Source organism: Bubalus kerabau, chromosome 10, assembly GCF_029407905.1.
Source record: "Bubalus kerabau isolate K-KA32 ecotype Philippines breed swamp buffalo chromosome 10, PCC_UOA_SB_1v2, whole genome shotgun sequence".
Classification (NCBI taxonomy): domain Eukaryota; kingdom Metazoa; phylum Chordata; class Mammalia; order Artiodactyla; family Bovidae; genus Bubalus; species Bubalus kerabau.
The window spans coordinates 91,032,548-91,152,764 of record NC_073633.1 but is presented as its reverse complement, the minus strand read 5'-3'; the positions used below and the strand labels follow the sequence as shown (position 1 = coordinate 91,152,764).

The 120,217-nt window shown below is 40.4% G+C and overlaps 2 protein-coding genes across 5 annotated transcripts; one reads left to right on the top strand and one right to left on the bottom strand.

Moving 5' to 3' along the window:
- The first annotated feature begins 20,966 nt into the window (after nt 1-20,966).
- PROX2 (prospero homeobox 2) lies at nt 20,967-29,457 on the top strand. 2 transcript variants are annotated; one of them, XM_055538668.1, is made up of 4 exons: nt 20,967-22,259; nt 26,350-26,457; nt 27,512-27,706; nt 29,198-29,457. In XM_055538668.1, the coding sequence occupies exons 1-4, from the start codon at nt 20,967-20,969 to the stop codon at nt 29,381-29,383; spliced, it is 1,782 nt and encodes a 593-aa protein (XP_055394643.1). In that variant the 3' UTR covers nt 29,384-29,457. The 2 variants fall into 2 exon arrangements, with proteins under 2 accessions (XP_055394643.1, XP_055394644.1); XM_055538669.1 differs by lacking the exon at nt 26,350-26,457 and having other exon boundaries at nt 20,967-21,686.
- Nucleotides 29,458-44,375: 14,918 nt separating this feature from the next.
- On the bottom strand, nt 44,376-118,025 carry YLPM1 (YLP motif containing 1). 3 transcript variants are annotated; one of them, XM_055538666.1, is made up of 21 exons: nt 116,963-118,025; nt 107,593-107,829; nt 106,153-106,332; nt 103,895-104,886; nt 83,209-85,317; nt 80,517-80,637; nt 76,986-77,406; nt 76,780-76,872; nt 76,355-76,550; nt 75,773-75,891; nt 74,961-75,115; nt 71,600-71,662; nt 71,201-71,320; nt 70,794-70,970; nt 70,624-70,707; nt 70,425-70,508; nt 67,876-67,956; nt 64,651-64,702; nt 59,372-59,502; nt 54,559-54,741; nt 44,376-54,229 (listed from the first exon to the last, which is right to left on the bottom strand). In XM_055538666.1, exons 1-20 carry the CDS (start codon nt 117,836-117,838, stop codon nt 54,595-54,597), a joined length of 6,438 nt encoding a protein of 2,145 aa, XP_055394641.1. In that variant the 5' UTR covers nt 117,839-118,025; the 3' UTR covers nt 44,376-54,229; nt 54,559-54,594. The 3 variants fall into 3 exon arrangements, 2 of the variants coding, with proteins under 2 accessions (XP_055394641.1, XP_055394642.1); XR_008699693.1 differs by lacking the exons at nt 44,376-54,229; nt 64,651-64,702 and having other exon boundaries at nt 54,602-54,741; XM_055538667.1 differs by lacking the exons at nt 44,376-54,229; nt 54,559-54,741; nt 59,372-59,502 and adding an exon at nt 60,476-61,434.
- Nucleotides 118,026-120,217: the final 2,192 nt, after the last annotated feature.

Genomic DNA, 120,217 nt, shown 5'->3' with positions numbered 1-120,217 from the left:
AAAAATCACTTCGCTCGCTCCTTAACCCCGGAACAAAGAAACGGAGCACCGAGGAACCTCTAAAGGGCTCCCATTGCCCGTTAACTGACCTGAAGATGTTCACCAAGCCTTCTTCTGCATCCTTTTCTCCTCATCGTCCCTTCTCAAACTCTCTCCAGCTAAGCTGGTTGTTCCCCATACCTCTTGCGCGTTTTGGAGGCTGTTCATTTGTCATTCTACCCCTAGAATATAAACTCCATGAGATTAGGAACCTGGGCTATCTTGTTCACTTCTTTTATCTCCGGCCATTTATTAAAATTACAGTTTTTGTTGAAATATTATTGACTTGTAGCACTGTATACGGAGAAGGCAATGGCAACCCACTCCAGTACGCTTGCCTGGAAAATCCCATGGACGGAGGAGCCTGGTGGGCTGCAGTCCATGGGGTCACTAAGAGTCGGACACGACTGAGCGACTTCACTTTCACTTTTCATTGTCATGCATTGGAGAAGGAAATGGCAAGCCACTCCAGTGTTCTTGCGTGGAGAATCCGAGGGACGGCAGAACCTGGTGGGCTGCCGTCTATGGGGTCGTACAGAGTCGGACACGACTGAAGCGACACAGCAGCAGCACTGTATAAATTTAAGATAGCGTAACTTGATGAGATTTATGCATCTCATCAAGTGATTATCACAAAAGTTTAGCGAGCATCATCTCAGCATTCAAAAAACTAAGATCTTGGCAATCCATTCCTATCACGTTATGGCAAATAGATGAGGAAAAAATGGAAACCGTGACAGACTTAATAAAGTCTCCAAAGTCACTGCAGACGGTGATTGCAGCCATGAAATTAAGAGACACTTGCTTCTTGGAAGAAAAGCGATGACAAACCTAGACAGCCTATTGAAAAGCAGAGACATGCTTTGCGGATAAAGGTCTATCTAGTTAATGCTATAGTTTTTCCAGGAGTCATGTACAGTTGTGGGAGTTGAACCATAAAGAGGGCTGAGGCTCTCCAATTGTGGTGCTGGAGAAGACTGTTGAGAGTCCCTGGACTGCAAGATCAAACCAGTCAATCCTAAAGGAAATCAACCCCAAATATTCATTGGAATGACTGATGCTGAAGCTCCAATACTTTAGACACCTGGTGCAAGAGCCAACTCTTTGGGAAAGACCCTGATACTGGACAGATTGAGGGCAGGAGGATAAGAACACAGCAGTGGATGAGATGGTTAGATAGCATCACTCACTGACTCAATGGACATGAGTTTGAGCAAACTCTGGGAAATAGTGAAGGACAGGGAAGTCTGGAGTGCTGCAGTCCATGGTGTCTCAAGGAGTCGGACATGACTTAGCAACTGAACAACAAATCATCTCATATAGATACAAAATTAAAGAAATTAAAAAAAAATGTTTTTCTTGTGATGAGAACTCTTACCAGTTACTCTCTTTAAAACATTCATATATATTAATAACATACAACATAATTTATCATATTGTACATTGCATCCCTAGTACTTACTTGTAACTGGAAGTCCAATCCCCCTTCCTCTGGTAACCACAAGTCAGATTTCTCTATATGTTTGTTTGTTTTTGAACTATAATGTATCCCCAGCACCTAGAACAGAGATTGTGATAGTTTAGATGTGCAGTAAAAATTTCTGGGCTGAATTGGACTGCCCTGCTTCAAAGTGAAAGCACATGGCACTCCCTCTATTCTTTAGCTTCTCCTCCCCTTAAAGCCCCAGGCTCCTGAGTATTCACTTTCATAGTTCACTTTCCTAATAGAAAAGGTGTTCTATAGGCTTCTGGTTGAATTAAGAATGAATGGATGTAAAAAAAAAAAGAATGAATGAATGAGCCACTTGATGCCTACTCATGTGGGTTTCTTTAGTTGAGTCCTCTTGCCTGGTCCTTAGAAACTTTCTGGTGCCTTCAATGATGCAAACCCTGAAAGCACTTCCACTGGAATTCTGGAGGGGTCAGCAGAAGCCCCAACTTGAAATAGAGAAAACATCCTTGCCCTGCCACTGCCCCGATCAAGTCCTCAGCATCCTTCACCTGCTGCTGCTGCTGCGAAGTTGCTTCAGTCGTGTCCGACTCTGTGCGACCCCATAGACGGCAGCCCACCAGGCTCCCCCGTCCTTGGGATTCTCCAGGCAAGAACACTGGAGTGGGTTGCCATTTCCTTCTCCAATGCATGAAAGTGAGAAGTGAAAGTGAAGTCGTTCAGTCGTGTAGGACTCTTAGTGACCCCATGGACTGCAGCCTACCAGGCTCCTCCGTCCATGGGGTTTTCCAGGCAAGAGTACTGGAGTGGGGTGCCATTGCCTTCTCTGATCCTTCACCTGCATTATTTTAAAAAGCTTCCTGAAAGGACCCAAGAGGCCACTCCCAATTCTCTTAACTCATTCTCCACACCTGTGTCAAAGATGTCTTTGAAATGCAAATCTAATCCTGTCATTTCCCTGCTTAAAGTCCATAGGTGCATCTCCCTATCAGTGGGATAAAGTCCAAACTCTTCAGTTTGATCTGGCCTCTGGGTATATAGTAATCCTCTCTCAGTTCAGTTCAGTTCAGTCACTCAGTCGTGTCCGACTCTTTGCCACCCCATGAATCGCAGCACGCCAGGCCTCCCTGTCCATCACCAACTCCTGGAGTTCACTCAGACTCATGTCCATTGAGTCAGTGATGCCATCCATCTCATCCTCTGTCGTCCCCTTCTCCTCCTGCCCCCAATCCCTCCCAGCATCACAGTCTTTTCCAATGAGTCAACTCTTCACATGAGGTGGCCAAAGTACTGGAGTTTCAGCTTTAGCATCATTCCCTCCAAAGAAATCCCAGGGCTGATCTCCTTCAGAATGGACTGGTTGGACCTCCTTGCAGTCCAAGGGACTCTCAAGAGTTTTCTCCAACACCACAGTTCAAAAGCATCAATTCTTCGGCGCTCAGACTTCTTCACAGTCCAACTCTCACATCCATACATGACCACAGGAAAAACCATAGCCTTGACTAGACGAACCTTTGTTGGCAAAGTTATGTCTCTGCTTTTCAGTATCTAGGTTAGTCATAACTCTCCTTCCAAGGAGTAAGCATCTTTTACTTTTATGGCTGCAGTCACCATCTGCAGTGATTTTGGAGCCCACAAAAATAAAATCTGACACTGTTTCCACTGTTTCCCCATCTATTTCCCATGAAGTGATGGGACCGGATGCCATGATCTTCGTTTTCTGGATGTTGAGCTTTAAGCCAACTTTTTCACTCTCCTCTTTCACTTTCATCAAGAGGCCTTTTAGTTCCTCTTCACTTTCTGCCATAAGGGTGGTGTCATCTGCATATCTGAGGTTATTGATATTTCTCCCGGCAATCTTGATTCCAGCTTGCGTTTCTTCCAGTCCAGCGTTTCTCATGATGTACTCTGCATATAAGTTAAATAAGCAGGGTGACAATATACAGCCTTGACGTACTCTTTTTCCTATTTGGAACCAGTCTGTTGTTCCATGTCCAGTTCTAACTGTTGCTTCCTGACCTGCATACAGGTTTCTCAAGAGGCAGGTCAGGTGGTCTGGTATTCCCATCTCTTTCAGAATTTTCCACAGTTTATTGTGATCCACAGAGTCAAAGGCTTTGGCATAGTCAATAAAGCGGAAATAGATGTTTTTCTGGAACTCTCTTGCTTTTTCCATGATCCAGCGGATGTTGGCAATTTGATCTTTGGTTCCTCTGCCTTTTCTAAAACCAGCTTGAGCATCAGGAAGTTCACGGTTCACGTATTGTTGAAGCCTGGCTTGGAGGATTTTGAGCAGTACTTTACTAGCATGTGAGATGAGTGCAATTGTGTGGTACTTTGAGCATTCTTTGGCATTGCCTTTCTTTGGGATTGGAATGAAAACTGACCTTTTCCAGTCCTGTGGCCACTGCTGAGTTTTCCAAATTTGCTGGAAATCCTCTCTGCTCTAATCCGAACAGGAGATGGCACGACATTCTAGGAATCAGCGAACTAAAATGGACTGGAATGGGTGAATTTAACTCAGATGACCATTATATCTACTACTGCGGGCAGGAATCCCTTAGAAGAAATGGAGTAGCCATCATGGTCCACAAAAGAGTCCGAAATGCAGTACTTGGATGCAATCTCAAAAACGACAGAATGATCTCTGTTCGTTTCCAAGGGAAACCATTCAATATCACAGTAATCCAAGTCTATGCCCCAACCAGTAATGCTAAAGAAGCTGAAATTGAATGGTTCTATGAAGACCTACAAGACCTTTTAGAACTAACACCCAAAAAAGGTGTCCTTTTCATTATAGGGGACTGGAATGCAAAAGTAGGAAGTCAAGAAACACCTGGAGTAACAGGCAAATTTGGCCTTGGAGTACGGAATGAAGCAGGGCAAAGGCTAATAGAGTTTTGCCAAGAGAACGCACTGGTCATAGCAAACACCCTCTTCCAACAACACAAGAGAAGACTCTACACACGGACATTACCAGATGGTCAATACCTAAATCAGATTGATTATATTCTTTGCACCTACAGATGGAGAAGCTCTATACAGTCAGCAAAAACAAGACCAGGAGCTGACTGTGGCTCAGATCATGAACTCCTTATTGCCAAATTCAGACTTAAATTGAAGAAAGTAGGAGAAACCACTAGACCATTCAGGTATGGCCTAAATCAAATCCCTTATGATTATACAGTGGAAGTGAGAAATAGATTTAAGGGACCAGATCTGATAGATAGAGTGCCTGATGAACTATGGACCAAGGTTCGTGACATTGTGTACAGAAGACAGGGATCAAGACTATCCCCATGGAAAAGAAATCCAAAAAAGAAAGATGGCTGTCTGGGGAGGCCTTACAAATAGCTGTGAAAAGAAGAGAAGTGAAAAGGAAAGATAAAATCATCTGCATGCAGAGTTCCAAAGAATAGCAAGAAGAGATAAGAAAGCCTTCCTCAGCGATCAATGCAAAGAAATAGAGGAAAACAACAGAATGGGAAAGACTAGAGATCTCTTCAAGAAAATTAGAGATACTAAGGGAACATTTCATGCAAAGATGGGCTCAATAAAGGACAGAAATGATATGGACCTAACAGAAGCAGAAGACATTAAGAAGAGGTGGCAAGAATACACAGAAGAACTGTACAAAAAAGATCTTCATGACCCAGATAATCACGATGGTGTGATCACTGACCTAGAGCCAGACATCCTGGAATGTGAAGTCAAGTGGGCCTTAGAAAGCATCACTATGAACAAAGCTAGTGGAGGTGATGGAATTCCAGTTGATCTATTTCAAATGCTGAAAGATGATGCTGTGAAAGTGCTGCACTCAATATGCCAGCAAATTTGGAAAACTCAGCAGTGGCCACGGGACTGGAAAAGGTCAGTTTTCATTCCAATCCCAAAGAAAGGCAATGCCAAAGAATGCTCAAACTACCGCACAATTGCACTCATCTCACATGCTAGTAAAGTACTGCTCAAAATCCTCCAAGCCAGGCTTCAGCAATACGTGAACCATGAACTTCCTGATGCTCAAGCTGGTTTTAGAAAAGGCAGAGGAACCAAAGATCAAATTGCCAACATCCGCTGGATCATGGAAAAAGCAAGAGAGTTCCAGAAAAACATCTATTTCCGCTTTATTGACTATGCCAAAGCCTTTGACTCTGTGGATCACAATAAACTGTGGAAAATTCTGAAAGAGATGGGAATACCAGACCACCTGACCTGCCTCTTGAGAAACCTGTATGCAGGTCAGGAAGCAACAGTTAGAACTGGACATGGAACAACAGACTGGTTCCAAATAGGAAAAAGAGTACGTCAAGGCTGTATATTGTCACCCTGCTTATTTAACTTATATGCAGAGTACATCATGAGAAACGCTGGACTGGAAGAAACGCAAGCTGGAATCAAGATTGCCGGGAGAAATATCAATAACCTCAGATATGCAGATGACACCACCCTTATGGCAGAAAGTGAAGAGGAACTAAAAGGCCTCTTGATGAAAGTGAAAGAGGAGAGTGAAAAAGTTGGCTTAAAGCTCAACATCCAGAAAACGAAGATCATGGCATCCGGTCCCTTCACTTCATGGGAAATAGATGGGGAAACAGTGGAAACAGTGTCAGATTTTATTTTTGTGGGCTCCAACTCCTTGGAAGGAGAGTTATGACCAACCTAGATAGCATACTGAAAAGCAGAGACATTACTTTGCCATCAAAAGTCCGTCTAGTCAAGGCTATGGTTTTTCCAGTGGTCATGTATGGATGTGAGAGTTGGACTGTGAAGAAGGCTGAGTGCCGAAGAATTGATGTTTTTGAACTGTGGTGTTGGAGAAGACTCTTGAGAGTTCCTTGGACTGCAAGGAGATCCAACCAGTCCATTCTAAAGGAGATCAATCCTGGGTGTTCTTTGGAGGAAATGATGCTAAAGCTGAAACTCCAGTACTTTGGCCACTTCATGCAAAGAATTGACTCATTGGAAAAGACTCTGATGCTGGGAGGGATTGGGGGCAGGAGGAAAAGGGGATGACAGAGGATGGATGGCTGGATGGCATCACTGACTCGATGGACATGAGTCTGAGTGAACTCCAGGAGTTGGTGATGGACAGGGAGGCCTGGCGTGCTGCGATTCAGGGGGTCCAAAGGAGTCAGACACGACTGAGCGACTGAACTGAACTGACTGGCTATACTGTAATCCTCTTCCTACTTGCCCACCCCCATTCTCACAGCTTCTGAGCTTTAATAGCTTTATTTCACTCCTTCACATCTTTGCCTGGGCTGTTCCCAACTCCTGTTCCCCTGCTGCTGCTGCTGCTGCTGCTGCGTCACTTCAGTCGTGTCCGACTCTGTGCAACCCCATAGACGGCAGCCCACCAGGCTCCCCCGTCCCTGGGATTCTCCAGGCAAGAACACCAGAATGGGTTGCCATTTCCTTCTCCAATGCATGAAAGTGAAAAGGGAAAGCAAAGTCACTCAGTCATGGCCGACTCTTAATGACCCCATGGACTGCAGCCTACCACGCTCCTCTGTCCATGGGATTTTCCAGGCAAGAGTACTGGAGTGGGGTGCCATTGCCTTTTCCTAGGCACTCCTAATCATCCTCTAAATACCTTTTGAATCCCTTCCGAATCCCATGTAGCAAAATTAACATCTTTTCCGTTTTTCCAAAGCATGTGCCTGTGTCTCTACATTGCATTGTAATGACATTTTTACCTGTCTGTCTCCTCAACTGGGAAGAGTAGCAGGAGGAAAGAGTTGACTGTGTTTTCCCGAATGCTCTGCACAGGATGCCGCCTCTGGTATTCCATAGGTACTCAATAAATACAAGTGGAATGAATCCATACTGCCATGCTGACAACACTGATGGATGCAGCTGAGGAATCCAAAAACAAAACAAAACAAAAAAGAATCCAAAAACAGTAATCAGGAGTCGTGGCAATCTTCTGCAGGGGTAGCTGTTAATATTTCTTAATAGCTACTTAATTTTTGCAGTTTTCAATAATTAGTTTTTGAGATTCTCATTGACAGTTTAGAAGCTCAGGCCTGGACAAGGTGGCAAAGCATTTCTCCTGGTGTTTCAGTCGTCACCCAAGTTAATTAGATGTTACAGTATCAGATACTGCACACATGTAGGACTGTACATGTGTGTGTACACATGTGTGTGGTAACATGCAAAGTTTATCTCACAGGATAAAGCTAGAAACTAATTTTCTTGAAATTCTCATATAAGCTCCCATGGAGCCCAAGGTCCACCCCAATCAGCTTACACCTTCTGTATTTAAAGCCTCCCAGGACACAGCATCATCTATTGGGACAGGAGTTGATGACTACAAGTTCACAAACTTGTGTTTATGGCAGGGGTCCTAAGAAAATTTTTAAATTTTTATGGTAAAATATATATTCAAAATGGCATATAAAATACATGTGTGTGATTTAAAGGAAAGGAATAAAAAAGAATACCCATGCTCACCATGCAGCTTAAGAAATGACAAAGCCCTGTGTGACCCTCCTTGCTGGTCATCCCAGAGTTAACCCCTGCTATACTGGACTATATATTAACCATCTCCTTGTTTTCATTGCAGTTTCAGTATGCATGTGTCCTAAACTGTACACATGTTTTTGGCTCTTTAGACTGAGGAAAAATGTATCTACTTTCAAATTGTACAAGAAAAAAATATGTATTTCTAGGAAGAATAAATGGCTCAGTTAATTAAAAAAAAAAAAAAAAAAACCACTGCAGAGAGGACAAGTGCGTGCATGCTCAGTTGTGTTGGGTCTTTGCAATCGAACCTATGTCTTCCTGCATCAACAGGCAGATTCTGTACCACTGTGCTACTTGGGAAGCCCCACAAAGAGGGCAGCTCAGCCTAAATAATACACACAGTCTAATTTTTCTTTAACTGAAATCCTCCAGTATTCATAAGTGTGGCCTGAACTTCACACTCACATCCTTTCTTACATTTTTCCTAATATTTAGCAGATGGTAGATGCGGCTAGAGCCTGGGGTCCATAGAGACTGTATCTATATTCTCTTTGTATTCTCATGATACCCAGATTCCATCCATCTATCTCTTCATTCATTTGCAATTAAAAATAATGGATGGATAAGTACTCAGCAATAATCTAGACATTTTGGTCTATTTTTAAATGCAGTATAAATGGAATCACAGTACTTGTATCATTCTGTGACTTAAGTCTTTCACTCAACATTATGTTTTGAGGACTTATCCATGGTGAATTGAGCTTTAAGCTCATCGATTTTCATTGCTGTGTTTCACAACATTCACTTTACTTCCCAAACTAAAGGAGAAGTTGCTAAAATTCAAGTGATGTTTCAGGGAAGTGATTTGGTGAGTGAGTTCTCCCCAGCTCTGCCAGAGAAGGGGGCTTTGGGCCCAGCAAATGACCTCCCCTACGGTTTCCAGACCTCTGCTGGAGGGAGAAGTCACATAGCTTTCCTGCAGAGCTGAGATGCCATGTTTTTGGTGCTGAGCTGGTTTCCATATCCTCAAGAAACTTGAGGGACAGGGAGAAAAATGATCCCTTTGGTGCTGACTCCCTGGAGAATCTGGAAGCAGAGGTCGGGAGCGCTATGTAATGGGAGAAGCTGGATAATTCAGTCTCAAAATTTCAAGAGGCTCTCTGGATCCTTAGGCAACAGCAGAAGAGATGGCGTTTCAAGAAGGTCCTCTCTGAGCTGGCTCTTCTGCGCATCTGAGTTGGGGTGGGAATGGGAGATGGCAGGGGGCAGCCAACCAGCTCCGGCCTCTATCTGCATATTCATCAGCCCCTCCCGCCCCCCCACACTGGTTGGCTGTGCTAGGCAGCCCCCACTGTCCCCAGTGCCTGCGGCTGCTTTGGCTGCTTCGGAGCTGGGTCTGTCAGATAGTGCCTTGCACTGAGAAGAGGTGGGAGGCTTCCCTCACCCAGCCACAGGCACCAGGCCTGCCTGGGGAGGAAGCAGAGAAACCAAAATCACTTCCTGACCATGGCTCTGTGCCCAAGGCTGGTAAAGGGTGGGCTGCTGCAGCTCCTTGGATGGTGAACCCCACCTGGCTGAAGAGCCTAGGACTGGACCTCCCCGACGGCATCTTCTCCGTGAGTAACACCGTCTCTTCTGTTTACCTTGCTCGAGTACTTTTTTGGATGACTATGGAATGCTTGCTATGAAAAATTTCAAGTATTCAGAAAAGTGTAGAGATAAGGGTAACTATACCCATCTATACACCCTTCACCTAGATTAATTATTGTTCACATGTTGCTGTATTTGCTTCATCTCCTTTTGTTGGCTGAAACACTTTTAAGCAAATCACAGACCCTGAAACTTTTCACTCCTAATACCTCATTCTCTAATACCCTGGAATGCATCTCCAAGCGGGTTTGTTTTTTCATTTTTTTTAAGATTTGTTGATGTAGAAGTCTAGAGTTTGTTAAGACATTGCTTCTGCTTTATGGTTTGGTTTTTTGGCCCCGAGGCATGTGGGATCTCAGCTTCCCAACCATGGATCGAACCCACACACCCTGCATTAGAAAGCGAAGTCTTAACCACTGGACCACCAGGAAGGTCCCTCCAAGCAGTCCCTCCAAGCTCTTCTTTCATTAGATACTCAGACAGTCTTGAGTGAGGGGGTGATGACCATCCCTATTTTAGAGAAGCAGACAAGGCAGAAAATGTGGCTTGAGGGCAAATGGCTGGGAGTGGAGCCCAGACCTACTGACTGTCAGCTCAGCGCACCCATCTCAGCCACAAGAAAGGGACTCTCCCGCTGAGCTGTGTTGTTCTAGACAGCACTGACACATGGCAGCCACTGTGTAACCTTGGGCATGTCATGCCACGTCTCTGGGCTTCAGTGGCCTCATCCAAAAGCAAAGGCCTGGCTTGATGATCACAGATCGTCAGTGATGTTTTCACTGATTTTCAGAAAAGACAATGTAAAGAGTTGTGTGTGTGTGTGTTTTTTTAATGAAGCTGGATATTATGCCAGTCCTCTTTTTTAAAAACAGGGTGGTTACGATTCTTTTTTAATGAAATAAAATGAGAGTAGATTTAAGTCTTTGTACACTTATTTTTTGTGCCCTTACCTGCAAATAAAGTGTCAGCAACTCTCAGGCTGATCCTTTTTTTAATTATTACTTTATTAATGATTGAAATCTAAAAGTCTGGAAACACTCACTGTGCCAGAGCATCCCTAAGCCCATTCCAGTGCTAAAGTGCTAAGACTATAGGGCCTCCCAGACCTGCCCTAGGGGGAAAGGAAGCTTCAATTTAAGAAACACCTATTATCAGTGCTGGAGAGTACAAGTTCAGGCACTGGGCATGTGTTAACATCTGCAATCCTCACCAAACCGCTAGGAAATGGCATTGTTATCAATGCCATTTCACAGACAAAGAAACTAAGGAAAGAGGCAAAGTTAACTTGCATGAGAGCTGGTGGATCCAGCACCAGTAGATGATTCCATAATTCATAAGCACAAGTCACACGGACCACCAGGGTTTCTGAAGTGATTATATCTCAATCTGTCAATGGTCAGGGCTGTGCCTACTGGGCCGTCAGTCTGACCTCCTCTCACCATTTCCACTATCGGCCAGAGCAGCAGGGAGAGCTACTCAGGGCTGGACCGGAGATGAACGGGCGCCTCTGCTCCTGCCCACAGCCACAGGAGACTAACACAGGGGGCCCCAAGAAGAGGAAGCAGAGGTGAGGTCATATGTGAAAACACCTTAGTAGAACATAAAAACGCTGTATGTCCTTGAGATACACCACCTAGCACAGGTCTTAGGTAGCAGCTAAAGCTTGCTGAGCCTGCTAAGGACTTGGATGGAAAGCTGTTCAGAAATACTATAGGTCAGGCAAAAATGCATTTGTATATAAACGTGTGATTAAGTGATCATTATTATGAAGCATTGGTGGTGGGCCCTTAGATCTCATGATAATCTGCTCAGGAGAGGCTGTTTCAGGATAAGGCACTTCCTTCCATATTTCTCCAAGCATCTTGGGGCAGTGATCTACTAGGCTGGTCCAGTCGAAATCCAACTGAGTCTAGGAAGTGAATGAACAAAATCCTGCAAAGACAAACACTACATTTTCCCAACCCAAACTTGGTAGGAACATTATCAAGGAAATAACAATAAACCTCATATAAACCTTGGGCTGAGCATCAGTCACAGGGAAGAGAACGAGTCAGTATCTCTTGGGCTTCACATGGTGCCTCTTATCTAAGGACTCCCCATGGCCAACGTTGTTTTATTGACTGGTTCTCAGTGGCCCTGCTGGTGTTTGTCAGAAGTGTTTGCTGTTCCGCAAGTGTGGACACATCACAGAAGGAGAGACATAGCCTGTGAGCTGCTGGTCTCACCCTAGCCCACCGTGTGGGCAGCTCTTCCCCTTTGTCCTCTTGGGGAAGAGCTTTGGGAGATCTCAAGAGCGATTCTGTGGAAGGGCACAAACTCACAGGGAGAAAGGTTCTCAGGTCAGGAGGTGATCTGTGTAGTTGAGAATACCCCAGACACTGACTTTTCGGCTGGTGCCCATGACCTCAAACACTTCAACTGAAAAGAAATGACACGGAGCTTCTTTCTTATGTCTGTTATTTACTTGAAATTCAACCTCGCCCGCATTTCGCCCTTCCTAGTTATAAAATCCTATATAACTTTGGAGTGATCTTATGAGGCCTGAGTTCTGTGCTTGTGTTGGTGGCTGAATTTGCTTCTCTAGTGGGGCTTTTCCTGCCTGGTGTCCAGAAATGTATGTCTGGGAAAGAAAAATGCCTGTTTTGTTTGTTTGTTTTAATAGATCCCATTTTTTAGAGCAGTTTTAGGTTCCTGGCAAATTAACCAGAAAGTATGGAGATTTCCTATATATTCTCTGCCCCTAAATATTCACAGCATCCCCTAGAAATGCAAGTTTTTAATTATTCAAGGCAAGGGATCCTTTTTTAAATTACAAGAGTGAGAACATACCCATTAAAAATATGGAAAATACAGAAAAGTTAAAAAAAAAGAAATTGAGAAAAAAATTACCTAAGGTTCTATCACCCCCAAAGAAGTATTGCTAACAATTTAATGTATTTCCTTCTCATGCTTTTTTTCTTTGTATTTTTAATGTGATTTTTCTCTCCCCCTATTTATTATAAAATAATATCCTACAAACTCTTCTCAAACATGATTTTTTAAATGACTGCATGACATAGCATCACATAGATGATACCATACTTTATAATTTATTTAACCATTCTCTAGTCTTATAAATAATAATATGGTAATCATTGTTACATAAATCTGTGGGTATCACATCAATTTTCTTTTTTTAATTTTTAAAAATGTATTTTATTTTTTTAATAATGTCTTGATTTTACTTCTCAGATGTAGAGTCATTGACTCAAATGGCATAATTAAGTTTCATAATATATGCAACATAACTATTTCTCCCCAAATATATGAAAAATGAGCAAGAGATACAAATTATGAGATAACATTTTCATCTATCATGTTGGCGAAGATTTAAAAGGCTGACACTGACAAAGAACTGACATGCTCAGTGTTGGTGAGGATGAGATCATATGTGTTCTTTTAAAGATATGTTGGTAAGAGAGCAAACTATTTAAAAGTATATGTACAAGTAATGCATGAGTACCTTCTGATGAAACTTCAATTAATACAGAAATATACAGTTAAAATTAAAAATTCTCCTTCAGACCCTCATCTTTACTCCCAATCAGTTGGTACATTTCTGGAGGGCAGGTGGATGACAAGTATGAAAGTTTAACATATACCTAATTTTTGACCCAGAATTTCCACTTCCAGAAATGTAACATAAGAAAATAATGTTTCCAAGGATATAGATAGGAGTGTTCATCTCAATACCATCTCAATAATAATAATAAAAATAGCTAACACATCAGCAATTGACTATGTACCAGAAACTGTTCTATATCCACGACATACATTAACTCATTGGATCCTTACAACAGCCCTATGATAACAGTGCATACTATGGTTATTCCTGTTTTAGTGAGAGGAAGGCTGAGTGCCAAGAGGTCCCAAAGCTAATAAGTGGCTCTAGGGATTCAATCTGGGCAGGCAGCCCTACGTCTGGGTCACGGAGTGGCCACTCATGGTCTCCTCTGCAAACGAGCTCCATCATCAAGTGCCCTCATCCCTGCCAGCCGTGACCATGGGTTTCTGTCGAGGTTCCCACCAGCCCACAAGCAAGAGCAAGGCAGCCAGCCCCTCCAGCAGCTCGGCTGGTGGCCACCCATGACAACAAGGGCTCCCTGGGTTTCACTTTCAGTAACAGCTTTTGCAGAGGTGCCCAGTACCCTGTGGACAGCAGCCCCTACCACCCCAGTCCCCTCAAGGTCGACTCGGGCACTGATGGGCCACCTTCTTTTTCAAGAAGTCCACACCCCTATTCATGGCCACAGTGTTGAAGTCCTCAGTCCCCCAGCATCCAGCGGCATGGTCACCTGTGACCTGGCTTGGAAAACCATGAGGAAGCAGCAGCCTGGTGGCCAGCCCAACAAAACCAACACCAGGCCCCCATCCAGAGTGGCCACTGCCAGCCACTGGGCTTCCTTCCAAGGCTCTAGGCACTAAGAGCCCTGCCCCACCCCTCCCCTTCCCCCAGCTCCCCACCTCAAGACTTCACGGGCAGTAGCCAGCAGAAGCAGCTCCATTCTTTAATATCAAAACAGCAGAATGCCAAAAAGGAAGTTAAAAGGATCTCCTTCTTTACTATTCAAGCCACATGAGAACCTTCCTGACACCCCATAACTCTGTGCCTGGCACCAAGTGGAAAGTCAACCAGCAAAAAGTTAAAAAAAAAAAAAAAATCCAAGCAGACTCCAGGGTCCATGCTCTCAACTCCTCTCTACAGCTCTAACAATGAAAACAGAAGAAGGAATCTAACTGTCCCTAGAAAGGGGCAGAGAAGCCTGGTGGGCTACTGTCCATGGGATTGCAAAGAGTTGGACAGGACTGAGCGACTAAGCACACACACGCAGAAAGAGAATTTACCAAATAAGTTATGGTCCATCCATACAATGGACTACTATCAGCTTTTACAATGTTGCTGTAGATTAATATTCTTTGACTCAAAAAAGGAACAATGGAAAGCTACAGAACTATGTATTTATGATTCCATTTTATTTTTTAAATAAATAGAATTATGAAAATTATGGAGCTTTATACACAGAGAAAAATTTCAGAAAAAATGATGAACATCAATATGTTGGCTGTGATTTTTTTTTTTTTTTTTCTGGGAGGCAGCATTATAAGTGTCTTTCTTCTCCTTTTAACACATTTCTGTATTTGGGAAGTAAAATGATCCTGTATTACTTTCATGACTTTCACTTTTTAAGAAAAGCAGTAAACCTATTTTTAAAGGGTTCTGACAATGGTCACTTCTATCGGTGAGTGTGAGAGTGCTGCTAGTTAATTTTCAAACAGACAGCATCGCTGCTTCAAGCCACACCCAGATCCAGGGCTGGGGCAGCAGGCTGGCCCCAGCATTAGAGGTTTCCTGTTTCTTGGCTGCCCGGATGCAGAGTTTCCATGGCTGTCCTACGGAGATGGGCGTGACCGTGTCTGGGCAACCGGCCATGGCAGTGTCTGGCTGGACTTCCAGTTTCCGACATCAAAACATTCTTGCTGATTTTTGTTTCATCCGATAGACTGAGTCCTGTCCTTTACTCTAGCAGTTGTGCCGTCCAGGGCACATGGACTACACCGAACACCAGAAACAATACCTTCAGTAACCCACAAGGGAGATTTGGCAGTTGGTGGTTCTATGCTCTACTGTCTGTCTGTTTCTGTCTCTCGGTCTGGCTGTGTTGGTTTTGTTTCATGCACAAGGCTCTGCGCTTGGTGTTGGAGGGATCTGAAATACCGCACCTCTAATGAGGAGACAAAAGTCAGTCCAAATAAAGTGCTGAGAGAATATGTAACTGAGCACAAACCTGTTTGGCGACAATTGGTGATCAGGCACTACTCGGAGAACTCAGAGCGTGAAGTGCGGGGGAGAGACACTGACTGCTTCAGAAAGGAGCGGGCATTTCAGTTCGATTTTAAAAGAGGAGTAGAGGCTCATCAGGTGAGAAAGCAGAAGGGCCCCCCAGGTGGAGGGAGCAGCAGGTGCGAAGATCTGGAGCATGAAGCAGTTTGGTGAGCTCAGGAAACACAGCCCAGGAGAGCACAACACAGGTAACGGTTGAGGGCAGGGGCTCCAGAGGAGTTAGAGTAAGACCGTGGTTACCAGGAGCCAAGACAGCTGCACCTTACCGTAAATAGGAAGCTAGCAAAGGCTTTGATTCCATGGAGGGGCATAAGCAGACCTACATTTTAGAAAATTAATGTCAATGACAATGTTGCTGAGAAAACTGAAACCATCAAAAGGGACTTCCCCCACTGAGCTCCCATCACCACATCTACCCACCTGCCAGCACTGCCCACGTACCTGCCTTTCTCATGCCACCACCAATGAACTGAGGGTTCTCCTCCCTAAAGTCAGCCCTCCTCGTCTGCACCACATCACACCCCCTCCTTTCTACCCAAAGACAAAGCTCCAGAAATTCTCCCCCTCTTGCCTATATTAACAAACATTATCTGTCTACTACATCATTGCTATTAGCCTACAAACATCCTGTGATACCTCCTATCCTGAGAAAGTATCTTTTTTTAAATTTAATTTTTATTGGAGTATAATTAATTTACAATGTGGTCTTAGTTTCTGATGTACAGTTATACATATAGACTATTCCTTTTCAGCTTCTTTTGCATTATAGGTTATTACAAGATATTGAATACAGTTCCCTACACTATGTAGTAAATCCTTGTTGTTTCTCATTTGCTTTGTATGTAGTAGTGTGTATATGTTACTCCCAAATCCTGAATTTATCCCTCCTTCCAGCTCCCCTTTGGTAATCATAAATTTGCTTTCTATGTCTGTGAGTCTATTTCTGTTTCATAAAAAAGTTCATTTGTATCGTTTTTTTAGATTTCACTTATAAATGATACCATATATTTGTCTTTCTGTGACTTACTTCCCTTAGTATGATCATCTCCAGGCCCATCCATGTTGCTGAAAATGGCATTATTTCATTCTCTTGTATGGCTGAGTAGTATTCCATTGTATGTATGGACCACATACTCTTTATTCATTCATCTGTTGATAGACATTTAGGTTGCTTCCATACCTTGGCTACTATAAGTAGTACAGACATGGAGGGAGGGGTGCATGTATCTTTTTTCCACACAGCAAGCAGGATCTTAGTTCCCCATTCAAGGACGGGATCTGTGCCCCCTGCAGTGGAAGCTTGGAGCCCTAACCACTGGAGGGAATTCCCTGCATGTATCTTTTTGAGTTAGAGTTTTCTGCTGATATAGGCCCAGGAGTGGGATTACTGGATCATATGGCAACTATTTTTAGGAACCTCCCTGCTGTTTTCCACAGTGGCTGCGCCAATTTCCATTCCCACCAATGGCGTGGGAGGGTTCCTTTGAGAAACCCTCTCTGACCCCACTTCTCTTTCCAGCTACTTTCCCATTTCTCTCTTCCTTACAAAACACCTTGAAAAAGTTGTCACAGTCAATGTCACCAATTCCTCTTCTTGTCCTCTCCTTAACATTCAGTCCAACCAGGCTTCCCCTGCCCTCCGCTCCACCAAAACTGCTCTGATAAACACCCCAAGTGACGCTGAGTAACATCTAGAATTACTAACTTGAATGGTTAATTCACAATCCTTATGTGACTTGACCTCTCCGGTCTCCTAGAAACACTTCCTTCACTGGGCTCCACACCCCTGGACCAGACTAGACTAGACTTTTTCCTACTTCACTGATTGCTCTTTGTGTTTCCTGTTTGGGTCCCCTCTTGCCCAGCCTGTTCATGCTATTAAGTCCCAGGACTCAGACTTCAGCCCCCTGCTCCTCTCTGTCTACATTCACATCTTGATGAGTACATCCATCTATTTACCAGCAACTCTCAATTGTATATTTCTAGCCCAGATCTCCCCATTGAGCCCAAGGCCTAGTTATCCAGCTCCTTTCTCAGCATCCTCGTTGAGATGTCTGATCATTATTTCACATTTATCACTTCCAAAACTGGGCTCCTGATATTCCTCCCCAAGTCTGCTTCTTCTGTAGCCCTCCCCGTCTCAGTTCATGCAACTCCGTCCTTCCAGGCTGGGCACTTTGGAGCTATCATCAGGGATGCTTCTTTTTCTCTCGGGCCTCACATCCAATCTGTTATCAATAGTAAACCTCACTGGTTTCAACTTTGACATATATCCAGGATCTGACACCACTTCCCGCTTCTGTTGCTGTCACCCTGGTCCAAGCCATCTCATCTGAATTATTATCATCTAGATGATCACCAGAGCCTCCTAAACCATCTCTCTCTTTCAACCCTTGCTTGCCACCCCTAGTTTATTACCCACCCAGTAAAGAACGAGCCTTTTAAAACTAAGTCAGGTCACCTTTGCACATAGCCTTCCATTGGGTCCTCGTTTATTGGCCTTCAGAGTGAAGGCCAATATTTTCACAGTTAACAACAAGGCCCTGTATATTGGCCTTCCATTCCTTACCAAGTTATTACATCTGTCTCCCTTTGCATGAATGTGTGCTCCACTTGGGCAGACGATTTTTTTGGTTGCCACCACTCAGCCCATATTTCTTGAATGGATAAATGAATGAATGTAGAAAAAGAACCAGAGTGAGAAGAGGCTAGAGGATGGGGACCAGTCATGAGGTATTAGAATTGCCCAGGTGAAAAATTATGAGATGCGGAGTCAGGAAAACATAATGGGAACAATATGGCAGAATGCAGTTCAGAGTCATTTTTTCCCAAAATTTACCAGCCATAGTGACCACATGTTGAGGATTAAAAAGATGGACAGGGGTCAGAGAGGCTCTCCAGCTTCCGGACTGAACAAGAAGATAGGTGGCAGAGAGGTAAGGCAGAGGGCAGCCATAGAGTCTGGGTGTGAAAATGTTGAGTTTAGGAAATGGTCACTAAGAATAACTATTAACCAAACCCTTCTTCTGTTTGGAAGCTGTGCTGTGCTTTGTCACTCAGTCGTGTCCAACTCTTTGCGACCGCATGGACTGTAGCCCACCAGGCTCCTCTGTCCATGGGGATTCTCCAGGCAAGAATACTGGAGTGGATTGCCATGCCCTCCTCCAGGGGATCTTCCCAACCCAGGGATTGAAGCCAGGTCTCTTGCATTGCACACAGATTCTTTACCGTTTGAACCACCAGCGAAGCCCAAGAATACTGGAGTAGGTAGCCCATCCCTTCTCCAGGGGATCTTCCCAACCAAGGAATCAAACCAGGGTCTCCTGCATTGCAGGCAGATTCTTTACCAGCTGAGCTACCAGGAAATATACCATGTATATTTTAACTGAAAATATACATGGTTTGTACTATTGTTATTTAGTCCCTCTAAGTTAAAATATCAATTGTGCCAGTGTAGTGATCATTATTGGTTAGAAAGCAGCTAATGTATATGCACTGATCCAGTTATGCTTATTAGATGACATGATTTTAAAATAATTTTTTCATAGTATACAAATAGTGTATATTCATTGCCATGATCACAGGAAGTTAAATGTTTCTCTCTCCAAGAGGCAGTAAACTATCCAAACTATTGGTAAAACTTGGCAATAGCAAATTCTTTCATTTATATTAATTTGGAAAATCACTGATTTTTATTTTTAGTAATTTACAAATGTTTTACTCATTCAAAGCCAGACTCTTCTAATTGACCTGAGATCCTAGCCTTCTTTCAGTGGCATTTCCCTCAAAATGGCATGCAGTTGCCATTTCCTCCTACCCTTCACTCTAGTGCTGGCATGAAGTTGCCTTCAGAGAGCTTGTGTTGTGTGTCTGCCAGCTGCCAGCCAGCTCCAGGGGGAGGCTGTGGTCAAGTCTCCAACTAGAATCCATTAGCTGCAGAAGATCTGGGATTTCCTGAAGCAGAGAATTCCAAGCAAGCTTCAAGAGGAAAACGGGAAGAAAGCAAAGTCTCTCCCACCAGCATTTGTACTAGAGAAGCAATCAAGAGTGGAAATCTGTAGAGAAAAAAGAAATTCATTTAAATTTTCTAAGAAAGGATGAATCTGCTTAACAGGAAGAGAAGTCAGTCTCTTATGCAGGTCTTCTTTGAGGAAGGACCTGAAGTGTGTTTGCATTAGAAGACTGGAATCTTAGTAACTGAGAGCCATTCTTAACCTTGATGAGCCTTAGTTTCCTCATCTACAAAATGGGAGAATTACACCAACTGTCAAGGTTGGTGCGAGACGTAATGACTACACATATGAATGTTTCATAAACTCGAAGTGCCTTATACCTGCTACCTGAATTACCTCCTGGTTCAAATGCAGTGTACTTTGATATTCATGGGAATAAAACAGCTTTATGCAGCCTTTTCTAACATTGCTCCCTCATTCTCCCATACCTTCATCCCAGTCCCGTATTGTCTTTTTTCTTCATAGAAGTTATCATGACCTGAAAATGTACTTATTTATTCTCTCTTCCCCTGCTATATGTCCTGCTCTATGAGAGCAAGACTATGCTGTTTTATTCACCACAGACTCTCCAAGCATCCAGAAGAAGTCTTGATGTACAGTAGATGCTTAAAAAGCAGTGGTGAGAATGTTGAAAGATCATGATCCAACTCTTCTGGGAGCAGGACTGCATAGTGGTCAAACAGCACGTTCTCAGACTTCAGTTTGCTTGTTTCAAAGGCAGGTGCCCTAACTCAGCACCAAGGACTTCTGGTTAAGCAGGACTGGCGGACCTACTGGATCTGCTATTTTTAACAAGTGCCCAGGGTGATTCTATTGCAGAAAGTCATTCTAAATCAAGATAAATCTTATTCTGACTCCAGCCTGACACTAACTATATGACCTTAGGGAGGTAACTTCTTAATTCCTCTGAGCCTGTTTCCTTTATCTGTAAAATAGGACTGCCAGCATCCCCACAGAGCTGTTAAGAGAATTAAATCAGGTAATGGGTGTAAAGTTATTGGCACAATGCTGATTATGCAACTGACTGCCACAATCATTATTATGGATTATTTTATTGTTATGTCCTGGCAGGACAAGAACTTTCTCTTGGGAGGCCTGTTCTTGGGAATGTCTTCAAACTGTGGTCGGGACCAGCGGCATCACCTGGGAGCTGGCTGGGGATACAGATTCAATCGTTGCCCCACACCAGACCTGCTGACTGAGAATCTACATTTTAACAAGATTCAGGCTGATTCGTCTGCTGGTCAAGTTTGAAAGGAACCACTCAAAGTCACAGGTCCTGTTTTCTCTCGTCTCTATTTTCAGAGTGCCCAGGTGGTGGGTGAGCGCCTGGAATCCCAGAGTCTGAATCCTTCCTCTAAGTGGAGAGGAGAAATCCCCAGCTCCCTGGAGGTGCATTCCAGTTGAGAGCCTCCAGAGGAGGAACTGTCTTGCGGAACCCTGACTACGGCATCTGTGGAGCCAAGAGATGGATCCAAACTCCAGCTTGCTTTTGGGACCAGCCCAGCATCCAACAGAACCTTGTATGGAAGGTGGAAGAAGCCTGTCCCCCAGAGAGCAGAGCAGATGCTCCCCCTTTGCCTGGAGTCAGGTCCCCAGCTCCAGCCTCTTCGACCCTGACTGCTTTGGGGATGAGCACATCCAGGCAAAGAGGGCCAGAGTAGAGACCATCGTCCAAGGCATGTTCCTCTCCCCAACCTCTCTGGGGCCAAGCAGGGCCCCCGCCGGGGACAGCCCTAGCCGCCCAGAGAAGGCCCAGGGGCGGAAGAGGAAGCAGAGCCTTCCAATGCAGCAAGACCCCCTGGAGGCAGGCCCCGCGGGGAACCGGGGCGGCGGCGGCAGGAAGGGGGGTCCTCGGGTGAGAGGACAGCTTCACCTGCTGAGGCAGCAGATGAGACACCTGCAGGAGCGCATCCTGCGGGCCGTGGAGCCCAGGGCTGCAGCTCAGGGCCCTCCAACGGCAGACCAAAGGAATGGCTCTAGGTCTGGGCCCTGGGGGGCGGACAGCGACCACAGCCAAGGGTCCATCGGGGACCTCTCCAGGGTGGAGAAACACAGAGTATCTGAGGTCCAGTACCTGTCTGAGGGGCCCAGGTTTCTTCCCACTGGAGCACGGGCCTTGCTGGAGAGTCTGAAGAAAGAACTGACAGGGGCCATATCCCAGGCTGTGGACTCGGTGTTACAAAAGGTACTGGTGGATCCATCGGGGCACCTGAATCAGCTGGGCGGGAGATTCCAGGGGCCAGTGCCAGACGGGAGAAGTGAGCCCTTGCCTCCCGAGGGCAGTGCCCATAAAGATCCGCTTCCTCTGGTGGCCTTGCCCAGGCGGGCCCAGCCACCAGGGGAGGCTCCGCTGGGAAGCTTATCGCTGGCCAAGCCTCTAGATTCTCCCAGGTACCCCGTCTCTCCGAGAATGATCCCTAAACCCTATCAGGCTCCCCCAGCAGACTGTCCCTTGGCAGTTGTACCTGCCCACATCCAGGAGGAGTGGATTCTCGGCCAGCTACTAGGCCATGGGCCCGGTGGCCGCTGGAGGGGCGATCTTCCTCAGGACCCATCTGCCCTGAGCCAGCCCTCCTCCAAGGTGGCCCTGCGACCTTGGGGAGCTGCCAAACCGCGACCTCTGCCCTTGGGCCAGCAGCAGTGCCCCTGGCCCTTCACGTCCACCTGTTTGGAAAGACTGCCCCTCGTCTCCCCGGTGAAAATGGAGCCGGGTGGCCGGCAGGCCATCATGGACACGCTTCCTTTCTCTGCGGCCCACATATCCTTTTTGGGCAATTGGGGTTCTCGTTTGTCCCAGCCCAGAGAGACAGGAACTCTGGACGCTGAGGGGAGGTTAGGGGACAAATAACTGCTTGGCACAGGGAACTGCTCTGCCCTTCCAGAGGAGAGCGGGTCTTCTTAATGTTCGTTCTGGGGCTTCCTTCCCCTGTGGCTCATAGCTAGTAGGTTCCTGAGAAAGTGGTGACCACGTTCTGAGATCTAAGGGTCTGGGAGAGTTCCCTTACCTTCTTCTGTAACATAGATTCTATCACTACTGACTTAGTCCTTTGGGTCTGGAAGGGTTTTGTTTATTTTTAAACCCAAATGGGCTCCCAAAATATGACAAAAACACCCTGTGGAAGGAAGAACCCCATCACTGAGACGTCAGCTGCTCAGACACCTCGGCAGAACAGGTCAAAGGAATGCCCTTACCTGAGGCATGGCTCCCGGAACCTCTTGTCTCTTCAGGCAAAAAGAGACATCTGCTTCATTGAGACATCTCATTAAATTGCATCTCCTCGTGTCTGTGGAGTCACACTAGCAGGGGTGAATAGTCATGTCCCTCTACCTGCACCGACTAGATAACTCATGGGCAATACATGAGGGGCCAGAAACTTGTGGGGCCAATGGGAAAAGGGGAGATTTTCTTCAGGGACAAGACCTGAGGCCAGGTGAAAGGGGTAAGAAGACTTCAGTTGAAGGACTAGCGTCTAGGCTGCAGCTGAGGAGAGAGCTGGGTGCTGTGTGTGTGTGGAGCAGGGTGGGGGGCCCCCGCCGAGCAGGCTGTGGGGCCCAGGCTGGTCTGCAGGGGGTCTGAATCTTACTGCATCACCTCTGCAAGCTGTAGGGAGATCCCACTGAGAAACAGGCATTTCTCCAGAGTAACCCTCCCTCAGGAATGTAAAAGTTGTTGAAGCAAGAGAAGAAGTTGCTTGGGTAAACACTGGGTTAATTCCATTTCTGTGGGACTTCTCAGAGCCTTTTTAACATGAAGTCCGATGAAAAACACTAAGAGGAGAATGTATGCGGTTCCACACACATAAAACCAAAGAACCCTCTTTCAACCAGCATCTTGTGAGATTAAAGCTCCTGAGAACATATTTTGGATGTGGCTTTTTTAGTGAGCCAAGCTCACGCTGCTGCTTCTCAGGGACAGCCTTAAACTGCACCTCCTGGGTTCTGTGGAGTCACACAAGCAGGGGTGAATACTCATGCCCCTTCTACCTGGCAGGCTGTGGTGAAGGCGGCAGGATGGGGTGGACCAGCTCAGGGCCGCACCAGGCTGGCTCTTGCGTCCTAAATGCTATGAGCGCCACCTGCTGGTCACAAGTGTTGGCAACACTGCCCAAGCTTGGCCACCCCTGGGTTCTTTTCCTGGCAGGCAGGGAGCAACAGCTACAAACAAACCCAATGCTGAGAGCATCTCGAAGGCCACCAGTACATCTTTCAGGCAGTAGACACGGAGATATCACCATAGACAGATTTTCTTGTCAGATGAAAGCCCTCTGTTAGAGAAGCTATCTGTCCGGTCTTTGATAAGAGGCCACTGGTTAAGTCTCCCTGTCAGATTGTGGAAGAACCTCAAGAACTCAGTCCCCAAAGATTCTCCACTGATCTTCCCCTGGGAAGGGTATTCTGCTGTTTCAGAAAAGCACCTCCTGTATGCCTGGCCCTGCCTCGTGAAATGAAGCTTGGGCTCCGAGAACTTCAGGAGGTTTTCAGCGGCCACCCACAGGGCCTGGCTGCCCCGGTCATGCAGTTGGCTACCTTTGGAACGATTTGGGGCCCCCAGGCAGCATCTTGGCCCCAATTATTCCCTCATTCTAGAATTATAAATTTGTTCTTCTGGGCCTTGAAAGCCCAGAAGAGCAAGATGCTTAAGTATAAATGAACTTTCCATTCACATGACACCCCTGTGCACAGGTGGAGCGGCTATGATGACGAGACAATGATGAGTGACCACACACCTCCTGGGTGGTGGGCATTGGGACTGACAGTGCCCCTGTGCACTGCCACCTAGACACAGTTCTGAAACTCAAAACGCTCTGAAAACCTCTATGATTTCTTTCTCCTAAGGTCGCTGGGAAATTCTCTTGGTTGCAAAACCTGACCTGTGCTGTGTGCTAAGTCGCTTCAGTCATGTCCGACTCCTTGCAACCCCATGGACTATAGCCCGCCAGGTTCCTGTGTCCATGGGGACTCTCCGGGCAAGAATACTAGAGTGAGTTGCAATGCCCTCCTCCAGGGGATCTTCCTGACCCAGGGATGGAACCCACATCTCCTGTGTCTCCTGCATTGGCAGGCAGGTTCTTTACCACCAGCGGCATCTGGGAAGCCCTCCCTGTGCTGATAGGAGGCCTCTTACAGACTATCTCACTTAGCACAATTAGTCATTGATTTTGCTGTTGCAACTTTATCTGATTAGACAGCTGCCACAGACCCTGCTGTGGGCAGTAACTAACACATCATACACGCACCATATTGCCTTGATAAAATAAATTCTGAAACCTGGCGTCCATTTGGCCCACTGTTTCAGATAAGGGGTTGTGAGCCCAAGTTACCTCACCACCCTCAAGTATCTACTCTAGATCAGTATCTGAGAGGGACAGAGAAGCAGACTAACTTGCTCAAAGACAAACACATGCAGAGCCAGGATTCAAAGCCAGCATCTGACTTCCAAGCACAAGTTTCAACCACTACACTCCACAATTTAGAAATGGGGCCCAGAGAAGGTAAGCAGCTTGCCCAGGGTCACACAGGGACTAGGTGGCAAAATCTATTATCTGAAGCTGGGTCTTTGAGCTCCCAATCCAGGATTCTTTCCACAGCACTTATGAAGAATAAGATAAGAAGTAGGGCTAATGAGGCAAGGGGCGGGGGCCTCCTGGACAGCGGCCTGGGTGCCTGGGCCAGCTATAGTTGTCTGGTTTCCTTCGGGTAAACGGACCTGTCCTACTGAGAAGCCTTCATTGTCCTAAAGCTACAGCTCTCAGCCTCAGCTCCAAGGTTACCCTGTACGTCTCCCACTCAGCCCTAGGATTGTTCCTGGGAAGCTAAGTGTTCTAGCGTAAGACTCTTTATTTCCCTACCACCCTGGTGCTAGGTTTTCAGGCCACAACCCCCTGCTCTTATTAAAGGGGAAGGGATCTGTTCCCAGAGTGAGAGGCATGGGTTGGAATAGAATCGCCATAGTTAATCGTGGATTAAAGTTGACAATTCACTCACTCATTCCTTCATTCACCAAACATTTATTGAGCACCTACTCTGCTCCTAGCACCAGGCTAGGCACGTGGAATACAAAGATGAAAGGGTAAGGCCCTTGCTCTCAAGGAGCTCACAGTCTAAATGGGGAGACAAACATGCACTGAAGATCCCAATCACATCATTCTTAAAAAAACAGCTTACACAAAGAACGCTGGTAGCCCAGGGTAAGGAAGGCCTACCTCGGCAAGGAAGCGTTTCACAGCAGAGGGGGCATCTGAGTTGAGGTGGGGAGGGTGAGGGGGAACTTCTGCCAGGCAAACAGAAAGAAGTGCAGCCTGGCAATTCAAGCTTCTTGAGCCAAAGCCAGATCACTGAGTACCATGATCTGGTACTCAGTCAGGTTAGGTGCTCACTGGCATCAACACCACAAACGCAACGATGAGGGCCAGAAAGGGGACCATCTAGTTGACTCCTCTCATTTTACAGACAAGGAAACTGAGACAGAGAGAAGCAAGTCTCTACTTGGGGTTTTAACATAGTTTATCTGGGGGACAGCTGCCATCTCTTCCCACCCTATTGTGAAAGCGCACACACTCACACTGAGTACAACAAATTGTATTTGCTATCACATATGCTATAGATCTTTAACACATCAAAATGTTTTTTAAACTCTGCAACTTTACTGTACATAGATGGTATTCAGCATCTGGAAAGAAAGAAGTTTATCTGATCATACTTGCTAGAGACAGAAAAATGAAGCAAATACATCATTCAACCGGAAAAAAATTAAATAGAAACCATAAGGAACAGGGCAATTTACCATGTGGATAATTTGACAAAATCATTTGATAAACTGGTCTTAGTTTTCCTTGACCCTGGGCCAAATCCAGGAGGGCCTCAATCCTGGTCACTTGAAGAAGGCCAAACTAATGTTTTTCTTCACACGCTACCCCAGCTCCAGCCTCCTGAAGGCTTATTTCCCTGATGTTCAGGTAAAGTCCTTCAACTGAGTTTCAGTCTCTGCAAAACTCCCCAGGGCCAGAGGTGTTTCCCACGTGGAGTCAAATCCTAGGTCATCATCTGTGCACTTCAGCTCCTCTTCTTGTCGTGGGATTTTTGTCCTGGGCTGAGAGACTGAACAAACAGGGGTAACTTTGGGGGAAGGAAGGTCGGGTCTCTGAACGTAAGCTTCTGAGCTATAGCTAAGACCCAGAAACACTTGGGGAAGGAGGCGGGCTTACAGAACCAAGAGTAAACAGCACCTTTAGCCTAGTGTTCTGTCTTTGCTGGGGACACTATAAAAAAGAAAGAATATATCAAGAGTTGCACACTGTGGCTGTTAAATTTACCTTTGAACTTTTTTGTTTCAAAACTGAGTGAAGGACCATACAAATCAATGTGACAATGAGAAAAATCAAGCTCTGATGGTTGGAACCAGGCCTTGGATGTTTCCATGGTTTCAGAGGGTCTCCTTTACCCTGGGTGTTGGGTTAGGGGCTATTAATACTTTGTATCCTTTGTATCTCAATCATCCTATGTTTTTTTTTTTTTTTTTTTTTGAGCTATTTCCCTCATACCCGGTCGCTTGCTTCTTCCCTGATCCAAGTTCTCATTTTTGATTCATTCTGCAACTCTGAGTTGCCAATACCTAGTCCTCTGATCTATACCATTACCCCTTCCCTTGGCTCTACCTGGCAGAGGGCACTGGGGCTGTGATGTAATCTACGTGGGTGCTGCAGACACTGGGACCACACTGATCTTGACCTTGGGCCCTCCCAAAGTCACACTTAAGGAGTGAAAAACTTTTATAAGTCTAGGCTATAAAATACATTTGTTTTCTACTGGGTATTACAGCTAATTCAGATTTTTCTATGTATAACTGTATAGGCTTAGAAAATAGCTGTGACTTCTTTTTTAAAGAAAGCCCTGTTTAGTGTGAATTGAAGCCACTCTTGCTAAGCCCTGTGTTGAATTGGAAGCTGGCAGTTCTGACTCTGAGCACCTCGTGGCAAACGTCTGACTTCATGGATCCTGTTGTTTGCACAGTTCAACCGCTGCATCACCTCCCAGATGATCAAGTGGTTCAGCAACTTCCGTGAGTTTTATTACATACAGATGGAGAAATTTGCTCGGCAAGCGATTTCAGATGGTGTCACAAATCCCAAAATGCTGGTGGTTCTCCGCGACTCAGAACTTTTTCGAGCTCTCAATATGCACTATAACAAGGGAAACGACTTTGAGGTAAGACCATGCACTCGGGGCCCAGGAAGTCTGATGAGCGCCTTCCCTTTGTGATTGGAGTTTTAGAAAAGATCCCCTTCCATGTCTGTCCTTACGTCACTGAGAGCAGGGCAGCCTGGGACCCATCTCTGTACCATCCACAAAGATGACGGCCTCCGCATCTTCTAGTAGGCAACAGGTAGATACCAAACTGAATCTCCAGCCAGTCTTTATTCAGAAACACGGGCAGAGGTCAGGTATTAGGCCATTTTAGACAATACTCTAATGACCGGGTTGTACACCCTGAAAGGCTTCTCGCCTTTGCACCAGGAGGCCCAGGATAAATGCCGGGCTCTAGCTGCAGCACTAGTTCTTGGCCAAGGTTTCTTTACACCAGTTGCTGTTTATCATTTGGTTCTTACCTTTATTCTCCCTTGAACAGTTTTATCTGTGGGCCTTCCATGGCAAGTCATCTCAAATCCTTTCTGGAAGTAATACACAATACTTAAGCTGCTCAGTCCTTTGGGGATCCCCGTGAAGGCACACTGGTGGCACCTTAGAGGTAAAGCATCGGCGAAGGGTGAGCAACTGGCCCAAGTGTCATCGGTGAGAGCCTGCAACAGCCAACAGCTCTGTTCGGCTGGCATCTTGTTCTGCAGGTGCCCGGTGTGTCTGGTCACGAGCTCTTCTCACATTTCTCACTTGACTGTGCGGTCACGAGGAGCAGTGTATGGACCCCTCCAAGAAAGCAGAGAACTGCTGGCATCCGCTGTTCAGATGCCCCATTGGAATATGCTTAGAAACCTAAGCCTACCTGTGGGGAAAACGGACCATGCCTCCTTTGAGAGGCTCGTGGGGGTCCAGGCATGTGGGTGGGGGGCAGCACTGCATCTTTCCACGTGGAGGTGGTCATCTGGCAGGCAGTGGGGGCAAGCCCCCAGCCAGGCTGGATCTGGAGGCCCTGCGGGATGTCCCATCATTAATGCTGCCAGTCTGGGTGAGGTCCTGGAACATAGTCTTGAGCCCTCTCCACCCCCAAGCCAAATGGTTGGCTTTGGAAGCAGGAGTGATTCCAAGTCCTTTGAATTTAGTCCCCAAAAAAGGTGGAATGAGGTACGACAGTCATAAGCTTGGGGTGGTTCCTTCCACGTGAGGCACTAAGGAAAAGAATACCAAAAACCTCTTTTGAACCACAGATTTCATTTCAACCAGTCAGGATTTCCCACTTGCTGAAAATGTCACCCATTAATGGAATCAACTACTCCTACAGAGGAAGTGTCCCTAATCCGTTTTTTCCCAAGGCTGTCTCATCAGGATCATCATTTTAAGGTCCGTATTTGATGAGGGAGCAAGAGATTCCTGGGGCTTCAAAAGTCAGGGGCCAGTAGAGTAGGGGTGCTCCGGTCAGCCTGCAACCCAAGGAAATGGCAGCGTCAGGCAGTGAGGTCTGGATGGCGCCAGGCTTCACCGCCTCACGTTTTTTCTTTCTCGTGGGTCTCTTTGGGAATGCAGGTCCCAGACTGCTTCTTGGAAATCGCCAGCTTGACTTTACAGGAGTTCTTCAGGGCTGTCTCTGCAGGCAAAGACGCAGATCCTTCCTGGAAGAAACCCATTTATAAAATTATTTCAAAACTGGACAGTGACATCCCAGAGATATTCAAATCTTCCAGCTATCCCCAGGAACTGTTTGGGAATTAAGATCCCACAAAGGGAGGAGTGACGGGTCTGGCTCCCCTGGGTTTGGTTCTCAAGTGGCAATCAGTACAGCTGTAGCCATATAACGAGGGTAAGGAGAAATCCCTCAAATAGGTACTATGACCACTTTTTGATCATTTATTTCCTTGTCCAGAATTACCAGAGGTTTAACATTAACTATAAAATACTGTAAAAGGAACACAACGGTTTGGAACCAGAAGAATCTCCACTCCACTGTTTTCAGGTATCATGACCCTGGGAACCTGCAGGTATCCCTGCATCTGTAAAACGAGGTTGTAAGGATATAGAGATACGTCTGAGAGTACTCTGTGAAATGTTTATTACTCACTACACAAATGTTCTTTTTTTCTCCCCTTCAGCTTTCAGATAAAGTTATCTTATTGGGAGTCTTTTTTACAAATTGCTGTTTTTAGTTATCTATTTATCAACTTTTACTGATTTGCAAGACACTTTCAAATACATTACCTTTAAGCTATTTATCCTGAAAAGTAGATATTATCTTCATTTTAAAAATAACCACACAGAATCTTAGAACTGTGAGGTAAGTCACCAAAGGCTACAAGGCCAGGGCATTTGGGTTGGGAGGGGTGGTCAGGAGCATGGAGGCACCCACGACCTTCTGATGCCAGGCTGCACAGGGACCACCTTGTGTTGCCACCCATGCTCTCAAACAGGCCACTGTCCCCGGTGAGCACCCAGCACTGATGGGCACTGTCTTCTGACAACCCCTGCCTGGCACTTAGGAGTGCTTTGTTACCCGGATGTCCACCGATCCTTTCAGCAAAGCCAATACAAACTTTCTGCAGGATTTGAGTGTTGTTATACATTCACAGTTATCTGCTGGAAGTTTATCAGCAGTTAAATAACCCAAACTGTCTCTAGTCGACCAATGTAATGAATGCCCCAAGCTCCTATGTGCCGAAGAAACTGAACTTCAGGGCATGAAAGCTAGAAAGGGCCTGAGGGGCTCATCTGGCCCAGCTTGCTTAAATGAGGAAGGAGGAAACTGCAACTCAGACGGGAGGTTTGTGCACAGCCTCCCAGATGATGAATGGCATAACTGAGACAAATACGGCATCACACAGAAATGGAAACTCCCCTGCTCCATAAGGACCTTACCGCCCATGGTCAATCTTTCACAGATAAAGGAATTCAGGAAATCTACTTTTTTTTCTTTTCCCCCTGCTGGTTCAACACAAATGGTGACTTGCTCTGAGCATATAAGCAAGATCTCTGGAATGCTGGGTAATTGCAGCATCCCAGCTAGTCAGAAAATCAAGTCTTTGAAAGCATGCCATAAGTGCGCAGGCCAGGGCGGGCATCACTCAGAGCTCATTCTGACTAAGGGGTGTCTGTGATTTCAGTAGCTTACTGCTTTCTCCTCTACAGAAATTACTATACCAACTAGCCTACTTCCTTGACTTTTCAGGTCAGCTGGATCAGATAGGATGAAGTTCCTAAATTATTGCTAGATGTATCAACACAAAATGGTAGGAAAGGTGACCTTCTTTTGAATTTTCTCTTACTCCAAACAGCCAAGAGGAAAAACAAAATGAAAAAAAAAGAGAGAGAAAGAAAAAGAAAAATATTCAGCCCGAACCAGTCTTTTGGGGTTGTTTCAAGGTTATTTGTAAGTGTCCTTCAGTACATCCAACTGTACTCAGATGATCTTTGCCCTATTTTCTCCTACAATGTTCCCTTTACAAAAATGAAAGACTGCCAAATCTAAGTTTTAAAAGTAAGCAAGCACTGAGTATCCTGAGCAAAGGCAATCAGTTATCTGTGTTTGGAGACAGGAGAACCTGCTGTCCAGAGTGACATTACAGTTATTTAAGACATTCATGGAAAGCAATTCCAAGTTCACATGATTGTCCAATGTGGAACAGCCACTTTCTGTCCCAAACCTGAAATTCATTAGTGTGTGTTTTAAACACTGAGCCAAGCCACCTCCAGGGCAGTGAACCTTGAAATGTACAAGTTCAAATTGAAAACACTTGTGTACTGCAATCTTTCCAGGAAGTGTTCTCTAACCACTGAGCTAAACACACAAGAATGTATAAATACATAGTCTCTGCCAACAGAAGAATTTTCTGTTTTATTATAATTTTCTGTTTCTACCAAGAATGGAGGGAACACATTTGGACTGTAAGCTGAGCTGGTTATTGTGTTCTTTTAGCAGTCATAATATTGCCAAAGGTCAACTGTTTATTCACCTTTTTCTTCCCATTAAGGTGCACATGGGTACTATTCTTTTCCAAAGTAAACATGCCCAGGGTCTAGTCAAATACTGCATAACTGTCCAATCCTTCATTGATGGACAGTAGGGGCTGGACTAAGGTTTAAGATGATGGCACTACTTAGGGATTAATGTCCAATTATCAATTAAAAGCAGGCACTTAATTGGCATTCCATGCAGAAAGAGATTCATTAGGACCCTTTATTTCAAACATGGTTGCATTTAGTATACACAGCTCCAAACCAGATTCATACAGTAAAGAGGCCAAGGGCATCTCCTAGGTATATAAGGGGCACCTGAACCCTTTTCTTTCCATCAGAGAAAGTGCACACTGGCAGAGATAGCACACCACTCTTTAATAAAGTTGCATACCCCAGACCCATGGAGGTGCATAGGTCTACTTTTTAAAATGTGTCTTTGTTTTCAATAATGTAGAATCTTAAGAGAAATTAATAATTTAAAATAAGGCTTCCATAATTTTACATGTACCTTTAAGAAAATACATCTTTTTAAGTCAAATCCTTAAAAAATTTGCTGAAATTTTGGTGACCAGTTTCCCGGATGAAGTGTATTCTAAATTGTTCATAATCTCTTTTTAAAAGTGAAATATAGTTGATGTTTGTTAGTTTCTGGTGTACAGCAAATTACTCCTGGTCAGATTTAAGTATATACAACACACACTGTAAGGAATGAGCTCTGGTTACCTATTTGAGATTGATTATTGATAACACATGCCGTATCTCTGAGGTCGATCATGGTACCTATACTTAAAAAGATGTACTAAGTGCTCAGTTGTAGAATAAGATAATTCATGAAAAAGGCGTTTTTAAAGGGTAGACAATTCCTACAGACCAGAAGGAGCTCTTTCAGATTATATAAACTTAAATAGTACAACCAAGTACCCAGGAGTTGATGCTCAATCATGTTGTTTTAGAAAATCAGATGTGAGGCCCCAGAGAAGGAAGGGATTGTCTGATGAAACGTTGAGGACAGGTACAGATAATGAAAACAGTACAGGAACACCCACCCACCCACCTCCAAACTCCACCAGATTCACATGTTCATACATTCCCTGAGGAATCTGTCTTCACTTTCACCAAGTCCCCTGGGGTTGTTTCCCACAATCTTATCCTTCATACTCATAAACTCTTGCTTTGCCACTCTGGAATTCTCCAGACTCACCCCTTAAACGTCAGATCCTAGTCTTCCCTTCAGTTCAGTCGCTCAGTCATGTCCAACTCTTTGCGACCCCATGAACTGCAGCACGCCAGGCCTACCTATCACCAACTCCTGGAGCTTACTCAAACTCATGTCCATCAAGTTGATGATGCCATCCAACCATGTCATCCTCTCTTGTCCCCTTCTCTTCCTGCCTTCAATCTTTCCCAGCATCAGGGTCTTTTCAAATGAGTCACTTCTTCGCATCAGGTGGCCAAACTATTGGAGTTTCAGCTTCAACATCAGTCCTTCCAATGACTATTCAGGATTGATTTCCTTTAGGATGGACTGGTTGGATCTCCTTGCTGTCCAAGGGACTCTCAAGAGTCTTCTCCAACACCACAGTTCCAAAGCTGTGGTGGATCAATTCTTCGGGCTCAGCTTTCTTTATAGTCCAACTCTCACATCCTTACATGACTACTGGAAAAACCATAGCTTTAACAAGATGAACCTTTGTTAGCAAAGTAGTGTCTTCTGCTTTTTAATATGCTGTCTAGGTTGGTCATAGTTTTTCTTCCAAGGAATAAGCGTCTTTTAATTTCATGGCTGCAGTCACAATCTGCAGTGATTTCGGAGCCCCCCAAAAATAAAGTCTGACACTGTTTCCACTGTTCCCCATCTATTTGCCATAAAGTGATGGGACCAGATGCCATGATCTTAGTTTTCTGAATGTTGAGCTTTAAGCCAACTTTTTTACTCTCCTCTTTCACTTTCATCAAAAGGCTCTTTAGTTCTTCTTTGCTTTCTGCCATAAGGGTGGTGTCATCTGCATATCTGAGGTTACTGATATTTCTCCTGGTAATTTTGATTCCAGCTTGTGCTTCATCCAGCCCAGCATTTCTCATGATGTACTCTGCATATAAGTTAAATAAGCAGGGTGACAATATACAGCCTTGACTGATTTGGAATCAGTCTGTTGTTCCATGTTCAGTTCTAACTGTTGCTTCTTGACCTGCATACAGATTTCTCAGGTGGCAGGTCAAGTGGTCTGGTATTCCCATCTCTCTAAGAATTTTCCACAGTTTGTTGTGATCCACACAGTCAAAGGCTTTGGCATAGTCAATAAAGCAGAAATAGCTGTTTTTCTGGTATTCTCATGCTTTTTTGATGATCCAAGGATGTTGGCAATTTGATCTCTGGTTCCTCGCTTTTCTAAAACCAGCTTGACCATCTGGAAGTTCACGGTTTACGTACTGTTGAAACCTGGCTTGGAGAACTTTGAGCTTTACTTTGCTATCATGTGAGATGAGTGCAACTGTGAGGTAGTTTGAGCATTCTTTGGCATTGCCTTTCTTTGGGATTGGAATGAAAACTGACCTTTTCCAGTCCTGTGGCCACTGCTGAGTTTTCCAAATTTGCTGGCATATTGAGTGCAGCATCATCTTTAAGGATTTGAAATAGCTCAACTGGAATTCCATCACCTCCACCAGCTTTGTTCATAGTGATGCTTCCTAAGGTCCACTTGACTTTGCATTCCAGGATGTCTGGCTCTAGAGGAGTGATCACACCATCTTGGTTATCTGGGCCATGAAGATCTTTTTTGTACAGTTCTTCTGTGTATTCCTGCTACCTCTTCTTAGTATCTTCTGCTTCTGTTAGGTCCATACCATTTCTGTCCTTTACTGTGCCCTCATATTGTTCTCCTCATATTTCTTCCACCCAGACTCCTATCTCCTTGATCACTGCTTCTCCTTAACTAAGTTTGAAAAGTAAGCAAGCACTGGGTACCTTAGGCTAGAAAAGCAGTCTAAGGCCAGAATGTCTCATTTTTCTCCACTTTATTCTCAGTGATCTGATCTGCAGTCTCCCTACCTTCACTTTCCCCCTCAACCAACACCTTTCTGAAGAAGAGTACTGTGGTTAGGGGCATGAGTTCTAGAGTGTCTTTCCTTTCTGGCTCAAGCACCTACCAGCTATGATCTCTGCAAACTGTTTATTCCCTTGGCTTCAGCTTTCCCATGTGTAGAACAGAGATAATAAAAAAGTAACTACCTCAGTAAAACTGTTCTGAGTTTTAGGTAAAGTCATACATATGAAATTCTCGGCACACTCCGAGTGTTCGGTAGGTACTCAGTAGCTACGTTCTTACTCAGCAGTCATAAACTGTTGGCAAAATCATGAATCTGTACTCCTACTAGTGAAAAATAATTATTTCTTAAGAATGGCCCTGATGTGTGACATTACTGATACAAAACATATTCTAAATTTTCTTTTCACTACAACCATGCAGTAACACGCACTGATTTAGGGGACGACAGCATAAAACATAGCTTTAAAGTGGTATCTCCTGAGAGGTAAACAAAACCCAGCTTTAAAAAAAGCCTTGTGCTATGAACTTTATATGCATCCTCATTTGCTCTTTGTAAAAACTGTATGTTGACGTGCTGCTTTCTAGACATATGACACAATCATTGCCATTTGCTAGTTGGTTGCTAATACATCAACCAGCTTTTCTTTTTTATAGGCCAATACATTGTTTTTTTGACATCCTTTTAACCATAAACTTTGTGACTGATGTACTGATAGCATTTCTAAAATTATCCTACTTGCTGTCTTTAGCAACTGCTTTTAAAAGCTGTATCAGTGTCCACTGGACAGTTCTTGGCTTGAGTATTTTATGAATTAACTTCTGTGCAGTTATTCAAAACATCTTTGAATTGTTCCACTTGTTAAAGAGGCTGTCGCACTGCTTTCTTGATTGGGTGGGTGGGTTCAGGGAGCATTTACTGACATAACCCTAGCTTCCCTCTCAGTATTTGAGAGGAAATTAATATTTCTTCAATATTTCCTCTCAATATTTAAAATCTACATTTCCACAAAGATAAGCTTGCTTTCTTCTCGAAAATAACCCGGCATCTCTTCATTTTAGTCACTAAATTTTATTATTTTCTTCCTCTGCTCTTCTATGAATGTGGGTTGGTGCTTACTTTTTTCAGAATATTTAAGACTCTAGATGTTTTTTGCCTACTGTTTCTAAATAAACTGACTTTCAAATCAAGCTTTATGAGAGAATTTGTTGTCGTTCAGTCGCTAAGTCGTGTTCAACTCTTTGCGACCCCATGAACTGTAGCACACCAGGCTTCTCCATCCTTCACTATCTCCTGGAGTTCGCTCAAGTTCACGTCCATTGAGTCGGTGATGCTCACCATCTCATCCTCTGTTGCCATCTCCTCCTTTTGCTGTCAATCTTTCCCAGAATCAGGGTCTTTTCCAGAGTCAGCCTTTTGCATCAGGTGGCAAAGTATTGGAACTTCAGCTTCAGCATCAGTCCTTCCAATGATTATTCAGGGTTGATTTCCTTTAGGATTGACTGCTTTGATCTCCTTACAGTCCAAGAGACTCTCTAGTCCTCTCCAGCACCAGGATTCAAAAGCATCAATTCTTCAGTGCTCAGCCATTTTTATGGTCCAACTCGCACATCTTTGACTAGAAAAACCACACCTTTGACTATATGGACCTTGTCTGCAAAGTGATGTCTTTGCTTTCTAATACACTGTCTAGGTTTGTCATAGTTTTCCTTCAAGAAGCAGGTGTCTTTTAATTTCATGACTGCAGTCACTGTCCACAGTGATTTTGGAGCCCTCCTTTCCCCCCAAAGATCTGCCATTGCTTCCCCCTCTCCCTATCTACTGCCCATGAAGTGCTGGGACTGGATGCCATGATCTTAGTTTCTTGAATGTTGAGTTTCTAGCCAGCTTTTTCACTCTCCTCTTTTACCGTCTTCAAGAGGTCCCTTAGTTCCTCTTCACTTTCTGCCATCAGAGTGATATCATCTGCATATCTGAGTTTGTTGATATTTCTCCTAGCAATCAATTCCAGCTTCAGATTCATCCAGCCCAGCATTTCACATGATGTGCTCTGCATTTAAGTTAAACAAGCAGGGTGACAATATACAGGCTTGCTGCACTCCTTTCCCAATTTTGAACCAGTTATTCCATGTAAGGTTCTAACTGTTGCTTCTTGACCTACATACAGGTTTCTCAGGAGACAGGTAAAGGGGTCTCATATTCCCATCTCTTTTAAGAATTTTCCAGTTTATTGTGATCCACACAGTCAAAGGCTTTAGCGTAGTCAATGAACCAAAAGTAGGCATTTTTCTGGAATTCTCTTGCTTTCTCTGTAACAATAGGATTATCAACTTGATGCTTTGCTGAACTCACAGTCTATCAAATCCCTAACAAATATCCCACAATTTTTTATAGGGCAGAATATATTCTTTATAAATACCCCAAAGCTGCTTTTATTCAAGATGACTATCTTGGTGTTTAGATACTTCATCCCTCATCATACATCCCATTACTTCATCAGGGCTGAGCTCACTGACTGAACCAACCAGAACAAACTCCAGAATTATTCTCTCCTATGGAACTCTTGCCAAAAAGAGTGTCAGAAATAAGAGTTTCTATGGAAGACAATGGGGTGCAGAGCACACATGTAAACAGTTTTTGCTAGATTGTAGATTTATCTGCAAATCCTGGGAACAGAAAGCTTAACACTGGACTTACATTCCTAAACACCTTAGTTTTGCCATACTGGATGCAAAGATAATTAAAATTCCCATACCATGTAAATGGTAAATATGATTATGTATCATTCAGCTCTGGAGACAGTAATTACCTAAACAATGTGAGGCAGAGTTTAATATGTTTGACAATGCTCAGAATATGCTGTTAAGTGACAGTTTTCACGTGTTATAGAATCATGCCTATTCACTTCAAATATATCAGGGCATTTCTCTGGGAGGTGGACAGTCTTCTGTTTTAGGAATTAGAAAGACACTATTTATTGAGCAAATCTCACATGTTCTAAAAATTGGCAGGAAAAGAACTTCCAAACATTCAGTCCTTTGTTGTGCCAGAATTGTTGAATTTGCCCCCAAAATGAAGATCAATAGCAGATTTTTATGCTTTGGGGTATACTTATCATTTCACTGTCTTTAAATAAAAGTGATCACAATTTACCTCCTCAAAGCACAGTAACTGAGACACACATCTGTACTGATGATCCCATGGGAAAAAAAAAAAAAAACAAAAAACAAAAAACAAAACACCAAAAGCCATTTGAGGTTTCAAAAGCTATGTGGCAGCCCCCAGCAATACAAAGTTCTGAACTTAAGTTGGGGATGGGACTACAAGCAAAGTGACTCGTTCTATAGCCCTTAGCAGTTCTTCAGAATCCCTTGTGAAGTATTATATCATGATTATGGTAGTGTTACACAAAGCTACACATGAAAAACTGCATAGAGTTACACATACCTACACACTTGAGTGCTTATAAAACTGGTGAAGTCTGAACAACCTCCATGGAGGATATCAACGCTGATTTCTTGGTTCTGACACATAAACTTTGCTTATGTAAGATGTTATCATAGTGGAGACTGGGTAAAGGATGATGAGGGCTTCGCTGTGCGTTGTTTTTTTTTTTTTTAACTTCCTATGAATCTATATAATTCTTAAAAAAAAAAAAAAAAAAAAAACAAACACCTACATAGAATCAGAATCTTTAAGAAAGGGTTCTATTGAAGAAGTAATATACTCTAAGGAAGACACATATAAAAGTTCATACCCAGCACAGATTGGAGTGCTTCTAAAAGGACACAATTTTCATTTTGTTAGGGTTTATTTGGTTTTGTTCTGTTCTGAGTACACAGATAATTAGAACTATCAGCTAGTTCTGTTCTCTTTGGGATCAGAAAGAAGTCACAAAATAATAACCTGTCCTGCGTGCCCACCTCACTCCTCTACTCGGGTCTCCTGCATTGTAGGCAGATTCTTTACCATCTGAGCCACCTGGGAAGCCCCTGTCTACAACACCCCTCCACAGATCAGATTTCCCCTCTAAACTTTCAAGTTTAAGTAACATTGTACAGCAACTCATTTCTATCTGTTGTTAGGAACCTTCACCACAACTGTGAAAATCTTGGCTTGTTTTCAGGCCCAGGGGCACATATGTGTTTTAGATTAAAACTCATTTTAAACACTGGCTTTATTTGCTCCCAGTATAAGCCAGATTCTTCCTGTGCCTAAGCTGTTCCTTGGCTGTATCAAGCACTTTTGGAAACTACATTAACTCTTTCAGGCTAGGTGGGTTTTATTTTTCGCTTTAGGAGTTTGTTATTAACAAATGGCACTCCTACACCTCCAAATCCTTCCACACTTGCAAAGTTATGACTAGGGCCTTTCGGAATTGTGATTAATAAAACTATCTTCAGACAGAGATAAAGTTTAAAATCTCCTTTGGCCTACCAGTTCTCAAACTGGGCTACCCACTGGAACTACCTGGTGAACTTTAGCCTGAACTTCAAGAGTTTTAACAGATCCTAGGGTAATTCTTACATGCAGTTTGATAACTACTGCTTTTAGCACACAACTCTTCACACAGAACACTTCTCATATTTCATCATTCTTCCAAACATGCATAAAGAAAAGAGTAATCATATGCTTCAGTGGTCATGGAATATAAGCAATTATCAATTATTCAACTTGAACCATACCAATTCTTGGGTTAGGCCCTCCATTGTCATTACCCTTCCTTGACAATAAAATTTGGGACTGCCTTTCGGATCTTGTTAGAGGCCCTACTGACCACACTCAGATCCATATCTAATGAGAGCAGAAGGCTCATGTGAAAATTAGGAAATCCCTCACTCTATATATATGTACATACTTTATTTTTTCAAGCCATTTTTGAGCTCACAGAAAAATAGAGCAGAAGGTACAGAGATTTTCCATATATACCCCTTACCTCCATGTAAGTAGAGGCTTCAATATCCATTATCAACATTTCCACCAGGGTGGTGCATTTGTTACAAATGATGAATCTATACTGATGTATCTGCACTATAGTCTAATAAGCGTTCTCTTGGTGTTGTACATCTCATGGGTTTGGACAAGCATATAATGACATGTATCCACCATTACTGTATCATACAAAATAGTCTTGCTACCCTAAAAATCCGTCCCTTCCCATTAACCCCTAGCAATCACATTAATCTTTAGTACCTCCATAATTTTACCTTTTTGAGAATGTCCTATAGTTGGACTAATACAGTGTGTGGCATTTTAGACTGGCTTGTTTCAATTAGCAATATGCATTTAAGTTTCCTTCATACCTTTTGATGGGTTGATAAATTCTTTTTACTGCTAAACAACGTTCCATTGTCTGGATGTACCACAATTTATTTATCCCTTCACCTACAGAAAGTTATCTGGTTGCTCCCAAATTCTGACAATTATAGAACAGAACTGCTATAAACAACCATGTGAAGATTATTGTGTGGTCACAGTTTTCAACTCCTTTGGGTAAATACCGAGGAGTATGATTGCTAGACTGTATGGTTAAGAACATGCTGACTTTTGTAAGAAACTGCCAAACGGTCTTCCTAAGTGGCTATACCATTTTGCATTGCTACCAGCAATGAATGAGAGTTCCTGTTGCTCCATGTCTTTGCCAGCACTCAACTGTCAATGTTCTCAATTTTGGCCATTCTAATAGATGTGTAGTTGTGCTGTTGTTCTTCAGTCACTAAGACATGTCTGATTATTTGCGACCCCAGGTATTATAGAACACCAGGTTCCTCTGTCCCCCACTATCTCCTGGAGCTTGCTCAAATTCATGTGCACTGCATCAGCAATGCTTTCTAATCATCTCATCCTCTGGCACCCAGTCTCTTTTTGCCTTCAATCTTTCCCAGGGTCTGTCCCAGGGAGTCGGCTCTTAGCATCAGGTGGCCAAAGTATTGGAGCTTCAGCTTCAGCAACCGTCCTTCAAATGAATATTCAGGGTTTGATTGCTTTAGAACTGACTGGTTTGATCTCCTTGCAGTCAAGGGACTCTCCAGCACCAGGACTTGAAAGCATCAGTTCTTTGGTGCTCACCCTTCTTTATGGTTCAACTCTCACATCTGTATAGGATTATGGAAAAACCAGAGCTTTGACTATATGGACCTATGTTGGCAAAGCAAAGTCTCTGCTTTTTATTAATAATACTCTTTATAGGTTTGTCATAGCTTTCCTTTCAAGGAGCAGGCACCTTTTAATTTCATGGCTGCAGTCACTGTCTGCAGTGATTCTGGAGCCCAAGAAAATGACATCTGTCACTGCTCCACTTTCCCCCCTCCTATTTGCCATGAAGTGATGGGACCAGATACTATGATCTTCAAGCCAGTTTTTTCATCTCCTCTTTCACCCTCATCAAGAGGCTCTTTAGTTCTTCACTTTCTGTCATTAGAGTGGTATCGTCTGTGTATCTGAGATTGTTGATATTTCTCCTGGCAATCCTGATTTCAGCTTGTGATTCATTCATTCTGGCTTTTCCTATGATGTACTCTGCATGTAAGTTAAATAAGCAGGGTGGCAATATACAGCCTTGTACTCCTTTCCCAATTTGGAACCAGAGAGTTGTCCCATGTCTGGTTCTAATTTTTATTTCTTGACCCACATACCTCATTGTTTTAACCTGCATTCCCTAGACACAAGATGTAAAACATCTTTTCATATGCTTATCATCTGTTTTTCTTCTTTGGTGAGGTGCCAAGGTTTTTGGTCCATTTTTAAATTGGGTTGTTTTCTTATTGTTGAGTTTTAAGTTCTTTCTGATTTTGGGTAATAGTTCTTTATCAGATATATGCAGTTTGCAAGTATTTTCTCCGAGTCTGTGGCCTTTTTATTCCCTTGACCATGTCTTTCGCAGAAATTTTAATTTGAATGAAATCTAATTTATCGATTCTTTCTTTTGTGGGTTATGCCTTTCATCTAAAAAGTCATCACCAAAGCCAAGACCATCTACCTTTTCTATGTTCACTTCTAGAAGAATTATAGTTTTGTGTTTTACAATTAGGTCTGTGATCCATTTGGAGTTCATTTTTGTGAAGGGTCTAAGTCTGTATCTATTTACTTATTTGCATGTCAACACTGTTTCAGCACTGTCTGCTGAAAATACCATCTTTGCTCCGTTACATCACCTTTGCTCCTTTGTCAAAGATCAGCTGGTTATATATTCATGTGGGTCTACTTAGGGCTCTCAATTCTGTTCCATTTATTTATTTTTGTCTGTTCCTTCATAAATACCACACTGTCTTGAAGTTCAGCTTCAAGTAAGTAGGACTAGTCCTTGAGTTTTTGTTCAATACTGTTAACTATTCTAGATCTTTTGCCTCTCCATATAAACTTTAGAATCAGTTTGTTGACATCCACAAAAGAATTTGCTGAATTTTGATTGGGATTGCATTGAATCTGTAGATCAATTTGGAAAGAACGGACATCCGTTAAAATTTTTTTTCTTCATTTTTGGCTATACTAGGTCTTCACTGCTGTGAGCAGGCTTTTTTCTCTAGTTGCAGGCAGCAGGGGCTACTCTCTAGCTGTGGTACACAGGCTTCTCAGTGCAGAGGCTTCTCTTCTCGCGGAGCACTGGCTCGAGGGTACACAGGCTTCTCAGTGCAAAGGCTTCTCTTCTCGCGGAGCGCTGGCTCGAGGGTACACAGGCTTCTCAGTGCAGAGGCTTCTCTTCTCGTGGAGCACTGGCTCTAAGGTACACAAGCTTCTCAGTGCAGAGGCTTCTCTTCTCGCGGAGCGCTGGCTCGAGGGTACACAGGCTTCTCAGTGCAGAGGCTTCTCTTCTCGCGGAGCACTGGCTCGAGGGTACACAGGCTCAGCGGTTGTGGCTTACCGGCTCCGGAGCACTAGCTCAGTATCGGAGACACACGTTTAGTTGCCCCACATGTGGAATCTTCCTAGATCAGGGATCAAATATGTGTCCCCAGGATTGATAGGCAGATTCTTAACCACTGGACAACAGGGAAGCCCAAGAATTGACATCTTGACAATATTGAGTCTTCCTATCCATGAACATGGAATATCAGCATTTATTTATCAGAGTTCATTTTCTTCATATAGATCTTGTACATGTCATGTCAGATTTATACCACGTACTTCATTTGGCAGGGGGGAGGTTGCTAACGTAAAGGGTATTGTTTTAAATTTCAAATTCTACTTGTTTATTGCTGGTACACAGGAAAGCAACGGACTTTTATGTATCAATCTTGTGTACCCTGCAACCTTGCTATAATTGCTTCTTAGTTCCAGGAGTTTGTTGATTCAGATTTTCTACAGAAATAACCACATCTTCTGTACACAAAGTTTTCTTTCTTTCTTCCCAATGTATATACATTTTGTTTCCTTGCCTTACTGCATTAACTAGGACATCAGATACAACGTTGAAAAGTGCTGGTATGAGGGGACATCCTTATCTTGCTCATGATCTTAGTGGGAAAGCCTCAAGTCTCTCATCATTAAGTATGATGAAACATGTTAGTTTGTAGGGTCTTCACATTCTTTATAAAGTTAAGGAAGATCCCCTCTATCCCTTGTTAACTGAGGGTTTTATCTTAAATGGGTGTTGGATTCTGTTAGATGCTTCTACCACATCTATTCATATGTGTTGAACCAGCCTTGCATAGCTGCTATATTTCCCACTTGGTCATAGTATATAATTCTTTTACTACATTGTTGGATTTGCTAATGTTTTGTTGAGGATTTCTGTATTTCATGTGAGAGGGCTGTAGTTTGCAGTTTTCTTGTAATGTTTTTGGTTTTGATATTAGAATAACTGGCTTCATAATGTTAAGAAGCATTCCCTCTGTTTCTATCATCTGGAAGAGATCATAAGGAATTGATGTAATTTCTTTCTTAAGTGTTTGACAAAATTCCCAGTGAATTCATCTGAACCCGGTGCTTTCTGGTTTGGAAGGCTAATAATTATTGATTTTTAGAATACTGGTTGGCCAAAAAGTTCCTTTGGGTTTTTCTGCACAGTCATGTGGAAAAACCCAAACAAACTTTTTGGACAAACCAATAGATACTGCACAGGTCTATTCAGATTTATACCTTCTTGTGTGAGTTTTACCTGATTGTGCCTTTCAAGTGACTGATCTGTTTCATCTAGATGTCAAACCTGTGGGCAAAGGGTTGTTCACAGTATTCCTTTGTTATCCTTTTAATGTCCATTGAATCTCTTTCATTTCTGGTATTAGTAATTTGTATTAAGGAACATTCTTTTAAAAAGATTTGTAAGGGCACAGTATAAAAACCTACACTTTCCAGGATTATTCAAACTAGTATTTTTAAAAATGTGTGATGTGAAAAAATATTTTCACACCTCCTATGGATCCAGTTGTTGTAATTCCCAAGGGAGCAGAAAAAGATTTGGAAAAAAGAACTTCATGATTAAGGGAGATTATTTTCTCAATTGAAAATTTCACTTCCCCACCATTGAAACACATCACTCAAAAGCTTACTAATTTTGAACATGGCTACTAGAGCCTATTTTGCTTACCTGTATCAATTTCAAATTGATTCAAAAGGCAGACATCAAATGAGAGTAGTAATATAAAACTAGAATTCTAAAATACTCAAAAGCATTTCTTTTGAAATCCTGGACATTAAGTTAAGACTTTCTCTAAAACACACACATATATATAATTATTAGGAGGACATTAAAAAAGAGATTGTTTCCTTGTAGCCCAGTAATTCAATTACTTTTTTATCTGGAAAATAGGAAATTATACCCCCGGAATGGGCATTTACAAGGATGTTCAATGCAACATTGTTATGACAGTAAAAACTGTCACAAATAAGGGAAAATACAATAATCTGTTATATACATGTAATAGGATATACACATACATAAAGTGTGTACATGTATATGACACAGTGGGTCTGCAAAACAATGTGTAAAGAATATCACTCATTGAAAAAATATATATATATCCTTATAGATACACGTATATTTGTTGTTGTTCAGTCAATAATTCATGTCCGATTGTTTGCAACCCCATGGACTGCAGCAAGCCAGGTTCCTCTGTCCTCCACTATCTCCTGGAGTTTGCTCAGATTCATGTCCAATCAGTTGGTGATGCTATCTAACCATCTCATCCTCTGCCGCCTCTTCTCTTTTTGCCTTCAATCTTTCCCAGCATCAGGGTCTTTTCCGATGGGTTGGCTCTTCACACCAGATGGCCAAATATTGGAGTTTCAGCTTCAGCATCAGTCCTTCTGATGAATATTCAGGGTTTGATTTCATTTAGGATTTGACTGGTTTGATCTCCTTGCATGTCAAGGGACTCTCAAGAGTCTTCTCCAGCACCACAATTTGAAAGCATCAATTCTTTGGTGCTCAGCCTTCTTTATGGCCCAACTATCACATTTGTACAGGACTACTGGAAAAACTGTAGCTTTGATGATATGGACCTTTGTCAGTAAAGTGATGTCTTTGCCTTTTAATACGCTGTCTAGATTTGTCATAGCTTTCCTTCCAAGAAGCAGGCGTCTTTTAACTTCATGGCTGCAATCACTGTCCACAGTGATTTTGGAACCCAAGAAAATAAAATCTGTCACTGCTTCTACTTTTGCCCCTTTTATCTGCCATGAAGTGATGGGGCTGGATGCCATGATCTTAGTTTTTTGAATGTTGAATTTCAAGCCAGCCTTTTCACTCTCCTCTTTCACCCTCATCAAGCTCTTCAGTTCCTCTTCACTTTCTGTCATTAGAGTGGAATCATCTGCATATCTGAGGTTGTTGATATTTCTTCCAGCAGTCTTGATTGCAGCTTGTGATTCATCCAGCCCAGCATTTCACAACGTACTGTGCATGTAAGTTAAATAAGCAGGGTGACCATATATAGCCTTGTTGTACTCCTTTCCCAATTTGGAACCAATCCATTGTTCCATGTCTGGTTCTTACTCTTGCTTCTTGACCCATACAGGTTCTTCAGGAGACAAGGAAGGATCTGGTATTCCCATCTCTTTAAAGAATTTTCCAGTTTGTTGTGACCCACACCATCAAATACTAGCATAGTCAATGATGCAGAAGTAGACTTTTTTTTTTTTTAATTATTTTGCTTTTTCTATGATTCAACAGGTGTTGGCAATTTGATCTCTGGTTCCTCTGCCTTTTCTAAATCCAGCTTGTACATCTGGAAGGTCTCAGTTCACATACTGATGAAACCTAGTTTGAAGGATTTTGAGCATTAGCTTGCTAGCATGTGAAATGAGCACAATTGTACAGTGGTTTGAACATTCTTTGGCACTGCTCTTCTTTGGGACTGGAATGAAAACCGACCTTTTCCAGTCCTATGGCCACTGCTGAATTTTCCAAATTTGTTGACAAACTGAGAGCAGCACTTTAACACCATCATCTTTAGGACTTGAAATAACTCAGCTAGAATTCCATCACCTCCACTAGTTTAAGGCCCAGTTGACTTCACATCCCAGGGTGTCTGGTTCTAGGTGAGTGACCACACCATCGTGGTTATCTGGGTCATTAAGATGCACAGAAAATGGTTTGGAAAGCCACATACCAAAATGCTAACAGTAACTACTTCTAAGACTTTAAGGTGTTTGTTGCTCAATGGAGGGTTTTAGTATTATCTCTGATACACTTTTAAAAATAATGAGCTTGTATTTTATGGCTGAAGAGAATTTGGAAAAGATAATGCCCCAAAACATACTTAAGAAATCAAATATATCAAAAGTATACCCACCTTGACATGGATAGGTGCCAAAGAAGCTGTAATGACATGCATCCTCTTTCCTCAGTGGAAATAATAGAACGCAATGGAGAATTAAGAAAACATTCTGGTTCAAATTTGCATCCAAGTATGGCTGCTTAGCTGTTTCACTTAACCAAAGGGAATTCTTGCTGTCTTCTTTCTCTGGGACAGGAGTGTGTGCCCACTATTTAACTGTGCACACATAAGGTGCTTACCTGCATCTTGATACATGGAGTCATTGGAAGGATGTTAGCCAAGGAGAGGGGCAATTCACATGCTTCCACGTCAAAGCAAGAAATGGATAAAAATCAACCCACTGCAAATTCAGCATCAGTACATTATGTATGTGTTACCATCTGGCTCAAGGAAAACAGAACTGCTCACTCCAAAATATCAGTCAAAAGGTGTTTGTCAAAATATTTTTATGCCATCTATGTGACATAACTTGATGTTTCCTTTCCTATAGATATCTTCTTTAGTGCCAGGATTCACCATCCCTTATGGTCTATGTCCCAAAATGATGGCTGAAGTATGTCACTTCCAGATGTGATTTGTTTTACATCTACTGTATTGTCCTCATGGTACTTTGAAAAGACTACTTCACACAAGGATCCAGATTTCCACTTCACCTTCATCTGGCAACACTGGGTCTACCTTACTTCATGGCAACCATGGCTGGGGAAGAACTATTGCAGTGAGACAGGGAAAGCACTCTGCAACATCCTAGGCCCCACCATGCCCTACTGCCTCTTCAATACTAAGGCTGAGAGTCAGCTGCCCACATCACTCTGCTTCCATTGCTGTTTTTGTCATAACAGGGTTAGGAAGAAAATACTTGTACTTACATTCCCACCAAATGTGGGAAAGCTTATGATACAGAATGTCCGATGTTTCAAGAAAAATGGGAAAGAGGATATTTTTCTGTAAGAATATTTTGACAGGTCCAATAACAAAACACTGTGTTTCTGATGAAAGACTAGAACTTAGCATGCCGTTATGAAACTATTGGCCAATTCTCTCACTTATGGTATCTTCCTGTCCATAGTAGGCATTTAAATATCTGATGTCTGATTTATATAATACTTATGCATATGTCTTCAACCAAAAGATAGAGAAGCAGTGAAGAAGCAAACAAAAATTGGAGTTTTGTGAGTTACATATATTTTTACTGAATTAACTTCATATTTAAAATATATCATGCTATCAATTCTAAATATGCTAACTGAAAAAATAAATAAATATGCTTGCTGAGTACCAACTATACCTAACAGGTACTGCATATTCAGTGTTATAAGGATGAAGATGAATAAAACAGCTCTTACCCTCAAGGAGCTTGCATTTTGGAGTGGGAACGGATCGGGGAAATGGAATAGAGAGGTATATAAGTTACTCTCCTAGAAAGGCAAAGTAAGAGAAGATCACAGAACAAATATCAAGAAGCAAAGCCCTATGAGAGCTGGAGGGAGCAAGACAGGAAAGCTTCAGGAAGAAGGCGGCATGTGTGCTGGGCCTTAAGACAGGTACAATTTCTAAAAGATAAGATAAAAAGGAGACAGTAAACCAAGAAATTTTACAGAGTGTTGAAGGTAAGCCACACAATGCACCTGCCGTTAGCGCGCATGTGGCAAGAGAAGTGGAAAAGGAAGCCGAAGAGGTAGTTTGGACGATGTTGCTGACAGACTTCACTGCCAAGCTGAATGCATCTGTCCTTAATAAGGCAGGTAATAGGGAACTTCTCAGTGAAGGAATAACACTTGTCATTGGAGCCAAAGCAAATAGGCTAGTTGCCTTATGTAAGCAATTATAAAGTAGAGAAAACATACTTACTCCTATAAGAAACAGACCAGGAAAACTAAGATTTAGCCTTCTTTTGCCATCAAGTAACTGAGCAAGTCACTTCTCTTCTTTCAGCCTCAGAAACCTCATCTGTAAAATGAAGGAACTTGACAAGAATGAACTTTTAAGGCCTCTTCAACCTCTTATCTAAATATCAACAATTTCAACTTGGCAGCCTTCAAGTATGAAATGACAGGTAGGCAGTGTGGGCTGAAGCGCTTACCAAAAAACCACACAAGAAACAAAATTTTCTGGTGCTAATATATTGAAGATCTCACGCAAAAATCCCATTTTCTCACTTCTCTGGAAATCCTAGAAAAATCTGGCAACACAAGACCCACATCCCCAGATGGCCAGTCTGTGCCGAGCAGGTATTGTGTGCCCTGTAACAGGACCTACCTTGTTCTCCAGTTTGCCACCATCTCCACCCTCTGCCTCACACATCTGTTACCTGTCCAACTCTGAATGAGTGACCACTGCCATACAGATAGGAGACATCCCCTCTATTTATTCACTCTACAGATAAATGAGCCATGTACTGAGCTAGATGCTGTAAAAGAAAAAAAAAAAAAAAATTAGACATGCCAAGAAGTAGGAACTCAGTCAGAAACAATAGACCTGAGAGTGGGATTTCAAGTCATAGTGGAAGAAATTATTTTAATTCTTTAAATATCATAGGAAAGGGAGCTATAATCTACATCAGTACTGTCAAACCTAAGAATGTGAATATCTGGTAGAAAATTCAAACTTGGGTATAGGAGTCAAAGTCAAGTCTCGTCAACTACAAAGTAAACCATTAAGTCTATGGATTTTCATAGTATCACAAGTGCAAATTCCTGCTGGCAGATCAAGGGCTGTCCGTAACTCAGTCCTAAGGATGCTCCCTGACTACAGTCTGATGTGAAGGCAATAGAGCCAAGAACTGAGTTCAGATCAGCCATGGAGATGCAGAAGCATAAATAACTAGGTAAAAAGAGAGTGAACTAAGGTCTAAACTCTGTTATGTGTGGACCGGGAACCCATCAGTCTCTGGCCACTCTAAGCCCTCAAAGACCCACTGGGGTTCTTTACTCTGTCAGAATTCTATACTGTAGGATTTTCCAGGAAACAGGATTTGCCTTTTTCATTTCGTTACTGTCAGTTCCCTTGACAGTTCATCGCTGTGATGTGCTGTGCCGGTCTTAAGCACCTGTCACCCTCAAGGATGCCTATGTAAATGATGCTGTAACTAGTGCTCCTTCATTGCTAGAAATTAGGCAAGTACAGGAGTGGTTAATGGTAACAGTATATAAAAGTCACAATTTATAACAGCAAAAGACAGCTTAAATATCCATCAACAGAGACCTGGTGAGCTACATCACGATAAAGACATAAAACATTCTACAGCTATAAAAGAGAATGGGATGGAATGCTATTGATTCCACCCATTAATAGCATTTATGAATGCTAGCAATAAACAGAACAAACTACTGATAACACATATAACAACCTGGATAAACGTCAAGGGAATTACAGCAAGTGAGAAAGGCCAAAAAAACCAATCCCCAAAGGTTACCTACTATATGATTTCATTTATAGAACATTCTTTAAATGATAAAATTATAGAAATGGAGAACAGATTAGTGGTTGCCTAGGGTCAGAGGTGGCGGCAGGAGTCAGAGAAAGACAGGGGTCGATATAAAAACCTACACGTGATAAAAATGTATAGAGACAGATCCATACAATAATTACATATTCTGTGCCATTTACCTGTAGAGAACAGAAATACAGGTAAATTTCTAAAAATTGTCAGTGAAGCTCCTTATAATTAGAAGGTACCTTTGGAAGATTGAGGAGGAGAAAGGGAAGAGAGGGAGAAGCGGGAGAGGAGAGTAGGAGCCGAATGAGAATGGGACTGTTCCCGTGTGACCAGAAGCCCTCCTGGACACTGTAACAGAAACGGCATGGCAGCGTGGGCAGCACCCTGCCATTTGGGTAAAGCGAAATTAACTGCTTATCCACAGAATTTTTCTGAAAGGACACAAAAGAAAGTCAACATTGGTCGTCTCTGTAGACAGGATAGTGGGAGGCTGAGGACGGGGATGGAAAGAAGATGTTAAACCTTCTGAATTTTATATCATATGATTGTATTACTTATTCATAAAAATTACTATTTGCTTTTTGAATATGTGACAAGGCAAATCAATGCTTCAGCGCCTTCACCTTTGTTCACACGTGTGGTCTGGCAACAGCTTTCCATTAGTACTCATACCTTCCTGGGTTGGAACGATCCCCTGGAGAAGGAAAAGGCTACCCACTCCAGTACTCTGGCCTGGAGAATTCCATGGACTGTACGGTCCATGGAGTCGTGGAGAGTCGGACACAACTGAGTGACTTACACTTTCACTTTCCTCCTGGGTACTTACTAGCCTTTGCACCTCAGTGATTCCTTTAAACAAATCTCCATGCTGGTTCTGAAGATCAAGTTCAGTGGCTACCTGAAAATGCTTCTAAATTATTACTCTTCCAACCTACACTCACCACACTATTTCATATGGCCTAGGCTCAGTTATGGTAGCTAACTATAAAAGGTGACAATTACCTTCAAGCCAAGTGAAAAGTTTTAATTTTAGAAGCACACATGAAAGAACAAGTCAAAAAAATAATGATGATGGCCAGTTACCAATTTTTGAGCCTGGTGCTGTGCCAAGCAGTTTTATACGCATTATCTAGTTTGCTCCTCACAGAGACCTTTGATAAGTGAGTTTTGTTGATTTTTACTTTCTAACTTGATTAATAACTTAAGATCATACAGCTTTCAAGAAAGGAACCTGAATGTATATTAGGACCAGTCAAGGCTAGAAATGAGGAATCATTTTTCTCTAGTCTAGTAGAATTCATCTCAGTTTTGGTCACTCTGAATTCTAAAATCCAGTCTGAAACATCTGAATGGTCTCTTTATAGCTGACAACCTGCTGCTTTTACAGTCCTAGTAGTAAGCTGACTCCAGATGTCTATTATTACCAAAATATCTGCACCTTGCGTAGCTAGAAGATAAATACTTTACAAAAGAAGTGGAGGTGCCTTCAAAGAAATAAATTTTTAGTCACTCCAATTCAGAATGTAATACTTAGTCTCCAAATGAAACGGAGCTTACTTTGATGTGGTCAATCAATAATCAGGATTTTCACAAGGGACATGAACCCAGTCAGTAAATTTAAGATCCAGCCAGTAAATTTAAGATTTTATCTTTATCCAAAAGAAAAAAAAACCTTCTGAATTAACCATTGACATCTTAACCAAATACAAACTTCTAGAAAATTATGTGAATCAAATAAGTGTCAACAAGCAGACTACCCAACAGCTTTCGGTTTCTGTAATCAGTCACAACATATTTTGAACATGCCAGCTTAACCCTAAATAAACAATTCCCCAACAGAAAGATTTCTGCATCTTATCCACGTTACTTGCACAGGGAGTTTACAGGTAGAATTCAACTACTGCAGAAAGAGATTTTACATTTAGTTTAAAAGATCTGAAACATTAAAAGATAACTGGAACTTTCCCAACATCAGACTATTTTGTATAAGGCAAGTACCAATTTTAAATAAACTTAATATGCTTAAAATAAAAAATTAAAAAAAAATACCAAGCAGCTTTCTGAACATGTTTGTAAAATGCTAGCAAATAAATGCAACCAAAGTTCAGTCCTTTGTATTCCAAGGGCATCTCTTAATAAACTTAGAATATTTGTGTTCTAAGGTAACTTGTGCTCACACCAAATTTCTCCAACATAGTCCTGATCTTTCTCTTCTATTCTGCTTCAAGTGATAAAGTAAATTTAAGAATTTCTTACCAGTTCCGTATCAGACTAGCAACCGCAAACGTCAACAGACTAATACTTGCTTTATGGTGCCTGATCTTTCTCTTATTAATCCCACTCACTGGGTTATATTATACCAATTTCCTAAAGCAGGAAACATTCTTTGTTTAACACCTAACAGCAATATTAATCAGTATCTTTTGAAAATCAGCAGAAGCTACTTCTGACCCTGTTCACTTTTCCCTACCACCTCTTGGAGTAAGACCGCAGACACAAAGCCATGGCTGCAAGGCAAAAACATGACAGACTGAAAGTGATTCGTGAGTATGACCACTTCTCATTTCACTGGCATTCTGAATGCTGTCAGAACATAAAAAGGTTAAGAAATGGAAGGAAAGCATCTTCTATAAGAATATGTATATACCTACCTCCTGAACTAAAGAGCACATTCTAGAAATTTTTTTGTTAAAAACAGACATTTGGTATATTCAATAATTAGTAGGTTGGTCTTTGTATAAACAATAGTTCTGTTGACCATCTTATGACATACCTTCACTCAACATAATAAAGGTGGCTGAGAAAGATCACTACATAGAAACGTACTGTCGGCCAGCAAGCAACCGAAGTAGTTTCTCAAATACTACAAACACCAGAAGTTACTTAATGTAGCAAATTATACATTCAATATTGACTTGTTAATAACATAAAGCCTCTTACGTTAAACGTTCAGAATTGTAGGAAAGATTAAAAAGTATAGAGATTCATCAGAATTTCCCACTAGTCTTCAGTGCTTTGAAGTTTTTGAACCCAAAATAATACTATTAATATTTGTATTAATAGTTAATAGCAACATTATCTCTATTCACACATTTAACGTAGGTAATAAAACTAAAATGTTTTTTGGTTTTTTAGACAAAGGTAAACATTTCAAAATATTCAAGCCTTCTGTAAACAAATTTGCAGCTTACTGAGTTAGATTACATAGTGGAAATGATGCTTGAGAAAGAAGTCTCTTCTCGGTCTTCTGTCATGCTGGAAACAACTTTTTTTTTTCCTTTGCAGAAGGAAAAAGGGAAAGGAGCTCCTTTTCTGTTTTTAAACAGGAACGATACTTGGGTTTTAGCTCTATGTAATTTCTAGGCTCCACCTGGTACCATTCACAAGAGATAAAATTTTAAGCAGAAGGCTATGCTTTCCAATAATGAGCAATCTGGCAAGAACCTGAAAACTTGACAGACTTAAAGGCTGCCTGCCAGAGCGCTCTGCATTGCCATATTCCTGCCCTGCAATCTTGACTTAAAAAACCAGCAATTCAAGTTCAGCAGTCAGGCAACAAGCTCCAAAGCTTCATAGAGTACATCAGTTTTGTCCACCCAGGAGTCAAAGTCAGATTAGAGAAAAATCAAAACATTAGAGAACATGAAGGGAGAAAGTAAAAAGAGGAAGGAAAAGAAAATAGGGAAGAGCAAAACAGGATCAAAACAACAACAACAACAATAAAACATCATGATACAGAACAGATGTGCTCCAGGGAACAGATAAATATTTGAAATTGTCTCTATTAGTCTTCAAGACACAAAGACAGAAAAAGAAATCAGCTATAAAACAAAGGTAAGTGTTGTGAACATTGCTGAGCCTTGTGTTTACAACATGCGTTATGGAATCATAGATGCGAACGAGGTTTTTAAGATGTTCAACTAGCATGTAATCAGAACACACCATATTAAAAAAGCAATAAAAATAAAATTAAGAAAACAAGAGAAAGGGGCTCATGCTATATAGCCCATGAATCTCATGGCTTTATCATGAAAGTTTATTTTTTTTAATCCTAGTACAATCAGCTACCAGTTACATACAGTAAAAAACAAAAACAGCCACAAAGCAACGATGATAGAGATAGTCTGTGACAAGTGTACAGTGGAGGGAACTCTGTCTGTTGGAGCCCTCCAGCACATCTCCACCTGGCTTCCGCAGTTACGCTATCACTCCCTCCCTCCCCAAAGCAGTTAGAAAGAAAAATTAATGTCTTGTTCAAGTCGAGCAAGACTCTAATACCTCTCGGGGACACTGGAGAACTTTAAAAAACTAAAGCAGTAGAAACAAAACAAAAACTGAAACGTGGAAGCAAGGGGACACACAACGAAGCTCCATGAGGCCGTGGCTTCAGATCACCTCAAAGCGAACCACCTGCAAAGAAAAGAAAAGGCTGTCACGGCAGGAAGGAACAGACAAAACTCAGCAGACCTCAGTCTCTCATCATGTCACTCCTTCCCACATCTACAGAAGTCAAGCTTATCTTAAGCCTTATATTTTTATAAGTAAGCCAGGTTGCGGAAAATTGCTTCCTTTTCTAATACCCTGTACTATAAATGCTGGCAACTGGCACACATACTTACTCTTAGAACCAGAAAATAATACAGGAAGAGAAGCATTTTTAGCAAAGCATGCTGTCTTCTTTATCTCAGACTCTTCAAAACAACACACAGTAGGCTATTTACATGACCGTGTACCCTTACCTTAGAGGAGTAATGACTCCATTCAAAAACTAAGTTTCATATATATTTGGTTCGATTGAGGGCTTTTTCAGCCAGGTGACCACTTTCATCTGTGATCTTCTCCCAATCAGTCTGTCCGACCACAAAACCTATGGCCCTTTTCCTATCTGCATCCTTCTTTTCTTCCAGGTCTGCCCATCTCACCTAAAAAGAACACAGTGTTAGGCTGGGCTTTAGAAAAAAATAAATATGCAAAGAGTCTCTTAGCTTTCTGAATAGTTTAACGGGTAAGATAACTAATTTGAGGCCAGGGGTTTAAAAAATTAGAAGTTAACTGGAGAACTGAAGACAGTCATACATCTTAAGTTACAGAAAGAAAACTTTAGTCAATCACAAGTCCTAGCCACACCAGCTTCTGAAAAAGTCAGCCCTGTCCCCTCCACCTCCTATCACCCCTTTTCCGTTCACCAGCATCATTTTTTACCTTAAGTAAAAAATAAAGCACTAACTTCTGCCTAGTCTTCCTACTTTCATTCTCACTTCCTCTGGTCCACTCTGCCACAGCTTTAAATCCTCGCCCAACCTACAGAATAAAATCCAAGTGCACAGGTCCCTCTGGATCTGGCCCTGTCCTCCTGCAGCATCTCTGGGCAGTACCTATGACGCTTAACAGATGTGTGTTCAGTCGCTATCTGTGTCTGACTCTTTGCAACCCCATGGACTGTAGCTCACCAGTTACAAAAGTACTTTCAGCTCTCAGAGCACACTGGGTCATTCCCACCTCTGTAACCCTACATAAACTAGACTCTCTTCCTGAAAATGTCTTTGCTCTAACCTGATCTGCCTAGCATGAACCCTGCTTTATCCCTCTTGTCCTTTGCCAATCAAATAATCATTGCTTCCCTGGAGTTACTTCCAGATTTGACCTGCCTAGTTTTGAACTTTCACATTATATTGCAATTATCCACTGACAGATCTCCCTTCCCCAACAGACCATAAACATCCTAAATCAAAGACTGAGTCTCATCTCCACATAATAAAAGATTTTGAAATTTATTCTTAGAAACCAGGGACCTGGTATCATTACTTTTACTGATGAGATAAAGAGACCAAGAGACAAACTCAGTTGATATCATTTATGGCAAGATTATCCCTATAAATATATGAATCGGGGACATTTTCTATTGGTATTCTGATATTTTAAAAATATGGATTTGTATGTATTATAGTAATAATTTTAAAAATATAAGCAGATTTAACCTGTAAAAGATAAAATACTTATAACTGTGCTTTGCAGCTGCCTAGTACCAAAGTCTTCAGAGACTGTATTTTAAATATGGCTTGTGATTTGTTGTGATTGTGATCTATAACAAGGAGAGGGAACCAGAGCACGTTCATCCACGCTGTACCTGGAAATGTGTAACTGCTCTGAGAAGTAAAATGACCCTCCCTATTACTGTCTATAGGAATGGTAATCAAAGGACTGGATTCTTTTTTATTTCTTCCCCTGATAATTGTTTTTATCAACCACTTGGCTAAAGATAATACACACAAGTAACAGCTGTGGGGGAACACTGATAACACTTGACACTTTTTAAGGTAGATTTATTTGTGGGCAGAAAACCTATGGCTCATTTTCCTTCATGAGGCTTAATAAAAAGCCTAATAAATAATGTGGGTTTCTGAATACCAAGATCTTTGGGCTTTCTGCCCATTAATGCTAATGTATTTATTCTGACAAATTTATGGACCCTCTCTTCAGTTCTCCTTGGGATCAAGGGTATGTATTTTAGCAAAAGATGACTATGGTTAAGGGGGATGAAGAATGGATGGATGGACAGACAGATGAATTGTGGCCATCAAACAAAGAAACAGACTGAAAACAGTCCATAGTACATCTTTAGCACAGATTTAAATACACTAATCAATCTTGCCCTGCGTAAACTAAGTTACTTTAAATCTGAAGTTTAAATTCTAAGTCTTTAAAACTCAGATAAAATAAAGAATATGGAATTAGGAAGAAAAGTAGTTATTTTTTAAAAAAGCAATATGTTTCAGCACAAATGCCCCAAATTTTAAAGCTGAAATGAAAATATAAGAGGCTGCAGTTGCACAGACCTGACATACAGACATACAATTCTGTAAAAGGAATGAAATAATTACAAAAAAATGTAAGGAGCAGAATAATGACTTGCAACTAGAAATGGCTTTGGAAATGTCAAGTGTCCCTCCTAACCTTCCTAGAGAGGTACTTTTATTGACATTTACAATCTCAATTTTCTGTCATTTACCTTAGCTGTTAAGGAAAAAAAAAGGTATAATAAAGAAAACTCTTGACCAATACTCAGAAGTTTGTGTGTGTACATTTTAGCCACTGTCACCAAAAATATCTCTAAAACGTTTGAGTTTTCAAACAAAAATAGGGAAATATTCACTTTTCTACAGTTATCAAAGAAACATAAATTAAAGTCATTTTGTACAAAACTAAGCAAGTGGAAAAAAATTTTTTAAATTATATTTTAAATCCTAGCCATGTTGGTAAAACTCTAGTATGATCAATTCTACAGAACTACCTTTGTGTTTCGGTGTAAATTACTCCCAGGAATCTACCCAATATTTATAAAATCTGGATTATAGAAATCAAGAAACTCCAGGAAAGGAATGAGTAATGAGTTCTGCATTCCATGCTACCTGCAGGATTTCCTTGTGCTCAAGAAGTTGATTTTGGAAAATGGTTTGAATGTTAAAAACAATTTGAAATGAGGAAGGAAGGCAGGGAGAGGAGTGAAAAGAGGAGCCACTTAATGAACTAGGATGTGTACAGCTCATGCTTTTGTCCACTCAGCTTACAGGGTAAACTATATATGATTACACACTCCCTACTGAAGAGAGTAATAGTTACCTAACTAAAAATGAACTAGAGAAAAATATTTCTTACTTGAGATTATTCACTGTTATACCAAATTATTATTCCCAAGAAAGAGCTATTTCTGCTTCTGTTGCCCCAGCCTTAAAACTGGAATAAGAGGTATTAAGACATGTAGTCCCTGGGTACAGCTGGGCCACCCAGACATAGAAGGCCACTAATCAGGTCTCAAGACACACAAACAAGGGCAGGCCCAGGGATTGTCTGAACTATTTGAAACCTTGAGTCCCCTGTAATGGTATCCACAGTAATGAAGTGGCATTTTTCATTCTCTTACAATAAACATCTTTTACTATTAAAGTACTGAGGGAATTTATAAAAAAAGAAATGATGTGTAAAGATAAAGAAATGATAAACAACTTCATTCTTACTTGGCGAAATGAAAAATGAGATACCATTTTTCACCTATCAGACTGTCAAAAGTTAAAAAGTTCAGTAATAACACTGCTTGTGCAAGTGTGAAAAAAACAGGGATTTACTTACATGTGGGTGTATAAATAGGCGCAACCTTTTTGGAAAACAATCTCATAATAGCTGTCAGAATGATACATCATATTCTATGAGTTTGCAGCTTTAAGGCTAAAAATACACCCTAGAGATACACTGCCAAAAGGTTGCCAAGACAAACGCATGCAACTTACACTATAGTATTACATTAGCAATGAAACGAAAACAGCATAAGCATCCACTGATAAGGAAATGGATAAAGAACTGATTATTCAACCAAATGATGGTACACTAGGCAGCCATTTAAAAAGAAGGGTAGGGAATTCCCTGGCAGTCCAGTAGTTAGGACTCGGCGCTTTCACTGCCAAGGGCCCAGGTTTCAATCCCTGGGCAGGAAACTGCTGTGCGGTACAGCCAAAAATAAAATAAATTAAAAAGAATGGTAGGTCTGTATATACTTAAAAGAAAGATCAAGACAGACTAGCTGGAAAAGCTTTATGTGGACCATGTACAATGTTATACCTCTTACTTTATTATGTTTTAAAGGATGCATACAAATATCACTTTTATTTAATTTGCCATCTGTGTGGAAGACCTATTCAACATCTTGGCTTCATTATTTTGCTCCCTATCATAGCTAAGCTTCTTCAGAAACTTATCTACATTTGCTGTTCTGCACTTCCTCATTTCCTATTCTTCAAATCTGCTCGAAAGTGGCTTCTCCCCTCAACTCCCTAAGAAAGCTTGACTTTTTTTTTTGACCAGACATCAACAATCACCATGTTGCCAAATTCAATGGTGAGTTCTCTTTTCTCAGTTTATCTGTCTTCTCTGTATCATTTAACAATGGACTATTCTTTTCTTCTTAAAACAGTTACCTCTATCTGAACTTCTAAATTTTGGAGTCCCGAGTCCTATTACCACTTCTAACTTCACTGGTACCTCGCTGAACTTCTGAGTTTTCACTCTCAAACTTATATGTCTCCCCTACTTTACACTAATTCAGTAAATGGCACCACATACATGGAATGCTTATGGCCAGAATCCTGAAACGTCACCATTGAGCCCATCCATCCTGGACCCTCTACATCTGATCCATTAAGAAGTTCCACAGATTCTCTTCAATACTCTACTTCACACCTGACTCTTTTGCTCCATGACAAAATGGCACAAGCAGCCATTCCAAACTCCTTTAAGGTTGATAACGTGCTAACCACTTGAGGCTCTGTTCTCCATTATTTAAGTTATTTGTACATTTTGATCGAATAATTTGTAAGGTCTCTTTTGCAAATATGTAATATGGTGCTGCTGCTGCTAAGTCACTTCAGTTGTGTCCAACTCTGGTGCAGTATAAACCAAACCACTCTAAAAAATAGCATTCGTATTTATCCGACTTTAACTTTCTAAAACCAGATGTCTACACGGGCCTTTAGCTGTTGGTAATCACTCATGGTCTCTTACCCTCTTCTTCCCAGGCTCAGAAGCACGAGTGTCGTAATCATCAGGGAGCTGAAGATAGTCCTCCATTCTGCTGGCAATAGCCTCCCAGTCACGTTTCCTTTTTGTGCCAGTTCTCAAGCCATCCAACTTGTCTGAGGGACAAACACAGAGCCGCAGCATTAAGGAAGAGTGTGAGTTTGCACACGACACACAAACAAGGGAAAAGAAGGCTGGAACACCGTCGGAGGGCACATCCACAATTCTGAGAGCAGCACCACTTGCAGATCCAAACTCTCTTCTTAGCTGAGATAATATCAAGTTCTGTGCAATTTCCACTCTTTATCTGGTGTTCATACTGGCAGCTTTACATTACTATGCTGGTTTAAGTAGCAAATATGGGCAGAGCCAGAGAAGACACTTGTTTACTGGCCTCCTTATCCTCCCCACCCACCTAAAATCACACTTCAGCTCTCATGTTCTGATGAAAAGCAACGTTGAGTTTTTCCAAAAGCAACTTCTTCCATTCTTTTTTGTTTTTGTTTCTTTAACACAACCTTAACACCACCCATTCAATCTGCAATCATGTGTGATATTGTGTTACATAAAACAGGTAGTATAAGAACTTAATGAGCCAAGCTAATGTTTGGGAAAATTTTAGATGAACAGTTTCTTGGGATTTTGACCACTGGTGACAGGATTTGCTGTAAGTTAATGTTTACAGGTAAGTTGATCATACAAATCACCACTGTCTTTGGTTATACTTTAAAGTGCTGCTGACTATTCTGAGGCTGAGGGCTAGTCAGCCAAAGTAGCTGGATCTGAATTTTCTTTCTGAATCCTCAATCTGAGAGGCTTTCCAAAGGCCCCAAACTTTAATCAATTAAATTAACAGGAAGTGCTGATTCAGAATTTATGAGATATGAGTTTAGGTGTCTTCAAGAACACACGATGGAAATGTGTATAGTCTGTTTTATTGGTTGTTAGTTGTGATCTTGAATTCTGCATGTGAAATATTATGAGTTATATATATATATACACACACACACACATATATATGTACATATATATATATAAGCTACACTGAAGCACTAAACTTTTGGATCATCTACAGTTATAAAAACATACTATTATTAAGTAGGTCAATAAAGGAAAACCTACACACTTCAGAAACATACAATAACCACATTCCATTTAACTCCATAAATGGTGAAGAGTACATATAATAGAAACCTTTTAGGCATCAAGGCAGACAGAACGTGAAAGAAAAGTACAATGGAAGCAGGAGGCAAGGTGAGTTTATGCTTCAAATGTAAAAGTTACACACACAACTAATTGTGCATACCATACAGATCTCAAAAACCAGTAAGATTTTGCATACTTGTCAAAGCTTTTATTTCCTAAGCCCCACCCCCATAAAAGCAATATTATTGAAAAATCAGCAAGGCAAACTACAACACTTTACAAAACTCAAGAAATTTTTATCATATCACTTTGGCAAATTTTTAACATGGATGAGCGCAACAGAAACAGTCTGCTAACCTCCTCTGTAAATCACATGCCGTACCAAGGGGCTCTAACCTACATGTACAGGACAGGCCATATTACACAAGATCTTACAGGTGACACCTTGATTGCACAGGGACATAGAATATGGTATTAGAAAAGCCAGCGAAGCCCCACAAACAGTAAAACTGTTCTCAGTTGAATAGTGTAAAGTATCAGCCGCTCCAACACACTTATTGAATAAACGTCAAAGGATTTCCAAACTTAGTAAGATCAACTTCGACATTTACATACTTCAAAGGAAAATTTCATATTTCAATTCCAAGAATAGAACATGGTCAGGCAGCAATTACAGAAGGACAGTGTGAAAACTACAAGAACTCTTCCTCATACACTGGGTGTATGACAGGAGTTACACACCAGGAGTTTCACATTTGTAACACGGAAGTTCAGAAGAGTATGTATTTCTAGTCTGAACACCCTTGCTTGTAATGTTTAATTTGAAATTTTATTGTACACAACAAGTTTAAAGTTTCCTTCTTGGAGCTGAAGAAAGGTTCATACCTCCTCCACATGGCATCCTGGAAACTCAAACACACAGATGTATGGCATAAGGTGAGGGAAAAGGAATCTGGGGTATTTGTTAGTTACAGAAGACGACTGGTATCCAATACACTCATACTAATGATTTTCAGAGGTTTGAATTTCAAAAGATGAAGTTTGAAGATGAAGATGAAAGTTTAAATATCCAACTCTGCATGTCATAGAATTTTACCACATCTTCAAAACAGTATATTATATATAGCAAAACAGAAAAAAAATTTTAGATACATCTATATGTTTTCTAAACATAAATATTTCTGAAAATTTGCTCATGGTGAACACACAAGGGTTACGTGCCTATACAAAATAATAATTACATTCCAACTGGGAAGAGATGAAACTGCCTGACATGTAGAAGGCCAGTACACAGTAACTCATAAACGGAGACAAATGACGCTCAGATGAGAAAAGCAAAAGTAAGCTATATGAAGAAACCTAAATTAGGATGACAACAGTCTCAAGTATACTTTTGGTTTTTCACTGTTTGAGAAACCAAAATCATGTCAGTGGAATTTAAGCAGCTTGAATGCTGAATCCTAGCATGGGATGTGGCATGTATCAACCACCCTTGCCTTAGGGTGCTTGTGTCCCAGCTGGAAAAGAAGCAAAGTGCTCCTGAGAGTGGGTCACAGATAGTCCTCAACAATTCCATGACAGCCAAGCCAGATGCAACTCAGGCTAGTTCTGAATTTTCCTAAAATCACACTGCTTCTACTTTAACACACACACACACACACACACACACACACACACACACAGGCTGAACTGAATACTATACTTAATGAACACAGATCAAGACTCAACAATAAGATTTAACAGTTGCTTGAAAGATTACAAGTAAGTGAATACTTTCTCACTGGCCAATTCATCTGTAAGTCAAAATTTCTCAGTTACAGATTCAGCTTGTCTAGCTCAATACATGCCACCACGTGTCCACCCAGCATAATCATGTTACCAAGAGATATTTAAGAAATGTTGATAAAATAGAGTTGTACCTGGTAGTCAAATCTATTGAATTTGTTATGATAAGGAAGGTGACAAAAAAGAACAGAGCCTCATGCTTTAGGCTCTTCTTCTCAATTGGCTCCATGGACCAATATCAAAGGAGTACTTTCAGGAAGGCTCACACTCCTTCCTCGACAGATGATTTAGCTCTCAAGATAACAAGGTGGTGTAAGAGGCGAGTCATTAGATGGAACATCACTGTCACAAACAAAAACCCAACTGCAAACATTTAAGAACTTATTTCCTAGCTTCATTACTAGATCTTCAGTGCCTTTACCTGAAATGGTTTATTTAACAACTCTATTTCTGGCATTGTCTTTAAAATGGACTGCATCTGTGGGACTTCTCTGGCAGTCCAGTGGTTGAGACTTGGCCTCCCAATACAGGCGGTGCAGATTTGATCCCTGGTCAGGAGGCTAAGATCCCACAAGCCTCACAGCCAAAAAAAAAAAAACCTAAAATGGACTGAATTTGCATTAAATGTATTTTCTGAGAAGCAAATAGCAGACCAGCCAGAATTTTTTCTGGAAAGTGATATCAAGATTAATGTCATATTATCTTGGATAATCATCGTTAACTAAATTACATTTTCCTTTCTCTTTAGATATTAGAAAGGAAAGTAAGAGTGTGGACCGGCTCAAGTTAAAAAAAGCATTATCCTAGATAATATATTACAAAGGCCTCTTGAAGATTATATGCCTAGCTAAAATATTGTATAATTCCCATATCTCTTTAATTACCATTTCTCTTTGCCCCAAAAGATAATCACTACTTAGAAAAGCAGGAAAGAGGAAAATGATCTTACAGTCTTATAGGTTATTCTATAAGTACAGAACTTCAGATTTAAACTAATGTTAAAATAAACATATTTACAGCATTATTATTTAAAACTAATTTGTTGTTATTATTTTCCTACATACTTAATTGCATGTAAGCACTTTCGAATGCTTTAAAAGTTCAGGGAAGGAGACAGTTGGTTATTATTAAAATGGATTTCCCACAGAGGAAGGACGAATGGAAGAATATGTCAATAACCACCACATAAAATTTTCACATGCCGTACACTAGAAAATTCTAGACTTTGCAACAAAGCATCTATCCCAACAATATGGTAATACTACTGTTTACAGAATTATCTTTTAACATTAGATCTGGTCAACATCAATGGCTCACATGACCAACTGGGCACAATAAAAGGCACAGTCTATGCAACTGTGTGTAAAATGCAGCCCTCTGATGTCAGAAACACAGATAGTATATCCCAAACAGTGAAGCAGCTAAATTATTCAAATTTGTTCTATAAATTTAAGGTATGTTTCTATGGTTACTTCAGCTCTGGGGGTTACAGCATAATTACAGAAGAGAAATGCAGAGACCAACAGTCATACTTCATACAGTAGCATGGTCCAGCTTTTTAAAAAATCTTATAAAAAAATAAAAAATAAATAAAATAAAAAAATCTTATATCACCAGCTTAAATTATTTACTAATACATCTTAATCAACATATTAAATGGTTCTCTTTAGGCAAGATTTTTTAAAAAGTTATGTAATATTACCATAAAATACTGGTGGAAAATCCATTGGATATATGTGATTTTCTACTTGACAAAGAACCTCACATTAAGCAACTCCAATTTTTTATTTAGACAATAATTTTCACCAGTTTACCTTGTAACCTGCACTAAAGACCAGCTGGAGGAAAATTTTAATGGAAACTTACAAACCAGGCTCCTCAAAAACCTAAATTATATCTCTACCTCCCCCACTTACAAACTTTTATTATACAAAGAAAATAACTGCTTTTTAATTAATTTTTAAACTTCAATATTTATTATTTTTACTATCACTATTATCCAAAATATTCATAATCCACCTCAATTTTGAACTGCAGTTAAATATTTTTTTATAAAGGTAGAAATCTCATCTATACCAACATTTCTGATTAATATAAATGAATGGATTTTAGAAGTGACAATATTTTATTACTAAATTTATCACATATTTGCATTTACTCTGTCACAATATATAAAATGAAAGTCAGCAAAACAGACTGAGGATGTAGTAAGGTAGGCCTAAAATTTTTGTTTAAGCAGAGATTTGGGGGAACTTGTTCTTCTTACAGCAGAAAGATCTATGACCATTACCATCAGGTATCACATATAAAAACAGGAAAAAGGAAATACCCACCTAGCTTTGCCTCAGATGTGTCCATCTCCCATTTGCTTTTCGGAATGTAACCCTAAATCGTACACAGAGAGAAGCTCGAAGGGTTAGAAAGAGACACATACATGCATATCACTTTTGAATTGGAAAAGCATTACAACTGGGAATGGATTCAGTTTCCACTCACTATTTATAAATATATCCTTAGGGAAAACAGTCTCATTATCTCTGAAGAAACTGAATTACCAAATTCACGAACTTCACTACCCAGATTTGAGGACAGGCACTTTAGCATAGTATCATGAAGGCGCTTTGAGGCAACTACAGTTCAGGACACACAACTGTAGTCTGAAAAACAGCTGTATAGCAAATACAGTAAGAATGTCTGGTGGTTACTATGCTACTACTATGGTGGTTACTATGCTAAATACTACCCTTCAGAGTAGCAGAGAGCTTATCATCCTAGCCAGGTCGTTTCTAAATACAATTGCTATTATTAAGTGATAGTAGCCATGAGGTCCAAGGAGTATTCTTCAAGACAGTTACTTTGTATTCCAGTGTAATTTTAGATACACAATTATTAAATTCAACCTCATTTTAAAATGATTCAATCCATTTACCACTTAGATCTTACAAAGACTAATTTTACTGAATCTATTTCAGAGTATTACTTTTTCGTCAATTGGAGGCTAGATTATTTCTGATATTTTTTAAAAATTACACTTTTTCTATTATATGAAAAACCAGAAATCTCCACAGGCAATTTATGTCTTATTTTGTAAAATAACTGAGTGGTTTATTTCAAAGTCCTATAAAGATTTGCAAATTTCCCAATGTACCTATTTAACTATGCAGTAAAGCCTTTCAGTTTATTTGCCTAGCAAATGTATGCCTTTTCCATATAATTCACTGATTTATAATTAATTTCCATATAATTCACTGAAGTAAAACAGGTTTCACTTCATTTGGACTATGTTCTTCTCTATTAGATCTTTACATACAGAACTTTAATATTAGGACTTATTATATAGGACAGATTCATCAAAGGTGTCAGCATCTTCTTTTAAGAATCTTTCTACTATTGGGAATGCTGAAGTTCACAGAATAGACTGACACACAGGTAAAGCTGGAAAGTATGTTGAACAGTTCATGACAACAGCTTCTGTGTAAGAGTTTACTAGAGCATTATCAATCTTCCAGGAAATCAACAGGTTTTATACATTTGTAGTCTTTAAGCCAGACTAACAATTCAACTTCAACTAATTAGGTAGTATTTCAGATTATAAATTATATTATCTTTTCCAAATACATTTTCAATAACAAACAAAAGACAAAGGTTGACGTGATGGTGCTAAAAGTTTGGTACTGATGGAATCTGTACTGTTATATCTCAAAAATCATCTAAAAACCTTAAGTGTCACTAGAATAATATATTTTAAAATTCTGAGTCATATCTACAAGGTCCACTGAGGCATTAAAAAAGACAAAATATCATACCAATGATCCCCCCAAAGGAGTCTCTTGACCAAGAAAAGTATGGATTTCACACAGCTGTAGTAATCAGTACAGAGTAGAAAGCAAAGTTGAGTGAAAATTCCATTAAAATGGTCTGAATGACAAGAGACTTGCTCTTAACCCTTTTATTAAAATTTTCCAAGAATCTTTTACTCCTGGAATAGAACCCAACAATAGGAGATCTGGATTCTGCATTTTGAAAAAAGGTTAAGAGAAGTTTTATAACATAAAGGTTAAGTAAAATGAGTATGTTAAGCTCTCCCTGCTGGAACTACCCTTTTCTTCCTTAAAACTTAAAATCATCTTCTCACTCTATGAAACATTAGGTTACTTGGAAATAAAAGAGAGAGTTCAGCAGGGTAGAGCTCTCAAGTTTCAATGCCATGTTTCTGGTGAAAAAATATTGTATTACAGTGTGTTTCACTTTGAAAAATAATAGTACATTCAATTAAAAGTTCCAAGTTTTGACCTACACCTAAGCAAGTCAGATGTTATGAACCATATCCTGAACTGAAATCTCTACAAAGGAAGACAGAGTTTCAGAGAGCTGACATTATAGGCTTCTCATATGATGGCTTTCTAGTATGCACGCTGCAAGTAACTAAACTTGTCATTAGCCATATTCCAGGACAGCGTGGACCTTTAAGTGAATTTCCTACCTACACCTTAGATCATGTATGTTAAAATACAATCTAATTAAATAAAAAGACTTTGTTTAAAGGAAAAAAAACATACTGAGACTCAAATGCCATTAACTTTAAAGCTTATTTTTTAATCCGCATACGAAATCTAGGAATGTAGAGGTTGACACCATCTCTATGCAAACACACAGTTTCTATCCAGAGTCCTCTATAACACACATGGGGTGATGAAACCACTTCTTAGCATGTATTCTCTAGGGGGAGGAATCGGGGTTCTCACTTTGTACATTTTCAGAAGAATATGAAAAGCAACTTTAGCAAGGGCTGAAGTATTAAATAAAACAAATAATATTTTGAATTAAAAAAGCAACACTATTTCAAGGCATTGCTAATCTCTGTACCGCATTAGCAAACACTGAAAATAACATAAGTCTGGAAGTCACATACTCTTGAATGACAGGGTAAGGCAGACATCACAACAGAGGTGTGATCAAAAGCATTTACAGTAGGTACACGGGAACTCTGAATTCACACTTACGTAAGCCTTTAATTAGCCTAAGCAAAATGCATTGCCTACACAGTCAAATCATTTTCCCCATCACTTAATAGGATAAAATGCGGAAGAACAAATCCGGGAGTCAGTGGCAACCCTCTGCCTCCTCATTCAATAAGTTCTTCTGCCTCAGTTTATAGAAACTCAGTTATGAGCTCTTAGAGCAAGGAAGAGACAATTATGCATAAGTTGGATAGGCTGTACCATGTATTTGCTGGAATGTAAAAATGCTCTTTCATATGTAATTGATTTTCTTAAAAAGTATATTCCCCTAGAGCCACCCACAAATAGTTGACTGAATACAAGGGTACGTTTCTTAGCATTCTTAAAATTTTCTTGTTAACAACACAGTAGAGGGTTCTTTTCCTTTGGTCGGGGTAAAAATAAAAAGTATCCAAAAGTCTCCATGAAGATGATTCTGGAAACTTTTACCATTAAGGTGCATATCAACAATAGTAATCTGACCACAGAGATGAATTTAAACCCTTAAGAATTTTAATAAAGAGACACTTTGTTCAAAGTGGTTGTTCTGTCTCCTACCAGTTCGCTTTCCTCTTCCTCTGTATCTTTCTTTTCATCCTTCTGTTCTTCAATATTTGCATCAAAATCTTCCATCTCCACCTACACCACCACAATAATCACACATAAAATAGGCTGAGTTAACATTCAGGAAAATGTTGAGTCCCTCACTGAGATCTGAAATGAGCACAGTTGCCCAGAGCAAGATGCACAGACTCACTGTTACATACTAGGAAATTTCTAATACCCTAAACTTTGAAACAGAACTGACAGACAAGATGATATTCCTGCCTTTCATTTTCCTGGGATATCTATCTTTATAATTTCCTGTGAAGTTGAATATAATGATCTAAGTTGATGGTTACCTGTTTTGAATGGCTATAGATTACTAGGATTTCTTTTGAAAACCTTTAGTAAGTATTTTTTCAATCACGTAAAACACGTATAATTCAAATCTCAAAATGTAAGAAAGGGTATAGTAAGAAGTCAGGATGAGAGCTTGGCCCAGAATAGCAGCAATGCAAATAGAGAGTAGATAGACTACAGAAGTATTTATAAGATAAAACTGACAAAATTTATAGACTGTATAGACTGACTACATGGAGGGAGAGAGTCAAACAGCGGTATAAAGGGAGTCAAAAATAATGGACAGTAAAAGAGTCAGGGTTTCAGCAACTTAGTGATTGATGGGTCTCGTTACTAAATAAGATATTATTAGAAGAGGAACAGGTTTGGATGAATTATACATTGAATAGGTTGGGTTTGAGGTATTTTAAGGTAATAGTAATACATATCTTTTGGTACAAAATTTGAAAAATAATAGTAGAATTGTAAAAATCACCCATAACCTCTCCACTCAGATATAATTACTGTTAAGATAGTGATAAAATTCATTCCAAGCTTTACAATTTAATATTAAGGGCATATAAGAGGCAATTCAAGGTACCAGAAAGACTATCTACACAGAATGTGCAGACTGAAAGCAGAGCCTGGGATATAGCCCTAAAGAATTCCAACATTTAAGGACTGGATAGCAAGAGAAGCCAGGAAAAGAGACTTGCATCATGACCTGAGATGCAAGAAGAAAATCAGGAGAGGGCAGACTCACAGAAGCCGAGAAAAAATGTTTTCAAGGTGGACACAGTCACATGTGGCAGCAAAATTATGCAACAGAAGTGAGAATTGTTCACTGTCATGAAACTCTCTGGTGAGAGAGTCTCTAGAGAATGGCTGGGACAGAAGCCAGAAGGAAATGGGTTGACAAGTGGCATGGGAGGCAAAAACACATAAAAATACAGTGGAAACACTGAGTATCGATAACTCTCATTCACAGGAAGAAGTCAAAAAAGCAGAGGTATATAACTGATTAAAAGAGAAAGAGCTCTCCTTTTCCATGATAAAGATTTATTTCTACTAAACAAATAATTGATTTAGATAAGAATTATCAATCTGTGAAAATCTGTCAGGGAACAGGATATTAACAGTTCCAAAGTATCTCCCTACAGATCACTTATTACAAAGAGAAAAGTGTAGAAAACTTTGAAGATATCACCAAAACCAAGTGATCAACATTTTAATCAACAATAATAAAATAAGTTGACATCATATGACTCCTGATATGATGCACTAAGAACACGTCACTTATGTAGCATTCCTGCTAACGTTTAACCTAAAGCTAATCATGACAAACCCACAATGATGGGAGCTAACAGAACAGTTAACTGACCAATATGCTGCAAGATTTCTTTGTCTTTCATGACAGTGACATAGATGAGAAACTATTTTTTCTATTAAAGGATTGGATCCTGGATTTTAAGAAACTGCTATAAAGCACATTACAGAAACAACTGGTGAAATATGACTATGGACTGTACATGAAAGAATTCAAGAGATTTATATTACCTAATATGGGATCTTCGGAGAAGGCAATGGCACCCCACTCCAGTACTCTTGCCTGGAGAATCCCATGGATGGAGGAGCCTGGTGGGCTGCAGTCCATGGGGTCGCTAAGAGTCGGACACGACTGAGCGACTTCACTTTCACTTTTCACTTTCATACACTGGAGAAGGAAATGGCAACCCACTCCAGTGTTCTTGTCTGGAGAACCCCAGGGACGGCGGAGCCTGGTGGGCTGCCATCTATGGGGTCGCACAGAGTTGGACACGACTGAAGCGACTTAGCAGCAGCAGCACCAATATGGGATCTTATCAAATGTTAAATTTCTTGAATTTGATAACTGAGATTTCTACTTCTGTAAGAGAATGCCCTTGCTCTTGGGAGGTGTCTTCTGAAATACTTAGGGGATAAAGGGTTTATGAGGTCTGCATTTTTACTCTCAAATGGTTTCACAGTAATAGGAATAGTAGTAACAGTAACAACAAGAAAAAACAGAAGAAATCTAATAGAGAAAAATGTGACAAAATGTTAACAATCAGTGAATCTCAATGAAAAGTCATGCAGGTATTCTTATACTAATCATGCAGCTTTTCTGTAATTAAAAATTTTTTCAAAGTAAAAATGGTGGAGAAAAAGGTGGCTTCTGCACTGCTTTCGAGCCAAAGGACACTCACCTCTTCAATAGCGGCATCCTGCAACAAAGAACGAATGTCCAGACGCATCATATGACGAGGTGCAGCTTCCCAGTGATCAGCCATCTAATTGGAAGATTCAGGAGCTCAAGTTATCTCTGGAAGCTACTCAAAGAAAGACCAAGAGACCATGCATGCCCTCTATGTTTTCTTAAAAAAAAAAAATAATAATAATGATCACCTTATTTATTTCTTTAAGCTTTCGTCCATGAATATTCCTCTTGCCACAAGTCTGGTTATCTGCACTCATTTCAGCCAAATACACCTAAGAAGAAATGAATAATGATTAAGCAAACAAATGCAAGACTTACATGATAACACAAAATACTCTAAAGTTCTTTAAATCTATACCTCAAATCCCTTGGTTTTTGCTGCACTCCAAAACTGGTCAAAATGTCTAACTCTGTCATTGATGGCGTCCAGGATGATGAAAGGGAAAAAGCCATCATCCAGAGTCTTTTTGAAAGTTTTGAACATGCTGGTACGGTACGTTTCTTCCATCTCAGCTTCATATTCATATTCCATTACCTAAGATTCCCCACAAAAGAGATACAGAGTTAGCAAAAGCAGGAATCACCTTACATCTCTTCCCTAGTTAGCATTTGGATAAAGACAACTTTCCTTCTTTCTCAGGTGTAGTCTTTTCCTTCACACCTGAGCACTGAAGTTTGTGTTCAAAAAAGTCAATAATTTCTCTCTGAACATGCTTTCAATACTATTTATGAATTAGGATGTAATCTGAGAGGAATATAGTGTACCTTCTTTTTCACTTTCTTTCCAGAATCTGGATCTTTTTCTTCTTTTTCTACTTCAGTGATGAAGTAATCATCCAGGCTTAGAACTCTGGGTGCAGGTCCTCCGAATTCTACCTCCTTATCCTAAGTATCAGATATTCAAGAAAGTTAAAAAGAATTTATGGAATAAATTAATAAATGTGCACAAAGCTTTTTCTTATGGTTAAATACCACACAATCTTCTTGCGGTTTCAAATCAAGCTGGGGCAAAAGTATCTGTCTAAGCAGATCAAAATGAGACAGCACCCACCTGGGCCAACTAGAGCGGATCAAACAGGAAATACCTGTGTCAACATCATGTTGCTTGTTAAGAAGGCAAATGGCTAACAAAAGCAAGTGATGCTTTCACTTTTCCATACTCACTCGAATAAGTTTTGCAACATGTGTCTTTCCACTGCCTGGCAATCCTCTCATTATAACAACAATCTGAAACACAAATAAAAAAAAAAATCATTTAGTTGTTTTTTTTTCCACAATGAATTGATATTAGAGTTAACAATGACCTAATATTCGCCAGGAGAGACCATACCATAGGCCATGAAATAAACCTTAACACATTTGAGAGGACAGGAATAATACAAAGCATATCCCTGGCCACAATGGAAAGAAATTTAAAAGTTTGGGAAAATGTAAAAATGAAACACCATACTCTTAAATAACCAATAGATCAAAGAAGAAATCAAAACAAAAATCAGAAAATACTTTGAGATTAACAAAAATGAAGACACAACATAAGAAAATGGAAGAACAAACTAAACCAACTAACAAATGTTTAGTACTAACAAACTAAACAAACTAAACTAAACATAAAGCAAGAAGGAAGGAAATAATATTAGAGCAGAGGTTATTAAAATAGAGAACAGAAAATTAAAGAAACATCACTGGAACCGAAAGGTAGTTCTCTGAAAAGAGCAACAAAATTGACAAACCTTTAGCTAAACTAAGAAAAAAGAGATAGGATTCAAATTACTAGAATCAGAAAAAAAGAGAGGACATGAGTGCCATCCTTACAAAAATTTTAAAAGGGTTATAAAGGACTACTATGAAACCGAATACCAACAAACTAGATAACTCAGACAAAATGGACAAATTCTTAAGAGAGACACAAGCTACTGAAATGGTCTCAAGAAGAATAGATAACCTGGACAAACTTAGGACAAGTGAAGAGACCTAATCAGTAGTCAAAAAACTGCCAACAAGAAACACCCAGGCCCAGATGGCTTCCTCACTGCATTCCAACAAACATTTAAAAAAATACCAACTCTTCACACTTTCAGGAAAAAAAAAAAAAAAAAATAGAATAAGAAAGAACAATTTCCAACTTATTTTATGAGGCCAGTATTTCAAACCAGCATATAATCTGATACCAAAACCAAAGACGTCACAAGAAAATTTGATATCTCTTATGAATATGGATATAAAACTTCACAACAAAATATTACCAAATTGAATCCAGCAACATATAAAAAGAATTAAACAGCATAATCAAGTAGGATTTATCCCAGAGATACCAATTAATATCTAAAATCTGTTAATGTAATAATATATCAATACAATAAAACCCCAAAATTCCCAATGCAGGGAAAGTGTTTAACAAAATCCAACATCCTTTCATGATAAGAACATTTACCAAATTAGAAATGGAAGGGAACCTCCTTGACTCGATAAAGGACATCAAACGAAAAGGGACAGCTAGCACAGTACTTAATGGTGAAAGACTGAAAGTTTTCTAAGTTCAGGAATAAAACAAGGATGCCCACTCTCACCACATCGATTCAACACTGAACAACTACGCAAGAAAAGAAAAGAGGCATCCAGACTGAAAAGTAAGAAGTAAAACCATCTCCATCTGCAAGATTATATCATCTCACATACAGGAAAACTTCCAAGGAATCCACTAAAAATCTATTAGAACCAATAAATGAGTTCAGCAATGTGGAGCAATATACAATCAATATACAAAAACCAACTGTACTTCAATACAGCTGAGCAAGCCAGGAATGGAATTAAGCAATCCATATCTTTCTTTTTTTTGATGGCCCTGCTGTGTGGCTTGCAGGACCTCAGTTCCCCAACCAGGGACTGAACCTGGGCCACAGCAGTCAAAAGTATTGAATCCTAACCACCGGGCACTTGAGCCATCTACATCAATAACAACATTACACACGAATGGATTTAAGCAGTCCAATTAAGAAGCAAAAAAACATGATCTAAACTATATGCTGTTTAGAAGGAACATATCTCAGACTGAAAAGACACAAACAGATTGAAATTAAAAGGATGGAAAAAGGTATCAGCAACCACAGGAAAGCTGGAGTAACTATACCAATAATAGATGAAATAGACTTTAAAACAGTGACATACATACATACATGGAGTCAAACCTCTGATAGAAATCCCAGTATCAGTTTATTTAAATGGAATCTAATTATTTTGCAATACAGGTTAAATGTAAGAATGTGTGTGTATATATATAGATATACAGATAGACAGACAGATAGATATCTATGTATCTCTCTCTATATATAAATGGAGGTCACCAGGAAAGTAAGTCTAAACTAATCAAGTTCTCCTAATTCTTCCTTTAAATTCCACACACCATAAGACCAAATCCTCTTTCCCCTTCTTCAAAGTGCAATTAATTTCTTCTTAATTATTTTCTATAATTTAACACTTAAAAAAATTTTTTTAATTAGAGAATAATCAACACTTTCTTTTTGCCAACAATTAAGCTCTAATTTCTTAGATTCTACAGGACAGGCAGTTTATGAGAAATGATGATTTGGAGATGGCAAGATGCCCTGAATCTGATATTAATACTATGTCACATATGGAGACAACCTAAATGTTCACTGATGGATGAACGGATAAAGAAGACACACACACACAATGGAACACTACTCAGCTATAAAAAAGCATGAAATAATGCCATGGATGGACCTAGAGATTATTACTAAGTGAAGTAAGTCAGAAAGAGAAAGACACAAATACCATCATTATATGACTTATGTGTGGAATCAAAAATATGACACAAATGAATTTATCTACAGTACAGAAACAGACATAGAGAACAGACCTGTGGTTGCCAAGGTGGGGAATGGGGGAGGACAGATTGAAGTTTGGGATTAGCAGATGCAAACTATTATATACAGACTAGAGAAGGCAATGGCACCCCACTCCAGTACTCCTGCCTGGAAAATCCCATGGACGGAGGAGCCTGGTAGGCTGCAGTCCATGGGGTCGCTAGGAGTCAGACACGACTGAGCGGCTTCACTTTCACTTTTCACTTTCATGCATTGGAGAAGGAAATGGCAACCCACTCCAGTGTTCTTGCCTGGAGAATCCCAGGGACGGGGGAGCCTGGTGGGCTGCTGTCTATGGAGTCGCACAGAGTCGGACACGACTGAAGCGACTTAGCAGCAGCAGCAGCAGACAACAATAAGGTCCTATTGTATAGCACAGAGGACTATGTTCAATATCCTGTGATTAAACTATGGAAAAGCATATGAAAATATGTATCTATACATGTAACTGAATCACTTTGCTATACAGAAGAAATTAACACAACCTTGCATATCAACTATACTACAATAAAATAAGTTTTTAAAAATTAAAAATAAAATACCATGTCACAGAAAAGTACAGAAGTTCTGTTCAGGATACTAAAAAGATCTCTTATCAGCTTCTGATTTGCAATAAAACTAGTCAACCCCACAGGACTCACTCTCTCAGGTCTGCTCTCTCGGCCAGGTGGTTTCAAAATATCATCCACATTCTTAGATTCAGGTTTCTTCTCAACCCGTGGAGCTGGAGGTGGCTGGTGGCTTATTGAAGGAGCTGGCAGGGGCATTCGCTCCTCTGGGTAACTTCTTCGTTCTCCTAGGATGCCAGCAGTTGAACAAGATTACTATTTATATAGTAATAATTTAAAATTTTAATGCTCTCCACTCCTCCTAATATATATATATGTTAATATATATGAGAATGAGTCACCAGCTTAGGAAAACTTATTCACATAAATAGGTATGAATTGCTAGTTTATTTAAGTCTAATTTATAACAGTGAAAAACTAAAAGCAATCTAAGTGTTCAAAAATAAGAGTCTTACATCTTATTCACTTGATGAACTATCATAGAGCCATTAATATAATAGATTTACATACAGAAAATTATATACAGTATAGTATCAATGAGAACAAGCACAATAAAGAAACTGTATGCAGACTTTGTTTACAGCTTCATTAATATGTATGTGAAGAGAGAATGAGAGGAAATATATAAAATTACAATGGCTGTGGTATGGTAGGTAGGTGGTGGGATTGTAAGTGATTTTGTTTCTGTCTTCCAAAATTTCTTTAATAATGTAAAAAAGGAGATTTACATTTTATTTCATATGACTCTTTTTGGTGATAATGTTGCCATCTCTGAGAAATCTGAGTATTTCACTCTGAAAGTTTAAACCCACAGCTACAATCAAAAGCATCTCCTGTAGTTTTCAATTCTCAGCATCTTTATAGTTAGTAAGGCACTAATCTACCTCCAAACATGGACGGTCCTTCATAGGCTGGTCGGTCAGACTTGCGATCATAGGAAGGCCTATCAAACCCTCCTCTTCTGGATGAGGAATGCTCTTTTTTGTCTCGATATGACTGAGTCCTAGAAAGTTTAACAGGAAGTGCTTTGGTAAATAAAAAACATATGGCGGTCTCTTATAATGCAACACCATTATATGCCCAATTTTCTCTATGGGTAATTACCATTCATAGTCAATATTTATATTTTTATTTTGCTTTTCCATTTAGATCTGCCTTGCATGCACACATCCAGAGCTCACAAACAGCAAAAATTAATTGTCTACCTATTAACTAAGCAATGATTACAACTCTGTTGACAATACTCTTTCCTTTCTCCATCTCCCATTTAACTCTCTGAAATTCAAGCTTGCAAAACTCAAGAATTGAGTCTCCTGAAAATTGGTACTCTTCCCTCTCCAAATTATACACACACATGCATGAGAAAAATACATCATTTACTAAATTTCCCTTAACTACACTGACTTTGGCTGAACTTAAGTATATGGTAATTTGCACACCCAGCAAAGATAGTTTTCACGGCATACCTATCATCTCTAGGTCGGCGTTCTCTGTCAAATCGATCCCGGTCATAGTCAATAACACCACGATCCCGGTCTCGATCTCTGTGTGTCTCCCGATCCCTTTTGAAATCTCGATGATCTGCCATGACATTGCTTTGACGATCAAAATAAGGCTCACGATCTCTGTCTCTATCATAACGATCTCGTTGGCCTGCATGCTCTGCAAAAACAATTAATTTAAAGTTAAGAACTACATCCCTTTTTTCCTGAAATAAAAGCAGAAAAATACAAATCTAAATTTAGAACTAGTATAAACTGCTGCCCTAAATTCAACTTATGAATCCTTTAGCTATATTAAAGGGGGGCCCAGATAATCTTACCAAAAGGAAAATCATATGATAAATAGGTCCGAAAAGGTTTAAAAATACTGATCTCCCCGGGACCTCTACCTGTTTCAAAAGTTGATCTTTCAGGTAGTGGATCTGGACGCAGAGTTATTCTTTCTCCATAGGGTATCTGTTCAACTTTATTAGTGGATATGTCTGGTAAACAAAAATAAGGATAAAGACACAGTAAGAGTGAAGCTTAAGGAAGCCAAAGTTGAAGCTGACAATTCCTCTCGAATCCTAAGTACAAGTTTGCCATTTTTACCTACCTCGGCCATGGCCATAATCAACAGTCTGCTGCACTGGTGGTGGTCTGGACATGGGTGGCACACCCACAGGCACTGGGCCAGGAGGAGGGATGGAAGGGTGGACAGGTGGGGGTGGTAACACTGGAGCAGATGGAATTGCTGCAGGTTCAGATTTAAATTCCGAATTCAGTCCCTGCTCATCATTTGTATCCCAGAGGCCATAGAAAGAATCTTCATCCCAGCGTTCTTGTTCCACAGCTGAAGTTTGTGGCTTTATCACTGGAGGCGGCGGTGGTGGAGGAGGAGGAGGGGGTGGCGGTGGCGGTATTGGGATAGGTGGCCTGGTCACAGGAACAGATGATCTTGCTGGTGGGGCAGGCGGTCTTACAATTGATCCTGGTGGCTTACCCATAGGAGGCGGTGGTCTGTAGGACCCTGGAGGCTGGAGAAGAGGGTAAATGGCTCAATGAATGAGCATACCATCATATGTTCACGTATCAGTAGAAACCTGGTTCTCACTCCATTGAACTTATTCAAACTTCAAAACTTTCTGTACTTTAAAATACACCATCAGGGAGAGAATATATGCAAATCACATATCTGATAAAGGACTTATATTGAGAATATAAAAATCTTTTAAAAGACAATCAAAAAATATGGCCATAAGATTTACATATATTTTTCCAAAGAAGATGTATGAATGGCCAATACCCCCATGAAAATACGCTTAACATCATTAGTCATTAGAGAAATGCAAATTAAAACCACAATAAAGTACCATTTCATACCCAATAGAATGGCTATAATTGATAAAACCAGCAATAACAAATGATGGCGAGGATATAAAGAAACACGAAGACACTTAGGACTTCCAGTTAGAATGTAAAATGGTGCAGCCACTTTGGAAAATGTAGATTAGCTGTCGCCTGGGACCTGGGGTAGGAATGAGGATTAACTGCAAACTAGCACAAGGGACCTTACTGGGGTGATGAAAATGTTACACAACTGGATTATGGTGATGGCTGCACAACTTAGTAAATTTACTAAATATCACTGAATTACACACTTAAAAATGGACAAATTAGATGTATGCAAATTATACCTCAATTAGGTTGGTTTAAAAAAGGGACAAAAAAAACTGCCCTCAAAACTATCACCTCCTCCCTCCCTCTGTCCCGGCTGCCTTCTCCTCTGCTCATCTTTTCTAGACTGTCTTCTCTTCTACCCATCATTTTATCATGAAAGTCTTCCTGCTAAACCAACCCTGGGCCGTGGCTGATTGCCTGGCCTCGATCTCATGTTCACCACTTCGTTTAAGAATCTCTGCTATAAACTCTCTCTCCACTCTAGTGACCTATCTCCTCCACAAAAATACTGAACTTCCAGTGAGAGAAACAAATTCTAGCTAGCTCCCTCACTTCTATCCAGTTCATCTGGTTGACAATAGCTGTCTGTGGCAACACATGACATCAGTGACGGGAAATGACAAAACAAAGAAACCAAACGGACATTGAGTATTCTCTCTGACAAGCACCGGATGTCAACTGAAATGTGTATTACGGAAATAGTAGAATCTCTGGGATGATAGGTCCTATCTACTTAATACTGAAACCCAATTGTCAAATTTTATTTTAATCTTTGCAAGTAATCTCTGATTTGAATACTCTTAATCCATTTATTTCTATGTTTCTGCCTTGTTTGTTCTATTGACAAACACACTGATGGTTACTTCAGGCCTTGGAAAGTCAATAATGCATATTACTTACGTATTTACTCATACACAGGCTAGGCTTTAAAACCAAACTTTTTGAGTAGCAAAATTACATTTTGGCTAATATGTTAGGAATATCATTTAACAAGAGGTCAATACAGGCTAGAGTTAAAGACAAATGACTACTACCTAAAGATAAATTTTAGATTACGGCACTTTAAACTGTGTTAGAAAATGCCTTTGTATGGCAAAGCTACTGTATCTGGAGCACAGCTGTCCAGACATGTTGTGCATATCTTAGGAACTCTTTGGACTATAAGTAAAAAGTGTTTTCTTCATAGTACCCAGTGATAGCAACACATACATTTGTGAAAAGCAAAACACCCCTACAGTGTTTACATTAGAAAGGATTAATATCTATACCATAAATTCATAAGAAAAACCTGAAGAGTCAAATAGATAACAAAAATAGGATTTTTTTTTTTTTTTACAAGAAATGTAATTAACAAATACTGGAAAATAGTCATGTTCACTAATTATCAAAACTACCAAACATATTGTAACATTTTATTAAGCTATTCAATCTACCAAAAATATTAAATAGCTGATGCTTCCAAGGCTACAACACAGCTTCAGAGAGCTGTTGACTACATTACAGGAATCATTAAAAATGTCCTTGTTCTTTAGTCATTAAAAGGACCCACTTTAGGAATTTAAAAGTACTTTTAAGAAGATACCTAAAATAAGAATTTGAAGCATAATGCATTGTGGTTTGTAGAAAAAAAGAATGCAGATGTGAGCTTATATACAGAATGGGCAAACAACAAGGCACTAATGCACAGCTCAGAGGATACTAGTCAATATCCTGAGACAAACCACAGCATGGAAGAACATCTTAAAATGCACATATGTATGTGTACACATATATATACACATACAGATATACATAGATATATGAATCACTTTGCTATACAGCAGAAATTAACACAACACTGTAAACCAACTATACTTCAATAAAAAAATACTAAAACTATTATGAATTTGATATAAAGACATTCATTAACATTACGTTAATAAGAGTAAAAGATTAGAAACAAAGGTCTAACAGAAACAGAATAGTTTTAATAAACTGTTATGCATCAAAAATATAAAGCATGTAGCAAAACATTAAAATGTTTATGATTTATCAAGTAAATAAAGCAGAAATGTGGATTTATAATCTAGAGCTTCTACTGTTTGCTAAGAAATACAAAGATAAAAGACATAGTTCCTATCCTTATGAAGAATAGGCAAAATAAGACAGAAGGCAAGACAGACAAGAAAACAGACAATCAAAATACAGGACCATAAGGGTTCTGGCAGAGAACTTAATCACGTGACTCTTTAACATAACTTCACTGCCTGAATTGGGGCATGATGTTCTATCCCTTTCCTTAGCTAAGGACTAGGAGTTTGAACAGGTAGGGAGGCTAGGAAGCTCACATGAGCAGGGCTCACAGGGAATCCTTGCATAGTCCAGATGAAAAACAGGACTATCTGAACGAAAAGGATTACCAAGAAAATTTTACAGTTTTCTGAACACAGAGCCATATACATAGTTCTGATGTGCTTGGTGTACTTAAACTGTAAGGGGAAAGCATTTCTGTCACACTTCCGACCATACTCCTAAGATTCTTAAAGGTTCATTACCATTAATATTTTTCACTTTTCCAAAATTTTCATTTTTTACAGAGGAAAATTATACTTATTGCAAAACAACAACAACAACAAAAAATCAAACGACATACAAACATACAAAGAAAGAACCATTTCATTTTTCTGAGTACATTATTTTCCCGTACCGGATACAATCCAGGTCTTGAAGGTGTATTCTGTAATCTTGAATCCTGGGGTGGCAGATGGTCAGGCATTTGAGGCTCAGACCCATAGTCTTTCATCTTTTGAAGCTGTTCTTTCTGTTCTCTGTAAACAAATAAAATTGCCATTGTATTTAAGGCATGTGTTCTCCGTTCCTAAGTAACTATAATTAATATCGAAAAACAAAAAAGGAAACTAAACACCTTGTTTCAAACTCTCTATAGAGTACTCATAAAACATCTCCAGGGTAATACTTTTTTGTCTTTACGAGCTAACTTATCAGACATCTACAACCTATAAATAATGATAAGTTATTGAAGATCTAGAAAGGATCGATTCTAGAACCTGCCTCTTTAGTCTGTTTTAGTATCTCACCTACTTGTCATGTTTTTCATTCATCCAACCAAAATCTCTTGCTGATTTTTTTTTCATTCAGTAGTCTTTAGATAAGCGGTTGAAAAATGGTGGCACGTGGGCCAAATGTATTTGGATATATATGAACACACAAAAAGGCTTTTTACAATTTGGCGTTCATTATCAATTTAAAAAATCTGTGCTAGTTGACACTATTTACAAAGCAAAAAAATACATACTTTTCAATATAAATTCAAACTTGCAATCTGGAAACACTGGGCCTACACTCCCACATGCCAGCAATCACTCAGTGGAGCAGCGGCTGCCAGCCTTAGATGAAGAGCTTTGCTACAATCCTCACACTCAGTAGAGTTATACTGGCCCACTTTCACTCATTTTAGTTACCTGTCTGGTTCTTGTGGGCATTTTAGTTTAAGGCCCCTCTTGTATATGGTGAGAACAACGGTTAGCCTATACCTTTAAAAACAACACTTCATGTTCCTAAAGGGTAATTATGTAACTCTTCAAGATTCTCTTTAAATGGCTGGTCAAATTCCTTTCACTTTGTCTTACATCCACAATCAACACATAACAACATGTACCACAACCTCTTCAGACCTTTTACAATTTTCTTCCTACCATTCTGCAAAGTGTAATGACCCAAGTGAACACAAAGGGTCAAGTGTAAGAAAAAGATTACTTTCTGCCTTATGTAACTCATATTATGACTTTCCTGACACAATATGGCTGACTTGTATTCAACTGTGACCATTATTACCCATCATTTCACATATTTTGTTTAATTATGTGGCCTAGAAAGAGCTTTTTAAAAGGAATGATGAAGTAACTTTTATCCAGCATTTCTATACAAAGCAATAATGGATGAAAAGGAAATTTCAAAAAGGGAAGAAACCTTGGCAGCTGAGTAACATCAATCAGCTTAGTGTTCTCCTTAAACAAAAAAGACTTTAGAGTTGGACAGACTTCAAATTCTAGGTTTACCAATTCTAGTAGCCAAGTGGTACTCTCTCGAGTCTTAGTGAAACGAGAATACTACTACTTATCTTTGCAGTCCTTTAAGATAAGGGTTTGAAATAGGAGGATTGAGACGATAACACAGTAAATTATCAGCACAGTGCCAGCACAGAGTAGGTGTTAAAGATATCCATAATTTAAAAGTGAAAACAGTAGTAGCTAAGTGTTCCATAACATGCTTTCTACATCTTCATGAGCAATGTGGAAAAGTTAAATCCCTTAAAAGTGTATCTTCTGTAGACCACAGAAATTTGTTGTGTTGCCTGAGGCATCTGATCTTTCATTTTATATGTATTTTTCCTCATCATACTTTCCCAGTTATAAAGCTTCAGCTATAATTTTAATTGTCATAATCCACAAATATTGACCAGAATTGAAAAATGAAAGAAACAATATACTGGAATATATAAAAAGCGAACCATTAATTTATTTTTACAAAAATTTGCTAATTCATAAGAAATTATTCAAAAAGTAATTTCTCATTGTAATCTGTCAGTGACTCCTAAATTCTTCTCTCAAGATATAGTTGGTATAAGGATTACATAAATCAGTACATACAAAGCACTTAGTACAGTCCCTGGTATATAGCAAATGTGCAATAAATGTTAACCTTTATTATTACGGCTACTAATGGGAACTGTTATGTAGATACCTATACATAGGTGATTGTGAGTCAAGAAATCTAAATTCTATTCTCCATTTCATAAAGAAAATATTTGATTATATAGAAACAAGTAACAACCTCAAGCAGAGATAGCTGCTTCTGGTTATAATGAAAGATCAAACATTCCCAAAAGGAAGAATCAATGGTTAGACAAATCTGAGGCTGCTTGCAGGTAAACCATTCTTAGCTTCAAAAGAGAAAAATATAAATCCTTCCACCACTTTCCAAAGTTATACCAAAGATTAGTAAATATGAAGTCTATCAGATCTAGTAACAAAGAGGGGGGAATAAAGGATTTTACATATGAGCTCTGTGAAACCCAGAGTACTGGAAAGTTGAAGTCTGAACTTGACATAATCACAGGTATGACGTGTCAGCAACATATCTATAAAAGTCAGGAATGGCTACCAAATTTTCATTTTTCAGGACATAAGTTTATAATTAACACAGTTCCTAAATAGCCATCCTACCCTAAAACAGCACTCAATGACTAGAAATTAAAATTAAAGTTATGTGGTAAAAACTTAAAATGATTCCATTCAAATATATCACATCATCGTTTTAAAAAGAGAAGTATGCATGTGGCTTGTTCTAGAAGAAATGATCTTAAGTAGTCAACTTACCGAAGCATTTTCAGTTCTTGTGCAGCTTTCAGAATGATTTCATGCTGCCTCTGACTGAGAACCATTACCCCTCCAAGGCCTTGGTCAGAGTCTAAGTTTGCATCCGACCCCATCATTTCAGAAGAATGATGTGAAGGCATATGTTCCGCCATGGGGGAATGTCTATCCACATCAGATGGGTACCATCTGTCTGACAATCGTTCTCTTTCCCAGTCCATTCTGTCAGGAATATAATCTCGCTTTTCCCGCCAGATATCTCGTCTTTCTGGATACTCTCGGATCCTCAACTCACCCCTATCACGGAAATCTTGATCATACCCATGGTCTCGGTTTCTTTCTTCTCTCCATCTATCATCCCGGTATCTATCCATAGGTGGGAGAGGTGGGAGGGGTGGTAAAGGTGGAAGAGACGGAATATCTCGTTCACGAAACTGCGATTCTTGTTCATCCAGTGGTCTCCCATAATCTCTGTCCCACTCATTATCCAAATTTCTATCATACATATCCACGGGTCTTCCGATGCGGTCCACATCCCTGTCCATGTCCCTGTCCATTTCCCTGTTGTAGTCCTCGTCCATATCCTGATCTCTCTCCCAGTCATCCCACCATGGGCCTCGTCTATCTCCATCATGAGATCGAGATGGGGCTGAAAACCTGTCCTCTCTGTTATACGGATCTAGAGTATCATCTTGATAGTCATGTTCACATTCTCTCCAGTATCTCTCTCTATCCCAATCATCAAGTCTTTCTCGTTCCATTGGAGCATTTCTACCATCTAATGGGAACTCTTCGTGCCCTCTCTCTTCTCCATGGTTCCAAGGAGCCCTAGGAGGCTCATCTCGGTGATACGGATACATTTTTTCCCCACCGTCTCCTGGTTCTGGTCTAAATGGACCTCTGTCACGACCAAATTCTGGTCTTCCCAGTCCCCTCTCCCGACCACCAGGCCCTCGAGGCAGTCCCCTCTCCCTGCTCCCAGCTCTCCGGGGTGGCACTCTCTCTCTACTCCCAGGTCTTCGAGGGGGTCCTCTCTCCTGACTGCCAGCCCTCCGGGGTGGTCCCCTTTCTCGGCTGCCAGCTCTACCTCTGTCCTGGCTGCCTTGCAGACCACCTGGCACTTTCTCCCGACTGCTTCCCGGCCTCACCAGCCCTCTGTCCCGGCTGCCTTCTCCCCTGCTCATCTTCTCTCGACTGTCTTCTCTTCTACCCATCATTTTATCACGAAAGTCTTCTTGCTTGACCAACCCTGGGCCGTGGCTGATTGCCTGGCCTCGATCTCTACTGACTAGTCCTTTATCCCGTGTGTCTTCCATTCTGCTTTGCCCAGGACCTCTGTAAGTTGAGCTGCTGCCTTGATTGCCTTCTAACCTATTGTCTCTGTTATCTGGCCGAGGTAGCCCTTTATCTTGGTTGTTTTCTGAATGGGGCAGGCCAATACCCAAAGGTTTAAAATCATTATCTGCAGTTAGTGATGATGATGTTGCTACTGCTGTTCCTCCCTCCATCCCCCCTGTTTTTGAGGGAAAAGGAGATTGAGAAGGTATAGCTTTATTTGCAAGGGGCACAGGGTGAGTAACAGCTTGGGATTTGTCCATTTGAGTCTCCATACTTTGAGAATCCTGGTCCCAATCAGAAGGCTCTATGGGCCCTTCCGAGACTTCGCTTTTAGGTGGCTCTTGCTGAGAGTCGCTTAGATTCTCATTTGACTGAGCCGCCTTGCCATCCTTTACATCTGCAGCAATGGGAAATGTAGCTGATTGCATTTTAAAATTCTTCTGCTGGTTACTACTGGTGTCTGCTAATGGTTCTTTGTTTCCTGGTTCTGCTTGTGACTTAGGTTGCTGCTGATGTTGCTGTCCAAAAGTTGGTTTGGGGCCTTTCCACTGTGGTCCACTCTGTCGAGGGCTGAGGGATGTATTGGGGGTAATATAGAACTGAGATGCTGGCCCCCGGGGAATCATTCCCCATTTGCTTTTAGTGCCCTCTGCTGGGTGACCTTCATATCTGGGTCTTGGCCCATCAGGGCGATTTCCTTCAAAACGAGGCCCTTTGGGTCTCGGTCCTTCACACCTTGACCCTAAATCCTCAAATCTTCGAGGACCATCAAATCTACAAGTAAAACAAAAGATATTACTCAAGACAGTAAAGCAGAAAAAAAATTTTTTTCCATGTAAAAATATTTAAGGCAATCTTGCCTTAGAATTTTTTTTTTTTTTTTACAAAAATGACTGTTAGTCATTAAACAAATCCTGAGATACCAATATCTTAGAACCATTATGTTAAGGTGGCAGAGCTCAGAAGGTCTTAGGACAAATCTCCTGCAGCAAGTCACTGATATACTGAATTGTTAAAAAGCAATGATTAATATTGTGCCTTAATAAAGACAGAAAAGTCCATTCATGTCAAACAGGGGGGAAAAAAGTCCCATAGCTAATTCTAAGAGTATTTTTAGAGTTAAATTATAACTAAAAACTAAAAATGAAACAATTAGCAATGTTAACATAGGATGAGTATAAATAGTTGGAGCTAACATTATCATCTTGACTAACCGACAAAAGTTTAAAAAACAGCAGCCAGCTATGTCTTAAGAGCATGCCCCAACATTTAAAAATCTGGACCAAGATATTCCGCTATGGACCCACTTGCACATTTGATAAATATTTAGCATATATCCTCTGTCGAGTACTACGCTAAATCCAAGAGATACAAGAATAAAATGTTCTTTGCCCTCAAAGAACAATTCTTTGTCCTCAAAGGGCTTACAACAGAAGAGAAAGAATCTAAGTGTAAATAATTGCCAAAAGATGCAATGACTAACATCTATCTGCATATAACAAGGACAACAGAGGAGAGAATGGTCAACTCTATGACAGTGAAGGTGGTGTTGTCCAATAAAGGCTTTCTATAACAGAAAATGCTTTAGTTAACTCTTGAGAAACAAATTCTCAGAGACCAGGTTAACAGAGAATACTGGAGCTGATGCAAGTGGGTGGCAAGGATTTCTCAGGTTAAGGAAGTATTATGAGGAAAAGCAGAGAAACACATACCAGCATAGCATGCTTGGAAGCGCAGTTTGGCATGGCTGAAGGAAAGAGGAGACAAAGTCTGGGACGGCCGGGCAAGAAGGAGTGGGATAGCAGCACAGCGAGAGGCAAGGTAAAGGGACAGGCAAGGGTCAACTCCCAGCAGATCCTGTATACCTCGGCGCCACAGACTGCTGGTGCTCCTCCAATACACATTTCCATTTTCTCACTGTAATTGAACCTCTCCATTTTTAGCAAGACATAAGGATAGCCAGACTAAAGACTCTCTTTCCCAAACTCTCTTGCAGGGAGAACTTGCAGCCCCCAATGAGCTGACAATGAAAATGATTTTTCCAGTGGTCATGTATGGATGTGAGAGTTGGACTGTGAAGAAGGCTGAGCACCGAAGAATTGATGCTTTTGAACTGTGGTGTTGGAGAAGACTCTTGAGAGTCCCTTGGACTGCAAGGAGATTCAACCAGTCCCTTCTAAAGGAGATCAGCCCTGGGATTTCTTTGGAAGGACTGATGCTAAAGCTGAAACTCTAGTACTTTGGCCACCTCATGCAAAGAGTTGACTCACTGGAAAAGACTCTGATGCTGGGAGGGATTGGGGGCAGGAGGAGAAGGGGACGACAAAGGATGAGATGGCTGGATGGCATCACTGACTCGATGGATGTGAGTCTGAGTGAACTCCGGGAGCTGGTGATGGACAGGGAGGCCTGGCGTGCTGCAATTCATGGGGTCGCAAAGAGTCGGACACGACTGAGCGACTGAACTGAACTGAGTGGTAAACTTAAAGGGAAGAACACATTCTTCTCTTCATATTCTCTTTTTCATGCTGGCTCTGATACGGTGGTGGGGCATCCTGAACCATGTAGATATGGACCACATAATAAGAGATGGTCAAGTAACAAATGAGAAGGAATCTGGATTCTTGACACTGTAGAGTCACCACGTAAGTCCTAAAAGAGAACAAACCTCCAACCTGTTAAAACCGTGTGACTTTGGATCTCTGTTGTAACAGATGAATTAATTCAGCTGGGTAAGGAGTTAGAGGGCTTCCCAGGTGGCGTGGGTACTAAAGAAGCTGCCTGCCAATGCAGGAGACATAAGAGCCACGCGGGAAGATCCCCTGGAGGAGAGCATGGCAATCCACTCCAGTATTCTTGCCATGGGAGAATTCCTGTGGACTGTAGTGTCCATGGGGTCGCAGAGTCAGACATGATTGAAGTGACTGAGCTTGCACAAAGAGTTAGAAATTACCTTAAGCACTCAGAGACTCTAAGTATCTTATTTTTAAAAGATTGCTCCAGCAGAAAAGTAGCAGATGGATAAGTGGGAAAAGTTGATGGTACACTGTCTCTACAGTCTAAGTAAGTGAAAGTGAAGTCTGTTCTAAGACGGTGACTGAATGAGGAAAAGGAGGAGATAAAAGTGAGAGATGTGAAGGAAGGTAAAGCTGATAAATTTTCTAACAGGTGCGATTTAAAATACTGGAAAAGGAAGAACTAGGATGGTTCCAAGGTTTCTGGCTGAGGTGATAGTGATGCCTTTCATGCCTCTAAAGAGAAATAGAAGGGTTTTTCTTTCATTAGTTAGGGAAATAAATGAGAGTAATAAATTCAGTTTCAGCAAAATATTTACTTCCTATCCCTGTGACGTTAGGCTTTGCTGATCTGGAAGTCTCAGTTTCAAAGGGAGGAATGCTTCCATCGGGCGACACAAGGACTCTATTAAAACTTCAGTTCAGACTGCCATCTGGCCACTTTGGGTTCTGAATCGACAGGCAAAGAAGGGAGTTATTACTGTACTGGCTGGGGTGAGTAATACTGTCTTTCAAGGGGAAATTAGGTACTTTTTATACAATGAGGGTGAGGGTATGTCTGGAATGGAGGAGATCCTCCAGGACACTCCTTACTGCCTTCCATGTCCTATGACTAAAGTCAAGACAAAACTACAATTACTCAATCCAGGCAGGGCTGAGAATACCTTAGACCTTTCAAGAATGAAAGTTTGGGACACTTCATCAGGCAAGGAACCTGGACAAGCTGAGGTACTCGCTGAGAGCAAAGAGAATATGGATTAAGTAGAGAAAGAAGGTAGTTATAAACACCAACTGAAATTACATGACCAGTTGCAGAAATCATGGGTGTGTAGAGTAGTTCTTCCTCAACATTTGCTATGAAATGTTTAAATATATACATATTTATTAGTCAGATATTTCTGACTGATTCTTCTTCCTTATCATCTAACATAAGATGTTTTAGTACTAGCTAACTTTATATCTCAGAATTTCAGTCACAGACTATCAAAGAGGGGATGTGAGCCAGCTAGGGAGAACAAAGTTGATTTCCCCCAAAACAAAAAAAAAAAACAGAGACTTTATAATCTTTTCTGGGAAAATGGTTAGAAGGTTTTTGGTTGTCCAGGGATAAATATTTCCTGTTAGATACAAAATCCCCCCCACCCTGTGACCCACCCTAACCAGAAACACAGAAGCAAGAGAACTCTGGGAAATGTACTTCAGCCCAGTCAAGCTGACACAGAATCATCACAAGGAATTTAAAAATGCATCAACTCACTATAAACAAAGAGAAGGGGCAGCCAGCAGATGAGAATTTTGTTTTTAAACTCTAGACGACAAAGAACAAACATGAGTGGTAACACATGGAGCAAGAAGAAGCTGCAGTTTAGACTGCTGGGAGCAGAGGAGGATACAATCAAAATGGGTCTGGCTTGTCCACAGAAACCCAGAGGAGGTCAGGATTCTCAGATGCCAGGGATGCTGGGGAAAAGACTAGGTAAGACCTGGGGCTAAAATGATGTAAATTAAAATCCATATTCTAAATCATCGATCAGCCATTCCCTGGGCTTGAACTGTCTCTAAATGCCTGAATTTGAGGGTCCCCTAGCATTAGCAGACAATCCTCTGGCCTCCTACAGCAAAGTCGGACAATTGATGAGCCCCCCTCCACACGCATAAACAGCGCCCCATCAGTTTCACTGTCTTCCTCTCAAGTATAAATGGACAACTAAAGATCACAATATATTTGAGGAATGCCTCCAAAATGAAAGGAAGAGAATATGGATCTGGAAGAAAGAGCAATAATGCAAAAAAGCAGAAGAGAACTTAAAAATAAACAACTCTCAAGTTAGTATCCTCAGAGAGAATTCTTTATAGTATCAGTAAATCAAGAACAATTTGCTATATATAAAAAAGGATCAGAAGCAGAACTATAGAAATTATTTAATTCTCAAAATAAAAAAGGCAATAAAAGGACCAGAAGTATCTCAGAAAGTTTAACAAAATGAGAGAGAACAGAAAGAAATATAGCAGGTTCAAAAATCCTACAAATCAGGGGTTCCAGAAAAAGAAAAACAGAAAACAAGAGAAAAAATAAAGAAATAAATGAAGAAATAGGACAAAGAAATTTCCCAGAGTTAGACTCTAATTTCCAGATGGAAAGGGCCTGGTTCACTAAGTATCCAGTAAATAATACTGAACAAATACAAACCACTATAAAATATTAAAATAATGAAGATTAAATAAAAATTTTCTAGTAGTAGGGAGAAACCATCTAAAAAGGAAATGAATCAGAACAGCACAACAGTTATACTAGGTAACAGAAGAAAAGAGAATGCTTGCTGACCCTAAACACTGATCCTAAATTATGTTCAATTTCAATGGACAAGAGTTTAAGTAAACTCCAGGAGTTGGTGATGCCAGGGAGGCCTGGCGTGCTGCAGTCCATGGGGTCACAAAGAGTCGGACACAACTGAGCGACTGAACTGAACTGGAAACTATTAAATACTATGGCACTGGTACAAAAACAAACATACATATCAATGGAACAGAAGAGAGCACCCAAAAACAAACCCAGGAGCATGCAGTCACCTAATTCATGACAAAGGAGCCAAGAATATACAATGGAGATAGGATAGTCTCTTAAATAAATGTTATTGAGAACAGACAGCCACATGCAAAAGAATGAAACTGGACTACTACTGTATATCATACACAAAAATTAACTCAAAATGGATGAAAGTGTAAGACCTGAAATCATGAAACTTCTAGAAGAAACAAAAGGCAGTAGGCTCCTTGACACAGGTCTTGGCAATGATTTTTTGATTCTAAACATCAAAAGCAAAGAAACGAAAGCAGGCCTACATCAATAAGTAGGACTGCATCAAACTAAAAAGCTTCTGCTCAGTGAAGCACATCACTAAAATGAAAAGACAGCCTACTGAATGGTAAAAAATATTTGCAAATCATGTATCTGATGGGCTTCCCTGGTGGCTCAGCTGGTAAAGAGTCGGCTTGCAAAGTGGGAGATTTGGGTTCGATCCCCTGGTCCGGAAGATCCCCTAGAGAAGGAAATGACAACCCACTCCAGTATTCTTGCCTGGGAAATTCCATGGATAGAGGAGCCTGACAGACTACAGTTCATGGAATCACGAAGAGTCAGACATGACTGAGTGAGTTCATGTATCTGATAAAGGGCTAATTCCAAAATACAGAAAGAACTCATATAACTCAATAGCAAAATATGCAACAACCTGATTTTAAAATGAGCAGAAGATCTAAACAGACATTTTTCCAAAGCAGACATACAGATGGCCAAGAGATACATGAAAAGATGCCCTACACCAATAACGGAAATGCAAATCAAAACCACAATGAGATGCTACTTCACACTTGTTAGAAAGGCTATTGTCAAAAAGACTAGAAATAACATGCATTGGTAAGGATACAGAGAAAAGGGAACTCTTGTGACTACTGGTGGGAATGTGAACTGGTGTAGCTACTATGGTAAACAGTATGGAGGCTCTTTGAAAAACTAAAAGTAGAATTATCATATGACCCAGCAATTCCATTTCTGGGTATTTACTGGAGAAGAAAACGAAAAAACTAATTCAAAAAGACACATGCCCCTCAGCCCCTCCGCCATGTTCACTGTGGCATTACTTAAAATAGCCGAGATATGGGAACAACTTATGTGTCCACTGATGAATGAATGGACAAAGAAGATGTAGCATATACATTAGATGGAATGTTACAAGAATGAAATCTTGCCATTTGTGACAATATAAATGGACCACCAGGGAATTATGCTAAGTTAAATAAGTCAGAGAAAGGCATACCATATGACCTCTCTTAGACGTGGAATCTTAGAAAAAAATTTAATTAATTAAAAAACCAAGCTCTTAGATACAGAGAACACATTGATAGTTGCCAAAGGTGGGGTGTGGGAGGTGGGAGAAATGGGTAAACTTTTTATTTTCTTTTGTTTTTTAGTTTAAATAAATTATAATAAAATATATTCAACCTCAAATTATATATTCAAATTATTAATCAAGTGTGAGGTTAGATTCAAACATTTTCAGGCATACAAGAGTTCAGGGAACTTACTTTCAACCCACAATTTTTTAGTTAATTGAACAAGCACTCCAGGAAAAAGAGGCACTACACCACAAACAGAAAGCCATGAGACTCAACAAACTGTGAATCCAATCTAGAATAAGAGTCAAAGGAAATGACAGAATAATAGCCATATGACAGATCTTCAGAGCAGCCAACCAACCCAGGTAAAAGCAAGAGGATGCATGAATTTGGGAGAGAGAGCTCAAGAGAAAAAGATGTCGCTTTGGGCACTGGAGTTAAGAGGATTATTTAAAGATGTTGCAAGAAGAACAGCAACTGGAAATTCTAAAAAAAAAAAAGGTTACTACACTAAAGAAAATGTAATCACAGTATACTGCTTATCACTATGAACAACATTACTTACTGATTTATTTTAAAATAATGATATAAATATCATTGGGCAAATGGGGTTACAGAATAGTAGAAGAACTAAATTTTACCTATCAGAACAGGAAGTAAATAAGTAGTATCTAAAATGTATAAAATATAAATGACAAAAGGAACAGCACATTCTTTAGTACTATAAGGTAATTACCAAAAGAAACAGCTGAAGAATTAGAAGCTGTCCTTAGGAAACACATTGAGAGTGGTTTGGAGCAGTGGGCAGTTGTTTCTCTTGATTTTTAAAAAAATCATATGTATGTATCATTTTGATTAACAATGTATTTAACAGACACACAAAGAGTGTTAGCTTTAACCAGGAAAAGGGCTTCTTCTGAGACCACAAGAACTATGAGGATGGCAACTTAAGTAGTGGTAAGGCAGAGAAGTAAATTTCACTGGGCCTGAAAGCCTTGATTCTCTGGAGCAAGGAGAAAGATTAAGGATACAAAGAGAAATAATGTTTGCTGACACAGAGAAGGCAGCATTAGCACAGAATGTCTATGCAAAATAATGAAGGCTTGACACAGCTATTGCTGGACAAAGGGGAAAGGAGCTGACCAACTGCTTATCAAAGGTACACCACAGGAAGTCCAGGTTAGGATGCCATGCTTCCACTTTGTTCCCTGGTTGGGGAACTAATATCCCTCAAGCTGCATGGCCCAGCCAAAAAAACAGTATGTCTCAATGCTAAGGATAGAGACCATATATTTATGAAGGAAAAAAGTATGCCATTTCAGGCTTTGTGATGATCTGGTTCCTTTTCTTGAAGTTACATTCATCGATTTATTAAAGTGCCTAGAATAACACGTTAGGCCATTAAAGATGTGTAAAATCATCTGTTCTGTATTCAATTCAGGAATTATTAGCTCCTATCAGTTGTAAGAGAAGACTATACACAATACACAAATCAGTATAAGAACATTCTTTAATATGTTAGGTAGTATTATAATCAACTTCAGAATGAATAAACTATTTTCTAACTAAACTGTGAATGCCCTGAGAATTTTACCCATAACTGAGATATTTGGCATATGCAACATTTATTGAACACCTACTAATTTTCAAGTATTGTGTTACTGCTGTAAATAAATTGATACCTAACCGCAAGCAGTTCAGAGTCCGTAAGAAGAATGAGACAAGTAAATCAGCAATCAGAACAGAATTTGATAAATGTGGGGCACGCTGGTCTTGTTCACCGAAGTATTCCCAATGTCTGACTCACTGAAGGTTCTCAACACATTAACTGTAGAAGTCCCATCCCCAGGGCAGGAAAAATAGGAATCGATAAAGCAAAAGATGACATAAAAGGGATTAAGAACAGAGAGCAGAGCATGTGCAAAGGCCAGAGGAAAGGATAAAGGAAGCAGGAAGCACTAAAAGGTGTGAAAATAAAGAAATGAACAAGGCAGAAAAGCTGTAAAAGGTAATGAAATCACTTGTGTAAACCTCACGCCTGCATATATAATACAGTGTCCATGAAAGGGGAGGGTGTTTTGCTTTCACATTAAATTGCTGACCAGCAGCCAAGCAACATCATTTGATTTTTATTTTGGCGGTCAGAAATATGTTAATCCAACTGAAATATACTTTCAACACCACATACAAATGGCAACCAATTTTTCAAAGTTCAAGGATGTTACAAAATGTCAAACTATCAAAACCTTTTTGATTTATAAAAGTAAAGAACTTTTCGGCCCTTGGAACAAATATATTAAAAGTTACTCATGTTAAACATATGTACAAAAATAAGCCATCTTCACATCAACACAATGAAATACTATGACCTTTTTGACACATAAAAATGTACTGGAAATAAAGTACAAACATGGCATACATCCCCTCAATACAATCACACAAAGCACATGCAGTGCGCACTGGCCAGATGGAATGAAAACCAGACAAATATCTGGTGCTTAAACATTTTGAAAAGTTTTGCTTGTATAGTTAGGTATTTCAGAAACTTCCAAAAGATAAATTTAATCCTGTTTTTTTTCCTCTTAGCTTCATTTGTAAGTATCTCTCTATGTCATTAAATATTTACTGTAAACATTAAAGAAAATCCTAAAACTAGGCATGAGACCATTAGAACTAGGAACAAAATCAAAATACGATACAAAAAATATAATCCAAATTGGGTACAAAAACTTAAGAGGGATATAGAAATATAAATACCCTTAAACAAGGTAATAATGTCTGACTATCACAATATTTATATAAACACACTCACATCAGATCATGGTAATCACAAAATGCTAAATTCTGGAATCAAATGCCTGCCCTTTTGGTTTTCACATCAAATGCCATTTTCTAATATGTATAACTAAGATCTTAAAATCAAAATTCCAAAGAGAAGTAATCATTATAAACAGAAACAGCCATGAAAACGGAAGAATTAAGAAGAAGTACGGTATTAGTAGCCCCTTGCTAACAGTTACAGAATGGAAGAGGTCATAATTCCAATCCTAAAACTAACAAGTGGGTAAAACTGATCTGAAACCTTGATATTATAAAAATGTCAGTTCTTCCTCAATATCATCAATAGAATCTATACGATGTTCATCAAAATTCCACCAGTTTTTTTTTTTTTTTTAACTGACAAGCTGCTTACATTATAGGGGAAATAGAAAGGAACAAGAATAGATAATCTAGATCAGGGGTCAGCAAGCTACGGCCCATGGGTCAAACTCAGTTAACAGTAATTTTAAAAACATTTTATAGGCTAAAGAAAGGAGCAAAGAAAAATGTTTGAAAGACACTAAATATGGCCCACAGAACCTAAAAACATTTATCATCCAGCCCTTTACAGAAACAGTTTGGTCGCCCCTGATCTAGAAACACAGAACTGGAGGACTTACACTAAGAGATAGCAGGATTCATTATGAAGCTATAGAAATTAAAACTATACGACACTGGTGGAAGGACAAACAAACCCAAGAGAGAGAGAGTCCACAGACAAATCCACACATATATTCACTTATGATGAAGGAGACACTGCCAAGTAGCAAGAAAAGGATGCTTTTTTTTTCAGTAGATGGTACTGGAGTCAACTTGATAGCCACATGGAAAACAATGAACTTTATACCCTGTCTCATACCATACGTTAACCAAAAAAAAAAAAACAAACCAATTCTATATGGATTGTTGATTTTAAAATAAAAGGTAAAACAATAAAAGACAAAAGACAAAATACAATAACATTATTTATGACCTTGGAGTAAGCAAAGATTTCTTAAACAGGACATGAAAAAGCACAAATCACAAAGAAAAGATCAGTAAATTAGACTACTAAATTTAAAAACCAAGAATATCTATTAATCAAAAGATATCATTAACTCCTAGGGTTCATTTCAGCTCACTGGATCCAATTTTAGTTTTTAAATTTTTTTTAAACAGTTGTTTTTAAGGACTGATAGTTCATGACTTTATCTTTTACAGGCCTTCCTAAGAACAGAGACAAAATTCACCTTTTGAAAAACAGAACTATCTTGCAATTACCATATAGGTTCATTGAATTCTTTCATAAATCTAAGACATTATGGGATCTTCAGTGACTTTTTTTTCTATATAATGAAATATTTTGTGATTTTCTTATCCTAGAATTCATTATTATTCATCATTACATATCACTTACCCCCAACTACGCTAAAGGTTAGAATATGAAGACAGCAAAGAAACGACAGAACTGTGACATGAGCTGTTGCCCCTCCTGGATCGCCCAAATAATGCAGTTTGCTTTTAGGCTTCATTGAGCACAATTGAGAATTGAGAAATTTTCATATCCTGACAAAGAAAAGTGTCAGAGAAAGTTGTGTCAAAATTATTAGATGAAGTAAAGATAAATGCAGGCAGCTATACTCTAGGTTCTAATAAAAACGTGAAATTAATCATACAAGCGAATCTCTAAAGAGTCCTTGGATGACAATATTCTAGATAAATATTCTCAAACTCGAGAGAGGATGTGAACAATATATTTCTAAGGACAGAAAGGAAATATGACATTGTCATCCAGCTATTAAACAGAAAGACTTCCTCATGTATCTTTGGCAAGAACCTAGACCATTTTGCTTTGCTCAAAGAATACATGACACAATTATTTCATCTTCTATAATGTTTCTGTGCCAAAATTTACTTGATGCAAAGATTTTTATTCTTTTAAAGTTTCATTAAAACTTCTAGTAAGTTGTTTTACTTATCCCTTTATTCGTACTTCTGTATGTTATTTATAAAGTTATTTTTAAATTAAAAAAAATAAAAAAGTTCCACTGGACCATCTAGATGGAATAGTGAAGACTAATAGTTTTCTAGTATCCTGAAGGATAAGAATGCAAAAAGTGCTGCTGAGTGAGAAATAGTCAAGACAATTTAGACACAGGATATACAAAGAACTGATATCTAGTCTATACTAAGAACTCCTACAAGCCAGTAAGAAAAAAAACATAACCCAACAGAAAAACAGGAAAAAGACTTGAACCAGCATTTCACAAAAGAGGAAATCCAACTGAATGATAATCAAATAGAAGTCAATTTCATTCGTCATCAGGGAAATATAAATTAAATCCATATTACAGTATCACTAAACACCCACCAAGATTGCTAAAATTTAAAAGTTCATTAATGCCAAGTGTTGATGAGGGGATAAAAAAATTGCAGTACAGAAACACTGATGATGAGAGTATAAACTGACACAACCACTTTGGAAAACTGACCATATTTATCAAAGTACAATATTATTCATACTCCTATGACAAAGCAATTCTAATCCTTGGTGTATACATCTAAACAAAATTAAGTACAAACACACATGCACACATACACATGTGCATATCTAAAGGGACATATATAGCACCAAAGAAACAATGCAGTGTTATGCCAAAAAACTTAAATGACCATCAAATTGGAATGGATAAACAGATTGTGGTATATTCATACAATAAAATACTGTATAGGAATGAGAATGAACAACACTAATGAATCTCACAATAATAAAATGTCACGTAAAAGACGCCAGACTTAAATGAGTACATATAGCATGAGTCCATTTACCAAAATACAAATTTCAGAAATAGGCAAAAATAACCTATCACGTAAAAGTTGGTATAGTGGTTACCTTGGGATAAGGAAAAATGGGAAGGGGCATGAGCAAGACTTCTCAGCTCAGTTCAGACGCTCAGTCGTGTCCAACTCTTTGCAACCCCATGGACGCAGCACGCCAGGCTTCCCTGTCCATCAACAACTCCTGGGAGTTTACTTAAACTCATGTCCACTGAGTCAGTGATGCCACCCAACCATCTCATCCTCTGTCGTCCCCTTCTCCTCCTGCCTTCAATCTTTCCCTGCATCAGGGTCTTTTCAAATGAGTTACTTCACATCATGTGGCCAAACTACTGGAGTTTCAGCTTCAGCATCAGTCCTTCCAATAAATATTCAGGACTGATTTCCTTTAGGATAGACTGGTATGACCTCCTTGCAGTCGAAGGGAATCTCAAGAGTCTTCTCCAACACCACAGTTCAAAAGCATCAATTCTTCAGTGCTCAGCTTTCTTTACAGCCCAACTCTCACATCCATACATGACCACTGGAAAAACCATAGCCTTGACTAGACGGACCTTTGTTGGCAAACTAATGTCTCTGCTTTTCAATATGCTATCTAGGTGGGTCATAATTTTTCTTCCAAGGAGTAAGCACCTTTTAATTTCATGGATGCAGTCACCATCTGCAGTGACTTTGGAGCTCCAAAAAATCAAGTCTGTCACTGTTTCCACTGTTTCCCCATCTATCTGCCATGACGTGATGGGACCAGATGCCATGATCTTAGTTTCTGAATGTTGAGCTTTAAGCCAACTTTTTCACTCTCCTCTTTCATTTTCATCAAGAGGCTCTTTAGTTCTTCTTTGCTTTCTGCCATAAGGGTGGTGTCATCTGCATATCTGAGGTTATTGATATTTCTCCCAGCAATCTTGATTCCAGCTTACGCTTCATCCAGCCTAGTGTTTCTCATGATGTACTCTGCATATAAGTTAAATAAGCAGGGTGGCAATATACAGCCTTGACATACTCCTTTTCCTATTTAGAACCAGTCTGTTGTTCCATGTCCAGTTCTAACTGTTGCTTCCTGACCTGCATACAGGTTTCTCAAGAGGCAGGTCAGGTGGTCTGGTATTCCCATCTCTTTCAGAATTTTCCACAGTTTATTGTGATCCACACAGTCAAAGGCTTTGGCATAGTCAATAAAGCAGAAATAGATGTTTTTCTGGAACTCTCTTGCTTTTTCCATGATCCAGCAGATGTTGGCAATTTGACCTCTGGTTCCTCTGCCTTTTCTAAAACCAGCTTGAACATCTGGAAGTTCACGGTTCACATACTGTTAAAGCCTGGGTTGGGGAATTTTCAGCTTTACTAGTGTGTGAGATGAGTGCAATTGTGCAGTAGTTTGAGCATTCTTTGGCATTGCCTTTCTTTGGGATTGGAATGAAAACTGATCTTTTCCAGTTCTGTGGCCACTGCTGAATTTACCAAATTTGCTGGCATATTGAGTGCAGCACTTTCACAGCATCATTTGTTAGGATTTGAAACAGCTCACCTGGAATTCCATCACCTCCACTAGCTTTGTTAGCAGTGATGCTTCCTAAGACCCACTTGACTTTGCATTCCAGGATGTCTGGCTCTAGGTGAGTGATCATACCATTGTGATTATCTGGGTTGTGAAGATCTTTTTTGTATAGTTCTGAGTATTCTCGCCACCTCTTCTTAATATCTTCTGCTTTTGTTAGGTCCATACCATTTCTGTCTTCTATTGAGCCCATCTTTGCATGAAAAGTTCCCTTCAGTTCAGTTCAGTCGAGTCGCTCAGTCGTGTTTGATTCTTTGCGAGCCCATGAATTGCAGCACACCAGGCCTCCCTGTCCATCACCAACTCCCGTTCACCCAGACTCACGTCCATTGAGTCAGTGATGCCATCCAGCCATCTCATCCTCTGTCGTCCCCTTCTCCTCCTGCCCCTAATCCCTCCCAGCATCAGAGTCTTTTCCAATGAGTCAACTCTTCGCATGAGGTGGACTAAGTATTGGAGTTTCAGCTTTAGCATCATTCCTTCCAAAGAAATCCCAGGGCTGATCTCCTTCAGAATGGACTGGTTGGATCTCCCTGCAGTCCAAGGGACTCTCAAGAGTCTTCTCCAACACCACAGTTCAAAAGCATCAATTCTTCGGCGCTCAGCTTTCTTCACAGTCCAACTCTCACATCCATACATGACCACTGGAAAAACCATAGCCTTAACTAGACGGACCTTTGTTGGTAAAGTAATGTCTCTGCTTTTCAATATGCTATCTAGGTTGGTCATAACTTTTCTTCCAAGGAGTAAGCGTCTTTTAATTTCATGGCTGCAGTCACCATCTGCAGTGATTTTGGAGCCCCCAAAAATAAAGTCTGACACTGTTTCCACTGTTTCTCCATCTATTTCCCATGAAGTGATGGGACCAGATGCCATGATCTTCGTCTTTTGAATTTTCTTGAGGAGATCTCTAGTCTTTCCCATTCTATTGTTTTCCTCTATTTCTCTGCACTGATCACTGAGGAAGGCTTTCTTATCTCTCCTTGCTATTCTTTGGAACTTGCATTCAAAGGGGTATAGCTTTCCTTTTCTCCTTTGCTTTTTGTTTCTCTTCTTTTCACAGCTATTTGTAAGGCCTCCTCAGACAGCCATTTTGCTTTTGGGCATTTCTTTTTCCTGGGGTTGGTCTTGATCCCTGTCTCCTGTACAATGTCACAGACCTCAATCCATAGTCCTTCAGGCACTCTGTCTATCAGATCTAATCCCTTGAATCTATTTCTCACTCCACTGTATAATCGTAAGGGATGTGATTTAGGTCATACCTGAATAGTCTAGTGGTTTTCCCTACTTTCTTCAATTTCAGTCTGAATTTGGCAATAAGGAGTTCATGATCTGAATCACAATCAGCTCTTGTTTTTGCTGACTGTATAGAGCTTCTCCATCTTTGGCTGCAAACAATACAATCAATCTGATTTTGGTATTGACCATCTGGTGATGTCCAGGTGTAGAGTCTTCTCTTGTGTTGTTGTAAGGAGTGTTTGCTATGACCAGTGCGTTCTCTTGGCAAAACTCTATTAGCCTTTGCCCTGCTTTATTCTTTACTCCAAGGCCAAATTTGCCTGTTACTCCCGGTGTTTCTTGACTTCCTACTTTTGCATTCCAGTCCCCTATAATGAAAAGGACATCTTTTTTGGGTGTTAGTTCTAGAAGGTCTTGTAGGTCTTCACAGAACTATTCAACTTCAGCTTCTTCAGCATTACTGGTTGAGGCAGACTTGGATTACTGTGATATTGAATGATTTGCCTTGGAAACGAACAGAGATCATTCTGTCGTTTTTGAGACTGCATCAGACACTATTAATTTCTATTTCTTAATTTGAGTAGTGATAACATGGGCCTCAGAGAAGGCAATGGCACCCCACTCCAGTACTCTTGCCTGGAAAATCCCATGGACGGAGGAGCCTAGTGGGCTGCCGTCTATGGGGTCGCACAGAGCCGGACACGACTGAGCGACTTCACTTTCACTTTTCACTTTCATGCATTGGAGAAGGAAATGGCAACCCGCTCCAGTGTTCTTGCCTGGAGAATCCCAGGGACCGGGGAGCCTAGTGGGCTGCCGTCTACGGGGTCGCACAGACTCGGACATGACTGAAGCGACTTAGCAGCAGCAGCAGCAACATAGGCCTAGCTATTCATGAAAATTTACTAAGGTATACACTTATGATTGTGTATATCTCTGTATGTTACTCTTCAATAAAAAAGTTTTATTATTGAAACTAAAAGACTCTTGGAAACCAACATCCACTAACATGACAGTTTACTGGAGCAGGGGTAGTCTTCTACAAGACTTGGTGAATTCAGTGATACATACACATATATACAGTTTCAAAAAGTTGCCTCAGATGCTCAACAATGTGGTATGCTATTTACATATAATGCAGTTATGTTACTTGACTTCTTGTAAACCTTCAGTTTTTAGAAAGCAGTCTAAATCCAGATTTTTCAGAAAACTGTGAGCAGGATTAAGGTAAAAAATGTGAGCAGCATCTAATTCAGGGACAAAAAATGCCATTCTTATCAAAGCTGCAGGTGGAAAAAAGCTGGGAAAGGGTTCTCATACCTAAAAGCAATGTAACCTCCATTCACCAAGATTTGAGCAGACTGGAATGCAGGCCCAAACCTAACTAGATAAAATATAAAGTCTTAGAAAAAGAAAAAAAGACAAAAAACTGCACAAGTTCAGGGTGAGAGAGAACAGTAAGATGAAACAGTAAGATGTTTAATAACAGAAAGATGAAATAGTAAGAATAACAGTAAGATGAAAAAGACCTAGGAGGCCAAACTGATATTACGCTCAACACGAGTCAACACCATGTTGACTGAAGCCACCCCCCCCCCGATAAAAAGCAGTATGTTCAGCTATATAAGTACATTCTTTATGTCAAAGTTAGTAACAGGCCTATGGTCTGCTCCATCAAAGTGTTCATTCTGAAGCAGATTGACAAACCAAAAGCTCTTCAAAGGACCATAAACAATAAAGCAGGAGAAAGCTAGGCACCATGAACATTATAGCAGGAGAAGGCTAGAACCCATGTTAGTGTGAAAAGAACAGAACTTCAGCTTATGTGATGGCAGGGCAGAACGGTTAAGGCCGGTGGACGGAGACAAGAGGATGGTCTTTAAACAACGGTAGGTACACATTGAAGAAGAACAGGATAATTCATTATGTACTGCACCACACAGGCAGATCTAGAATCAACATGTAGAAGTCAAGGTAACATATTGATACTCAATGTAAGAAATACAGTTTCTAGAAAACTGTACAGGGCAGTGCTGCTTATTGCAGTGGCAACGCTGAACATCATCAACTGCTTGTCACAGCAAGAGCAAAGGGCTTCAGAGTGGATCAGAAAGCCTTGGATTCTAACCCCACCTCAACCATTTATTTGCTATGACATCCAGGGCAATTTATCTGTAACCTCTCCAAATCTCAGCTCCCTTTACCCATTTACTTCGTAAGATGACGGAGAAGAACAAATTAGGTAACATGTGCAAGACCCAGGATGACAAACTAAAATGCAACAAACTGCACTGGATAATTGCTAAGATCCTCCTAGCGCTGAAATTATTAACTGTACCTTAAGGCAAGAAAAAACTTAAAATAGGTCCTAAATTTACAAAATCAAGATTTTGGTAGGCAGAAGAGAGAAAACATTATTATGCCAGAAAGAAAGGGAGCAGGAAACCTATGTTGTATAGGAACAACATAGGTTACAAGAATGTCACACAGCAAGTCAGTTACCAGATCTAAAAGGTAATGCTCTCAATCCAGGAGTTAAGCAGGAATTCAAATCAAGATGAAACACGTGCCAAATAAGCCAAGACTACAAATGCACTTCTAATTACTGACAGGATGAACATCATTGAATCACAGCATTAAACACAGTGCTTAACTAGCGCTCTTGCTCTTGGGACCCTCTGATCTCAGCCCCCACTGTTGCATGCAGGTTCACCTCCCCCACTTTATGATCCTGAGCAAGATACCCAATCCTCTCCACCCCTAGTTTATAAAGCGTAAAGGTAGGGATAAACCTGTCAAGTTCACAAGCTATCAAGAAGACTCCATGGGATAATATATGTAACACTTCTGAGAAGACTTCTGGTACTCAGAGGAATTCATGTCAATTCCCTCTAATTAGCTTTCATTTTTGGATGGAGTTTTGGTTTCTGAATATAAACTTGGGGAATAAATAAAAGACATATTTTGTTTTCAAATATTTAATTTAGGTAATGTAGATCCATCGACACTGAGATGGGAAAACTAATCAATACTGATAAGTGAAAAATCAAGTTACAAAATAATATTACTTAGTATGATTCAATTTTTTATAACATATGTTTTAAAAATTATCTCCAGATGGTAGAATTAGGTGACATTTACTTTTTTCAATACTTTCCTATTCTGTCTAAATTTTGTGTAAGGAGTATATATTTCCAGTACAATTTCCAACTGGAAAAAATTCTGATTGAAAATGTTTTTCTATAAGAAAATCATCATTTAGGCCAACTTTAGGGAAAAATATTTCTACAAATTCGGAAAAATAAATTTAAGCCCTTTTAAAAGGTAAAAGAAAAAATTTAGAAACTATTGGTAAATATTTTTTGTGCTTTTCTAAATAAAAATGTGGTTCAGACAGGAGAAAAACATCTCCTAAATAGAGGAAAATATAAAGGATAAAAGTTCCATGGGGGCAGGGATTTTATCTGTTATGTTATATTCACTGCTAGAAGCACAGAGCAGAAACTTAATAAATATTTGCTGAACAAATGGATAAAAGTCCTGATTACCCTTAAATTTCACTGCCTATTTCACTAGATACTTATTCATTTTTATCTCTAACAGCTAGCAGATCATCTCACAAAAAGAAGTCACCAATCCAGTTTTTTGTCAAATCAACAAAGAGTAAAAAAGATCAATAAATAAATAATGATTTTGAAGCTGAAAGTCAAAGTCACAAAGAAATTGGTAAGCATTACTTTAAAACCACCACATTCATCCTGGAATAAAATCTCTACACATAGGATAAAAGCAGTGACATCAAGGAAAGGGGGTATGTTGCCATTTCCAGATTTCATTATGCCATGTCTAATGAGTGAATAATACTAACATTTATGCATCGTAAATCAGGAATATATATAAAAGTACAAAAGGAATGTAAAAGCCTACTCAACCTACAGCAGCAAAACAGCCACCATCCACCCCCCACCCCTTCCCACCCCCTCCCCAAATAAAAAGGCAGACCTACCTTGGGCCTCTTGGACCTTCCAAGTAACTGCTTCTAGGAGGATCTGGAAGCAGTCCACCTGACCTCCCTGGCATATCCTTGACTGTGGCGAGTGGCTGAGATGGAGCAGCTGAGGACTCCCCAAGTCCTTGCTCGGATGAGAACGAACTGTACGGCAGAGTAGACTTGCTCAGAGGAGCTTTGGAATTCACTTGGTCTGATGGGCCAAGGGCTGACTGCAGTGGAGGGTGGTAAACCGAGGGTGGGGCTGAACCAAAAGACACAGGGGTGGGCAGCAGTGCTGGTCGAGGTTTCTCGGGAACTTGTGAGTTCTGGGAGCTGGAGGCAGGTGGAACTGGGGCCGCTGTCAAGGGAGGAGGCATCCCCTGGGGAACTCCGGGGGGAGGGATGCCTGGAGGAGGTGTGGCCGAAGAGAGTGGGGCGAGGGGCATGACAGGGGGAGGGGCGGTCGAAGCCAGAGAAGGTGGTGGAAGCACGGGCGGCGGCCCTGCCGAGGACAGGGAAGGTGGGGGGAGGACGGGCGGCGGCCCCGCGGAAGAGAGAGACGGAGGCATCACTGGCGGGGGCACAGAGCTCGGCAGAGACGGTGGCATCACGGGTGGGGGCATGCCAGGTGGTGGGACTGACGGCAGGGCCGGGGGCATCACCGGCGGTGGCAGCGACGGTGGCAATACCGGTGGGGGCATCGTTGGCGGGGGCGGAGGCATCTGAGAATAGGGGACAAATGGGGGTGGCATGGACATGTTCCCCATGTACTGGTTCTTCACGTTCTGAAGGGCGCTGACTTTGTCCTGGAGATAGGTCTGAGTGGCTTTCATGTGTCCCTGCCACGTTTTCCACTGCTTCTCATACTCCTGGAGCTGATCTTTGTGAGGGTAGGAGTGGAGCTGCTCCTCCCACAGCTGAAACTCCCGCTCCCATTCTTGGTAGAGGTGTTGGAACTGCTGCTGCTGCATCTCGTAGTGCCGCAGCTGCACGTCTACGGACATGGTCTACAAACAGAGGCATGCAAATGACTGTTAAGACATTCACAGAAGGGAAGTAATTTTAAGCTGAAATATCAAGGAGTCAAGGGCATTTGAAGCCTTAGGAACTTGGACCACAAGACTAAGGAAGGCTAAGGATATGCTTGTTAAATCCCTTCAACAATGACCATTTGCCTTTCTCCTCTTAACTTAATTATGTAAGTTATCACCGAGTCAAAAAAAAAAATCAACTGGACATCCTTGGTGGCGCAGTGGGTAAGAAATCTGCCTGACAATGCAGGGGACCCGAGCTTGATCCCTGGTTGGGGAAGATCCCACATGCCCACAACAAAGCCCACGTGCCACAGCTACTGAAACCCATGTGCCTAGAGCCTGTGCTCTGCAACAGGAGAAGCCACCGCAGTGAGAAGCCCACGCATCGCAGCTAGAGCAGCCTCCGTCCTCTGCAACTAGAGAAAGCCTATGCAGCAACAAAGACCAGGCACAGCCAAAAATAAATCAATTAAAAAAAAATAAAAGGATATGCTTAAAAAAAATCAACTAATCACTAAAGCAAACACCTATCTCAGCAGTTTTTAATATTACATATGGATCATTTTAATATTATTACTGAAAATGATCTGTTATAGACGTAAGTTTATACCTCAAAGATACAAGACATACAAGGATCTAAGTCACTTCATCTTTTGTGGTGTATTTGCACAGGCTTTCTGGGGTGGTTGCCTTGATCTTGTCAGTAGATTTTTGCTTGTCATATTTTTTAGGCAAAACACAGGTTAACTTGAAGCAACATAGGAAGTTCTGGTTCTTTTCTCTTTTTTGGGGGGGGGGGAGGCAGTCTGCACAGCTTGCAGGACCTTAGTTACCTGACCAGGAATTGAATCTACACTCTCAGCAGTGAAAGCTCAGAGTCCTAACCACTGGACTGCCAGGGAATTCCCTGTGTTTTTTTAAACTGAAGTATAGTTAATTAATGATATTGTATATCAGGTGCTCGGCTATACACACACACACACACACACTCTTTTTCAAAAGAGATAGTGAATATAATTCCTGTGCTCTACACTAAGTCCTTAGTGTTTACCTATTTTACAGACAGTAGTGTGTTATCTTTTAAAATCCACAGGTGACAAATGTGACAAGTAACTACTTGGGCACTCCAGGGGGAACATCTGATACTTTTCCTTCATCACATTTAAATCTCTTTCATGAGAAACAAATCCCTTAAACATCCGGGACAACTTTCCACATGTCCGTGAGGGAAGCTCTCACCTGGATGTGTGGCGGATGCTGTATAACCTGCTGGTACTGCTGCAGGATCTGCTGGAGCTGAGTGTGCTTCTGCATTATTCCCTGGTACTGGAAGCCAACTCGATGCTGCTGGTGCTGCTGCCAGTGTGCGGCTGCAGCCTGCAACTGCTTCAACCTGGCATCTTCTTCCGGGTCCTCAGACTGAAGGTGAAAGGAGGGGGGTATGCTTTATTCTAACCATAAACAGCTTTATTCTAAGTCATAAACAAGAAACATGAATATGCAATAAAGTATTATGCTATAATAGTATGGTATCAGGAGAAGGCAATGGCAACCCACTCCAGTACTCTTGGCTGGAAAATCCCATGGACGGAGGAGCCTGGTAGGCTACAGTCCATGGGGTCTTGAAGACTCAGACACGACTAAGCGACTTCACTTTCATGCATTGGAGAAGGAAATGGCAACCCACTCCGGTGTTCTTGCCTGGAGAATCCCAGGGATGGGGGAGCCTGGTGGGCTGCGGTCTATGACAGAGTCGGACACGACTGAAGCAACTTAGCAGCAGCAGCAGTATGGTATCATCAAGTCCAGAATCCCTGCAACTCTGGCTGAGAAAAGCTATTCTATCTTTAGATAAAATACTTAGTTGTGTTAAAATCTTAGTGTCTTATCCTGTGATCATGAATACTAACACAAAGGAATTTACAAATCCCACAGTCTTTGCTGTAATAATCACCTCACTGTTCCTCAATAGGATAACCATTTCCCCAGCAGAAAGTAATCCACAGTTAGTGTCCTTTCCACTATATGAGAAACCTCTTTTTCACCGTTAAGTCACTTTTCACCAGCTGACTACAGTGTAATCATTATGTTTCATTAATGTTTCTACATAAGGCTCTTGGGAGAACAATGACCTTTGGACCAATCTGAGGACTTTCCATGTGCCAGCCAGTAGGTTAAGCTTCAAGGATTATCACATTTAATGCTTCAATGGCTCTATAAGAAAGCTACAATTTAAATATGCCCATTTTTTAGATGAGGATATTGAAGCATAGAATGGTGAACTAACTTGCTCAGAGTCACCACCAGTAAGTACCAGTGCCTGGACTACAGCCCAGGCAGTTTGACAATAAAGCTGAATCTCTTAAATTATTGCCCTGTGCCATCAACATGAAAACATCCACCCTGGCATCCCTTTAGTGCTTAGAGATACTCAATTCAGAAGAGTGTCTAATTCTTCACTTAAACCATGAAAAAAAGGTTCTTTTCTAAATCCCTTGAGGCATACATCTGATTATTCCACAAAGGAAATTTTATATGCACTTAAAAATGAAAAAATATATCCATTTAAAACAAAGGTATATATATATATATATACACACACACATATATATATATATATATGAGTCAGAAAAAAAGCTGAATAATTTAAAAATACCAAGTAATTAATTTCATGGTTACCTGGGGCTCCTCAGGTGGGAGAGGAGGTGCTGCATCTTCATTAGTGGGTGGTAATGGGGGCTCCTCAGATGCAGAGGGTTCTGGTACTTGGCTGGTGGCAGGTACAGTAACTTCTTCTTTCACTGGCTCAGCTGCATCCTTTGCTACAACAGGACCCTTTTTGTGTCCCGGCAAATGCACTTTTGTCCTCTGCTGCAAACTAAGCAGGTGCTGTCGATACCAATACTGCTGCTGTTCCTACAACAGAAACCATTTTTTTTTTAAGAATTTTAATTGACAATCCTATATATCTGCAATTTGGTTTTGACAGAGAGCTACATCTGTGTTTGTGTTCACGTACTTCCACATAATAAAAGGCAAAGCTGAACTGAAAAAAGCAAATAAACAAGATCTTTCCATCCCCCCCCCCCCAAATATATATAATTAAGTTAAACCAGGAGAAGGGGATGATAGAGGATGAGATGGTTGGATGGCATCACCGACTCAATGGACGTGAGTTTGGGTAAACTCCAGGAGTTGGTGATGGACAGGGAGGCCTGGCGTGCTGTGGTTCAGGGGGTCACAGAGAGTCAGACACGACTGAGCAACTGAACTGAAGTTAACTCATACATATTAGTTCAATATACTTTTCTACTGTCATTAAGAAAAAAACAAAACAAAACATGCTTTTGGAGGTGAAAGCAGTCTTTCTCAAAAATGACCAGAGTAAATCCTTCTAGTATTCACAGCTACTTGTTTTTAACTTGCCTTTTAGTTTGTTCAGTTTTATCCATAGTGGTCTCATAATTAACGAATATAACCAAATAGTCCTACCTCCTTTCTTGGTCTTCTCTTTTGCATTGTCCTTCCCTCTTTTAAACCCCTGCTGTATCATAAATCTTTTAATTGTATTTATTTATTTTTGGCTATGCTGGGTCTGTGTTGCTAAGCAGGCTTTTCTCTAGTTGCAGTGCATGGGCCTCTCTCTGTGATGACCTCTCTGGTTGTGGAGCACAGGCCCTATAGTTGAAGCACACAGGCTCAGTAGTTACAGCTCCCAGGCTCTAGAGCACAGTCTCAACAGCTGTGGCACATGGGCTTAGCTGTTCCGTGACACATGGGATCTACCTAGACCAGGGATTGAAGTTGTGTCCCCTACACTGGCAGCCAGATTCTTTACCACTGAACGACCAGGGAAGCCCTGTTATCATTAATCTTGCCATACCAAGGGATACATGCATAAATGAAAATATACTGTTTCAGAATGCTTTCTATATATTTTAAAAGTTTCACTCTGTCTTCCAAATATTACTGTAATTTGATTTTCTGTATGCTTATTTTGTGCTTTCACTTTCTAAAAACCACAATAATAAGTTTAATGTGGAAAAAAATTAGAAGATACAGTCTATCCTCATTATTCATGGATTCTGTATTTGTGAATTTGCCTATTTGCTAAAATTTATCTCTAACTCCAAAATCAACACTCAGGGAACTTTCATAGTCACTTGTGGACACTCAGAGATGGGCAAAAAATTTGAGTTACCTGAACTGCATGTTCCCAACCGAAGCAGAAAATGGCCATGCTTGGCCTTTTTGTTTAGCTCTTAAACTGTGAATGAGTGCTCTTTTCAAGGTCTCTTTAAAGCCACATTTTTCATATTTCTGTACTTTTTGTTGAGGATTTTTCTGTTTAAAAAGCATACCCCTTATTGAACAGTTTATTCAATGTTCATGAATCAACAGTATCCATTAAACAAGGTGTCTAAACAGAAACACATATGAAACAAAGTTATGTACTGACTGGTTGATACAATCAACCAAAGTGACCAAAGGCCCACAGACACCTAACCCCATATTTCCCAACTAGGAGCAATGGTTCAGATTTCACTAATTCAGTATTCTTGAAAACTTAATAAAACATAAAATACCTCATATAAAGAGACTCAACTACAAATAAGTAAACAAACAATAATCAAAATCAACTTTAAAAACTCACCACTCAGAAATAACTACAGGATCTTCATTTTCCCAGTGTTATATAAGTCCCCATGGTTACAAGGTTGTATAAGGCGGAAAAAAAGCTGTCATAACACTAAAATATTCACTAATGAACTGCCCTATATACTTCTATAATTAACAACAGCATATATTTCTATTACAATTATAAAGATGCAGGAGTTTATGAAAGTGATATTGGAGAACTTCAGACCTCATTAACGATAGGGGAGGATGGAGCAAAAGCATTACCAGTTAACAACCAAAAAGAATTCTTATAACAGGAACTGCAAAAGAGGATGACATGAATATCCAAGGCTGAAAAACAGTCCCTGGAAAAATGCATAAATCCCTAAAATATTTTTTCAACATAGCCAAAAACAAAATAAATGATGACAGTATAGTGTTGTTATACAATTTTGTCACAAAAATTATAGTACAGAAACCTGATCTAAACTTTGTTCTTTATAAACTCTAAGACTCGGCTATTCTTTACAATTTTTGAGCTTTATTTTTCAAGATTGTGTCCCAAATCAAGGCTTTTTTTTCCTTTTTACAATAAACTTTTGGTTCTGTGTTAAACAGATTCATTTTACTTGAATTCACTGGGATTCATTATCTTTGGATAGCCAGAATTTCCTATATTGTTACTATTTTATTGTATATCCTCTCTAATTTTCCACATGTAAACATACATTATATTCTTTTCTCACTAAACATACTGTTTTGTTATCTGTTTTTTCATTCACAGAATGTAATTTTCTTCAGAGAGATACGTCTCATGCTTTCCTCATATCCTACCTGGTGCTTAAGCACACTGCTGGAGCACACAGTAGAACGTCAGTAAGTGACTGCTGATCAGCTAAAGACTTCTCTTCTAGGCTACTAATTTCTATGACCTGAAACTTGCTGCAATCCATTAGGAAGAATAAATGCCATCTCACTAACTCCATCTTGAAGTCTGGGTCACAACTAGGTTTTTTTCTTTTTGATTATCATACACATAATCATCAGCTCCTGGAATGTAATTACTTTTACTATCCAACATCGGAAAAAAAACAAAACAAAACACTGCCATGACAGTCAACAATAATGTGGTATTAAAACATTTTCAACTCTCTTCCATTATTCTATGAAAATACTGAAAAACAGGCTTGTCTTTTAGCTTTAAAAAACTGATAAACTCTTTCAAGTAGAAGTTAAAAGTTTCCCTTTTCAAAGTTGTTTTGAAAGCATTATCAAAAGACACAAAGATGCAAACCATCTTTCATAAAACTAGAAGCCAGTGGCTATAGATAAGAAGATTCTTCAGATCTAGATTCTTTATCAATCTGCACCAACCTTATTTTCATGCTTTCTATCTTTGTCTTAGACCTAGTCTAAGGTTAAGAACCTTGTTAGGAGCTCAAGTACTTGTTGGTTTACAGACAGCATGCACTGCAGGTCTATTTCCATTTAATATGAACCCAATAAACAGAACCCAGTTCTAATTCAATCCTAGGATGAGGTTCTGGCACATCTTTAAAGCTCTACAAATGAATGATGATGAAATCATTCAGAAATGTCCTCAGTGATCTCAGAGAAGGCTGCTTTATCTCTATTTTAGAAATGAATAAAAACGTGCCTGGACTTGATAGAAGCTGAAATAGTAGCCAGTTCTTCTGAATATCTCATTGTATCAGACAACTCCATTTCATATAGGATGTTAGGTCATTTGTAGAGGACAAACACAGTACATGTCACATTCAAAAAGAGACTGAATGGAGTTAAAAAGTAAGGAGGTATTCACCACAAATACCATTACCAAAAAGATGCTAATTAATCCAGCAAATACTTACTGACTACTTGCTACCAGTATAGTAAGGAACTAGGTACTGAGTGATTCTCCAAGTAGGGAAATATAAAGAAGGAGGAACAGAGAGACAGAGAATGAATGAACGAATATATGTGTATATATATGTGATGCTTTAAAGATTAATTCTGAAAGGTTGCCTTTCCTATCCAGGTTGATTAGGATAAATGCCTGTAACACTAAATATTCAATGCCAACTCCTAAAGCAAGTGGTTTAGGGAAAGGAGACTCGGTAAAATGATGAAATGGATTTCCATTTAAAAAATTTACTTAAAATATATTTATTTTCAGTATTTTTAAAGTTCACAGTCTATTCCAGGAATTAAGGTCACCAGATAATCTTCATCCCATTTTAAGGAAAAAACCAAAAACTCCTTTATTTTCCTCTTCCTCCAGCCCCTGCCCACATTCTCTCTCTCCTTCAGTCAAACTTCTTGAAAGAGTTGTCTATACTCACCATCCCCATTTCCTCACCTTCCATCACTCCTCAAATCAATGCAATATGGCTTCAGTCACTATGAAACTGCTCCTGCCAAGGTTAACAATAATCTACATGTCAGTAAATGCAAAAGATAACTCACGGTCTTCATCTTGCTTGACCTCTCAGCAGTGACACAGCTGACCACTCTCTCCTAGAAACAGTCTTCCTCGCACTTCTGTGGCACTTCGCTGTCCTGATTTTCCATCTACTTATTTGGCCTCTCTTCCTAGTCGTTCCCTTAGATACTGTGGTTCTGCAGGGCTAGGCTCAACGTCCTTTAAACTTGATTCTTACTCTATACACACTCCTCAGGACACCTCATCCATTTCTGTGCCTTCAAATATCATTTTTATGCTGATGACTCACAAGTCCATCATGTCCCTCAGATCTGGCTTCTAGAATCCAAACCCATACCTTACTTCCAACTGGACATCTCCATTTGGAATCTTTTATCTCAAGATCTTAAACCCAGTAAATCTAAAACTTAAACTCATCATTTTCCTTTCATCCCCAGACCTGCTGTTCCCTCTCCTGTAGGCTATTAGTATATGGAACCATTATCCACCCAGTTTCCTATCTCAGAAACCCAGGAAGCATCCCTGATGCCACCCTCTCCACTACTACTCAATCTCCAATTGGATTCTAGCACCGAAATATTTCTCCAGTCTTTCCACTTCTTTTCATCTTCTCCATCACCATCCAAGTCCAAGCCACTGTTAACTCCTGCCTGGATCACTCTCTAGATCACTCTTGCTCTTTTCGACTCCACTCTCCCCAAAGCAGAATGAACATTCAACAGGCCAATCTGGCACAACAGCCTATATAAAACCCTTCAATGGCTTCCTACTACCCTTAAGACGAAGTCTCACCTTAACCTTCAGTCAACCTTACTGAACTTTATTCTTTGAACTCCTATCTGGTCATTTCCTACCCCTTCTTCAGATTTCATTTAACTACTACTTGCAAAGGGAGATCACTTCAATGAGGTTAGCGCTCCCGGCTATATTCAATCATTTGAAAAATATTTATTATTCATCTACTATGTGTTAGATCCTGAGCAAGGCACTGTGACTATAATGGTGAACTTAAAAAAGCTCACCTTTTCCTATTCCTATGGCATAGTCTAGTGATATTTTCTATTTTATAGCGCTTTACACTTCTCTTAATTACTTTTTAAATGTCTTTTCTTCCCATTGGAACAAATCCAATGAGAGCAGGTACCTTGCCTATTTTGATCACCATCTCATCGCTCCAGTACTAAGCACAGTTCCTGGTACACAGTTGTTAACAAATATTTGAATATTAAATAATGACTAAAAACGCTAATCAAAGTCAACAACTTTACTTAAGTTTTGAGAATAAAAAAATAAATTACAGTTCATGAAAAAATAAAAGACCAGTATGCATTTTAGTTAGCCAGTCCTTTAAACTCAGAGAAAAGTTAATTCTTCAAAAATCATATTCCATTAAATCAACAACACTTTACGATGAAAACTAGAAATTAAATGGAAGACTATCAAGCATTTATCCTTTATATGCTAACTGCATTTCCAATCAAATAGCCCTAGTTTATGAGTGATAAAGTTTTTCTTTATGACATGCCTGATGGTAAATGTAGAAGAAATGGCAGAAAAAAATCACCACATTGTGACCTCTAACTAAGAAATGATTTACTCAAAGACCATCAATCGATGAACCACTAAATGAAACATTAGATGCGGTATTTATGGAAAGCTTTACAGCGGAGGAACCGGACTGTCACCCCCTGAGCAATCTTGGCACCACTACGGGATAATCGGGTACTGAGTGCCTCCTGATGGGATGCCAAAGAAGTACACCTCGCTCCCTAGGTTACAAAGTCCCCTTGCCAAAAGGTGAACTTAAACCTAAGAGGGTTTCATGGTTAACATCTAGTTTACAAAACACATGGGAGAGAGGAACAAACCAAACACCACCATCAGACAACAGACAAATTCACAACGTGGGACATTCTCAAGGACAACAAACATAGATTTTTCATCAAGATCAATGGCAGGAGCAGAAAAAGAATCAGAGAGACTGACCTAAATCAGGTGTTCTTAAGGGAGAGTGATTTTGCCCCCAGGACATTTGGCAAGGTCTAGAACTATTTTTGGTTTTCACAACCAGGTGCTGTTAAGGCATCTAGCAGGGAGAGGCTGCTAAACATCCCGCAACGCACAGTACAGCGCTGCAACAAAATTACCCTGTCCAAAAACGCCTCAGCTGAAGCCCGATCTGAACAAGCCCTCAAAACACTATTGAGTCCAGCTGGGAATTTTAACATGGAAAACATCAAGGAATTATCTTGATTAGTATGATGAGACAATAGGGGAAATGTAAATAGGTCAAGTATTAGATGATACATAGAAACCTGTTAATTTTGTCAGGTGTTATAATGTATGTTTACCTTAGAAGAAAGTCCTTTAAAAAAAAAGACGTCAATTAATTAAGAGTGCAGGAGTGAAATGACGTGAGATCTAAGGGTCATGTGAAAATATTTCAGCAAGAACTACAATAAAGGCTTAGGTAAAGCATACATGGCAAAATCTTGATACTTGTTGAATCTGAGTGATGGGTAATGTGGGGGGAGGATCATACTATTTTCTCTATTTTTGTGCATATTTAAAATCTTTCATCATAAAAAAAATTTTAATGACATACTCCAAAAACAAAATATGAATCAACAAAGAAGGGTTAATTGTCAGGGATTGGCACTGTCATGAAGAAAATGTGTATTATCTAATAAACCAAAGTATCCTAAGTCTAGAACATGACAACTCTTGTATCTTATTCAATACATCTTTGTGGAAAGCCGCCAGTTTGCAAGGCACTGTCCTAGGTGCTACAGGGGATAAAAAGGTGAACACAGAGAAGAGACTTTTGGACACAGAGGGGGAAGGAGGGGGTGGGACGAATTGAGAGAGTAGCACTCTTTATCATATACATATTATGATATGTAAAACAGATAGCTAGTGGTAAGTTACCGTATAACACAGGAAGCTCAACCCAGTGCTCTGTAACAACCTAGAGGGGTGGGTTGGGGTGCGGGGTGGGAGGGAATTTCAGGAGGGAGGGGACATATGCATCCTTATGGCTGATTCACATTACTGTATGGCAGAAACCAACACAACATTATAAAGCAATTCTTCAATCAAAAATAAAAATTAAAAAAAAAAGGTGAGACAGTTTCTTTCTGCAAGGGACTTATAATCTAAACAGAACAGAACCAAACCACATGGGTAAGCTGAGGCATGGCTTCATAGACAGCCTGATATCAGAGGGTTGAGGAAGTTGGGATAAATTCTAGACAGAAGTTTAAGAGAAAAAAAAAAAAAAAAACACCTTAAGAGGCTTAGCAAGGGCCTTCTTGTTCTGACCCATTCACACCTCTCAAATCTCATCTTCCACCACTTTCTTTCTGGCTGTCATCAAAGTATTTGAGGCACTGAATAGTCAAAGCACTGAAGATGTTCACCATAGACAAGGGTACAAAAGCAGAAAAGCAGTGTTCATGTTTATATTAAGGACTGGCTTGATCTGCCCCCACCACTACCAAAAAACCCCCAATTCATTTGTCTCTTTAAAAGGCCAGAAAGTCTAGTAGAGATGAGAATATAAATGTCATATTTTGGCTTGGACTAACTCTGAGAATGTTTGGCAACAACAATAACAACAAAAAAACCCTGGAAATTTCAGAGAGGGGTGGTAAAGGGGGAGAAATTCTGTCTACAATAGAGGAATCTGAGGAAATAACATGATGCTGCTGCTGCTAAGTCGCTTCAGTCGCGTCCGACTCTGTGTGAACCCATAGACGGCCGCCCTCCAGGCTGCCGTGTTGGTACCAATTTGGTGTAAGCTAACAGAATCCCTCACTCTACTGTTTTACCCCAGCATCTCAGCTGTTTTCTCCTGATGATGAGCCAAGCACAACATATTACTTACTTAAAACAACTCATTTCTTTTCTTAATTTCTAATGCCAAACCACTGTAAAATTAGAATACTGCATTCCCATCTTTTGGAAATCTTTTAATATGCAAATCTGAGTTTGTAGATTAAAAGATTCTCTTTTCATTAGAGAAGCTAGGTAGATTAGGAATTGCTAAAAGTGTCTATTTTAAGAAATCAAAACAAATGATTTCTTCCACTTCATCTTCTTTCCTAAGAAATGAATTCATTTATTACTGCTACTCTATCAATCTTTGACATGGAAGCATCACTTCAAACAGAAGTTGAGAAGGGCTCTCTCATGAATGGAGAGATGGCATGAAAATTTTTTTTTTTTTTTTTTACAGCTTGGCCAAATTCCAAGGCTGTTACTCTGGAGTAAATGGTAACAATAATGCAATGCAGCAAATTGGTCATGTCTTAAAACTACCTTTAAGTGATGTGAGAAAAGGGATGTATGGGGTCAATTCCTGAAATGACCAACAGACTCCCAAAAAGGTCATATATGTAGACTTCCCTAGGTATGGCAAATATATCTATAAACAGGACGTTCCTGATTAGATCAAGATTTCCATCCTTCATTTGCTGAGATTAACTCAGCAAATTGACAGCTATTAGTGGCCCTTAACTTTCTTTTAAAGGAGCTAACTGGTCATAAGATTTATATTCATTTCAAGTGTCAGCCCTTTGAGGAGAAGCTTTTTTTTTTTTTACGCTGCCTCTCAAATACAATTTTAAGTTACAATTGTGGGTGCGGGGGGAGGGGGAAGAAAGGCCCATTGCAACAGCAACAAAACCTAAAAGGCTGGTTAAAGGAAATCAAAGAATGTTATCTGGGAACTAACTCTTGATCCACCCAACTACTCTGGTGTCTAGAAACATCCTCAAACACTGTTCTTCTAATAATCCACGTTTAGCGGATTATAAAGCTGGGGTGTCAGATCCCTGACTTTTGTGAAATCCTTTGGAGGGTAAATTTGCTCGTTATTGTTGGGGGAGGGGGAGGGAATCAGGTCAAGCAGTAGGTAGAGCCTCCAGGGCCAGCTCATTTAGGGCCCTCTAGGTAAGAGTCAGCTCTGGGCAGGAGCTTTCTTACCTGTGGAGTCATCGTAGATGGGTCTGGCTCAGGGGCAGCTTGCTGCTGTTCAGCGCTCTTGTTCTTGGCCCCACTCTCCAAAGGTTCTTGCTGGACAGTTGTCTTATTCCCAGGAGGGGCGGACGGTGGTGGTGGAGCCAGCAGCTGGGGTTTAGAATGGCCTTGGGAAGGGCGGGAAGGAGATGCCTGAGAAGAGGGCAGATAGGACTGCGAATGGCTCATATAGGACTGCGAGGAGGACGAGGAGGAGGAGTAGGACGGGGTGGGCGCCAGGTAGGACTGGGACGGTGGGGACTGGGAAGGGGACGGCTGGGCGGGGGGCAGGTAGGGCTGAGATGAGGCCGGAGGGTAGTACGAGGGCGGCGGCTGAGGCGGGGGCAGGTAGGACTGAGACGGAGGCATGTAGGACCCCGGCGGCACCGGGGGCGACTCCGGGGGGGAATCCAGCTCCATGGGAACCAAACCAGGAGGCCCGTCTCGTTGGTGGTGGAGCATCTGATGTTTGTACTGCTGCTGCTTCTGATAGCTGAGGGCCGGCCCTGGCGGCGGGGGCATCGGCGGCGGCGGCGGCTGCCAGTCCCCGTAGCCGCCCCCCGGCATCCCCGGTGGGGGCGGCAGCGGGGGCGGCGGGAGGTGATGGGGCTGCAGCACACACTGCATCTGCTTCTGATGCATCTGCTGCAACTGCTGGAGCTGAGCCAAGTGCTGCTCGCGGAAGCTCATGAAGCCGGAGGAGGAGGGGGCGGCGGGAGTCGTCGAGCTCGAGTACCCGGGCCCCGGCGAGGCCTCAGGAAGCGCCACCGGAGGCGGCGGCGGGACCGGCGGCGGCGGCGGGTAGTGGCTGCTCCCGCCATAGCGGCCCCAATTCGGGTACATATCGGGAGAAGAAGGGCGCGGCGCTCGTCCCGGCGCCGTTACTCGTCGCAACCGACCCTCCAGGAGCTGCGGCGGCGGCGGCGGCGACAGCCGGAACTCGCGGCGCCTACAGGCCCCGGAGCGTGTAAACGGAGCGCGCCAGTGCGCCGGCGCTACCGAGCTGGGCCCGCGACCGGGAAGGTTGGGGTACCGTACGAGCGCGACTACGCCTGCGCAGTGGCCACAGATCGGAGAACAAAGGCGAGATAGAGCGGCCCCGTCCTCAGCGACTCTCGGTTGCCATCTTTCTTCCGGTTAGGATAATGTCGGGGCGAGTAGAAGGTTCCCGTAGAACCATAGAGTCTCATCGCTGAAAACGGTGGTAGAGATCCTATCGCTCTGCGGGTTCATTTTTGAATGGAGGAAAAAAAAAAAAAAATAGGTTCCATTCACAATAGCAACGATCGCAACAACAACAATTAAAAAAAAACCTGTGAAGCAGGTAGGACTAACACTAAAAAGAAATATGTAGAATCTATGTGAATGAAACTACAGAACCGTAGCGAATCATATCCGAGTGGAATAAAATTAGACTTGAAATAATGGAGATGTTTACCATGGTTCTGAATGAAAAGAAGAAAAAGTATAAAGATGTCAGTTCTCAAATTAAGTGAATAGGCTTCAGTCAGTTCTAACAAAAAAATCCAATTGGGAACAAATCTGTGAAGATGTATTTTGAAGACGGAATGTAAATCTTCACCAATTCCTGCAGGTATTGTAAAAGCGGAGAAAGGGAATTCTTTAGAATAATTCAATGCAGAAAAATTTACGTTGGAGAATATCAGCCAAGGGGAAGAGAGTAAATGCCATTTAACAAGACTGTCCAGAGAGGACTAGATTGGATTTAGAAAATAATCCAGTCTCATGTAAGACTAAACAGGAACTCCTTTGGCTTGAATGAATCGCTGAAAAACAAAACTGATACACCCTGAATTCTGAAAAACAAAACAAAAAACTATGAGACTTGTTAACTGTGTCAACGTGTCAGTTCTGCATCACTTAAAGATTTGACATTGCTTCTATCCTAACAACCCAGATCTTCACCTCTCTTAGGAGGGGAATGTGAGTAGAAAGTGGGGCAACTAAGTATCCTTCAGAAGAGTTTTTCATTCTCAAATAGAAATTTAGTTGTGTGCCTTTTAATTTTTATTGAAATATAAAGTGCATACCTAAAATTGCAAATCATACATACAGCTAAGTGAATTTTCACAAACCAATCACTCTTGTGTTCAGATCAAGAGGCAGAACATTACCCAACTCAGAAACCCACTTACTTGTAATTTTAATATTTTCAATTGAAATTCTCCTTGAAAACTATAGAAATAAATGTAATTTCCTATAGAACGGGCTTAAGGAGAAAGATTTTTATGATTAATGAGAAAATCATCTCATTAGATGCAGAAAAAGAATGTGATAAATTTCAGTATCCATTTTTTTTTGGCGGGTGGGGGCTGCCTTGGGGCCCACTGTGTTCAGGCTTTCTCTAGTTGCAAGCAGGGGCTACTCTAGTTGACATGCACAGGCTTGTCCTTGCGACATCTTCTCTTGTTGCGGAGCCCGAACTCTAGGCATGCAGACGTCTGCACAGTTGTGTCACACAGGCTTAGTTGCCGCACTGCATGTGGGATCTTCCCTGACTAGGGACCAAATCAGTGTCCCCTGTATTGGCAGGAAGATTCTTAACCACTGAACCACCAGAGAAGTTCTCCGTTTATGATTTTTTTTAAACTGTTTACTTTCTTAATTAATAAATTTGGCTGCGTCAGGTAATAGGTGCGGCGTGCAGGATCTTTAGTTGTGGCATGTGGGATCTAATTCCCTGATCAGAGATGGAACGCAGGCCCCCTGCAAGGGGAGCACGGTATCTTAGCCACTGAACCACCAGGGAAGTCCCATCCACTTTTAATTTTTAAAAAGATTTGCAAGTCAGAAATAAAAGGAAACCTTCTTGATCTTATACACAGAGTACTTACTAAGAAAACTACAGCAGACATCACAATACTGAAAAATTGAAAGTTTTCCCACTGAGATCAAGAACAGATGTTCACTACTATCACATCTGTTAAGCGTTGAATTTTGTTCCTCCTCCGCCACCCCTTTTAGATTTTTAGGTCCTCACCCCCAGCACCTCAGAATGTGACTTCATTTGGACATAGGGTGGTCCCAGGTGTTGTTTGTTAAGATGAGGTCATACAGGAGTAGGATGGGCCCCTATCCAATGTGACTAGTCTCCTTATAAGATGACCATTTGAAGACAGCACACAGAGAGAATGCCATGTGATGCTGAAGGCAGAAATGGAGTCATGCAGCTGCAAGCCAAGGGATGGAACAGGTGGAACA

What these genes read in the sequence shown, in the direction of transcription:
- PROX2 (XM_055538668.1), top strand. Translation starts at nt 20,967, where the DNA reads ATGGATCCAAACTCCAGCTTGCTTTTGGGACCAGCCCAGCATCCAACA. An exon ending in TTCCTTTCTCTGCGGCCCAC is followed by an intron (nt 22,260 to 26,349) that starts ATATCCTTTTTG and finishes ACCCTGGGCCAA; the next exon opens with ATCCAGGAGGGCCTCAATCC. An exon ending in ACAAGGGAAACGACTTTGAG is followed by an intron (nt 27,707 to 29,197) that starts GTAAGACCATGC and finishes TTGGGAATGCAG; the next exon opens with GTCCCAGACTGCTTCTTGGA.
- YLPM1 (XM_055538666.1), bottom strand. Translation starts at nt 117,838, where the DNA reads ATGTACCCGAATTGGGGCCGCTATGGCGGGAGCAGCCACTACCCGCCG. An exon ending in AGGACCGTCCATGTTTGGAG is followed by an intron (nt 75,116 to 75,772) that starts GTAGATTAGTGC and finishes CTGGCATCCTAG; the next exon opens with GAGAACGAAGAAGTTACCCA. An exon ending in ATGTTGCAAAACTTATTCGA is followed by an intron (nt 71,321 to 71,599) that starts GTGAGTATGGAA and finishes TCTGATACTTAG; the next exon opens with GATAAGGAGGTAGAATTCGG.